The sequence below is a fragment of the Neoarius graeffei genome, chromosome 13, assembly GCF_027579695.1.
Source record: "Neoarius graeffei isolate fNeoGra1 chromosome 13, fNeoGra1.pri, whole genome shotgun sequence".
NCBI classification, from domain to species: Eukaryota; Metazoa; Chordata; class Actinopteri; order Siluriformes; family Ariidae; genus Neoarius; species Neoarius graeffei.
The window spans coordinates 73,850,723-73,994,901 of record NC_083581.1 but is presented as its reverse complement, the minus strand read 5'-3'; the positions used below and the strand labels follow the sequence as shown (position 1 = coordinate 73,994,901).

Below are 144,179 nucleotides of genomic sequence, written 5' to 3'. Positions count from 1 at the left end.
AGTGGAGTTACTCTGATTCCCCAATCCAAATCTGTATGTTCCAGCATCCTGTGGCTTCAACTTTCTGATCAATACTAAGAAATAATCATTTGTATTTTTATACAACTTGAATCTTCCATCTTGAACTTTGCTGCGTTTGGTATCAGCACGTATTTTATCAGTGCAGTCGTTTCCTTCCATCTTACAAATATATTTACTATTGTGTGCATACCATTGTATGTTAGAAATTATAATGACACTTCCTCCTGAGTAACCAATCACATCAGAACAGTCTACTGGACCTGTCAATCAAAAGGCAATCTCACTCACGACTGTAACCTCACTGAGCTTTTAATATTCTCACAATCCAGGATAAATAATTTAACATGGAGTTACTAATGGAGAATATCTGACCTGAGATCAGGTAGAGAGTGACGATGAGGAAGATCTTCATCCTGGAATGAAATTCAGCTTCACTTCACTTCTTTATTTCTGTTGAAATGTGCTCTGTCTATTTCACTGAGGAAAGTTCGACTGATCCTCGCATGTGTTTTGTGCTGATGTTTTCTCGCCTTTTATAGTTCTGTCATTTCCTCTTTTCTCACATGAGATATTCATCAGTGATGCTGAGCTACATGAAACTCACCCAAAGTTCTTTCTGACATACTGTTTCCTTCATTATTTATTTATTTGTTTGTTTGTTTGTTGGTGAAAACAGGAAGGCAACTCAAGCCTTTGTATTTAACATTTGGTATTCATGGAAGTTAATCTCCAGTTAATGTTCAGAGCACAGTGGCTGCACATTACGTTAAAACTCTTAAACATGTAGAACTGCATTTATCCGTTTGTTTTTGTGTTTTTTTTTAGCTTAATAAAGAATAATACAGAAATTGAGAGGAAAGCACAACCTGAAGCTCAGTGTTGTATCTTTGCTTTCCTTTGATACTCTGGAATGCTGTCTGTTATACTCTGACTGTTTGTGGTCGTAAAATCTGGTGTTCATTATTTCTCTCACTTGTAAAAAGGATTTAGTGTAAAATACCTTGAAACACAATTAATATGCGGAGGAACAACTCTAAATTATGCAGTGTTTGTAAGGTGTCATGCTCCTGAAAATTATTTTAAATATTCCTTATTTTTTTTAAATGTGAATAAGAGTTTAATGTGTCATCTGTAAATGCATCTTCATGAAGAATCCTAGCAATTTTTTTTCATAAGATTAGATAAAGCCTCACTCACAACCCGCCGTACGGGCTGCTATGGGCGGTCTACGGTAACAAAAATTGGCAAAACCGTGCTTGAGACTTGCGCAACACTTGCGTGTGTTCAGTGCTGTAGAAGGTCACAGACTGGCTGTGGAGACTTTTGGTCCTGCACATGCAAATTCTGCAGATCTGGTGACAAATCAAGAAAGCAGACACTACGTACGGGACCCGTACTCCTTTTGTACACCTGAACCAAGTCAGCAGCACGGCTAGTAGGAGCTTTTTGCGATGACAGTAAGACTCATGAGTGACGCAACAGTCATTGTATGAGTGACGTCCCTCAGAAATACTACACAAGTATTCCACCCTTGCTATTTGTGCAGTGCGCAAGACAGAAGTGCATCTCACTTTCTACCCCTATGTGTGGTGTGCACATAGCACACGCGACCTGCACACAGCACACGTGACCTGCACGTGACATGAGGAGCAAGACTCTGGGTATATATATTGGGGAGGAACCAAGGAACCGATCATGTAGCATGTAGCATTGTAGAAAGGAAGAAGACCACCTCATTTGCTGTTTTTATTTGAGTATATGTTTAATTTACCATGCAAACGTCAAATAATAAAATGAGTATAAGGGAATAATGCATTTTATTACACTGTAAAAAATCCCAACTAAATAGCCCAACAGTTTGGGCACTGAAACACACTTTGACTCCGAGCTGCTGTCCTGCTCCTGCTGAGTGGTGGGACGGGGTGTCGGGATGTCCCAGTCCTCATCACTGAGCATGGCACAATGGCCTGACAGCGATGATGGGATTGCAATGTCCTCACTTCTGGGCATCGTTAGCTGAAACATACATGAAAATCAGCATATTTAATATTAAATTACATAAGCATATAGATACTGAAATAAATGTTTCAAGCATGTGTATTTACCTGTGAAAATCCCTCTGGCGGGGTGCACTGCCTTCTGCCGGCTTGAAGGCAAACTTCTCCCTGTCCGTGCAGGGCTCGCCGGTGCTGCTACCATCATCATCAAATTCTTCCTCCTCCTCCCCCTCTGCTGTTTCAGGCTGGGTTACTTCACTTTTGCTCGCTTCTTCTTGGATCCCATTTTCTAAACTTTAAACTGAAAATGTTTAAATTTTTCCCACAAAATATCCAATGTTCTTCAGTCGAAAGACAGATGCAGAATGCTGCAGACACGCTGGTTTTATACCCATTCCTGGTTTGCATCACACGCAAGTTATGAGTGATTGTAACGTGCTAATCACATGCATCACACACGCTTCACAAGTACGGCCCGAACTCATAGCGCTGGAAACTGGTAAAATGCAAGTCTCACACACTCCACACTCACTGAACACACACTGATCATGTGTGTCAGATATACGCTTTCCATGGGCGAACGGCGCAATTTTTCCCACGCCTCGGAGGAAGTCAGGTGTGCAACCTGTACTTGACAAGTACTTTGCCCGTACTCCTCCTTTGAACTTTCCCTTGGGTTCACCGCGACCCTGTGGCACAGCTGCGAGCTACCAAACCATGTGACCTGTGCATGTCCAAAACACTTACTTGTGAGTGAGGCTTAAGATGGAGAATTGCACTGTTGGCAAATATTGCACAATTGTACTCGGTGAATTTATGTTCCTATGTGTAAAGTGATCAAGTCAGTAAAATAAAGTGCAGTTAAGTAAATATGGCACAGATTTTTTTTTCTCTCCGTGCTTTCACGGAAGGCGGTTGCATTTTTCTCTGCTCTCCCTCTCCCTCCTTTCTTCCCTGCTTGTGCTCCTTTGACTCATCTCGCCTGTCTATACTTTTGAGAGACTCTCTCTGCATTGCTCTCTAAACTAAAAAAAAAATCATGCAATTGATAAACTGGTCTCCTAACGAGATTTACACAGTTTTCTCGACGAGAAGCCTGGATTCGGGGGAACCCGCCTGTCCTGCTGGAATGTTCGCGGCTGGTTACACGATGGATGCATGGGAACAGTGGTGGGTCGTGTGCCTGGCGATTCTTTCTGTGGAGGACATTGAAGACATCTACCTATTCGGAACCATGATTACAGGACTTTTGCTGATTGGATTAGGCATTGTCCTGGTTTATTGAGGAAATCAGACAACGGTGACAGCTGTTCAAAGCCCCATAAAGCTGCCCGATATGATTGAAGTGGTGGGCAGAGCTGTCGGCACTCAGACTGTGGCTATTCAGAACTTGAACCACAATATGGATGACATCATGGAGAAGCTTTCGGCTTTGCAAAGGAAAAGTATTTCGGAGACCAAATTGGACAAAATGGATAGAATTGACAGAACTGGACGAACAAAGCGGACGTGCAAAAAATGTGTCTGCTTGCCCCAAGACCAAACAATCCCAATCTTATCTACTTTTGGCTCCCTGAGACAGCACTGGCCTCGGCCAAGGCTGTTGCTGGGACAACATCTCCCCCTGAAGGTCACTGCTGTGAGACGCTCTCGCATTCCTCGCATTCCTTCCCCCACTTCCCGCGGTCACCGCTTTCACCCCCAGTGTGACAAGCAGGTGTGTGACCAGCGCTCTCATGGCTGCAGGAGCGGACGGCTGCTTGCTTGCGCTGGGTTACCTCTACCTCCTCTCCCCCCCCCGTAAGACAATGCTGCAAGACAAGTACAGGCTCCTCTCTGGATTATATTGTTATTTCCACTCTTGCCCTACTGATGTGGTTATCAAAGCACGCAAAGAACTGGTTCAGGGTGTCAGAAAGCATAGTGTCATGGCTGGTCAGCGGGGTGCTACTTTTGTAGTTCGTTATGGCTTTAATACCTCGCCATATGCTGCAGGGGTTGTTGTTATCAAAGTGGCCCTCAGTGTGCTGCTGGTATCTGTGCTTGGCTTCTTTAATGCCCTTCTTCAGTTCTCTCCAGGCTTACAAATTATCTCAAAATAGTAGCCCAAAGCCAGACAATATAAGAAAAGGAAGGCTCGGAGAACTCAATGAAAATGCAAAATGGCCACAGTACAAAAATTTTAATACCAACATAACAATAAACATAATGCTTAGCAACAAGGGAGCCTAATGGCAGAGCTTATATAAGGGAATTAAACAGGGGGAACACAAAACAGGTGTGTACAAAGACAGGAATTGATACATACAATATTCTAAAATAGATGTGAGATGCCCTCTGGTGGTTGAGGGGGAATTGTCCATGATGAATGTGACGCAACCCTCATGAAGGATTTACTTATTAATACTTCAAGGGCACTGGGTAGAGTGCATACCTCCACCAAGCCACATGTCTGGATTTTCATCAAAATCGAATCCTTGACCCATGGCCCACCTTTCATCAAAATTTCATCAAAATCTGTTCACTACTTTTTGAGTTATTTTGGGAACAGTCAAAAATAAATCCTGGATCTGCATACATATCTGGATTTGCATTAGAATCTGAGCAATTGTTCCTTGGTCTATGGCCCACTGTTCCTCAAAATTTCATCAAAATCCATTCATTACAGGCATATAATTGAGTTATGTTGGGAACAGACAAACAACTAAACAAACACAGACAAAAACATAACCTCCTCCAGCAAAGTTGTCAGAGCTAAAAAGTATGCTGAATACAACTTGGCTAATAAATTCCACAAATGTTCATTGCTTCTTCTTCTGTAGTTGCCACATTATCCTGATCAGAGTCACTGTGGATCGGAAGCATCTCCCATGAACACTCAGGAATACACCCTGGATGGGATGCCAGTCCATCACAGGACAACATGCACAACATGTATTCTCACACTCGTTCACAACTAGGGGCAATTTAGAGTCACCAATCCACCTTTGTATTGGCTATTTTAATCCAAAACTTTCCGAAAGTGGGCGGCATGGTAGTATAGTGGTTAGCGCTATTGCCTCACAGCAAGAAGGTCCAGGTTTGAGCCCCGTGGCCGGCGAGGGCCTTTCTGTGCGGAGTTTGCATGTTCTCCCCGTGTCCGCGTGGGTTTCCTCCGGGTGCTCCGGTTTCCCCCACAGTCCAAAGACATGCAGGTTAGGTTAACTGGTGACTCTAAATTGACCGTAGGTGTGAATGTGAGTGCGAATGGTTGTCTGTGTCTATGTGTCAGCCCTGTGATGACCTGGCGACTTGTCCAGGGTGTACCCCGCCTTTCACCCGTAGTCAGCTGGGATAGGCTCCAGCTTGCCTGCGACCCTGTAGGACAGGATAAAGTGGCTAGAGATAATGAGATGAGATGAGACTTTCCGAAAGCCATTTGAGGTTGATGGGGAGTCTCTTGACATGCATTCCAAATAAAGCATTAACAGAGAGTTGAAGAGAAATAATAAGGCATAGATTTATTCCATCAACAATCTGGTTGACTTTCCAGAAGTGAAACAAAGGCTATAAAATACAGTGGTACTAAACAATAAAGTGAAAACTTATGAGGTCAGAAAATTGTTTCCTCTCCGCCACCTAATCTGCCATACACCAGCTCAAACCAACTAATTAACACCTGCACATTCGTGCCTTAGTGACATGTGTCTGAGGAGGAGCTATGTGTTCATGTCACACATAACAAATAAGTACAAGAGCTGCAGACTAGATCAAAGGTAAGTAAATTAACATATTTTATAACTTAAAATTATAACAATGCAATTTATTAGTAATAATAATAATAATAATAATAATAATAATAATAATAATAATAATAATGGTAAGAGTCTTTGTTTCCCAGGTGGGAGAGGGTATAATGCAGGGATAAATACTGGGATACACAATGAATATTTAATACATGCAATAAATGCAAATACATTCCGTCTTCCCACTTGCTTCAAGAACTTCATTGCTGCAGTTGATTATTACTTGTTCTGCCTTTATATTTTGCTCTGTCTTACAAAAGCAGATTGTATTTCAACTTCATTTTGTATTTCAACTTCATTTTTTAATGTTTTAATTTTTTATTTATTTATTTATTTTTCTTGTTTCCGTTTCCGGTTGAGAGTACGTTGTGCGCGTTCTGGCTGCCGCTTCTCACCAGAGCTTTTTTATTTTATTTTATTTTATTTTATTTATTTATTTTTTATCCTGTGTGTTTGTGTAGTTTGATGTTTGTTTGAGTGTTTTGTCCACCGGTTGTGGTGTAGCTCTGGGCCCAGTTTTGGGCGTCGGTTCCCTCCAGGCCTTGGTTCGCTGTGGGTGATGCCTGCGCTCCCAGCTGTGGACTGCAGTGAGCTCGTTGCTCATTTTATATCGTGGTTGTCCAGCGCTCTGCGCTTTAACGCTTGGCATGATGTTCCGAGCAATGTTGCTCGGTGGTGTCGCGGCAGCTGTGCAGGCGGTTTGGGACACACCAGCGCTCTGCATGGCGGAGCTTCTCTGCTCGCTTTGTGGATCCATGGCGTGGTGTTCGAGCGATGTTGCTGGCGGCGTCGGTGCTGGAGATGTGGGACTTGTTTTCATCCGCCTTTTGGTGGGACTGTGGCTGCTACACCACGGGAATTACATCCTGACCCCTACTTGGTGGAATTTTTACTTTTTATTTATTTATTTTTAATCATATTTTTTATTTATTTTTTTCTTTCTTTGTCTATAATTGTAAAGCGTCCTTGGGTTTTTTGAAAGGTGCTATATAAATTTAACTTATTATTATTATTATTATTATGGTACGGTAGTGCAGTGGCTAACACTGTCGCCTCAGAGCAAGAAAATTCCTGTTTCCCACCTTACAGTTGCGGGGGGCCTTTCTGTGTGGCGTTTGCATGTTCTTCCCGTGTCTGCATGGGTTTTCTCCAGGTGCTCCAGTTTCTCCCACAGTTCAATGATATGCAGAATGCAAAAATACCCAGCCACTAGGGTTACACAAGCCAGTGCATATTTAGTGCCGGATCAAATATGCAGATCATTATGATCCGCTGTGGTGACCCCTAATGGGAACAGCCGAAAGAAGAAGTCTGCCAATTTCATTTTATCTTACGATCTTAAATGGATTCATAGATTTTGGGCTGAACTTCCTGCAAGAGTATTTTATGTCCCATGTCCAAGGATAAAAGTTGTAAAAAATAATAATAAAATAAAAATCACATAAAGTGACCAAGTGTAAAGTTTCCAAGTGGCAGGAGAGGGAAAGGAGGGAAAAAAAGTGAAAAGTCTGTCAAGTGACTTTTGTGATGTTTGGGACTGAAGGATGTTTAGGAGCTGCATAACCTCCAGATATATCAGTTCTTTACCTGGCTTTGTCTGTGGCTGGATGCTCTGAAAAACATCTGGTGGATCACAATTAAGAGATAAACAGTCTGCTGTGTGACTGAGGTGATTTTGTGTGCTTTCCTAATGCACCTTAACTGTAGATGTCCTCTATGGCTGGAAGTTTGTTACCTGTACTGAGTTCTGCTGTTCTCACCAGTCTTCTTCTTCTTTCTTCTTCTTCTTCTTTTGGCTGCTTCCAATTAGGGGTCGCCACAAAGGATCTTTCATCTCCATTGCTCCGTCTTCCGCATCCTTCTCTACCACACCTGCCACCTTCATGTCCTCTCTCACCACATCCATGTATCTCCTCTTTGGCCTTCCTCGTTTACGTGTGCCTGGCAGCTCCATCCTCAACATTCTCCTTCCAACATGCTCTGCATCTCTTCTCAGGATGTGCCTATACCATCTCAGTCTGATCTCTCTGAGATTAATTCCCAAGCTCTCCACATGTGCTGTGCCTCTGATGTGCTTGTTCCTTATCCTGTCCAACCTTGTCACTCCCATCGCAAACCTTAACATCCTCAACTCTGCCACCTCCAACTTTTGCCTCCTGTCTCTTCATTAAGGGTACTGTCTCCAATCCACACATCACAGCTGGTCTCACTACTGTCTTAGGGTGCTTTCACACCAACAGCAGTTGGTGCGCACTAAACAGTCCATTCGAACCAAAAGCTCTTAGTTCGGTTCGTTTTCGTTGGTGTGAAAGCATCAATCGCACTCAGGTGCGCACTAAATCAAGCGTACCAAGACCTCCAAAAAGGGGTGGTCTTGGTCCGCTTGAGTCCGCACCAAATGTCAACTTCTGGTGCAGTCCCTCTGGTGAGAACGTGAACCTGGACCAACTCAGGTCTAAACGAACTATTCGAAATGCATCATGGGAGGAAGGAAGGAGTAAACATGCCACGCACTGCCAACTGTGGCCAAACGTCAGCTATCTCAGAAGTTCAAGCCCTCATCGACATCTGGGCAGATGAACACATAAATGAACAACTATCGTCGACCCATAAGAACAGTGAAATCTTTGCTATATTTAGCAAACATCTGAGGGAAAAGGGATATGACCGGTCAACGGAGCAATGCCGGATAAAGCTGAAGAAGCTTCGCCAGAAGTACATCCAAGTCCACGACGCACTTCTCAAAACGGGAAGTAGCGTGAAAGAAAAGGACAAATTCATCTGGTTTGACCAAGTCGACTGAATACTGGGAACGAAGCCAGTCGTCGATCCGGTGGATGTGGTGGAGAATGAAGACCGTCACACTGATCAGAGGCCTTTGTCACCTACCGCCTCATCGGACGTGACCCACACATCTGACCCAGATGTTGAGGATGGTGAGTCATTTTTCCCGCTTTTGTTTATTATTATTAAGGCAAAATAACAATTTATGTCTGTAAATGAATAGGTTATAGGCTAAAGCTTAATTTGCGTGCTGCGTGGATATTGTTTTGATGCAGCTGCTACTAACATAATTAGGCTATGTAATTTTTTTTCTGACTGTGATCCTCATAAAAGTGATATTTTACAAATCTTCATAAAATAAATTAACAAAATTCGTTAAAGTGAGTCATTTGGTGATTCCTAAGCCACTCATACCCCTTTTCCACCAAATCAGTTCCAGGGCTGGTTCGGGGCCAGTGCTGGTGCTGGTTCACAACTCGTTCAACTTGCAAGCCAGCTGAGAACCAGTTTGCTTTTCCATAGCTCGCGGTGCTAAGGGAAGCCACGTCATTACGTCGCTGTATACGTCAGTTACGTCTCTGTATACATCAGTTACATCGCTGTATACGTCAGTTACGTCACTACGTTTGCATAAACCTTGGCGCGAATATCAAAGCAAAAACAACACGGAAGAAGCAGCAGCAACAACAACAACAACAACAACAATAATAATAATAATGGATGACTTCGCGTTTGTACAGCTGCTGCTTCTCGTCACTTAAAAATGGCGATCTTTCGCGGTCTTGTTATTGTTGTTGGTCTTAACAACTCTCCCCCCCCCCCCCCCCACTGACATAAGCAGTTCTTTCCTCTGGCCCAGCAGAGAGCTGGTGCTAGCCTGGAACAGGTTTTTCTGGCCCCAGAGCCAGTTCTTTGTCAGTGGAAACAGAAAACCCGGTTCCAAACTAAGCACTGGCCCTGAACCAGCCCTGGAACTGCTTTGGTGGAAAAGGGGCATCAGTTAAACCAAATTTTCTCTGCACTGCTCCGCTTGCGAGGCTGCGAGTGTTTTTTTGTGTGTTTTTTTCTATAGTGTGCTGTGTTAGTTGATCAGCTGTGTTGTGTTTTACTGGCGCACAGCTCACGAACACACACATTTCCATGTTTTAACCTATGAAATTAGTAATCAAAATACAAAAAAAATGTTTTCACAAAGCAAAAGACTGCAAGTAGTCAATATCAGTCACCCTGCCTTTTTTAAAGAAACACCTGATTGCAAAGTGTTAGGATGATGTTTGGCCTTTACATTTACATCCATTTTCTTTTACAGACTCTAGCAACACCCTTGACGAGTCAAATGTGGCTGAGGCACAGAGCACAGAGAATGAGGAGACAGATCCAGGTGTAGAGGGCAGTGTGAAAGGGGGGAAGCTACCCATTCCTGGAGCACAGGCACTTAAGAGAAAAGCCAAGTCTAACAGAGTTGATGGTGAGGTTGTGGAGTATTTGGCAGAGAGCAGAAGGATGATGCAGGAGACTCAGGGGTCCAAGCAGCAGTGGCTGGATCAAGAGTCTGCTGGCTTTGAGAAATTGCTGAAGGCTCAACAGGAAGCGGGCGGCACGGTGGTGTAGTGGTTAGCGCTGTCGCCTTACAGCAAGAAGGTCCGGGTTCGAGCCCCGTGGCCGGCGAGGGCCTTTCTGTGCGGAGTTTGCATGTTCTCCCCATGTCCACGTGGGTTTCCTCCGGGTGCTCCGGTTTCCCCCACAGTCCAAAGACATGCAGGTTAGGTTAACTGGTGACTCTAAATTGACCGTAGGTGTGAATGTGAGTGTGAATGGTTGTCTGTGTCTATGTGTCGGCCCTGCGATGACCTGGCGACTTGTCCAGGGTGTACCCCGCCTTTCGCCCATAGTCAGCTGGGATAGGCTCCAGCTTGCCTGCGACCCTGTAGAACAGGATAAAGCAGCTAGAGATAATGAGATGAGATTAGATGATTCAACAGGAAGCAGAGCAACGACGATTTCAGGCTATGCAGCTGCAACAACAGGCTGGTAACCAGACGATTTTGCAGCTTTTTAGCACTTTGGTAGTTTCTCAACATCACTCATCTGCAATGCCCTCCTGGAACACCTCAACTCCACCAACAACCTCTAGGGTCTGGCCCTCACAACCACATCACCCATCACAGTCATATCAGCAACCACAGCCTACTGTCGAGCAACCTGTGATCCCTCCATATCCTCCCACCTCACCATATCCTCCCAGCTCCGCCTCACCATATCCTCCTGCCTCACCACATCCTCCTACCACACCATGCCCTTCCACCTCCCAACAAGAAAATGTCAGCGTTTCATCCATTCTAAGTGATATTAACACACAACTGTACCCAAAGTAGGCTGATATTAGCCATGTGAAGCACGGTTTGGAAGTGCTAGTTGGTTTTTCAGTCAAAGTTGTTTGTTGCTTGTTATTTTTGGTTGAAGTTATTTGTTTCTTAAGTTAATAATGTTAAAGAGACACATTTCAGAAGTATTTTATACTTTATTTGTTTTACAAAGGAACAAAATGTTGTCTTGAAATGAAAACAAATATTTGTTTGTTTTTGCCATTGGCACTATGTAAAATAATATACAATTATATATTTTTTGCAAGGCAATAAACAGTGTTTTGAACAGAAAGTATTTTTATTTCATCCTTTCCTACAAATTTACCATAAACTAGTTGTACAGCCTTCAGGATATTATGCTGTATGCACATGAATAATGAATGGTAAAAACGTAACAGTCATAACAGCTAATAACTCTGGTAACACTTAATAACAAGTTATAAAATATTCCTAAGAACACTCCACTAATTCCTCGCACTGCTTAAATGGTTTGAACATTCACATTGTAGAAAAATAGTGACAGTGCATCTCTGATGTTATTGGGTTGCTGTTGTGCATTCACTTCTTCCTGATGATGACCAACACCCTCAGCCTCTTCTACAATATAATCTCCCTCCAGAAATTCCTCATTATGTTCCTCACAGTAATTATGAAGCACACAGCAAGCAGACACTATGTGACTGACAAATGTAATGTGGGCTTCACACTCATTCGAAAGGCAGAGCCAACGGCCTTTTAGGCGACCAAAGGTGCGCTCAACTGTCATACGGGCTTGACTTAGCCTGTGGTTAAAGTTCAGCTGCTGTGGTGTTACCGCTCCACCCTCTGGATAAGGTTTCATCAACCAGTTTAGCAGCAGATAAGCCAAATCCCCCAATAGAAGAGTGGAACATCTACCCCTTCAAACATTTCAGTGTAATGAGGTAAAAGAGTGGACTTCCGGTTGCGCGATGTGGTGTTAAGACGTATGAGCCTGAGCTCCGATACTTTCCAGTTTATAACTTAATGAAAGTGCCTTTACCTTTCACGCCTCTTACATGAGGTGTGATATTGGAATATAACAGTACTTTACAGCTATTTGCAGGACAAAGAGTAATGCGCAAGATGGGGAAAACCAGTGGAAGAACAACGCCGTCCCCGACTGACAAATCTGCTGCTAACAACATGGCGGATAGTCCTCTGCTAACCACTGAGACACTGGTTGTGGAACTTGAAAAACTCCGAAAAACAATGACTGATGAACTGACTACTCTGTTGAGCAGCTCGTTGGAGTCTGTGCTTTCTTCTGTGGAATCGATAGAGTCTACGCTAGTTACTCAAGCTGGTACAATCAGGGAAATGGAGTCTAGCCTAACTGACCATAGCGACTGCGTTACGCAGCTCGAGCATGATATGTGCGTGCTTCAATCAACGGTGGAAACATTAATGGAGGAGAATGCTGCGCTCCAAACTAAGGTGGAAGATTTGGAATCTAGATCTAGGCGTCAAAACCTCCGTGTCCTGGGACTACCGGAGGGTACCGAGGGGAAGGACTGCAGAGACTTTATGGCCAAAATGTTGTCTGAACTACCTGTATTGGATCGCGCTCACAGGAGCTTACAGAATCAGCCCAACAAACGAGCAGCCCCACAGCCAGCCCAACGAGAAGCTCCGCGCGCTCTGATTGTTAGGTTTCATAGATTCCTTGAAAAGGAAATGGTGCTGAAGTGGGCAAAAGTGCACAAAGATATTTCATACGAGGGCCACCGAATCAGAATTTTCGAGGATTTCAGCGCAGCAGTGGCGAAGAAGTGCTCAGCCTTTAACGATGTCAAAGGGCTCCTCTACAAAAAAGGCATCAAGTTTGGCATGATCTACCCAGCCCGTCTCCGTCTCACTTACAGGAACAGAGTACACACCTTCAACTCCCCTGCGGACGCAGAGGCATTCTACGAGCGACACATCTCAACCACTGACCGTATACAGCCACTGGTTCCAATTACGGAGGACTCATCTGCCGCGGACCCGTCCGATTAAGCAACGCGCTGACTGCAGGTGATAGCCAGCCTTTGGCTGGCTGGTTTGTTAAGAAAGAACATTTAAGGGCTGAATGTTTACCCTGACATAGTGAACTGCAAAAGACTTTTCAGTTTTTCTCCCCTTTTGTGTTCTTATAATTTTTAGCAGTCATTCTTCTCTTTGACGCTTAGTTTACTATGTGATCCAGAGGGGTTTATTTTTACTCAGATATCTGGGTTAAAGCAACTGGTGCTGGCAACACTGCACTCTTTGAGGAGCAACGTTGCCATCAGTGGCTATCTTGCTGTTTGCTTTTCAATGACGTGTTCTCTCTCCTTACAGCTCCATTTATTTCCTCACTTATTGATTATTTGCTGGTTCAATGTATAATGCCTTTTTAGTTCAGGAGCAGGATTGACACAACACAATTAATCGGATGCATGTTTACCATTTCTGGCTACTCGCCGCTCTGGCGGACGAGCTTCAGAATCATTTGACTGTTATGTTTACTGTTTCAATTTTGGGGTTTTGTGGGTGGGGGTTGGGTGGTTTTTCTCTTAGGCCAATTGTCTCTTTTTTGTGTAATTTTTCCTTCTTGTTTTTCTTTCTCTTTTATTTATTTTTTTACCTTCCTTTTAACTTTGTGTCACGAATCCCCATTTTTACTTAAAATGTCTCTGATACAGCTCCCATATGATTCATGTAGAACTAATTATCTCCAAGACTTGATATAGATGTCAACTTCCTCTACAATGCAAGGTGGGTCGAATAGGCACCCCATTAAAATAGTTACCTGGAATGTATGTGGGTTCGGTGGGCCAATTAAACGATGTAAAGTTCTCTCACACTTAAAGAGCCTTTCTACTGGTATAGCTTTTTTGCAGGAGACACACTTACGCAGGGAAGATCAGGTGAGACTACGCAAACCTTGGGTTGGTCAGATTTTTCACTCCAATTTTAATAGTAAATCCAGAGGCGTGGCTATTTTAATTCATAAAAGAATCCAGTTTTCTCCTGACCAGATACACTCTGATCCCTGTGGCCGTTATATTATAGTTTCTGGCTTGCTCTTTAAAACTCCTGTGGTTTTAGCGAACTTATACACACCAAACTGGGATTGCCCAAATTTCATGTCCACTGTTTTTTCTCATTTACCAAATTTGGATACTCATCAGCTAATCCTGGGTGGAGACTTTATCTGTGTCACTAACCCTGCTATTGACCGCTCTCAGTCTAAAACAGTAACACCATCAGCTATGTCTAAGGCGTTAAAAACTTTTATGGAACAAATTGGATGTGTTGACCCCTGGTGCTTTTTCCATCCCAGCGCGGAGGATTTCTCCTACTATTCTCCTGTCCATAAGGTTTACTCACGTATTGACTATTTTTTTATTGATAAATCTCTTCTACCTCTTGTTGGTACTACACAATACTCCGCCATTGTAATTTCTGACCACGCCCCCCACATTCTAGACCTGTGTTTACCATTAAGTTCCCTCAGTCATAAAGGTGGTTGGAGGCTTAATTCCAGCTTGCTTGCTGATTCTGATTTTTGTGATTATGTTTCTACAAACATTACTTTTTTCTTAGATACTAATAGATCTGAGCATGTATTGCCATCACTCTTATGGGAAACATTAAAAGCCTTCATTAGAGGGAGTATTATATCTTTTAGTTCTAATTTAGCTAAAAATAGAAGATTGAAGCAGCAAGAATTAACAGATGCCATTCTAAATATAGATAGGCAACAGGCATTATCAATTAATCCTGATTTAACTGCCAAGCGTTTACAATTGCAGACTGAGTTTGACCTATTATCCACTGGGAAAGCAGAATACCTATTGCAGCTCACAAGAGCCACATATTATGAGCATGGGGATAGAGCTGGCCGCCTTTTAGCCTCACAGTTGAGACACGAATATGCTTCACATTTTATTTCACAGATTTATGACACTTCTCATAATCTGACTACAGACCCCGCCTCCATAAATTCCGCCTTTTCCTCTTTCTATTCTACTCTTTACCAATCAGAACCTCCTTCTAATAGCTTTTCCATGGACTCATTTCTAGATAACTTAGAATTTCCAACTTTAAGTGAGGATATGTCAGGAAGTTTAGATGAACCCCTTAAGTTAGAAGAAATCACCTCCTGCATAGCCCAAATGCGGAGTAACAAAGCCCCTGGCCCAGATGGCTATCCAGTAGAGTTTTTTAAGAAGTTTTCTATTCAACTAGCCCCTTTACTACTGGATGTTTATAATGACTCATTGGAGCAGGGAATTTTACCTCCAACTCTCAATCAGGCTTTGATTTCCCTTATATTAAAGAAAGACAAGGACCCAAATCTATGCGGCAGCTACAGACCCATCAGTCTTCTTAACAACGATGTTAAAATTCTGGCAAAGGTGCTAGCACGTAGACTGGAGACATGTCTCCCTAAAATTATTTCAGAAGACCAAACAGGTTTTATCCTGGGCCGTCAACTATCATTTAGTGTACGCAGACTCTTGAACGTGGTTTTATCTCCTTCTGCCTCTCCAACCCCTGAGCTGGTCATCTCCCTTGACGCAGAAAAAGCGTTTGATCGCGTAGAATTTAAGTACTTATTTTCTGTATTGCACAGGTTTGGGTTTGGAACTAAATTCATTTCTTGGATTCGTCTTCTGTACTCTGCCCCAACTGCTAGTGTTAAAACTAACTCTGATATATCTCCTGCCTTCCCTCTAACACATGGCACACGTCAGGGGTGTCCCTTGTCACCTTTATTATTTGCAATAGCCATAGAACCACTTTCAATTGCCTTGAAAACTTCCCCACTATTCTCTGGTATTATTAGAGGAGGCCTTGAACATAGAGTCTCGCTCTATGCCGATGATTTATTGCTATATGTGTGTGACCCTCTTAACTGCACTGAGAAAATAGTGGATTTACTTAAGACATTTGGAACATTCTCAGGTTATAAATTGAACATTGATAAGAGTCTCTGTTTTCCTGTCAATCAATCTGCTAAATTAATCCCTCCAGGTACACTACCTTTTCAGTTATCCCCTAATAGCTTTAAATATTTAGGCGTCAATATCTCTCATTCACTTAGCTCTCTTCATAAAAACAATTTCATAAAACTTGTTGAGAATATAAAAGCAGATCTTCAGAGATGGCATGCTTTACCCCTTTCACTTGTTGGCCGAATTGAGGCAATTAAAATGAATGTGTTACCCCGTATCTTATTTCTGTTTCAGACACTCCCTCTTTTTCTTCCGAAATCTTTTTTTAAGTCACTGGACAGAAGTGTGTCCTCTTTTATTTGGAATGGCAAGATCCCCAGGATTCAGAAAAGAATACTAGAGAGACCCAAGCTGGTTGGGGGTTTTGCTCTACCAAACATGCTGTTATACTATTGGGCCGCTAACATTCAAATGCTTAAAAAATGGTGTCATTACCCAGACATTAACTGGTGTGTAATAGAAGCAAACTCTTGCATTACATCTTCACTCCCAGCCTTGCTTTTTGGTCCTCTCTCTATACGCCCTTCTCAACACACTAATAATCCTTTGGTGCGTTCCTCCTTAAAAATCTGGAAGCAGTTTAGAAATCACTTTGGTTTAAAAGCTCCATCTGTCCTTCTTCCCATCTGCAACAATCACTTGTTCTTACCTTCCAGTATAGATAAGACCTTTATGCTGTGGAGAAATATGGGCCTGGTCTCTTTCAATGACCTATATTCAGTTAATTCTTTTGTAAGCTTTGCTGACCTGGTCAAAAACCGTGGTGTCTCAAATCAAGGTCTTTTTAGATATTTTCAATTAAGAGACTTTGCAAAAACTCATTTCACTTCCTTCCCTACATTGCCAGAAAAAACTCTGTTGGAAGACATTATGTACAATCCAGTTATAAACAGCCGCATTTCCTCAATACACAATCTCCTCCTCTCATCCCAGTTGTCTCCCCTGCTATGGCTTAAGGAGAATTGGGAAAAGGAACTTGGTCTTCCATTGGAAGATTTCTGGTGGATGGATGTCTTGGCCAGGATTAACACCACCTGTATTTGTGCACGAATGAGTCTTATTCAGTTCAAAGTGGTTTTCAGACTTCACTACACCAGGGCCAGGCTGAAAAAACTGTTCCCTGAAGCGGATGATCTCTGCATCAGGTGTTCTCACTCTCCAGCAGATCATACACACACTTTCTACACCTGTACCAAACTTAATGCTTTCTGGTTATCTTTCTTCACCACCCTTTCTGAAGTCCTGAATATTCCTATCTCCCCATGTCCTTTAATTGCAATTTTTGGTGTGTCCCCTGTTTTAGGGAAATTTAACAGTTACCAAGCTGATGTTATTGCATTTGCTGCACTAATAGCCAAACGTCAAATACTTCTTCACTGGAAGAGCCCTAAACCACCTGGCTCTTGTTCCTGGCTTGGAGAGCTTATGTCTTTCCTACACCGAGAGAAAATAAAGCATACTGTTAGAGGATCTTTGAGAACATTCTATAAAACGTGGGAGCCCCTCCTTTCCTATGATCCACTTAACATAAACCAACAATTAGACATTGAAGACTAGTGACACTTTCCCCCTTTTTTTATTTATTGTACATATTGTTTTAAATTGTTTGTTTTTTATTAGTAGTAGTATCATTATTTTATGTTTATTATTATTATTATTTTTTTATTTATTTATTTTTCACTCTGCTTCATTTTAATGTCTTTGTTGTCTTTGTGTATATGTATGTATCTTTATGGGTAGATATGCATCTACTAGTTCAGGCCGATTTGCCCTTTCTTTATAATATTTTAAGTTTCATTTTGAGTTCATGGGAATTGTTGGGATGGGGAGGGTGGGTGTTTTGGGTGTGTGGGTTCTTGATTTAAAAACAAAAACAAACCCATGGCTGGGCGGCACGGTGGTGTAGTGGTTAGCGCTGTCGCCTCACAGCAAGAAGGTCCTGGGTTCGAGCCCCGGGGCCGGCGAGGGCCTTTCTGTGTGGAGTTTGCATGTTCTCCCCGTGTCCGCGTGGGTTTCCTCTGGTTGCTCCGGTTTCCCCCACAGTCCAAAGACATGCAGGTTAGGTTAACTGGTGACTCTAAATTGAGCGTAGGTGTGAATGTGAGTGTGAATGGTTGTCTGTGTCTATGTGTCAGCCCTGTGATGACCTGGCGACTTGTCCAGGGTGTACCCAGCCTTTCGCCCATAGTCAGCTGGGATAGGCTCCAGCTTGCCTGCAACCCTGTAGAAGGATAAAGCGGCTAGAGATAATGAGATGAGATGAAACCCATGGCTTGTAAACATTTTATACTTTGTCTGTGATTCTCTTTGTGGTTTGCCCAATAAACATATTAAAAAAAAATGAGGTAAAAGAGTTCCTGCACTGCCCTGCTCATATAGGGATTAGATGGAGAAAACATGGGCATCGTGTACCTTGCCTGGTCTTCCCACATTTATATCCCAAAACCTCATTTTATGATCCACTACAGCCTGCAAAATAACTGAGTAATCCCTCTTTCTGTTAAAGTAATCAGAAGAACTGTCAGGTTGGGCTCTAATCTTTATGTGTGTGCCATCAATTGCCCCTGCCACTTGAGGGAACCTCCATCTGTCTTGAAACCCCTGTGCAATCAGCCTAAACTCAGCTTCAGAGGGATGCTTCAGATATTTGGGCTTTAAAACGACATTTATGGCAGTCACAACCTCTTGTGTAATTAGACAACAGGTTGATAGCCCAACAGCAAACAGGTGTGAGATGGACCTGTACTCTAGATTAGTAGCCAATCTCCAAATACAAATTGCCACACGGACCTCTACTGTCACAGCCTGTCTGTAATTTGTGTTTTGGCGTACAAGCCATGGACGGAGAGTATCACAGAAATGACTGAAACTGTCTCTTCTCATCCAGAAGTTGGACAGCCATTCTCTGTCTGTCCAGGAGCTGTAGATATGGGGCCACCAGCCATCACTTCATGGGTATGTCCATCTGCTCCTGTACAGAGATAAAATTGATGACAGAGTAAAGGTAACAGACAGACAGAGTAAAGAGGTTGCCATTTGTATTTGGAGATTGCCTGCTAACCTAGAGTACAGGTCCATCTCACAACTGTTTGCTGTTGGGTTATCAACCTGTTGTCTAATTACACAAGAGGTAAATGTCATTTTAAAACTAAAATATCTGATGCATTCCTCTGTAACAGCACAATAACATCAGAGATGCACTGTGTTACTATTTTTCTATAATGATGCTAACATTGTGGTCTAATAATTCAGATGGAGTATGCTTAGCTAATAAATGAAGTAGGCTAAATAATACACAGGATAGGGTAGACAATACAGCTGGATATTGATAATTTAATTTTTAATGTCTCAAACAGTCTAGGCCAGTCAAACTGATTTTCACTCCAGGCCACATGTAACTACTCATTAACATATTGAATTACAGCCTCTGCATTTGATTATTGTTATTTATTGTACATGTTATTTATTATTATTATTTTTATTATTATTATTATTATAATTATTTAACAACAAAATGTTTAAACCCATTCCTGTGTTATTACAACATAAGCTACTGTTAAAACCGGTGTATAATACGCACATTTTTTCATTGAAAAGTGGGGTGTGTCTACACTGGATATAATGTAAAAGGCTGCCCACACTAAGAATAGTAACTATTTTAATAACTACACTACTGTTCAAAAGTTTGGGGTCACTTTGAAATTTCCTTATTTTTGAAAGAAAAGCACTGTTCTTTTCAGTGAAGATCACTTTAAACTAATCAGAAATACACTCTATACATTGCTAATGTGGTAAATGACTATTTTAGCTGCAAATGTCTGGTTTTTGGTGCAATATCTCCATAGGTGTATAGAGGCCCATTGCCAGCAACTATCACTCCAGTGTTCTAATGGTACAATGTGTTTGCTCATTGCCTCAGAAGGCTAATGGATGATTAGAAAACCCTTGTACAATCATGTTAGCACAGCTGAAAACAGTTGAGCTCTTTAGAGAAGCTATAAAACTGACCTTCCTTTGAGCAGATTGAGTTTCTGGAGCATCACATTTGTGGGGTCGATTAAATGCTCAAAATGGCCAGAAAAATGTCTTGACTATATTTTCTATTCATTTTACAACTTATGGTGGTAAATAAAAGTGTGACTTTTCATGGAAAACACAAAATTGTCTGGGTGACCCCAAACTTTTGAACGGTAGTGTATAACTATAAATATAATGATGTGAGCATCTACACAATGTGATCATTATAATGTCCTGTAAACAGCGGCATCAGGCACACACGCATGCTCCAGCTCTGTCAGCATTCTGTCAGTGGGAAATTCAGATTGCCCTGTATTAACCTACAGCATAACAGATTCTACAGTAAAAGCCGGCTGGCTTGTCAGGCTAACAGACTATAGCCTACCTTGTGGGTCTTTGGAAAGGTGCTTGTCTCATCATCAGCAGGATAGCATTGGTGAAAATAACACTTCTCCTCTGCCTGAAATGACGCGCTATACGCCTTCGGCGAATCCAGTGTATCCGAAGAGTGTTCTCCAGCTGGAGCCGCAACTCATTCCGGAACTGGATATTTTGCCAGAAATGGGTAATGTTGACGATATAAAAAGCAAGGACCAGCGCAAGAAACAGTGTGCGAATGTGTCGCTCCATTGTGAAAGTCCAAATTGGCGCTTATTTCCATCGGAAGATGACGAAACTTCATTCAGACCAATTTTGGTTCGTTTGCATGTGTGAATGTGGACCACACGCAGTCTGTATGCTACAATGTAACAATTTTACTGCCTGGTGCGGACCAAATAATCGAACTAGCGGTGTGAAAGTGCACTCAGTGTTTAAGTCCAGGCTGAAAACATATCTTTTTAGTCAAGTCTTTTGTTAATAGGTTTTTATTAGGTAAAGGAGTAGATCTGGTGGGGTCTTCAGGCATAGACTGTTTTGGTAAACTGGGATGGATGGATGGATGGATGCTGTCACCCCCCCACTCTCACACGTTCACTCCGGTTTGTTGACGGTGGAGTGGCTGGCTGCTTTATGTCCTAGGGCTCCCTCATGTTTCTGTTACTGTCTGTCTCTCTCTTTTAGTTATGCTCTCATAGTTAGTCTTGCTGGAGTCCCTGCATGCACTCAGTGCAAAATGTATACTGTTCACTCATTAGGTGACATTGGACATACCTACCAACCTGTGTTTTTTTTTCCTCCCCTTCTGTCTCTCTCTGTTGAGTTACATGTCGATCCTTAGACACCAATCATGCTTTCTGCTCCTTGGACCTGCCTGATCTATCCCAGTGCCCTACATTTGGCTGGACTCTCATCACATTGCTCCTGTGGAGGATGGCCTCATATGGACTGTCAAAAGATTCACTTGGAAGTTGGCTCTGGACACTTACAGTTTTGCTATTATGGCTGAGGCTACAATTGACATGATAACTTTAGGACTGCAGTTGTCATGAACAGTTTTGCAGTCAAGTGTCCATCAATGAACACTTGATAACTTCAACAAAACAGACTTCACGTTAAAACTATAATGAATTTCCTGGTTACACAGTTTCACTTTCTGACTGCATAGGACACAGTCATGGAAACAAGTTATTTATAATCTTCTAGATAAATTAAAATAAATTATTTACATCTACAAATATTAAAAGAATAAGATATGGGGAAGGGGGGAGGAGGGGGTGAAAGGGGGGGCGGCGGCAGGAGAGATATTGCACTTTATATTGCACTTTACCGTATATTGCACATTGTCCGGTATTGCTTATTGTTAGGCTAGGCTACTGCTCCTTCCCATCCTCTGTCCTCCTGTTACCCCTCCTCCTCCCCAGAGAGGAGTTGTACAGTCTGATGGCGTGAGATCACATCACCTATGGCAGGGTTTCTCAAACTTCTTTGCTCTGGGGCCCATTAATGTTAGGCCTTGGTGCTGCATGGCCCTGCATAGGCCTACGCCTCTGTGCGCCCCCCCCCCCCCCCCCCCCACACACACACACACACAGACACACACACACACATTATGTGCGCCTCCATAGATAGATAGATAGATAGATAGATAGATAGATAGATAAATACATACATACATACATAGTTTATTATTTATTTATTTATTTATTTATTGTTAGTAGTACTTGTTACAAGTAGCATGCTTATACCAGCATAACAATATTTTGGCTAAATTAGACCTAACAGGAGTGCATTGGCAGAATTGTAGAAAATTGCCAAATGACCAGTAACTGTCCAAAGATATGCCATTATTATTATTATTATTATTATTATTATTATTATTATTATTATTAGAAGTAGGCCTATTATTATTATTATTATTATTATTATTATTATTAATAGTAGTAGTAGTAGTAGTAGGCGTATTATTATTATTATTATTATTATTATTATTATTATTATTACTTAGGCCTAAACTATTATTAAACAAGGAAAACTAACAGAAGTGCTTTGGCTTTGAGATTATTGCTAAATTACATGAATATACTGATATGTAGGCCCAATAATTTGACTATTATTATTATTATTATTATTATTATTATTATTATTATTATTATTATTATTAATAACCTATTATTACCATTTGCATAAGAACCATTAGACCAAGATTTTTTTTTTTTACTTTTGTGTTTTAGATTTTTTTTTAAAATTACACCTTTCAACTTGAAGCACTGCCAAACAGTGCCTCAATAACATACACACACTTATAAAAAGGTCTACCAGAAACATTGGACCTCAAACTGAGAAACCTAAAGACCCACTGTAGCCCTAATACTGACTGATTACACAGTCCCAGTATGAAGAAGGGAGAACTGAACGTAGGCTACGTGCTGACTGTTAACCTCAAATGACAGGCCCAGTCACCCACAGAGATTTGGTAAAAGAAAAGTCAGCATTCTAATGCGAAGGATGTGCCTGCTTTCTTGCCACTAACAGGTCAAAACGAGGAAGACAGGGTGACAAGGCCACTCGGAGCGTGTTTTCTGAGTTGAGCCTGTTTTGGTATTTTCTCTTTGTGGCTGTCAAATGTGAAAATGCGGTCTCGCAGAGGTATGTTGAATGGAAAGGCATCAGTGTTTTCACTGCCATCTCATCGCAGCATGAGAGCCAGAATTCAGACAGAGAAAGTCGACCAAATCTCGACTGCAGACCAGCATCGCACAAAAGCTCCAGACGTTTATCCTGCACCACAGGTGGCAGAGCGCTCGTTTCTGGGTTGGTGAACGGATCTCTTACCCATTGCTTTTCCGTGAGATGGGATTTTGAGGGGAAATATGAATCAAAATGACGCAGTGTTTCAGTAAGGTGTTGCGCAATCACTGCCGGCACCTGCCCCAAATCCACACCTTCATCAGCCAGAGATGACAGACAGCCGAACATGTCAAACACACCTCTATTAACTCTGTTGGTCCAGACTGAGAGCTTCTTTTTGAAAGCCATGATTTTATCATTGGCGTGAAAAATGTCACACACTTGGCCTTGGATCGACAGGTTTAGCATATTGAAATGGTCCAAGATGTCAGAAAGATAAGCTACCTTTATAAACCAAGACTGATCTCGCAGGTGATTGGCAAGATTGGACTGTTTATTTGTCAAGAATGCCTCAACCTCATGCCTCAACTCATATACTCTGTTCACCACTTTACCCCGTGACAGCCAACGAACCTCAGAGTGCAAGAGCAGATGAACATGATCTGCACCCATCTCATCACACAGAGCTGTAAATAGATGGGAATTTGTCAGATTGGCCTTAATGAAGTTCACTATTTTGACCACTTGATTTAAAACTTCATGAAGCTCTGTGGACAGGCGTTTAGAGGCAAGTTCCTCTCGATGAATAACACAGTGCGTTGCCTGCACTGATGGTGAAACGGCTTTTACCTGAGCAACAACTCCGTTGTGCCTGCCGGTCATAGCCGCTGCCCCATCTGTGCAGACACCGACGCAACGCCCCCATATCAACCCATGCCCAGAGCTGTACCCATCAAGCATACGGAATATTTCTCCAGCGGTTGTGGTCCCTGGAAACACCTTACAAAACAAAAAATCCTCATGAAACCGGCCCTCATGAGCATATCTGATGTAGACCAGAAGCATAGCCAAGTTAGAGAGATCCGTGGTCTCATCCAATTGAATGGCAAACCAGTCAGATGACTTCGCCCTTTCTAAAATTTGCATTTCAATGTCTGCCGCTATATTATCAATTCAACGACAGACCGTGTCATTTGACAGAGGAATCTCTTTAACTTTGGCTACAGCAGCCGGACCCAACACCTCACTACAAGCAGTAACAATCGAAGGCATAATTAGCTTCTCCCCAATTGTGAAGGGTGCCTGACATTTGGAAATGTGGTGTGAAATCATGTATGATGCCTTTGTTAGCTTTTCATTCTCGGTCAAATTACTTTTCAACACTTTAGTTTGGGTGGCCAATTCATCACGTTTTCTTCTGAAAAAAATCCTCTGATTTATCCTTGAGATGTGAATGTTTAGTTTCCAAATGCCGGCGTAATTTGGATGGCTTCATAGCTTCGTTGCTTAGCATGGTTTGGCAGATAACACAGATTGGTTTCGGGGGACGACTATCACTTGAAATAAAGCCAAACTGTATGTATGAAGGGTTGTAATTGCGAGTGAATGGGCAATATTTTTTTGCCTCTGGCTCATGTTGTGTATCTGCACTGTCAGATGGGCGCTTTCCAAAGAAAGAGTCAAGAGTAGCTTGCTTTGAACATGCCATGATATTGCTCTCATAAAGCGTGTGTGCGTGAATGACTGGACTTGGGACAGAATGAATAAGTGCAAGTTCGCAACCTCACGTGGGCGGGAACGCTTAACATTCTAGAATGGGGGGCGGGACTTACGCTACGTGGCACACAGTGACAAAAGCACTGAAAGCAGAGCCAGCCAATCGCTCTTCTACATAATCAGATTGACAGTGACCAGTAGTTTGAAATTATAATACTGACTACTAGTGCAGAGACAGGCTTGTGGACCGACGATAATCTTCTCACGGACCAGTACCGGTCCACGGCCCATAGATTGAGAAACACCGACCTATGGTACATAATATCGTTAAATGATTCAGAGAATCCAGAGACAGCTCTCTACACAAGGGACAAGGACAAAAACTTACATTAGATGTGTCTATGGTCTGAGCTGTCATATCCGACAGATCTCCTTTCTCTCAGTGTTCCTGGTTGAGGGTTGCATGTTTTCTGCGGTGACTGATCAGTCCTATTCGGGAACGGCAGTGTCGTTGACAGTCAGGGCAGGCAAAGTCGGTACTGCTTGGAGGAGTTTGGTTTTGTCTGGCATGGCGGGCTAAACGGAATTCCTGGAGCATCTTGATGCGTCGATGCTCAAATTTCTCAACACCAACATGACAGATGGATCGCCACTCTGGACGGTTTAGAGCCTGACTCTCCCAGGTTTCAGTAGGTATTTCACATACTTTCAGGTTGGATTTCAAGACATCCTTGAACCTCTTGTGTTGTCCTCCTCATGAACGCTGTCCACTGACTAACTCTCCATAGAAAAGCGCCTTCGGTATTCTGCTATCCTCCATGCGGGTGAGATGTCCAGCCCATCGGAATTGGCCTTTGATGAGGAGTGCTTCAATACCTTCTATCTCACAGCGCTCAAGTACTGTAGTGTTTGGTACTCTGTCCTTCCAGGAGATGCCACAGATTTTGCAGAGGCATCTAAGGTGGAATTGGTCAAGTTTTTTCACATGGCGACGATACCAGGTCCAAGATTCACTTCCGTACAGGAGAGTAGATAGCACAACTGTTCTATACACACCAAGCTTTGTGCTGAGGCGAATACCATGATCAGACCATAGTCTGTGCTGCAACCGTCCAAAGCTGACACTTGCTTTGCTAATTCGGGAAATGATATCATCTATACAGGCATTCTGTGAGAGGAAGCCACCCAAATAGCAGAACTTCTGCACAACCTTTAACTGATCATCACTGATCTTAATGACTGGGCCCACAGGTGGGCTGCCTGGTTTTGGCTGAACCATCACTTCAGGTTTTTTTTATACTGATAGTAAGACCATAGCGTGTAGCTGCTCTAGCGAAATCATTGAGAATGCTCTGTAGGTCCTCCTCTGTGTGAGCAATCAGTGCGCAGTCATCTGCAAAGAGTAATTCTCGTAGAAGTAGTAGAGACACCTTTGTCTTGGCTTTCAGATGCTGGAGGTTGAAAATGCCACCGTCTCTTCTGAACCTGATCATGACTCCTTTGTTGCAGTCCTTAAAGGCATCCTGGAGCATTGCAGAAAAGATGATGCTAAACAGTAAAGGGGCCATGACACATCCCTGCTTGATTCCATTTATCACTGGGAATGCTTCTGATGTGGTCCCGAAGTCAGATACACGGGCCATCATACCTTCATGAAAAGAGCGAATGATCTTGACTACTCTTGATGGACATCCAATCTTCAGAAGTAACTTCCAGAGCCCTTCACGACTGACAGAGTCGAAGGCTTTGGTGAGATCTACAAACACCATAAACAGGTCTAGGTTTTGTTCCCTGCATTTTTCCTGGACTTGTCTGGCTGCAAATAGCATGTCTGTTGTGCCTCTACCAGATCTAAAGCCGCATTAACTCTCTGGAAGCGTACTGTCAAGATGAGTGGTGAGACGATTGACGATCACTCTGGCAAGAATCTTGCCAGCAATGCTAAGCAGTGATATGCCACGATGGTTGTCGCATATACGTCTATCGCCTTTATTCTTATAGAGGTGAATTATCAAAGCGTCTTTGAAGTCCTGTGGAACTTCACCTTCTGTCCAGAGTTCCTTGAAAAGCTGTGTTAGTTCGTATGCAAGCTTCTCTCCGCCATATTTGTACACTTCTGGAGGGATACCATCCTCACCTGGTGCTTTGCCACTAGAAAGCTGTTTAATAGCCTTGATTATTTCATCAGCAGTTGGTAATTGATCAAGCTCTTCAATCACTGGGCTTTGCGGCATTTCTGCAATCGCCTCTTCAGAGATTGTTGACTGGCGGTTAAGCAACTGATTGAAGTGCTGTGCCCATCTCTCAGTAATGAGTGAGGGTTCTTTGATCACAGTGCGCCCATCAAGGTCAAATAGTGGGCTAGCTCCTCTGGATGAAGGTCCACAGACAGCCTTGAGTTCACTAAAAAACTTCTTGGCATTCTTTGTATCAGCAGCTTCCTGTAGTTTTCTTGTCCTGACTCGCCACCAGTTGTCCTTCATCTCACGTAGCTTGACTTGAGCCTTCTGCTTCACATGGTTATAACGATCTTTCTTTGCCTGTGAGTCTTTGTTGTTAGCATACTCAACATGAAGTGAGTGTAGTTCGTCAAGCAGAGCATTCACTGAGACATCATTTTCATCAAACCAGTCTTTGTGTTTCTTCTTTACATATCCAAGAGAGTCAACCGATGCCTGATATACTTTTTGGCAGAGCTCTTCCCAATGACTGGCTGCATCGTTATGCTCAGTGTTTGCAAGATCCACGAGGGCAGATACAATGTTCTCTCTAAGAGTTTCTTGTGTCTCACTAGCAACAAGCTTAGCAACATCTAACTTCTTGGTTGGTTGGACACGTTGATGCTGTCGGCTCACTTTGAATGAGATGAAAACTTTGCTTTTCAGAAGAGCATGATCAGAGTGACAGGTTGAAGCTTTAGCTGCACGTGTGAGTTTAACATTGTGCCAATCTTTCTGCCTAATGATGATGAAGTCAATTTGGTGCCAATGACCAGAGCATGGATGTCTCCAAGTTGTCTTAAAGCTGTCTTTCTGCATGAAGAGAGTGTTGGTGATAACCAGCTGCCTCTCAGCACACAAGGTCAGCAATAGGGTGCCATTTGAGTTTTCCTTTCCAACTCCATGGTGACCGAGGACTTTCGACCATGCTGTATGATCTGATCCCACACGAGCGTTAAAGTCGCCAAGTAGGAACAGCTTATCAGAACGTGGCACTGACTGAATGACATGGTCTAGCTGTTCATAGAATTCTTCCTTTGCCTGGTCTGAGTATGCCATGGTTGGAGCATAGGCGCTGATGAAGGTAGCAAAACCACAGTTTACTTTCAGTCGCAAGGTAGCAAGCCTGTCGCTGATCCCCTGCGGGAGCTTGTCAAGGAACTTCAGATGTTGGTTACGTATGGCAAAGCCAACTCCCGATTGTCTGGCTTCATTTGCTGGTCGACCACTCCAAAAGAACGTATAGCCAGATCCATGTTCTTCAAGTTGTGAGGTATCTGGGAGACGAGTTTCAGAGAGCGCTGCTATATCGATGCCATAACATCCCAGTACATTTGCTACAACAGCTGTTCTGTGCTCAAGGTTGTTTGGGTTGTCCTGAAGAGTCCGGACATTCCATGCTGCAATATTGATGTTCGTCTTGCCTTTATGTCGTATGCGAATACTATTTCTTGTTCTACCGCTAAATTGGATAATCAGCTTGCCACGGTAAATGAGCAGATTGAAGTGGAATGAGCTTTTTTTTTAGGAATCCTTTTATCTTCCCCTCCCCTTCCGGGGAAAGCAGTGCTATCCCATAGGCTGCTTTGTCACTCAAGCAGGATACGAAATGAGTCGTCATTCCAAGTCGACATCAAAGCAACCATCACACCCGAGCCGCCTGCGTGGAGATTCATGGCTAGAGGCTCCCAGCAGTATCCTCCACCTGCCTCCATCGTCATTAGTCCCTCGCCGTAGGGCTTCAGAGAGAAAAACCTGCACATAGTCTAGGAGTAACGGGGTTGTGCAAATACGTCTGATACTCCTCTCTCATCCTGTGGACATTGATTACTGCAGGTGCGTTGCCGCAATGTGCAGAGGATAGGCATAGGCGCAGCAACTGGCCAGGATCCACTTCTTCGTGGACTGCCCTACTCGCTGGTTGCCGCAGCTATCACAGTTCATCCGCCTTCACCCATTTGGTTCCGCCGTTGACCGCTATCCCATCCCTAGGTAACAAGGGTTTGATCGGTTTTATGGCGCCAACCAACCCGCCAGTTGTAAAGTGGATACTATCGGCAACCTGTGCGCATTTTTATAGACGTTAGCTGGGACTTGCTAACCCCACACACGGCCTCTCCACTCTACCCGGATGCAGTTTAATGTCATACCCAGGACTAATTAGATGTGTAAGGTCCTACTAAAATAATAGCCTCATGTTTCATTAAGGTATTTACAAATGTAAGATGATAGTGTTAGGTTGGGCTGGGAATCGAACCCGGGTCACTGGTGTAGTAACCCAGCAAACAACCACTAGGCTGAGCAGAGGAACAACTCAAGTGCAGAGGAGTGAGATCAAAGCTACGTTCAAAAAGTTTATTTGCCCAAGCTCAGAAGTCCAGGAAAATCCACAGCTTGTGAAAAAGCAAAAAATCCACAAAAGTTCAAACACACAGGAGATACGAGAAAAAACAATCCAAAAGTTTCAAGAGTCCAAAAATCCAAAACCGAGGAAGAGAAAGCAAAAAATCCAAATGCTCAGAAGATACAAAATGGCAAGGCTCCAAGTTAACAAAAAATAGTCCAAATGACCCAAGAGAGCAGTATTCCAAAAACACAAGTTAACAGGCAAAGGTACACAGAACAAAAGAGACTAACCCTGAAACAGCACAAAGACTCAGTAACTAGAGACACAAAATGGGGTAGTATAAATACCCAAAGTAATAGAACACATGACCAGGTCAAAATTGCCAATTAAGAAATAGGCGGGACAGTTAACAAATAACAGGTGGGGCACAAGGCACATGAAAAACAAAGAAGCACATGGCTGTCAAAACAAACACAAATCACCTAGCTGTCAAAAACAAACATGACATGACACAGATACAATAGCGGCCTCTAGAGGCCAAGATAGTCACAATGCCTAACATACAGTTTATTACATTTCATTATTGATGGTGACTACAAGTACCACAATGCAATGTTTATCATTTGGACATTATGTATGTTTCGCCCTCAAATGTTTATGGTCTAACCAATCCTGTGTGGGTTTGGAAGTGGTGGTATGAATTGGGCCAATTAGAATTTGGGACAGGGGATGGAGAATCTGCAGCTACTGAATACGCAGATGCAAGAGGCCAGAATGCATTTTGGGTACGAGGTTCACGGATGTAGAGTTGAGAGCTGAAGGAGTTGGGTTCGTGGGGAGAGGTTTGTTTGGCATTTTTGGAGACGGAGTGCAGCTAGTGGGTTACTGGCCCAAATGTTAAGTGTCTGTAGAGATGGGCTCCAGAGTGTTTGCTTTCACCTGTTGAGTTTGAAAGTGGGCTGCCGGACTAATAATTTTCGCAGTTTTTTTTTTTTCAGGTCAGTGCTCCCTAAATTTCATCAGTATGTGTACTTTGCAATGAGAGGGGCAAACACACTGGATCTTGTTTACACAAACATTCCTGGCGCGTACCAGGCAGAGCCCTGCCCCCGCCTCGGCTACTCAGACCACATCTCTCTTATGCTAATTCCAGCATACAGACTGCTCATCAGATGCTCCAAACCAGTTCTAAGGCAGGTGAAATCCCGGCCAGAAGGGGCCATCTCTGCTCTCCAGGACTGTTTTGAGAGAACTGACTGGGACATGTTTAGGTAGACTGCAACCAATGGTGACTGCACTAACTCTAGAGGAGTATATAGCATCAGTGACCAGCTCCATCAACAAGTGCATTGATGTTGCTGTCAACACAGACCAACACCACTCAACCCAACCAGAAACCGTGGATTATTGCAGAGGTGCATGCACTACTGAGGATCAGAGATGCTGCCTTCAGAGCAGGTGACAGTGCTGCCCTGAGGGTAGTGAGGGCCAAACTGTCTCAGGCCATCACAGCAGCAAAGCATGCATACACCCAGAGAATCCACAACTACTTCCAGGACAGCGGCGACACATGGCACATGTGGCAGGGCATCCAGGCCATCACGAACTACAGGACAACACCACCTGCCTATGACAATGATGCCTCCCTTCCAGATGTGCTGAACAGCTTCTGTTCATGGTTTGAGGCACAGAAAGGTGTGCCAGCAAGGAAGACCATCCCTCCTCCCAACGACCAGGTGCTGTGTCTGACCATAGCTGATGTGAGGAAAAGTCTATGCAGAGTCAACCCAAGGAAGGTTGCTGGACCAGACAACATCCCCGGTAAAGTGCTTAGAGGACATGTAGCCCAGCTAGCAGATGTTCTCACTGACATCTTCAACATCTCCCTGAGCAACTCCATTGTTTCAAAGTGCTTCAAGACCACTACCATCATTCCTGTGCCGAAGAAGTCTTCAGTGTCCTGCCTCAATGACTACCATCCCATTGCACTCTCGCCCATCATTATGAAGTGCTCCGAGAGGCTCATCATGAGGCACATAAAGACCCTGCTGCCTCCCTCCTTGGACCCCCTGCAGTTCACATATCACCATAACTGGTGAACAGATGACACCATAGCCACCACCCTTCATCTGGCCCTTAGCCACCTGGACAAGAAGGAAACATACGTACAAATGTCAAGTCAAGTTAAGTCAAGTTTATTTGTATAATGCTTTTAACAATAGACATACTGTTCATAGACTTCAGTTCAGCATTCAACACAATCATCCCTCAGCAGCTAATTGGAAAGTTGAGCTTGCTGGGCTTGAACACCTCCCTCTGCGACTGGATCCTGGATTTCCTGACTGAGAGACCTCAGTCAGTCTGGATTGGGAGCAGAACTTCCAGTACCACCATGCTGAGCACTGGGGCCCCTCAGGGCTGTGTGCTCAGTCCATTGCTGTTCATTCTGCTGACTCACGAATGTGCAGCAACTCACAGTTTGAACCACATCATCAAGTTTGTTGATGATATGACTATGGTGGGTCTCATCAGTAAGAACGATGAGTCAGCATACAGAAAGGAGGTGCAACAGCTATCAGACTGGTGCAGAGTCAACAACCTGTCTCTGAACATGGACAAAACAAAAGAGATGGTTGTTGATTTCAGAAGAACATGGAGTAACCACCATCCATTCTACATCAATGGCTCACTCATGGAGAACACCAAGTGCACCAAATTCCTTGGTGTTCATCTGGCATAGAACCTCACCTGGTCACTCAACACAAGCTCCATTGTCAAGAAAGCCCAGCAGCATCTCTACTTCTTATGGAGGCTGAGGAAAACCCGTCTCCCATCACCCATCCTCACAATATTCTACAGGGACTATTGAGAGCATTTTGAGCAGCTGCATCATGGTCTGGTTTGGGAATTGCAACATCTTGGATTGCAAGACCCTACAGTGGATAGTGAGGATAATTGAGAAAATCATCTGAGTTTCTCTTCCCTCCATCATGGATATTTACACCACACACTGCATCCGGAAAGCTGCCAGTGTTGTGGCTGACCCCATACACCCCTTACACAATCTCTTCACCCTACTGCCATCTGGAAAAAGATACCGAAGCATTCGGACCTACACAGCCAGACTCTGTAACAGTTTCTTCCCTCATGCCATCAGCCTCCTCAACTCTGAGGGACTGGGCTGATTCTCATGTATTGTTTAACACACCACTCCCACTGCAGTCTTTGCACAGTGGACAATATTGCACTATTGCTTACAATATTACAATGTCTCTTTCACACACAAAGTTTACATTTATTTATTCCCTTTTCATACTACCTCAATATACACACTCAACTCTGCAATTTATGCTATTTGTGTCATTTATTGTCTGCAGTGTTGCACTTGTTGCACTCTTGCACTTTATATGTGTTGTAGAATGTAGTCCTGTGATCTTTAATGTAGCACCATGGTCCTGGAGAAACATTTTGTTTTAGCTGTGTACTGTACCAACTGTATATGGTTGAAATGACAAATAAAAGAACCTTAACTTTACACAGTGTCCCAACTTTTTTGGAATTGAGGTTGTACAATAAAACACAGCAAGAGTGTGAAAAAAATCACTCTGACTGGTTTACCAACAACGCTGGTAAGTTTGTGGATGCTCTTTAACGTAGATGAAATGGGTGGCTACAAGGTCATTTGGAATGCTTTTTCTTGCAAACTTTATTTAAAGGGGCTGCAAAGCAAACAGACAACTGGTATTACAAGTAGGCCAGGGTATAAGTTTACCTCATTAAATATTTTAAATGTGAAGGTAAAAATTGATTGATGAAGGAAAAGAATGAACAATTATAATTATACGTTTGGTAATAAAATAATGACAAACTAACTTAAAGCCATTTCTGTCATGAGACTTTTGTCTTGATGCTAAATCAAATCAATTTTAAACATGCAGTGTATCCATTTTATTATTATCTCATCTCATTATCTCTAGCAGCTTTATCCTGTTCTACAGGGTTGCAGGCAAGCTGGAGCCTATCTCAGCTGACTACGGGTGAAAGGCGGGGTACACCTTGGACAAGTCGCCAGGTCATCACAGGGCTGACACATAGACACAGACAACCACATTCACACCTAGGGTCAATTTAGAGTCACCAGTTAACCTAACCTGCATGTCTTTGGACTGTGGGGGAAACCGGAGCACCCAGAGGAAACCCACACGGACACAGGGAGAACATGCAAACTCCGCACAGAAAGGCCCTTGCCGGCCATGGGGCTCGAACCTGGACCTTCTTGCTGTGAGAAGACAGTGCTAACCACTACAGCACTGTGTCCGGCGAAGCAAACAATCATCAAATTGCTGCAAAGCAAACAATCAGGTATCTGCGGCAATAGGAATGGAATACATTCATTACGGACTGCCCATCCCAGGATAAAGTTTTCTATTCACAGCTGAAGCCCATGCCCTGCTCCTAGCACTTGAATAAATAAAAGATACCAAGCAATGTGATTTATACAGATTAATAATCTGTACAGAATTGAATGCCTGTACATGCCTGTACCAAGACTCAGACCCCTCCCTATGATTGAGCCCATGTCCATATCCCTGCTTGAACTAATATGTCCAGGCCCATGTCCTTGCTCATGCCTGAGCCTATGTCCATGCACCTGCCTACACCCAAGTCCATGCTCAAGGCAGAAACCGATGTGATGAACTCCTGCACCATGCTTAGACCAGAGCCATTAGTGACACTCACAATGGCAAAACTCAAGCCAAGGATCTCCCTGGGCTCTGAGTTCCGGTGAGGACATCATTGCCAGCCCTTGCAACCCCATCAGTCTCATTAAGTTCACTGCCTCTGCTGTGAACATTGCCATAGGTGGTGTGCTGACCAGCAGCTATGGAACCCGCCTTGACTGAGTTGGAAGCATTGGGAGTTGCTCCTTAGTCACGTCATCGCTGGAAGCAATGTACTTAGGCGCTAGGCTACACTTCTTGACTTTGCTTCCCAGAGTGCACTCTGCAGCATATAAACATGGTTCCCAAGGACTACAAAACCCAGCACCTCTGTCACCAGACTTTTAACCATGCACACTTGTTTCTTGTTTAACTAATGACTGCTCACTGCATTTAAGGACTTTAAACACACACACACACACTCACATAGTGAGGTCTTGTTTAGCACACTGGTGTCTAACTCTATCAAGCCTTTGTATCTTTGTTTGGTGGGCAAAAAAGCTGACTCAACAGATCTGCTTTATTAAAAGGAACCCGAATTTCCATAAATAGAATGGCAAACACAAGCATATGTCCTTTATTTGTAAAAGCAGAGCTGACAGTTTTCTAGAAACTGAAAGATGAAACAGCTTCTTTTATTCTTGTTGCTTCATTTTCATTACAAAACTGCTGTATAAAGCAAAACAACTTCGACATTTGTGTTTTGGCCTGCAAAAAACCCTTACTGGGAAAAATTTCGACATTTTCTGCTATCGATTGTTCTGCACTGAAATGCACTCACTTTCACTGGATTAGGAAACATGTCAAAGCAAGTGGTATTTATTTTAAAATGATACAATAAGCACACTTTTACTAGAAGCAAAACATTTTCAAAAATATATTGTTTGGAAAAAAATTGGGCCAATAAAGTACTTACATTAATTTTCATTTCTTTATTCATAAATAATGGCCTCATCATGTCATGTAAATGGGCGATAGGCAGATGTAAGTGCTGAAAGAGTTTTGTTTTTTAAAAGCAAGCTGGTAAGCTGATCCAAAATGTCAGGCAAAAGCAGAGTGAAGAAACAGGCAAGAGTCATACAAGGCACAGACAGAATATCAAAGGTTGAGATAAAGGGAGAAATCCCAAAAAACAAAAGAGAATCAAAACCAGAAAAGCAATACAATGACAAAGGCTTGATAATGTCAGACACAGGGTACTAAGCGTATACTTTGTAAAGTCTGTCTGTTTAGGAGAGTCCTTATAGTTATGCACTGTGATTGCACTCTGATCAGAAACAAGTGCATGTGTAACAGAGGCGGTTTCTCCCTTCCCTCTCTATCTCTGCGTTAGTGAGATGGACACCACAGCAGATCTGGGTTTGAGTGTTTTATTGCTCTCTCTGAGAGCAATAAAATGTATTACACCACTCTACCCAATGGAGAATGAGCGTGCAATATTGTTACAATATTGCACGTTGTCAGAGACAACATGATATCACATGTCGGAATTCATGTGAATATCCAATGACAAAACTTTTCTGCTGCGCATGTGCAGAACCATTTCTTTATCTGCCGGGAAAGGGAAAAGACGAGGCTAATCCAGTGCGACTGCTAGGATTAGCTATGCTATAATTAAGTACTCAATAAATAAACTGAAAATTGAAACTAAAGACCCAAACAGGCTACCAAAAGGCTACCAAAACTTCATTAGATATTCTTCACACATATTTACAAGAGAAAAACATATACCAACAGACATAGAAAAAAAACTGGGAAAGAGACACATTGGAGATGTAAAACTTCCGCTCTAGCGAATGACTGTGACAATTAGTAAAAAAAAAAACATAGCCGCGAGGGGGCGACACGGTGGTGTAGTGGTTAGCGCTGCCGCCTCACAGCAAGAAGGTCCGGGTTCGAGCCCCGTGGCCGGCAAGGGCCTTTCTGTGTGGAGTTTGCATGTTCTCCCCGTGTCCGCGTGGGTTTCCTCTGGGTGCTCCGGTTTCCCCCACAGTCCAAAGACATGCAGGTTAGGTTAACTGGTGACTCTAAATTGACCGTAGATGTGAATGTGAGTGTGAATGGTTGTCTGTGTCTATGTGTCAGCCCTGTGATGACCTGGCGACTTGTCCAGGGTGTACCCCGCCTTTCGCCCGTAGTCAGCTGGGATAGGCTCCAGCTTGCCTGCGACCCTGTAGAACAGGATAAAGCGGCTACAGATAATGAGATGAGATGAGATAGCCGCAAGGTTTGCTTCATTAAATATGGAAGATTTTGAGATAATTTTGGCTGCCAGGTAGCTCTGTTGTGTGAAGTTGTCAATGTTGATTTTAAAATATGTCTGTGAAGGTTCTCAGTTATCCAGGTCATATAGTTATCCATAGGTGCTAAAGAAGGCAACTGGACTTTTTTGAAATTCTTGGCATTTCACCTCTCACCTAAAAGGCTTCTTCAGTTCTCTCTGACTAGTGGGGAGTTCCAGGTATTTATCCTCTCATGGACCAAAAGCAACCCTAAGGAGAGTTGTTGAGGTCACATGGGTTGCTGACCCTCTCAGTCATCCTGTATGTGTTAGGGTCAGTGGAGGCTGGGTGTGAACAATGTTAGCAACAGTGGCGGCTGGTAGTCTTTCAAACAGGGGAGGCTGGTCGGTTACGATATTTCCAGATTTTAAAAGAAAAAACATCAATTTTGCCCATACTCTTGCCTCTGATCTGGCTGATTGTTGGCAGGGTCACAAACTGTGAAATAACAGGTTCTTTTGGCCCATTAGCCTACTGTCCAATATACATGATGGGGGGGGGGGGGGGGGGGGGGGGTATATTTTAACATTTTATATTTTAAAATTGTGGCATGTTGTTTAAAAATTGATCATTATTGAAAGCAGCTCTTTGTCAGGAACCTCAGCAGTAGAGCTGAGTGCCACACATTTCATTCAAACACACTTTCCCTATATTTTACTTATTTTGACTGAGAAATGTTTTATTGACAATTTTGATAACCCTTCACTTTTAATCCAGGTCTGTAGTGTGAAATGTTCTCGGCTGTGTTTTTGTTTAAAAATGTTTTCCAAATTGTAGCTGTGTTTAATTCATATCCAGAAAAATATATATTCCAATATAATATACTCAGCATAAACATTTTAAATAGATTCTATATTTTTGGTCCATCCATGACATATTACTAAAGTAGCCTATTTACTGTTGTTGATGTGGGTCACTTGCTGTTAGCCAATTCACTTTCTCGTACCAGGAGAGCTGAAAGGAACGAGTATTATTCCCTACCTTTTTCACCAAGTCAATTTGAGGCGTTGGTCTACCCTGCTCTTTAATTTTAATTTTTTCCTCGAAAGGAAGACTGGCAAATGGCTTCGCCAAAATTAAATCAGCAATGCTTGGCATCCGTGCGCAGCTTTCTTGCTAGCTGACTAGCCCCCTCAAGTTCAAGTTCAGTCACTCAAACGAAATTTCTGGAACTAAGATAGCAAACTTGACAACACTACATATATTTACACTTTATTTACAATGAAAATATATACAAACTAAAAAAGCTGGTAGAAACCGTATGTAATGAATGAAATCGAAATGTAAGCTGATCTCTTACAATACACCACAGCACTTGCGAATCCGCATGGGACTGAACTGAAATTCACCACTGCCTGTCTATAGTTGAAACGAGCTGTCAATCAAAGAAAATATCCGGCCGCTTTCACCAATCACCAGTCTCCTCGCGGAAACTGCCATGTCCCTCCCATGTGAGGCTGGGAGACCGTAGGCGGGCATTTTCGCAGTATTTGTCCAATAACCATCTTGCATTTTGAGATTGAAAAGCGCAGAGCTCCCAAATGCCATTGAAGTCCACTGAGGCTGCGCTGCATCGCGCTGTCACGAGGGGGAAAACTCACGCACACATTAAAGTTATAAGGGAATGATTTCGCACTGTAGTTGGGTTGAGCACATATATTTCTATGATTCTGGATCTGAAATAGCAATGTTATAAGGTCGGCTATAACATAAGCCTAGTGCAATTCATCCTACACGATGTTCGTCATTTTTAGAGGAGGCTGAGCCTCCCTCGTTGTCTTAGAGCAGTGGTTCTCAACCGGGGGGGCGCGCCCCCCTGGTGGGGCGCGGAGGTACTCCAGGGGGGTCGCGAGTAGGCTTCATGTATGGAGGAAAAAAAAAATCTGGGGCTAACAGGCTATAGTAGCTAAGCAGATGCAACACATTTACCCATGTCAAAATGCAGGACATTGGACTATTACATACAAATCAATACTATTATAAAATCTATCATCAATCTATCATAAAATCTTGTGTGTGTGGCCGCATCAGTCGGGGGAACTGTGATATGTTCCCAAGCCTTGCAGACTTTATCAGTAATGCAGGCACTTCCCACGATTTCTCATCTGTCTTTCAAGCAGCGTCAGAGCACCTGTCGGTAATGAGAAAACAGTTTGCGGCATACTTCATAGAGGATTATCGCTCTTTTGCGTGGGTTCGAGATCCATTTGTGTGTACTGCTGACGAACTTCCAGTTGACATGCAGGAACAGCTTATTGAGCTGAAGAGTGACAGTAGACTTAAGGCAGTCTTCACCTCATGCCCTCTTTCGACATTCTGGGCAGCATTGATGCAGGAGTACCCGCAACTGTGTGACGTAGCCTTGAAACTGCTCATCCCATTCGCATCGACCTACTTGTGTGAGGCAGGATTTTCAAAAATGACTGCGCTCAAAACGAAATATCGCAATCGTGCGCAAATTGAGGATGACTTGAGACTGTGCTTGTCAAACATTTCGCCAAGAATCGAGGATCTTTGTAAGGCAAAGCAGGCTCAGGTCTCGCATTAACGCAAATGCAGATCACAAAGGCACAGTAAAAAGTAAAACCTAAATTCACGCCTGGTCCCAATTCCCAATGATATCAATAGCCAGCTAATGATAAGCCTAATAAAATACCTAATAAAAACACTAATAATAATAATAATAATAATAATAATAATATCAACAACCAACAACAGCAATAATAATAATAATAATAATAATAATAATAATAATGCCTGAAAGAACATAAGTCTTGTACTACTGCCAACAGTTTAGTAATAATAATAATAATAATAATAATAATAATAATAATAATAATGCCCGAAAGCAGATTAGAAATGTGGTGCTACTGCCAATTATAACAATAGCCTAATAATGATAATAGGCCTATGTATTTCTATGGAATGGATAATGCTACTACTGCTGCTACTGCTACTACTACTACTACTACTAATAATAATAATAATAATAATAAAAATAATGATAATAATAATAATCTAGCCCAGGGCTATCTATCTATCTATCTATCTATCTATCTATCTATCTATCTATCTATCTATCGGTCAATATAAGGTGCTGTAGGTCGGGTGGCGTCACTGCGGGTGAGTGTGTTGGGGGGGGGGGATGGGGGCGGGGCGAGAAGAGGGGCCCCCAACTGCAATGAACCAGCTTTGGTGGGGCCCAGGTTGCAAAAGGTTGAGAACCCCTGTCTTAGAGCAATCGCCCGTGGTTAGCAGCCTAGAGAGTTGTTAGGGTGATCTGTGGGTCGTTGGCTTTCTCCGCCATCATTTGAGTCATTGAAGTCAGCTGAGTCTTGGTGTGGATGTATATTCAATTTTCTGGGAAGTGTACCAAGGATTGCATTGTGGTGTCTCAGACCACCTCCTCTGTTCAGTGATGGTCGTTCCAGGTTGACGAAGATGGCTTCTTTTACTCCTCTTTCAAACCACTGGTCTTCTCTGGCTAAAATGCATACATTGCAGTCCTGAAATGAGTGTACTTTGTTATTGAGATGAAAATAGACTGCAGAGTCCTGGCCTGAGGAACTGGCTCTCCGGTGGTGAGCCATGCATCTGTGAAGTGGTTGTTTCGTTTCCCCAATGTACAGGTCTGTGAATTCCTCACTGCACTGAATTGCATACACTATGTTGTCCTGTTTGTGTCTGGGTATTCTGTCCTTAGGGTGGACAAATTTCTGCCTCAGAGTGTTACTGGGTCTGAAATGTACATGGATGTTGTGTTTGTAGAAGATCCTCCTGAGTTTCTCAGATCATCCAGAAATGTAGGGAATGGCAATGTTCTTGCATTTGTTGCTGTTTTCTTCCCTGTCCATTATGTTTCTTTTTTTGGTCTTGACTGTGAATCTCCCTTTGTCAGCAGAAAGGATGGTGATGTTCCGGTCTTTTTGAAGTGTTGTAAGAGCCCTCCTTTCTTGTTAAGCTCCTGTTGCCCTTCAAGTATGCTGACATGAGTGTGTATGTACAGTAATAATAATAATAATAATAATAATAATAATAATAATAATAATAATATTGTCTGGCTTTTTTCCATCTATGACTCGTTTAATATCATGCAAGCTGAATGGAATGTATTTGATATACCACTCAACACCAGCCAATATTATTGAAATATAATTAAATGCATAAACCATAGCATACCTGGGGTATGGAAAGAAAAGAAATCAGGCACGGAGCAAAGCAGGCACGTCACAGCTCCTGCCAAACAGACTGGGTAAACCACACTTAATTAGTTAAATAAGTTACATTTACAATCAAATTACTTCCAAATAAATTAATAAATAACAGACCGTCTGCTCACCAGTTTGGTTAACTTCACTACACCTGCAGCCACACTAACAGGCTGCAGCGCGAGAAAATCTTAAGAGTGCAACAACAAAATATCCATGGAAATAAAACAATCCAACTCCTATATAAGGTGCACAATACAATAAGACAGTTCTCTTATTAGACATGCATGAAATACAATTAGCCAAGATGAAAAACAAAAGAGATAACAATTACACATTTTAAGACGACACCACATACCTCTGCCTCGAGACAGTTGCAAAAGAGGCAGAACAAGGGGTAACATTAAAACTTAAGGGATCCCAACTGTGAGAACCATGTATGCCACACCCCCTCCTATATTTCAGAGGTGTGAGAAAATGCAAAAGATGCACAGTTTAGAAGGAGAAACACAACTTCAGTGGGAAAATTCCAGGGAGCATATTTAACCCAGCTACACAAGGCAATTAGTCCGAATGAGCTTGAGTGTAGCACTGTAAGCACGTAGCAGTCTGAGGCACGTGCTGCACGCTCCGAGCGCAAATGCGTATGTACTTTACGCATCAACCTTTGATAAGCTTTTAAATTTAATAAGCTTTCAAGATTTTGTGCTTAAATGTTTATGCAGAATATACTGAAGTAAATTTACTGATTCACAAAAATTTCCATTCCACTGATTTTGTTTGTACATGTGAATATTGATACAGTGCCTTGGATAAATATTTACCTCACTTTGAATGGTTCCACTTTTTTTCAATTTCACAGGTTGTAAAACTACAAAAATAAGAAAAAAAGGGAGAAGAGAGTTGTCAGTAATGGTGTTGTGAGCCAAAGCACTGAACAAACTACAAACATGGCTTCGAAGGGCTACAATGCTCAAAGTTCACAACGCCCCTGTCTCCCTCCTATCTGACTCTCGTTAAGTCTGCTAATTGACTACGCTACTTAAGCCTCTCCCTCACACACAGTCAGTGCGAAGTATCATTTTGTTTTTACGAGTCATACCAAACCTTTCTTGTCTGCATGCCTGTTATCGAGCCTTTTCTCTGTTTCCCCATGTTATTCTGCCTGCTCTCTACTACACTGTCTGCTGATCGATCAACCCCTTCCTGTTCCTTGACTACAAGTTCACGTTCCGATTTGGCTACATTACCTGTTTGCATCCCCGCTCTGCCCTGCACATACATCCATGAGTACCTGCATTCTAAGAAAGAAAAGAAAGAAAGCACAACTTTATTCATCACACACTTGTGAAATTCCTCTCTGCATTTAACCCATCTGAAGTCATGAACACACACACAGACACACACACGTGAGCAATGAGCACACACACATACCCAGAGCAGTGGGCAGCCATGCTAACAGCGCCCGGGGAGCAGTTGGGAGTTACAGTAGGTGCCTCGCTCAAGGGCACCTCAGCCCAAGGCCGTCTCATATTAACCTAATCGCATGTCTTTGAACTGTGGGGAAACCGGAGCACCCGGAGGAAACCCACGCAGACACGGGGAGAACATGCAAACTCCACACAGAAAGGCCCCCGTCAGACACTGGGCTCGAACCCAGAACCTTCTGGCTAACCACTTACACCACCATGCCGCACTTGGTCACTCTGACAGGAGTGACCAAGTGCTTTCACAGTGCAACTGATTTATATATATAATTTATTTTAGGTTTACAAAACATTCACTTTAAGACATTTTCATCTGCAGTAGAAAATAGTTTTCAACTGAAAGCACATACACTCACTGGATATTTTAAGAGGAACTTGTTCTTGATTCTAAGATTCCTGTTCTTGGCTACAGGAGTGGAACGCAATGTGTTCTTCTGCTGCTGCATGCTGAGATGCTTTTCTGCTCACCACGGTTGTAAAGAGTTGCTATATCCTAACAAAGCTCGAACCAACCATGCCATTTTCCTCTGACCTCTCTTATCAACAAGGCCTTTCTACCCACAGCACTGTTGCTCACTCAGTGTTTTTTTTTTTTTTTTGGCTGATCGGATAACTGCATAAAACAGCGGTACCTAATAAAGTGGCTGGTGAGTGTAAATTTAAAAAGAAAAAAAGAGCAGTCTCTATTTAGAGTGCTGAGAAAAATGAATTCTGTTGGTAAAGCACAGTTTGGAAGTATGTTTTTATTGACTGAGAAATCAAATGAGAATTTCAGTGAAATATAACATACACATTATTATATGGAATATAGCTCTCCTTTTAAGCAACAGCAGCATAATCAAAACAGAACATACAAGATGCTGAATTAGATTACAGCATTAAATGTCTTCCGTGTTAACAGCTTAGCAAGAGACAGGTTCATATTTAAACTATCATAAAGTAACTTCTAATAACAGACCAGAATAAAACAGGGTAACATCATTGTACGACTATCGATAATAATGATGATAATGTTATGTATCAGTCATTATACTGAAATAATATTTATATAGGTATAGTAATAAGATTCATAAAACTTCCCACTATCACATATACAATGCACAAAAAATAATGCAAAAACACACACAAAGAGTTTCATATTGCATTCATTCTCAAGTTTTCATACAAATTAGCTGTATCAGCATGAAAATCAGACGCAACCTGAAAGCAGAAACACAAAGATAACTGTTACGCTAATACTCTGATAGTAACACATTCAGCATTGAGCTTAAGGGTTCTAACTAGGCCTTTGCAGCGTATCGGGCCGATACGCCGTGTTTCCTTATCACTGCACCCACAATATTGCTGACACGCCTGTAAAAGTTGCCACCACACGAATAAAAAAACTTGTCAATCTTGAAAATGTGGTCTTTTGTTTAATTTTCTCTTATTATCCCCACGCAGCGGTGACAGTGCACCACCACCCGAATGTTCTACATACGGACATACTCCAGTCCGTGTCCCCATAAGCGCCCAGTGCAGAGCTGCCTGAGTAGTTCTGTGTGGAGATTGTCACTGATCATGCTAGTCTGGTTTACCTTCTTTTTTATGCTTTGTTGGTGGTAAAGTGCCATCCATGTTAAGAGGCGCTTATGCACCATGCACATAATACACACCGGTCCCCGAGTTAGATCTGGAGAGAGTCATGTATTGCAGTTGAATGGCTGAAGCTGAAAATAAAGCTGACACTTCATGAATATCAACTGGTTGTTTTATTCTTATTCCATAAATATGTCACCAATGAAGTTGAATATTAATTATAATAAGTCTTTGATCAAAAACATTCACAGCAACTTTTGGCCAAAAAAAACCCCCAAAACCCTCATAATATTACCAAAAAAGAGTGACTTTCAGGGAGGCCTGCAAGTGCCAGGAAATACACTAGAATGCATCTCCAAGCATGTAGAACCTGTGAGCTTTTGGGGATATAAAGTGGCCCCTAAACCCCTGGCCGTTATGACTGGTACTACGACACTGATATTTTGGTCTAGTTAGAACCCTGGAGCTTAACATTATAATGTGTTTTTATATGAATGACAAGGAATTGTATTCAAAATAAACTACTCCATTACATCACATTTTAGAATGAAATCTTCTTCCAAAAATGAGCGATGCACTTATGAAAATAATCCTACACAGTGATTTGACCACACTTGTGCGCGCGCACACACACACACACACACACACACACACTGACACAATTACTCACTTGTTTATTGTCTTTACTCTTTGATGAAGGCGTATAATCTGTAATTGTACACAAAAGACATTACCCTCTCAACAGGTACGTGTGTGTGTGTGTTTTGGTTTAGTGGGGACAAAATGTCCCCACTAAGGCTAAGCATACAATCTTTCATCTTGGACACTCTTTCTGTGCGTGTGTGTGTGTGTGTGTGTGTGTAATATACCTTGTGTTCTCTTTTGTCTCAGTTTGTAGATCACCAGTGCAAATCCTCCAATCAGCAGCAGACACACGCACACACTGACACACACACTGATGATGATGGCAGTGGAACCTGAAGACAGAAACAGAGACAATACAGAACAGGCACAGACCGAACATGCCATCTTCATACATGACCATATTAAGACATGTTTTGTAGTGTGTGTACAGTAGGGCTGCTGGCCACTTCCTGATTTTTTTGGATGTCTCTGTGCTGGTCTAATGATGTCATGTTGTAGAAAAGGACATTAGAACCTGCAACAACCTCCAACCAAACTCCGCTGACTGTAACACATTCAACATGAATACAGAATGAAAGAATGAGTGATGTATAAAGAGTGAGTTCTTACTGAAACACACTGGAGTTTCTGTCGGTGCTGCTGATGTCATCGTGTAGGTGCCTCTTACTGGTTGAACGGTTGCGCTCACGCCTGTTATTTAATGTATAAAATCACAAAAATCATGGACATGTTAGCTGTTGATAACTTTTAAAAGGGCCATGACTGAGACAAAACTCTAATGCTGGCTGTACACACAGGTTTAGTTCTCGTGAAAATGATTTGTGTAAACTAGTGCTGTCAAGCGATTAAAATATTTAATCGCGATTAATGTCGTGACTGTCATAGTTAACTCGCGATTAATCGCAATTTAATCGCACATTTTTGTCACATGAAAAACCATTGTAATTCTCTTATCAGCATAAAAAAGTGAATGGGCTTGCTTTGTACCAATGTTTTTTTTTTTTTATTGCAGAGCATAACACGTCTTGTTACAGCCACTGCAAAGTCAGGCTGGTGCCGCCGATGGGAAAACGAAACCTAAGCCGAGCACCGTGGCTCTTCGTCCCGAGGCGTGGGGCTAGCGTGCCCTGCCCGCGCTGGTTCTTTGGGGGGAGGGCAGAGGACTCTGGCTGTGCCGGGCGTGGCATTACAGTCTAGCTGCTATAATTTTTCTAAGCAAAGTCTCTGTTCCAAGTTCCTGGCAGTTTCAAAAGCTTATGAAAAACCTACATCATGTCACAGAGCGTTAATCTCACGATAAAAAATTATCGCCGTTAAAATTGAGTCAAGTTAACGCGATAATAACGCGACATTTTTGACAGCACTAGTGTAAACATTTATTTTCAAAATAACAAAAATAAAAGTTTGACCTGTAACATGTAGCCACATCTCGATGAAGTAGGAGTAATATCTGACTGACCCGTCTCCAATCCACACGCCAAGTAAATAAAATACTTCATCAGTTTCTCTCACGTCGCTGATGTTCACACGGAGAACTTTCGCATTTCTGTCATCAGAAATGGAGAATCTGCCGTTCTTCAGGTTTGTGTTAGTATTCAAAACGTTTTTAATCATACTGTCATCATCCACTGTGTCGAGATATTTGTAGATTCTCTCATACTCCCCTGGGTAGTTACAGGTGATGGTGATTTTCTGGCCAAGATAAGCATTCATTATTTTTGGCACCCCACAAGATGCATCTGTCAATTATCCAAACAAACAAAAACAAATACATTTACTCATTCAATAAAAACATGTCTTCCACATAAATTTATGAAGTTTTATTCTGAGCTTTTGGACCGATGGTCCATCATCAGGGACAGAATGGAATGTGTATTTACAAAAGGCTTTTAAAGATTTTAAAAAGGTCTTAATTTCCCTGAGGGAACCCACCCAAAGGGATCAATAAAGTTTTATCTAATCTAATCTAATCTAATCTAATCTAATCTAATCTAATCTAATCTAATCTAATCTAATCTAATCTAATCTAATCTAATCTAATCTAAATACACATTCCAACATGTCCCTGATGATGGAATGCCAGTTCAAAAGCTCTGAATAAAACTTAATAATTTTATATGGAAGACACATTTTTATTGATTTAATATGATTCCTACATACAAACAAACTTTGGATAAATACATTACAGTTCATCAGCTTTACAGATGTGTCATACCCTGTGCAGAGTTTATAAAACTACTCGCTCTATAATACCTTGTTACTGCTTTGATTTTGTGTGGGTGATAAAAATATTGAATAGATTGTACTCATCAAAAAAAGGTTTAAATATTTACTTACTATTAAGAACTTTTAGGTTCACAGTGGAGTTACTCTGATTCCCCAATCCAAATCTGTATGTTCCAGCATCCTGTGGCTTCAACTTTCTGATCAATACTAAGAAATAATTTATTGTATTTGAATACAACATGAATCTTCCATCTTGAACTTTGCTGCGTTTGGTATCAGCACGTATTTTATCAGTGCAGTCGTTTCCTTCCATCTTACAAATATATTTACTATTGTGTGCATACCAGTTTATGTCAGAGAATATAATGACACTTCCTCCTGAGTAACCAATCACATCAGAACAGTCTACTGGACCTGTCAATCAAAAGACAATCTCACTCACGACTGTAACCTCACTGAGCTTTTAATATTCTCACAATCCAGGATAAATAATTTAACATGGAGTTACTAATGGAGAATATCTGACCTGAGATCAGGTAGAGAGTGACGATGAGGAGGATCTTCATCCTGGAATGAAATTCAGCTTCACTTCACTTCTTTATTTCTGTTGAAATGTGCTCTGTCTATTTCACTGAGGAAAGTTCTACTGATCCTCGCGTCTGTTTTGTGCTGATGTTTTCTCTCCTTTTATAGTTCTGTCATTTCCTCTTTTCTCACATGCGATATTCATCAGTGATGCTGAGCTACATGAAACCCACCCAAAGTTCTTTCTGACATACTGTTTGCTTCATTATTTATTTATTTGTTTGTTTGTTTGTTTGTTTGTTTGTTTATTGGTGAAAACAGGAAGGCAACTCAGGCCTTTGTATTTAGCATTTGGTATTCATGGAAGTTAATCTCCAGTTAATGTTCAGAGCACAGTGGCTGCACATTACGTTAAAACTCTTAAACATGTAGAACTGCATTTATCCGTTTGTTTTTGTGTTTTTTTTTTAGCTTAATAAAGAATAATACAGAAATTGAGAGGAAAGCACAAACTGAAGCTCAGTGTTGTATCTTTGCTTTCCTTTGATACTCTGGAATGCTGTCTGTTATATTCTGACTGTTTGTGGTCGTAAAATCTGGTGTTCATTGTTTCTCTCACTTGTAAAAAGGATTTAGTGTAAAATCCCTTGAAACACAATTAATATGCGGAGGCACAACTCTAAATTATGCAGTGTTTGTAAGGTGTCATGCTCCTGAAAATTATTTTAAATATTCCTTATTTTTTTAAATGTGAATAAGAGTTTAATGTGTCATCTGTAAATGCATCTTCATGAAGAATCCTAGCAATTTTTTTTTTTCATAAGATTAGATAAAGCCTCACTCACAACCCGCCATACAGGCTGCTATGGGCGGTCTACGGTAACAAAAATTGGCAAAACTGTGCTTGAGACTTGCGTGACACTTGCGTGTGTTCAGTGCTGTAGAAGGTCACAGACTGGCTGTGGAGACTTTTGGTCCTGCACATGCAAATTCTGCAGGTCTGGTGACAAATCAAGAAAGCAGACACTACGTATGGGACCCGTACTCCTTTTGTACACCTGAACCAAGTCAGCAGTGCGGCTAGTAGGAGCTTTTTGCGATGACAGTAAGACTCATGAGTGACACACGGTCATTGTATGAGTGACATGCCTCAGAAATACTACACAAGTATTCCACCCTTGCTATTTGTGCAGTGCGCAAGACAGAAGTGCATCTCACTTTCTACCCCTATGTGTGGTGTGCACGCAGACACACGCGACCTGCACACAGCGCACGTGACCTGCACGCGACATGAGGAGCAAGACTCTGGGTATTTATATTGGGGAGGAACCAAGGAACCGATCATGTAGCATGTAGCATTGTACAGGCATGAAAACGGGTCAGGGGTGAAAAAGGTGAGAAGGGTGCGCGAGTGGTGACGTGGCCTCTGGTGTTGTTTTATTTTGTTTGGGGGGTCCTCCCCCAGAATAAATATTATAGCCTCCTTACTAAGTATACTGTATTGACATTTGCACAAGGACATACAGTAAAATACAAATTCAAATACATGTAGTTATAGTGAAATTATGCCCTGGAAAAAAATGTGAATAATAGAACGAAGAAAGTGGAGAACACACAAGGAATAGTGATCATTTTTTCCTTTTATTTGCCTGGACCACCAGTGTCTCCATGGCCCGCTTTCGTTGAGTTGCCACATGTTTCAGCCTTGCCCGCTTCTCTCCTTCAGCAGTCTGTTTCTTGGCCTGCTGAGCACTGCAAGTTGCTTGAGAGCCATACTTGCTCTGCTGCTGCTGCTTTTCCTCCTTGTTCACCCTCTGCTGGTGTTTGTATGTGGCTGCTGCAGAGTTAATGTTCTTGCACAATGTTCTGTCCACTTCCCCAAACTTCACGTCCTCCCTTCTAAAGACCTGCATAGCTGTCTTCCCCCTGGACATCAGCGTCTACTTGACCGTCCGTATTGCATTAAATGTTTCCACATTCATGTTGCCACTCCTTTGATCAATTACATCATTCATCAGACTAAATGACGACTCGACTCTAGGTCCATGAAAGATGGAGAGGCAACACTTAACCAGTGCACCCAGGGAGGGGTACTTGTCTGGTTTGTCGAAGACATGACCCCACCACTCCACGATGCTCTCTCCCTCCTTGAAGCTGGGGATGGTCAGGTCAACACTGAACCGCACAAGTTCCCTCTGGATATCCTGGTCTGCTGGCAAGAGGTGCCCCAGCATACCACTCAGCCTGCCAAGATATGGAAGTACCTGCAGCTTTCAGTTCTTTTTAAATCAAGGCTGAATACTTTCTTCTTTGCTGCTGTCTTTTATTAAATCAAATTTGAGACTTTTAATTTGATTTCTTTCAGCACGGACAGCACTACAAAATGGTGTCTCCACTATACAGTGCCCTATATGGACCCTTTTCAGTCACGTGACCTTCGTAAACGCGACCACCATTTTGGACATGTAGCGGACTTCGGCTCGAATTGGTTTGAATGCAAGGAAGGCGACAAACGGAGAACATACAAGAAAAAGGAGCGAGACGCAGAAAACACCTTCGGTATCCAGCGATGTAGGGCATTTACAGGGCAAGCAGAGGGAGAAATAACAACAGTAACGACACATTAGCAACGCCGTACAGAAATAACGGTTTATGGCACAGACCCTTTCGGTTCTCGCTCATCTAGCTGCTACAATGACTGCTTAGACTGCAACAATAATACCTAACACACATTTAAGTATCCGTCGTAAAGACCTGAAACTCGTCGAGTGACGAGTGTGTTCATTGATAAGCTAACACAATCTAAAAGTAGACATACCATCACACTGCCCTGGCGCTGTGTACAGTTTCCCTTCTATGGTTTGTGCACTCACTATTTGCCATTACTTTCTCCAACCGTTGTTACAGATTACAGGGAACGGCCTGGATTTAAGAGACAAATACATGTTCCTCTTGTTTTGAACACTTATTTGTAGGCAGTGCTTAATTTGTAAAGTGGGAGGTCCCAGAGCGCAGAGGATGAGCGGCTCCAGTGCGGAAAAAAAAGAGGGGGGGAGGGGGGCGTGGCGCTGCGCTTCTGGGCATGTTTTGTAATAACACTGCAAATTAAGTTCATCTGCAGATATTTTGTGGATGTTGTTTCATGAGAGAAATCACCAACAAGACAGATATCAAAATCAGACATTAACACTAAATAAACTTGCATTTTTTTATTTAATTATTTGGGGGTTTTTTTTGTTACATAGTCAAAAGAGGTGTCGGATCACCGGATCCAGTGTAAATAGCTGCCGGAGCCAACGCCCGAGGTTCCGGAGCGCGCTCCGGCTTGCTCCCCCTCAAATTAAGCGCTGTTTGTAGGACACTGCCTCTGATCTGTCCTACAGTCTACCAACAGCAAAGGAACACAACGCTAGCTAATGTCGTTAGCTAATAGCTACTACAGAAGAACAAAGAGGTTACAATGGGTTATTTTAGCCTATTTGGTTACACACTTGCCGCCACAGAATGTTAACAGCAATGTAATGCCTTTTCTGGCTAATTTTATTCGTCTTACCTCCAACAAAGTGGTCACTACACAAGCGCTGGTATGCCGAGGGCTGCCAATCTTTCCTGTTAATGGCCGCTATCCATCTTCTCCGTCGGGATCTGATAAAATGATAAACCTTGCCTTGTTTGTTGATGGTTACTACATCCAGGTGCACAACAATATAGTGGCATGATGGAAGTCTTGCTGAAAATAAACACTTTCTTTGCTGCCGTTCCTCAATGCTGGCTGTGGTAAACTACTGGTAGTACATGTCCAAAATGGCGGCCGCGTTTGTCGTGACGTCACGTGAAAAGGGTCTATAGTGAGTAGCGAGCAATTTCGGACACAGGGATTGTCGAAAGAGGGCGTGCCCGCTTTCGAATGCTGATGTAATCAAGCCGGAAGTTTTGTTTGTTTTGATAGCAATCAGGAAAGTTTGAGAAAAGTAGGAAATTCAGTATGATGACTTAATCCAGCTTCCAGTTTCTGGTGGTCTGGTCTGCACTCTGACTGATGTGTGCACGCTCTGGCCAGCAGAAGAGGCGCGAAATGATGCTGCTTGCCCTTTGCAGCGAGATGTACTTGTTGCTATGGCGTCAATATCAAAGCAGGAGGAGGAGGCGCAAACCAGCACAAACTGTCTATGGGTGCGAAGCGACCTCCTTGCCCTTCGGGTCAATATCAACCCCCCCCCCCACACACACACACACACACACACAATTTTTTTCTCATCGGATCTACACGATTCACGTAGGTCACCCATTTTGGTTTCAAAACGGCGAATTTCGCTGAAAGGTGAGGGATTTTCATGTATGATTGTAGAAAGGAAGAAGACCACCTCATTTGCTGTTTTTATTTGAGTATATGTTTAATTTACCATGCAAACATCAAATAATAAAATGAGTATAAGGGAATAACGCATTTTATTACACTGTAAAAAATCCCAACTAAATAGCCCAACAGTTTGGGCACTGAAACACACTTTGACTCTGAGCTGCTGTCCTGCTCCTGCTGAGTGGTGGGACGGGGTGTCGGGATGTCCCTGTCCTCATCACTGAGCATGGCACAATGGCCTGACAGCAATGATGGGATTGCAATGTCCTCACTTCTGGGCATCATTAGCTGAAACATACATGAAAATCAGCATATATAATATTAATTACATAAGCATATAGATACTGAAATGAATGTTTCAAGCATGTGTATTTACCTGTGAAAATCCCTCTGGCGGGGTGCACTGCCTTCTGCCGGCTTGAAGGCAAACTTCTCCCTGTCCGTGCAGGGCTCGCCGGTGCTGCTACCATCATCATCAAATTCTTCCTCCTCCTCCCCCTCTGCTGTTTCAGGCTGGGTTACTTCACTTTTGCTCGCTTCTTCTTGGATCCCATTTTCTAAACTGTAAACTGAAAATTTTTTAATTCTTCCCACAAAATATCCAATGTTCTTCAGTCGAAAGACAGATGCAGAATGCTGCAGACACGCTGGTTTTATACCCACTCCTGGTTTGCATCACACGCAAGTTATGAGTGATTGTACCGTGCTAATCACATGCATCACACACGCTTCACAAGTGCGGCCCGAACATAGTGCAGGAAACTGGTAAAATGCAAGTCTCACACACTCCACACTCACTGAACACACACTGATCATGTGCGTCAGATATACGCTTTCCACGGGGGAACGGCGCAATTTTTCCCACGCCTCGGAGGAAGTCAGGTGTGCAACCTGTACTTGACAAGTACTTTGCCCGTACTCCTCCCTCAAACTTTCCCTCGGGTTCACTGCGACCCTGCGGCATGGCTGCGAGCTACCAAACCATGCGACCCATGCGTGTCCAAAACACTTACGGCGGGTTGTGAGTGAGGCTTAAGATGGAGAATTGCACTGTTGGCAAATATTGCACAATTGTACTCGGTGAATTTATGTTCCTATGTGTAAAGTGATCAAGTCAGTAAAATAAAGTGCAGTTAAGCAAATATCGTACAGATTGTAATAACTGTATTTACAGTCCTGAATGTAAAGTGATCAGTGCATTAGCAGCAACTTGTGTGTGTGTGGGTGTGGGTGTGGGGGGGTAATGGAGGCTACTGCTCTGGAGACCCAGATAGCAAAAGGGCGTTGATTCGACGGGGAATCATCGGCATGTTCTTCGACCATACGCCGTCGAATCATCGTGGATCACCAGCGTTGATTCAACACCGCTTTGCTCATACGAGTTTGCGTTGAAACGACGTTGAAAAGTGGATGGTGGCCGACAGAGAATAGACCCCCTTTCACCCTTTATTCAACTACGGATTTCGGTCGATTTATAGTTTAATTTTCGGCGATGATTCATCCAACTTTACTTCCTGTTTTATGTACAACAGGAAGGCTACAAATTAAGCAAAACAGGCTAAATTAAACTAGCTAACAATAAAGCATCGGGGCTCTTGCCTAGGACGAACACACACATGCATACTTCAACCATGAAAGTGAAACTTAATTTATATCAGTGTGCGTAGGCTACGTCCTGTTTTATGTACAACAGGATATAAAAATGCATGCAACAATGCACCTCTCCTAATGTTTGTCAAGCTATCTAATGAGGCATAACTTTTAACATTTATAAGGAACAGAACACACTTGAACAAGTTCTTAGAAACATTTTATGATTTATTTATAATTTATAATTGTGGCCTATTCCTCCTGCGGCGCAGACACCTGTACATGGAAACAGAAAAACATAACCAAAATTAATTTGATGCAGCATTGATAAAGAAAGTCAGCAGTAGGCTATGGGTTTCTAAATGCCACCCTACCTCACGTCTCCTCATCCCTCCCTCTCTCTCTGGCGCATACTTAAGCCACTTCTTGATTGCGTCACTAAAAGTAGCGTGTGTGCTCCCTGGCAGCTGCTTTTGTAGAGCATCTGAAAGAAAAAGAACAAAACAACATTGAGACTTTGCATGGTGATAATTGTTAAAGTTTGAGTTGTTAAGACTATGCACGTCACACTCTAGTGGTAGGTGGCAAGTAATGGTACTAGTACAGAAAATATATGTAAAAATCAGAAACCATAGATGTGAATCTTGTGACAATTTAAACGGGATTAAAAAAAAAACATTTTAATTTCCCCATTGACACAAAGCGGAAATAGAAATGCCACTACCGGACCGTTCGTCACTCAGTCAGCCTCCCTGGACTTGCCTGCACACCTGCTTTTTCTGAGTAAGGCACCTGGTGAGTTTCTTAATCCTTTTTAATCCTTTGCATCTTTCACAATATGTTTGTCGTTGTCGTTATAATCGTAATGTTACAGTTAGTGAAGGAATTATCAAAGAACGTTTAGAAGTAGTGTGCAAGTACTTGCGACAGCTTACTATTTTACCCTCTTTTACAGCTTTGTGCACATGCATAACCTACCAAACAGGACATCATGGATCTTGGTGTCCTTAAACGCAGTTTTTTTCCCCCTTTCCAGCCCAGTTAAATTGGCTGGCCAAGCTGTTGACCAGGAGGCTACGCAGCATCCGCCTCACTGTGACCCCTACACCGGTTCCTCCACAAAGGGCTAAGGTAGACACCTGATAGAATAAAATGTAGCATGAAGACAATAATGAGAAAGTATTCAGTGTTTATCATTGTTTCATTGATTCACAATGATATTAAGTATTTGTGTTTCTTTTTGCAGGTGTTGCAGATGACTGGAAAGGAAAGGTAAGACTCAATAAGTACCATTAGCTGCTTTTGTTTGGCATCTTCCTTCACCAGGGCCTCTGCTGCCAAAAACTCCTCCATGGTGGAGAGTGGGAGCTTGATTAGGGGCGATGTCTGGGGTGTGTCTTGTCTCCCCATCTCTCTCCTTAGGGCCCTGACCTCTTGCGCCAGCCTTCCTACTTCCCCCTTCAGCTCCCTGTTTTCCTCCCTCAGCTGGCCAAAGAGAGCAATGACTGTGCTGATGCCCATGTCTGTTAAGTAACACCAAACATTAGGACTTATTTCATATTGCTGGTCATTTTTGAACAGTGATTACAGTTGATGACTCACCACGCAGCAACTGATTGTTCCCCTGTTGCGATGGCAGAGGTGTGGCTGAAATATCAGAGAGTACAATTTAGTTCACTTCAAGGTGCGCCTTAATTTAATTTCTGTTCTAAATTCACAATTTTCATGTTGATTGATTGATTTCCTCTTTGACTTACCATGGAAGCGGTGACGTGGCTGGGGTGAATCTGAAAAATTGTATAGTCAGTTGATCAAAACGCATCTACATAGATATTTGTTTGTTGTTTTGTTTTTTTAGTCGTTTATGGCATAAATCAAGGCAATGCATAGTTACCATGGGTTAGTGGCTGGCTGTGAAGGAAAGGGCCTGGCGGGGTTTCTGACCACGGTGAATCTGAAAAATAGTAAACAGTCAGTTGATCAAAACATATCTTCACTTACTCATTGGTATTTTAATTTCTGGCATAAATAAAGGAAATGCATAGTTACCATGAGTTAATGGCTGGCTGTGAAGAAACAGGCCTGGCTGGGTGTCTGAAGACGGAAATGAAAGCATTATTATTTCAGACAACTTCTAGGTCTTTAGTAGAACAACAACAAGTGGTACAGATAGTCACCTTCATTAAGGGAGGGGAATTGCCACTCGCTGTCCAGCTGAGTGGCGTCAATAGATGGTGGCCTCCTCCCCCTACGGCTTGGTCCTGCCTCCTCCTCGCTGTCCTCCTCCAAATACCTTTTGTTTGGTCTTTAAAATAAAACCAGGACCTTACTGACACAGCTCAAAACACAAACGAAACCGTAACTGAACTTATTACTGCAAGTTGTGATTTAAAAAAGAAAACACTTTTACCGTCTTTTCCTTGGCCCCATCTCACCATCATCCGATTGCAGGTCTGCTGTAAGGCAGCCTTCCTCAAGCGATCGGGTCAGGTAACGTCTTGCTTTGGCAAAGGTGCCTGAAAGGGAAGGCAGTCTTAATGAAATTGGCTTAATGCAGTATTGAAGTATTGTCATTGGTTTAATGAAGTAGCTATGCAGCTCACCACAGGTTGCCAGCACCCTTATTTTTTGATGGAATCGCCATCCTTGTCCCGGGGGGGTGCAGTTCATGGCGGCCTTCACAGCTTTGTTTCCGCCAAAGGGTGGCCAGTAGCATCCCACTTCTCCGTCAACATCTACCACCCAGCTGGACGACACAACTGCTGCACTCCGGTCTTGGAATTCCACAACTTTCCAAATCTGTGCCATCTATAATAAAAAAAAAAAAAAGTACTCCATGGAAAGGATAGTTAGTGCCTGCCATCCAGCTGGAGTACTCCAACTGTCCAGATTCCTTCTAATGCATAAGTAAAGATGTGTTTCTTTGTGTGTGTGGGTTTTTTTTTGTGTGTTTTTTTTTTTTATTCCCATATAGGTTTATGAATGGTGATGAAGAGGGATTGCCACAAAGGTCTCTCCATCTGGGAACAACACACATTTGCCCTGGACAACCTCAAGCCGGTCAACGTTAAGGCAGCTGTCTATGCCAAATACTCTGTAGCAGCCAATGCTTGTGGAGGGGCAAGGATAGTGGAAATATGACTCCCTCCTCTTGAATTTCATGTAAACCACAAAGACAGAGTCACCATGTTTATGTTTTTCACCATTACGATTTCATTTTTAATCACTAGGCAATCATCGCCCTGCTTTGAAGAAAAACAGAAATCATTGAAATGCACTTTTTTAAATTGCTGGCCAGAACTTAAGTGTTGGGGTAATGTGCCCTCCTGGTGTGGGTGTAACAACTGTGGTTGTGTAGGTGGTGGTGGAAATAAACAAACTGGCTCCTCTGAAAGGCATTTGACAACCTGTTGTAAAGGTTGAGATGGCTTGCGTAGCATTTTTTTTAGTTTACCCAAATAATTCTCGTAAGGAAAGGATGAGATGTTGTCTAGGGAACCATACTGGCGGTACTCATGTGTCAGATGTATTGTTTGATGTACGCTAAACACAATCTCGTCTTTACCATACACCTCTCCAAAATGCTTTACAAAAGCCATTAACAATTTTTTGGAAAAACAAACCATACTTTCAGAAATGTTTGGTGTGAGTAGCAAAAACATGGCCACAGAAAACAACATGAAGTTTTCATAGAGATCTTGTGGAAGAATGTCCCTCAGAACTAATGGCCCACTGTAAATCATAAATTGGCGCAGCTCTGCCGCTTTCCACCTATCAGTTTCGGCGAGTTCACGGGGTTTCCATGCAAATTCAGCTGGAGTATAGGGACGAAGCTGTATTAACTTTTCGGAGATGGCTTTAATGGCTCTTGTAGGCTGCCTTGTAGAGTTTTTCCCCCTCATCCAAAAATGTATCAACTTTTTCATAACGCCAAGGCAACATAAATGCATATAATCTATTGGGAAGGCAGACACCATTTTCACCAGACCCGTCAGAGGACTTCTGTTGATGTGGTGGTCCTCATCTACTATATTTTCAAACTCCTCGTCTGACCTTAGCCTAACATCAGTCTCAGGATACGTCATTTTTTTCTGCCAAATACCAGTCTGATGGCATTTATCGCATCCGGAGTACCCATTATGGCATTTAATTTGTTTTACAAATGCTCGAGCAGGAGCATCACAAATGAAGGATGAAATGGCCACCCTCAGCTTTCTACCTCCAAATGTTACCCCATTGCAAAGCAGATCAGAGAGGTCTTTAACAAACTGCGTCAGATAATCAAAACACATTGGAGGGTTTTCCAGGGCCACAAAAGATGCCAACTAAAAACGGTGTTCTGGTGTAATCGCAATCAATCAGTGCCAAAATAGGCCAAAACTGAAGCCTGGTGCTTTTGAAAATAGGGAGACCATCGATGTTAAATTGAACTCTTATTGTTTGAATAACATCTGGTAAATGGATGGTGCTTAATTTGGACAAAATTCCCTTTGCCAAGCCAAAATGGAAGTATTCCCCATTACCTACGGTCTGTAATGGTACTGCAGGCTTAGTGCCCAATAAGGTCTTAGCATCCTTGGGCAGTTCAGGGTGGCTTGTTCTCAAAATGGTCAACAGAGCAGTAATGGCAATCAAAGGCACAGAGAATGATGCAGCCCAGTGTTTTAATTTTTGGTGAAGCCCTGACTCTTCAAAAGAGTCACCATCAATATGACTGTCACCCTCTGAAGACATGCTACTGCTGTCAGACTCTGCATCACTGCACCCTCCCAACTCAACAGAATCCCCACCATCCTCATCTAAACCCATTGATGATGCAGGCTTGGGTGATGCAATTGAAGGAGAGACTTGAGCAGCAGGATTACCCAGAGCTGACTCAAAATCGGACAGAATCTGCCTTTCTGACATTTCAGTAGCTGTCACAACACGTCTTCTTTTTGACCAATAAGAAGCCATATTTTCTCCCCTAAAGAAATAAATGTCTGCAGTACCTTTTGAGGGAATGACGGGGTAGTGGTCTTCAGGTTCCATTGAGGTAAACATGGGGGGAACAAATGCCGCTTTTCCACTACAAACGCGGCTGAGTCGGGCTGAGCCGTGCCGTGCTGAGTCGGGCTGAGCGGGGCTGTTGGAGTTGCATTTCGACTACAACCGCGCTGAACCGTGCTGGCTGGAAGTGGGTGGACACATTGGGTGGAGTTAGCGAAAGTGGGTGGACGTCAGGTGATGTCGTTAAGCAGCGCAAACAGTGACATCAGTGATCTTTTAAGCGTTAGTCTCACGACCCGAATAGTAAACAATAAACATGGAGGACATGGAGTCGTTAGTGTTGCTGGTCTTGGTGCTGTGGCTTGTTGTCACCTACAACGCCAACAGATACTGGCAAGAGCGTATAGATGAGACGAGGCGCATAAGGCTTCAGAAATTCTCGTAATTCGTAATTCTTCTCCTTCCGGGTTTGCGGTGTTTACAGATCCCAGCGTGCTCGCGGGGCGTGTGTGGGCATGTGAGGACACTCCTCCTCACCAATCAGTGCACAGGGGAGTGTCTGCTCACGCCCCCAGCCTCACTCGGCACGGTTTGGCTCGCTTCAGCCCCACTCCAAAACGGTGCGAGTTTTAGGAGCTAAGCAGGGCTGAAAAGAGCTGAGTCGTGCTGGTTTTTGGTAGTCGAAATGCGAGCCGTGTCGGGCTGAAGCGAGCTGAAGTGAGCTGAAAAAGGGTAGGGGAAAAGGGCCATAAGACAACAACATTTACGTCATTACATTTGAAATAACCTTACACACACACACACACACACACACACACACACACACACACACACACACAGTTCAAACAATTGTTTTATAGAAAGTTCTGTTTTAATACCAACAATGTTTTAACAATGTCTGGAGTCATGTTCTAATGGCTGCGACCCATACTGCCCTACAAAGCCAAAAGACCTTAATATCACTTAAGGTCAACATGAGTTATTGGCATTTTTGGAACAGAGGACATCAGTTGTATCATGTGATGAATTATTTCGAGTCATTTCTGTTTTTTTTCTGGTAACAATAAGACGTCGTTTTTACCGTAACATCCAAAAGCAAAGGGAAAACCAAGGCAGAAGCCTGTAATGAGTCTGATGAGTTAAGGTCTTTTGGCTTTGTAGGGCAGTATAGGCCTACAGCGTTACAAAGCCCAGCCCCCTCAAGCCGGGTATAGCTACCGGTTATAACCACGGCCTATATACTCGATTGAAATGCTTTGTTTTCACTCCATCACGACCACTACTTTGACTAGTTTTCGACTAAACAATGCATCTGCATGTTTATTGTATTAGTTGAGGGAAGATAAGCAATTTCATTCGTGGTACCTCAAACAAAGTGGTCACTACAGAAGCGTTGGTAGCTGGATAATCTTTAAAGTTCATGGCCGCGAGGCGCGACCCATGGCTACACAAAAGAACAGGTCAGCTCAAAACGACATGCGACCTAGGCCTACATGCTCGATTTAAACGCTAAGTTTTCACACCAACGCTAAGTTTTCACTCCAACAAGACAAGTACTTCGACTCGTTTTTCGATTGAATAATGCATCTGCATGTTTATTGTTTCAAATGGACACACACACACGCGCACGCGCACACACGCACAGTTCAAACAATTGTTTTATAGAAAGTTCTGTTTTAATACCAACAATGTTTTAACAATGTCTGGAGTCCTGTTCTAATGGCTGCGACCCATAGCGTTACAAAGCCCAACCCCCTCAAGCCGGGTATAGAGCTACCGGTTATAACCACGGCCTATATACTCGATTGAAATGCTTTGTTTTCACTCCATCAAGACAACTACTTTGACTAGTTCTCGACTAAACAATGCATCTGCATGTTTATTGTATTAGTTGAGGGAATATAAGCAATTTCGTTTGTGGTACCTCAAACAAAGTGGTCACTACAGAAGTGTTGGTAGCCTGGATAATCTTTAAAGTTCATGGCCGCGAGGCGCGACCCATGGCTACACAAAAGAACAGGTCAGCTCAAAACGACATGCGACCTAGGCCTACATGTTCGATTTAAACGCTAAGTTTTCACTCCAACGCTAAGTTTTCACTCCAACAAGACAAGTACTTCGACTCGTTTTTCGATTGAATAATGCATCTGCATTGTTGTTGTTTCAAATGGATACTAGTTGAGGGAAATTTCTCCAACGCGTGATATGACTGAAGTTCATCATAACTTCTTAAACTGCTTGAAATTGTATTCGAAATTCCCTTTATTAGTGACTGAATAATGGTACGTACCAGATGTCCAGGGATGAATGAAAATGTAGCGTGGTCCAGTGTTTTTCTCAATGTTGTTTCAATGGTCCAAGCGTAACAGCAGGCCGATCCACAAGAGAGTCGCGATCCAACCGAGTGGTGTGGGAGTTTCACGTGCACCCAGGTATATAACGAAAATGACGTCATCCAGTAAACAGCAGTGGTAATCGCACTGCATTATGGGACATTATGAATTAAATAATTATAAATTATAAATTATAATTATAAATTAGAATTAATTTATGATCATCTTGGAAATGTTAAGTTATTTGCAAAAAAACTTTCAAAGATGGGTCAAATCCATTGCTGAGTTAAGAAAGTAAACTGGTTTTTGTTCTTTTTTTATCATTTACTTATCATTATCACTTATACTTATATCATTTACTCGTATCTATGTGTAAGCAGGATAAGACAAACAGTGGCAATTTATATTCTGAACAATTAGTTGCTCATCCTACCAATGTTGAAAACTGGCCGGCAAAAGTGACGATGGTTCAACATCGTATATTCGACCTTCTCTGACGGTCGACAGATCAACCTTTACCCACGGTGATTCAACAGTGATAAATCAACCTTCTCCGACGGCAGAGAAATCGACGTTTAACGGCGCCGTTTCAGCGTTGATTTTCTGACTTACGACAGAAACCGACCATTCTGACCAAGAATCGGCGCCGTTTCAACGTCCCTCTGCTATCTGGGTCAACTTAAACTGCTTGCTTGTACCAGTACTAAAGCACTATAGAGAGAGAAACACTGAACACAGAGAAGTGCACTCGGCGGTGCTCGGTCAGAGGAAAGTATGGGAATATGCCTGCGGTTTTGTCAGAGCTGCGTGTGTGTCCGCGCGCGCGTGTGTGTGCGCATGTGTGTGTATGCGTTTCCACAATATGCCAGCACATAACTGCGCAGAATAAAATGCCAAAACAGCCAACACTAATAACCCCAGCATCAGTTATGACTTTAGTCCACAATATGCCAGCACAGAAGTGCGCAGAATAAACTGCCAAAACAGCCAACAGCACAGAAGGCTATACATAGATTAATCCATCGGTCAGGCCAAAAAAAAAAAACGTGTGTGTTTCCGGTTAGCCGACCGACCCTAATCCGTACCGCCTGACCCTAAACTTTTTTTTCATTTTTTTCCCAGTTGCGACTTTTACATATAACCCAACCGCGTGAACCGGAAGTTTTTGTTACTCACTGGGAAAATCAGGGCTTTCCACAAGCGCCGGCTGCCGGCCATACAGCCGACTACACAATTAAGTCCAGCCGGCTACTTTAATGACTTATTTTTGTAGCCCACAGGCTCTAAATATTAATTTTCGATTTTAATAAAATTAAATGTTTATCTAACGGACTGACAACAATGTCAAACTGAACCGTGCTCATTTAAGTTGTGATTCGCGCTGTTTGTACCGATAATAACCACAAATTCCCCGCCGACTTCGTTGATGAAGGGAGAGTAACTCATCCGCGGCCCCGACATGCGGTGTGCGCGCGCACTCGGCGGAGGCAGTAGTGTGTCGGGGCCGTCGGAGGGAACAGAAGCAGAGATAACGCTTATTTTGTCTTTCACCTAGAGACATGATTCAAACTTTAAAACGGAGACAAAATTCTCCTGTGTGGATCTGGCATTCAACTTTTTTGCTAGGTTCTATACTTTTTGATCAGTCACAGATCAAACACCATGAGCACATCTGGGGAAATTCAGGCTTTATAATGGGTGTCTATTGCGTTACACACCAGTGGTGCTCAGGAGTTTAGAGTGTAGGCAGCTTGAAAAAAAAAGCTCTAACTTTCTCATTTAAACTGTTTTCTCAGCCACAATTTTCACTCTACACACACAGTTTTCTCAAAAGTTGTAGTCACACATTGTGTGAATCAAGACAAGTGTCTACCTGAGCGATAGGACTTACAGTTTTTGAATGAGAAGCCTGAAAGTAAGGAGAGGACAGCCGCGCTCTCCCATAGACTCACATTATAAACGTGGCAGCGCTTTTGCTGCAAAATCAGAAAAGTCACTTGTTTTTAACTCGCTCTAGTGTCCACATTTTTTACACTAGGGACAAAAAAAAACATTTCTGTGTTCATGGGAGCCTTGTAGCACTCAATGTGAAAGAATTTTGTGAATAGCTCCTTTCGTTTCCGTGTAAATCAGCGTTGTTCGAGGAGAGGGAACTCCGAGAAAAACAGGGTGGCCACGGGTCCTTAAAAAGTCTTAAATTTAATTTTCCTAAAATAAGGCCATTAAAAAGTCTTAAATTGTCTTAAATTTCAAACCCCGTGGTCTTAAATGTTCAATCTTAAATTTATGGAGATTTTACTCAGTCATATCGTTAAAATGTGGTACACTTTGGATGGGGAAAAAGTTTAATCGTTTTTGATGCTCACAATTATACCGCGCAGGCTCCGAATCCACCGGTTGCTAGACACACGCGTGCTTGACAACCACTCAGTGCCTGATCTGTTGTGTAAGTCCTATCGTGTGAGAGAGAGAGCAGCCCCGCCCCTCTCTGCTCCCTGAATCTCCCTTGATCAACGAAGTCGGCGGGGAATTTGTGGTTATTATCGGTACAAACAGCGCGAATCACAACTTAAATGAGTGCGGTTCAGTTTGACATTATTGTCAGTCCGTTAGATAAACATTTAATTTTATTAAAATCGAAAATTAATACTTAGAGCCTGTGGGCTACAAAAATAATAGTCATTAAAGTAGCGGGCTGGACTTCATTGTGTAGTCGGCTGTATGGCCGGCAGCCGGCGCTTGTGAAAAGCCCTGTCGAATCAGCTCTGCGCATGCGCTGTGCGGCACAAAAAAAAATGGCAGCCACCATGAAGGAAGGAGATCCGGAGTTTTCAAACATTTGCTTAAGTGTGAAATCGCAAAATGGTATTCTAGCGAACAACAAAATAGTAAAGATTCAGAAAAACAAATCATTCAGTGATCATTTTAATAGTGTAATTTCATCCAAACTAGGCCTAACGGTTGATTTAGAACTACAAAAAGTCCGTGTGTCGGACATTTTAAGTACCTTTGTAAAAGTTTTGCAAATGTTGCAGTCAGCATTTAAAATGCTAACTTAAAGTTTTTGTACAAGTTTCAGTTGATTAAACTGTCATTTTATTAAATGTGTCTGCTTTTGTAATAAAAAAGTACTGAAAGAAAAAGCAAACACAGCATTGTGATTTTCTTATCCATCCATTAAAAAAAATCCCTCCCTCCCGACTGAAAATTTTTTTGCTCACCCGGTGGACAGGAAACGGATTTTTTTTAAGGACAGCCTTGGATTCAAACATTGTGACTGCATTCTGACTGTCACATTGTTACAAGTTTATCCGATCCTCCTTATATTGTGTTCTGAGTGTGTGAATGCCTGTCAAGGAAAAGAAATGAAGTACTTCTACTAGAATAGTGTTTTCTGGTGAATGTTTACAAGAACAATAAGTTACATTAAATTATATAGTTGTTTTTTTTTTCCCAAAAGAGTACGTTTTTGCGTGACTTTAGATTTGGTCTTAATTTCTTTTGGAACATGGTCTTAAAAAGTCTTAAATTTAACTTGGACAAACCTGTAGACACCCTGAAAAAGCGCTCTTTGCTTGTTATATTGTGTCTTTTCCCTGCACCGTTACCAAGGCGACGAGCTGCACTCAGGGAGCAGAGAGGGGCGGGGCTGCTCTCTCTCTCTCATGGAGCTGTTATGTTTACAGAAAAATTCATGTTAGAAGGTGTCTCATGCTGCATCAGATTCATCAGAAGGTGGTAACTCAGGTGACCTGCAAAGAAATTCATTATATTTTGTGAAATTATTCCTGTCTAAATATAGATTATGGCAGCCATCTTGAAAAAAAATTCAAAAAAAAAAAATGCCTGCCTACCGACCCTAGTTTTGAAATCTACGTAACCGGAAACACACACATTTTTTTTTGGCCTCATGACTTTAGCCCACAACATGCCAGCACATACGGTAACTGCGCAGAATAAAATGCTAAAACAGCCAAAAGTACACAACAAAAGCACCTCGGTAGTAGGCTAACTCAACTTAAACAAGTTGCTTGTATCAGTACCATTGCAGTATAGAAACACTGAAAACAGAGGAAGCAGTGCACTCGGCCGTGCTAATAGAAGTAACCAATGACTTACCCTTAAAACTTCCCAAAGGCCTACCTGCGTCCGTCATTGGCCTGTACGAACTCCTTTGCGATGGCTGTCATGTCAGTTTGTTCCAGAATGTCACGGTGAATATGGCAGTTCATCAAGTCATTCAGTCTCTTTTGTGTCATTGTGGATCGGAGGTATGATTTCAGTCGACGAAGTGTGGAAAACGAACGCTCTGCTGATGCCGAGGGCACAAAGGCCAAAAGCCAGGGCACCGAGGCCATAAAATAAAACAATGATTTTAAGTTCATGTCTATAATGAATTTAATTTAAGGATCTTCTGAGGAAGATTGGAGTCCCGGTCAAAACTATCAAGCAAGTAAAGAAGCATCTACAATATTATGTCTGAAGATAAGAAAATATTGAACACATCTAAACTTATCAATCCATCACTCACTTCAAAAATTGTAAAACTTATTAAACCTATATCCTCCCATAATTTTTGCTCAATTGACACCAAATGTGCAAGAGCATCTTCAGACTGTACTACTATGCAGATTTTTGATTAATCAAAATTGATCCTGGAGTACATCAAAATATTTGACTGTAAATGGAACATATACTAGCATGCAGGCTACTGATTAACCCGTAAGAGCCCAGACCGATTTCTCAATTAAGGAAAATTATTGAGGAAATAAAATGAACTAAATAGACGACAAAGAAAACATTTCTGACCTTTTATTTTTTAAAATAGCACTTTCATGTCTCAAGATCTGAAATATTAAATTGCAGATTTGCAGAACACTGCAACACTATTACACTGTTAACCCCAAAGTTCATTCTGTGCAAACAGTTTGAGTAAATTCCACTTTTAAAGATTAGTTTTATTGCATTACTTAAACAGTATGAGTATATGAAGAGTATATGAGACAGTCATTGGGTGGACTCATTTTTGTAATTTAAACAAACTAAAACTATCATGTTTTACCTCAGGCCACAGTGCTGCCCTGTTGTGATCGGCTCAAAACTCAAGACAAGTTGAGTTAACGGCTGCAGAGGAAGTTGCGCCATTTTCTAATTTACACAGAGCAATTTAAGGTCTTTGCGCTTTTGACAGCAAGCTAATTAGCATGTTAGCGGCTACAGTCGGTACTCGGCACGTTAAAAGTGGGTCAATGTTGTAACGACATAACGCTACTGTACAAGCAATGCTTATTTAACGGTAACAAACTTAAGCCCTATATGTTGAAACTCCTCTCTTATTCGTTCATTAATTTATCACACAGTCTTACCTCAGTCAACTTCTTCCCTCCTTCTGTGAAAATTCAACGTCTCAGACGCGGACACAAGTGGGCGGGGGATGCATTTCATTAAGTCTCCTGATTGGCTGGTGATAAATTGGTGGGCGGGGGATGCGTTTGATTAAGTCTCCTGATTGGCTGGTGATAGATTGGTGGGTGGGGGATGCGTTTGATTAAGTTTCCTGATTGGCTGGTGATAGATTGGTGTCATTATAGCATGTCGGAGCGGTTCATGCCAGGCTCGAGTCCGCTCAACGTCAAAAAATATTGGTTTAGCCTATTTTTTAAATAATTTTCAAAAAGTTACCTGGGCCACGGCCCCCCTGGCCCGGGCGGTTCCGCAGTCTATGTTTTGCACTCAGGTAAAGCTCTATAATGCGATTTGACTATTAGCCTACGTTAGGTTAAGTATGATAGAGCGTAGACTACACCCTGCCTATAGTTAGGTTTTTTTTTTCTTTTTTATCAGACATCTAGTTTTTAGGTTTGTTTACCTGACGTGTTTCGACGTGCGACTGTCGTCTTCCTCAGAGTGTCACCGGATGTTATTGGTGACGCATCTTTTATCAGCTGATGTTTCCGAAGGCGTGGCCTTCCTGTCTGGTTTCACAGGTCGGTCACGCCTTCTACTGTCTGTTCGTCCCCTGCAAGATGGCACTCCAGGTATGGGAGAGCATGTATGCTCCCTCATCCCGGTTGATGGTCCTCGGGCTTCGCTTACGGATCTCCATGGCCTCCCTGATCCAGCGCTGTCAAACCAGACAGGAAGGCCACGCCTTCGGAAACATCAGCTGATAAAAGATGCGTCACCAATAACATCCGGTGACACTCTGAGGAAGACGACAGTCGCACGTCGAAACATGTCAGGTAAACAAACCTAAAAACTAGATGTCTGATAAAAAAGAAAAAAAAACTAACTATATTTAATATAAGACATAATGAATGTAATCGAAAGATTAAGAATAAGTTACGGAGATGAAAGCATCAAGGAGTTTCGCCGCCTAGAGAGATTGACATGAAAACGGGCACGCTACAGGAACCACCTGAGATTCAATCTGCGCTGCCGGGATGAGGAAGTCGTACCGGCCAGCCTGAACATCAAGAACCCGATTCCAACCAGAAACGCGGAAAAGATGATTAGGAAAGTGCGGATGACTCTGGTAAAAGAACGGATACGGTGCACAACTGACAAACTAAATAATATCAACAGCGAACTACATAGGGAGACGGAAACTTTCAAACGCCGGTTTCCACAGAACAAGGAAATGGAATTAGCAGTACACAGACACTTGGCAGACATACACGAGCAGGAATTCACCAAGACAAAAACCCGACAAATCCGAAAACTGGACAAACTCATCGCACAGAAAAAGAAGGCAGAACCGGAGCACGCACACATCAACGAAAAATGGATTCATAACATATCAAGGTACAAACTCTCACAATCAGAACGCAGTATATTAGCAAAAGTACTCAACTACGCTGTCACACCGAACAACATACCACACGATGAATTCATTCTGGCAACTGAATTAGCATGTGAGAAAATACAGGATCAGGGACAAAAAGCAGCACTAAGAAACGCAATAGCTGGTATATTGAAAACGGCCAAACCACCACCCAGTAACATCACAAAACAGGAAGCCAAAGCTATGAAAACATTAGCAAAAAATAAAGACATCACAATCCTCCCAGCAGATAAAGGCAGGACAACAGTTATTATGGACACTAATGAATATGAACGGAAAATGATTGAATTACTCAGTGACAACACATTTGAGATATTAAGAAAAGACCCAACAGAAGACAAGAAAAAGAAACTTAAAGCACTACTCAAACCACTACTCAATGAAAATAAAATAGATAAGCAGGCATACAATCATTTAGTACCCACAGCCAATGTCATCCCCAGGATTTACGGCACACCAAAGATACACAAACCAGGAACACCATTATGCCCCATAGTAGATAGCATTGGTTCAGTGACATACAACTTATCAAAAGCACTCACCGAAATAATCAAACCATTACTAGGACTCACAGACCAACACTGCAAAAACTCAAAACAACTGGCAGAAGAACTAAAAAACATCAAAATGCAGCAAGACAAAGTTTTCATATCACACGACATCATATCTCTTTTCACCAGAACACCCACGGAAGCCACCATACAGATAATACAAGAAAAATTAAAAACAGACAGGACGCTCAAGAAATGCACAAACCTCACTGTACAAGACGTCACTCAGCTCCTTCAATTCATTGCCACATCCACATACTTTCAGTTCAGGAATACAATTTACAGACAGAAGGAAGGTTTTGCTATGGGAGACCCACTATCAGCCATCATGTGTGGCTTTTTCATGGAAGATCTTGAGCAGAAAGCACTCACTACAATACCAGCAGAATACAGGCCAACACTCTGGAAACATTACGTGGATGACATACTAGAAAAAGTGAAGAGGGGACACACTCAACAACTCACCGACCATCTCAACGCCATAGACAATACCGGTAATATAAAATTCACACATGAAGAAGAAACGGAGCAGTCAATAGCATTTTTGGACTTAAAAATACATCACACAGAAGATGGGGACATCAAAATAAAAGTACACAGAAAACCCACACACACCGACCAATATTTAAACTGGACTTCCGAACACCCCATAATGCACAAAATATCAGTAGTCAGAACATTACATGAACGCACAGCAATAATTACAGATCCACAGGACAAAGAACAGGAGGAACAACATATACAACACGCACTGAAGGCATGTCAATATCCACAATGGGCAATATCCAAAGGGGCGGAACAGGTTAAGAACAACAAAACACAGAAGAAAGAGAAAAAACAAACCAACAAACAAGAACACAGGGGAGTAGTTACATTACCATAAATTAGGGGAATAACTGAACGCATTCAAAGAGCAATGAGGAAACACAACATTAACACACCTGTCAAACCATACACAACACTCCATCAGATCCTGGTTCATCCCAAAGACAGAATACATCCAGACAACAGATGCAACACCATATATGAGATTCCATGTCAATTATGCAATAAAACTTACATCGGGGAGACAGGAAGGAGTTTCAACACAAGAAAAAATGAACATAAGAAAGAGTGCGAAAAGGAGACAGCTACAAGACAAACCCGAACAATAAAAGAAAAGGCACAACAGGAAAATTATAAATCAGCTATAACAGATCACTGCAAAAGGGAAAATCATATTATGGACTGGGGGAATGCCAGAGTCATCCGCACAGAAGATAACAAACATCAGCGCTGGATCAGGGAGGCCATGGAGATCCGTAAGCGAAGCCCGAGGACCATCAACCGGGATGAGGGAGCATACATGCTCTCCCATACCTGGAGTGCCATCTTGCAGGGGACGAACAGACAGTAGAAGGTGTGACCGACCTGTCAAACCAGACAGGAAGGCCACGCCTTCGGAAACATCAGCTGATAAAAGATGCGTCACCAATAACATCCGGTGACACTCTGAGGAAGACGACAGTCGCACGTCGAAACATGTCAGGTAAACAAACCTAAAAACTAGATGTCTGATAAAAAAGAAAAAAAAAACTAACTATATTTAATATAAGACATAATACACCCTGCCTGTTTTATCCAAAACCCAACTTCCCCGGCCGACACTAGTATAGGCTACGTCGCGTGACGCTGCGTTAGACACGGCAATGATAGAGATAGAGGCTGAGAGATTTCAGATGACATTAGACAAATGTGAATTTTATTGGGGGCAAATACAGATGACATGTGGATGTGGACGCTGCGTTTTACATTGATCGCTGCTCGAATTCAGCGTAGACCAATTTTAAATTTCTGAAAAAAATACCGAGGACATGACCTCGGTGTCCTCAGTGGTAGTTACGGCCATGGGTTCAATATGACGTCGGTCCACCCTTTGCAGCTAGAACAGCTTCAACTCTTCTGGGAAGGCTGTCCACAAGGTTTAGGAGTGTGTTTATGGGAATTTTTGACCATTCTTCCAGAAGCGCATTTGTGAGGTCACACACTGATGTTGGACGAGAAGGCCTGGCTCTCAGTCTCCGCTCTAATTCATCCCAAAGGTGTTCTATCGGGTTGAGGTCAGGACTCTGTGCAGGCCAGTCAAGTTCATCCACACCAGACTCTGTCATCCATGTCTTTATGGACCTTGCTTTGTGCACTGGTGCACAGTCATGTTGGAAGAGGAAGGGGCCAGCTCCAAACTGTAAAAACAGTCTGCATGCCTAGGTGCTTGATTTTATACACCTGTGGCCATGGAAGTGATTGGAACACCTGATTCCGATAATTTGGATGGGTGAGCAAATACTTTTGGCAATATAGTGTATGTTCACTGCAATATCCATGAATATGGGGCAATAACCTTGGTGTTAATTAAGGTCATCATAAGAAGGCAACTGATTCTAGCCTTGTCCCATATGGTGTCCTCTAAGCTCTGTGTTCCTTTTCCACATCTGTAATGTTACATTAGCTATAGCATTACAGCACCATTTCTTAGTCACTCTCATTACCTCCACCAACTGTGTTAGAGGATGTGATGTTATCACCTCCGTTTGTTTGTTTGCCTGTTCCCAACATAACTCAAAAGGTAGTGAATGGATTTTGATGAAATGTTGAGGAAAGGTGGGCCATGGGCCAAAGAACAATTGATTAGATTTTGATGCAAGTCTGAATATGTGGCTTGGCAGAGGTATGAACTCTACTAAGTGCCCTTCTAGTTAGTAAATATGAGTACCAATCCTCCTGTTGGCCTTCATGAGGAACTTTTTTTTTTCCCCATTAATTTGTCACCTGTGTATACACTCACCGGCCACTTTAATCGGAACTTGTTATTGATTCTAAGGGTGTATTCAGACCAGGATAGTTCGATAGTTCACTTGCTTTGATCCGAACCAAATGTTTTTTTTATTTTTTCATTTTGGTGTGGTTTGCTTTCACACTGTACATTTTAGTAAGCGGACCAAAATTTGTCAACAAAGCCACGCGCCCTGAGGTCGTTCAGCTATTGGTCAGAGACGACACGCGCACAAAGCGTTAAGTTCAAAAGTAGTCATGGAGGCTTTCCGTGCTGTTATTCTTTTTAATGTCATCAAAGCTATATGTTTTTTCCAGTTTTTACTGTTTTCACAATTGTGCGATTACTATGCTGTTGTACAAGTAATTTATCAACGACGACTTCAAAGGGCAAGGCGGCTACAGAGGATAGCGCTGATGAGCGCACATCATGTTGTGACAGTTCTGGCTCTTCACGCAAGACGGAGGAGGTATGTGTCGGGATATTCGCCTTATCCATCGTAATAGATGAATTTCTTTTTTGCGTCGCTAGTACCGCCACTTTTTGAAAGAATGTCCCTGATTTTAATGTAGGGCTGACGGAGTTTCTTCACTTTTAGCCGACATTGTTTTGGGGAGCGAGTGAACCCCTTCTCCTTCATTTTCTCACTGAATACAGCAAACACGTCGGCATTTTTGTGTGTTCTCTACAAAAGCTCAGATATGTGGACATCTGCCCATATATCCACAAGGGTACGCGTTTCTTCCTCGGCCCACGTTTGCCCCCTACTCATTTTTTGTACTCTGTAGTCTAGCCTACCACTGGTCTGAATGACTGAACGACTGTTGTAAGGTTCCCTTGACAACCGAAACAGTGTTTGCACTTTGCGGTGGAGTGTCAAGACTCTGTTTACCATAATGCTCGACAAACGACGGAAGCTCCCGAGGTACAAAAAAGCAAAACTGTCGGATTAGGTCCGGTCTGCTTTCACACCTCCAAAAGGTCCGCACCAGGGTTCCTTTGGTCCGGACCGAGTCCGACCTTGCAGCTCGGTCTCGGTCCGCTTGTTTGGGCCGGACCAGAGTTCGGTGGTTTGTATTCAGACCAACCCAAAAGGTCCGGACCAAGGGAAATTTGGTTCGTTTGGTCGTTTGGTCCGGACCAAACAATGTAGGTGTGAATACACCCTAAGATTCCTGTTCTTGGCTGGCAGGAGTGGAACCCAATGCGGTTTTCTGCTCTTGCATGCTGAGATTCTTTTCTGCTCACCATGGTTATAAAGAGTTATTATATGAGTTGCTGTAGCCTTCCTGGCAGCTCAAACAAATCTGGCCATTTTCCTCTGACTTATCACCAAGGTGTTTCCACCCACAGAACTGTCTCTCACTCAGTGTTTTGTGTTTTATTCCCCATACCATTCTGTGTAAACTCTCGAGACTGTTGTGTGTGAAAACCCCAGGAGATCAGCAGTTTCTGAAATACTCAAACATCTGCCACCAACACCCATGCCACAGTGAAAGTCAGATTTTGAGGTCATAATTTTTCCCATTCTGATGTTTAAAGTGAACATTAGCCAAACATTCACAATTGCCATTTATCTTTTGATCAAGAACAGCTCACATACACCTTCATTATTAAACAATAATTTATTGTTTTTTCTTAATATGAATTCACAACCAAATTTTCACTTAATACACAAATAAACTCATAATACTCATATTTATGACATACAGTTTCAATCAGGGGCGGCACGGTGGTGTAGTGGTTAGCGCTGTCGCCTCACAGCAAGAAGGTCCTGGGTTCGAGCCCCGGGGCTGGTGAGGGCCTTTCTGTGTGGAGTTTGCATGTTCTTCCCGTGTCCGCGTGGGTTTCCTCCGGGTGCTCCGGTTTCCCCCACAGTCCAAAGACATGCAGGTTAGGTTAACTGGTGACTCTAAATTGACCGTAGGTGTGAGTGTGAATGGTTGTCTGTGTCTATGTGTCAGCCCTGTGATGACCTGGCGACTTGTCCAGGGTGTACCCCGCCTTTCGCCCGTAGTCAGCTGGGATAGGCTCCAGCTTGCCTGCGACCCTGTAGAAGGATAAAGCGGCTAGAGATAATGAGGTGAGATGAGTTTCAATCAGGTGTTTCACTCAGCTATATATCATTTCACCATGTCAAAAACATTTCATTCACATATATATAACATTTTGACACTGTTAACATAAATAAAACAGGAAATGGAAGATGCAGTGTCTCAAGTATCAAACAAAACTCAATGAAGTGTGCTGTTAAAGGAAAATAACCAACTATGGGGAGTTACTGGTGTGATAACAACAATCTACAACTGAACGTCAACCAAATAAAGGTGATCACAGTTGACTTCAGAAGGAAGCATTCACCTCACACCCCATTCCCCATCCGTGGCAGCACTGTGGAGTCTGTGAAAAGCACCAAGTTCCTGTGTGTGCACATCACGGATGACCTAACATGGACTGCTAACACCACCTCCCTTGTCAAGAGGGCACAGCACTTCCTGTAGTTTCTCAGTCTGGTACGGCAGCTGCTCTGTCTCCGACTGGAAGGACCTCCAAAGAGTGGTGAAGACAGCAGAAAAGATCACCAGAACATCCCAAACACCCATACAAGCTCTGTACCAGTCATGCAGCAGCAACAGAGCCATCAATATAATCAAAGACCCCACCCATCCTGCACATGGTCTGTTCTACCTTCGGGTAAACGCTACCGAAGTTCACGGTGCAAGACTGCCAGGCTCAGCAATAGCTTCTTCCCACAAGCCATCAGAATACTTAACACATTTAAGATCACATGATCATGATAGACTCGGGCCCTGTCCACATGGCATGAGTAGAACGGATTTGTTTACGATGACGTCACAACCACATGACTAGAACAAGCAGCACTCTCGCTGTTTTGTATGAACCACTGCATTGCATTCACTTTTGTATACAGCTTTTCTTTTAAATAAACAAGTAACTGAACCATTTCTTGAATTTCTTTTTTTATTGGATAAGACTGCTTTTCAAAATGTTCACACACAATATAAAAAGTTATATAAATTATATAAAAATGCTTTTCAAAATGTTCACACACAATAAGAAAATTAAGTTATATAAAACTATGCACACTAATAAAACTAATTTGTACACACAGAAGGCACAATTTCCTCGCGTAGTCGCAGCCATCTTCTTGTTGTGTGTTTGTTCTTGACAGTGCTTCACACCGGGTAGAAGAAGGGGTTTATGCATAGACATCCTATTATTACGCGCATGCGTTTACTTCTTCTATTGTTCTGGTGTCTCCGATGGGACCGTCTTACAGCGCCCCTAGAGGTGTGGCATGTGTATTGCATCATTTTCAGCAAGCGTTGCGTTGCCATATGTACCTGATATTTTACTGATCCGTTGCCCATGTGGACGCGATATTTTTTTAATAACATCTCGTTGCCGTTGTCGTGTGGATGTAGCCTCAGGACTGTTGGACCCATTAACATACACAAACTGTTACAACTGACGACCCCCTTAACGCACATACAGATGGTTGAAATGCTGCTACCTGGTATAATAGGCTGTCATCCTGTGCAATAATTCAATGCCATCACTATGCATTTTATCATCACCCACCAGTGTTATGGTTCTTATCTATTTTTTGTGCAATATGTTCTCTTGTGCAATGTTTGTTTGTGGCCTTTCTGTCACTGTCTATTGGTCTACGTCTGTGTTTGTTGTGCAATATGCATGTCTGTCTAGCGCTCTAGTATGTTTACCTATTGTTGTCTTGTGTGCATTTACTGTAACATGTTTATTTGTTTATTGTACATACAAGCACATTGGAGAGTGGGGAAACATAATTTCTTTCAGCCGTGCACTGCTTGTTGTATGGTCTGAATGACAATAAAGTTTGACTTTGACTTGACTTCTTCAAATGAATCTATATGCTTAGTTATGTGCCTTCACAACTCTCTCACTAACATAGCTTAGCTTGATCTTTGAGGAGTGTCCTCGAGCTATATGTTCACTATGTACTTATTAGCACATGGTTTGCATTGTGTTCAACGTTGATGGGTTAAATAAACAAATGAGAGTTCAGAGTGATAATCAAATTAATAGTAATGTCAGAGTGTGTTGTGAAATGTTAATATCAATAGACAAAAATGTCACTGTTAATGTTAAAGTAGTGTAAATATCAGGCAGTATATCAAATCTAATACTGAACTGACAGTTTATTCAATTTCACACTTGTTGTCCATGATTATTGTCCTTTTTATAAAGATGAGCAAAAAAGGGCTAGAAAAAAAAAGTCCACCTTTTGGTGAAGTCACTTCATCTCATGGAAGAAGGAGTAATGCAGGACTGGTTGGTTTCTCTTCATCATTCCACATAAATAAACTCCTCCATCAGTTTCTCTCACGTCACTGAGAACTTCAGCAGGTCTGTCACAAGCAAATGAGAATCTGCTCTTCTGAGAATGCATTATAATAGCACAAATGTCTTTCACAAGATTGCTGGTGTCCTCTTTGTTTAAATTTCGCCGTAGCCAGCTATGAGGCCCCCAGGGTTTTACTGTAGCTTGATTGTTTTTCTCAATTGTAAGTTGCTTTGGATAAAAGTGTCTGCTAAATGTAATGTAATGTAGTTCTCCCTATACGCTAACTGAAAAAGCATGACAACAACCGCTAGTGAGACATCTTCCTTGCATTGGCTATTCCTCAAAGTTTCTTAGGCCCTGTCCACACGGCAACGGATTCAGGTGAATCTGATAAAATTGTTAATCGTTTCGGCCTGGCGTCCACACGGCACCGGCATTTTGGGTGCCCCAAAACGAAATCTTTTGAGAATGGGTTCCAGAGTGGAAAGATCTGGCAACGGCGCCGTTGCGAAGTCGTCTGGATGAGTAGAACAGATTTGTTTACGATGACATCACAACCACATGACTGTCAGTGCTTCATGCCAGGTAGAAGTGTAACGAACTCGATGCGAGTTGTCAACAAATCCTATAACTTGGTTCATGAAACGCGCTTACAAAATATTTTCACTGTGAATATTTATTGTGTAATGGTGCAAAGAGAGAGAGAGAGTTAGGGCAGAGTCAATCCCGCCAGCAAAAATAGGGAAAAAAGGAGCGATCTCACCTCTTCAGATGTTGGTTTAAGTCCTACAATACATTCCTCAAAAAGGGCGTAGAAGAACAAATTAATCCATCAACATGTAGCATTCAATTTATTCCGGACCATTAAAGATGCTGCCTTCCGCGTAGAATCATACGTCATCCTCGCCGCCATATTGGATGGGGCAAAGCGGAGAATAAAGATGCCTCATTCATGTGCTGCGTTTAACTGTACCAACAGGTTTGCCGTCCAAACGAGATCACATGGGATTACCTTTCACAGGTGAGACTGGAAAAATACTTTTCATTGTATTTGGTCATTATAACGTAATTTTACGAACAGATTTTCCTGACTTTGTGGCTAATATGAAGTCTCGCGCATAATAGTTTATGCGCATGCATCCTTACTTCTTCTATTGTCCTGATGTCTCCGATGGGACCGTCTTACAGCGCACCTAGAGGTGTGGCATGTGTATTGCATCGTTTTCAGCAAGCGTTGCGTTGCCATATGTACCTGATATTTTACTGATCCGTTGCCCATGTGGACGCGATATTTTTTTTAATAACATCTCGTTGCCGTTGTCGTGTGGATGTAGCCTTAGTTGGTATGGAAACAAGGGAAATTTGCACTTGTTTATACCGGTGAAATGGGCCGTGTTCTCACCTCCCCTTGCTACATAATGAGCGAATGACGACACTGATGTTCCATGCGCTTAACATGTGAATAGCTGATGGGTGTGTCGTTAAGAGGCTGCTGCTGGGTGAAGTACTGAAATTCATAAGATTTGTTTTTATTTCTTTACAAAGTGCTAAAGCTAAAGTTTGTTTTCGATATCTATCTATCTGTCTGAATACTAGAAGATTCAAGGTTTCTAGTGGTGTTACTTGAATGTTTCTAGCACAAAAACTCACAGAGCTTTAGACGTGTGTTTACTAACAGTCCTAAAAGTCCCCTGTGGGGGGTCGGTGACCTGGGAGTGCTTCTCGATTCTGTATCTCATTTTCTAGCTTTAGTTGTTGTTGAAGCGATGGATGTCCATGTTCTTGCCATGCATATTTAGTCTTTGTATATTTTTTCATGTTCATAATCTTTGTTTGCATTTGTTTCACTATAATAAACTCCAATCTGCACTTACATCGGCCTCTGCGACAAATTCCTGATAGATTAGTACAATATCCATAGCCAAAACATTCACAGTTGCAATTTATCTTTTGATCAAGAACGGCTCACATGCACCTTCATTAGTAAACAATTTATTGTTTTTTTCTTAATATGAATTCACAACCAAATTTTCACTTAAATACACAAACTCATAATACTGATACTCAGGTGTTTCACTCAGCAATATATCATTTCACCATGTCAAAAACATTTCATTCACATAAAGATATGTGTTACATTTTGACATTTTTAACATTGTTAACATAAATAAACCAGGAAATGGAAGATGCAATGTCTTAAGTATCAAAGAAAACACAACAAAGTGTGCTGTTAAAGGAAAATAATCAACTATGGGGAGTGACTATAGATAGTTTTCACATGACGTCACAGAGTCGGGGATTCTCTAGTGGCGGCCATCTTGTGGGGCAAGCTTACCGTATGGGTCACTGAGCACACATTGTAACGCGCGAGTTACATTTATTTATATATTATTTACATTTATAGTTACATTATTACTATTTAAAGCTAGCAATGGTGCACACCTGTTGTATTCATGGCTGTCGTAATAGGTCAGATGATGACGTCAAGCGGAGCTTTTATGGAATTCCCACTGTAAGGGAGCATGAAGGCGAGCAAACAAAGAAACTCAGCATACAAAGGAGAAATCTATGGCTTGCGAGAATCAACCGCAAGGATTATCAGCCTTCCAAACACAGCAAAGTCTGCTCCGATCATTTTATAAGTGGTAAGTTGTTTAACTAAACAATCAATTGTGTTTAAGTTTGTTTTTGGAAACCAACACATCATGTAAACAATCTCTGGAGAATGCCTAACTGGAACCGCTGAGTGTACGTTTATATTGTAATGTACACTTAATATCGCTCGTTTGTCATGTTTCTATTTGACACTTGTCACTTCACTCATGCAAGGGTCATTTTTGAAAAATATTTTAGGTCTATTCTGTATGATTTGATTTGTGTTTGGGATGCAAACAGCACGCCTTTTGGCGGATGCCACCTTTTTCACGGCTGAAACGCGCAGATCCAATTTTTTTTTTTTTTAGGGGGGGCGTTGGAGTGTCTGATTATGATTTCAAAGTAAATTCTGTATTAAAATTACTAAATAAGCAAATCCATTACAGTCCATGAAACAGGAAGTATAAGGATGAGAAAAAAAACAGTTTAAATCGGAAAAGCTGCGCTCATTTGTGCAGCTTTTCCTGCGCAAATGTGCGCAGCTTTTCCGATTTAAACTGTTTTTTTCTCATCCTTACACTTCCTGTTTCATGGACTGTAACGGATTTGCTTATTTAGTAATTTTAATACAGAATTTACTTTGAAATTATAATCAGACACTCCAACGCCCCCCCCCCCCCCCAAAAAAAAAAAAAATTGGATCTGCACAATTCAGCCGTGAAAAAGGTGGCATCCGCCAAAAGACACGCTGTTTGCATAAAGTTGTATATATCAGACAGCCTTTAAAGTTTGATGAAGTCAGTTTCAGGCTTTGGAGCAGGCTTTGGCAGTTTCAGGCTTTGGCAGCCCTGCATAGTCACTTGAAAATGCATCTTTGTCCACTTTGTAGGGGTCAATTCCCCCAATCAAGGCCAGTTTGGCTGCATATTGTTGTCGTGAAATGTCGTCTAATGTAGCTATATACTTCTGTTTGCTTGATTTTGCCGACATTTGATCTTTATTTTAGAAAACTGACTATATAACTTCATAAATTCGTCCGAGATAACGTAGCCGGTAATGGGGATGGTCCATTTTGTTTGCCCCACAAGATGGCGGCTGGAGGGCGTTCCCCGGAATGCCATGACGTCATGACGATGTATTCCCACCCTGAGGTGATCATTTTCCGATAACAACATGTCCAAACTTATAGCAATTTTCCAACAGTTAACTTTTTTTTAATCATTCATCTCACATCACAACAAAATTAATAAATGAAAAAGTAAGCATTAAGAATGAAGGGTGTGGTAAACCGAGTTATTCCGAGTTCTAGGATTCAGGCATTGGTAGTGAGAAGACATTGGTAGTTGTTCAGTGGTGTTAATCAGGGACGTGTAGTCTGAATCAGACTGGATGGTGAGGGGGTCCAGTGTTTGGTATGTTGAATCTGATTGGCCTGTAAATGATTCTGGTTTCTGATGATTCAATCTCATGATGATGTTCAAGTTTTCACATGGGGGTACACTAGCCATGACATTCTCAGAAGCAGAAGGAACCTACAATAAGAGAAATAAATTACTGTTACTTTTTAGTGTAGTACAACAAATAAAACATAAAGCAGGGTAGCATCATTGTACTACTACTGTGACTACTACACTGTAAAAAGTAACATGCTGCAATAGATTTTTGAGTTTTCTCAACATTTGATTCCTGTTATTGACTTTAAGAAGAAGAAACCTTTATTTGTCACATGCACACTTCAAGCACAGTGAAATTCATCCTCTGCATTTAACCCATCTGAAGCAGTGAACACACGCACACCCAGAGCAGTGGGCAGCCACACTAGAGCACGCGGGGAGCAGTCAAAGGGTTAGGTACCTTGCTCAAAGGCACTTCAGCCCAAGGCCACCCCATGTTAACCTAACTGCATGTCTTTGAACTGTGGGGGAAACCAGAACACCCGGAGGAAACCCACACAGACAACATGCAAACTCGACACAGAAAGGCCCTTGCCGGCCGCTGGGTTTGAACCCAGAACCTTCTTGCTGTGAGACAACCGTGCTAACCACTACACCACCATGCCACCCTAAAATAGTTTATACTCATAATGTTCCTCCCCAAGGAAATCTTTAGTAAAAGGCGAAAGATTTATACGATCTGAAGAGAAACATGACTGAATTTTTACTTAGGTTTTCAAGTTTAGACAAGAGTTCTCCCAACTGAATCTTCTCGTTCACCTAATTATGTTGTGCTTGTGAGGCTAACAATGAAATTTAACAATGAAAATGTACAACCCCGATTCCAAAAAAGTTGGGACAAAGTACAAATTGTAAATAAAAATGGAATGCAATGATGTGGAAGTTTCAAAATTCCATATTTTATTCAGAATAGAACATAGATGACATATCAAATGTTTAAACTGAGAAAATGTATCATTTAAAGAGAAAAATTAGGTGATTTTAAATTTCATGACAACAACACATCTCAAAAAAGTTGGGACAAGGCCATGTTTACCACTGTGAGACATCCCCTTTTCTCTTTACAACAGTCTGTAAACGTCTGGGGACTGAGGAGACAAGTTGCTCAAGTTTAGGGATAGGAATGTTAACCCATTCTTGTCTAATGTAGGATTCTAGTTGCTCAACTGTCTTAGGTCTTTTTTGTCATATCTTCCGTTTTATGATGCGCCAAATGTTTTCTATGGGTGAAAGATCTGGACTGCAGTCTGGCCAGTTCAGTACCCGGACCCTTCTTCTACGCAGCCATGATGCTGTAATTGATGCAGTATGTTATTTGGCATTGTCATGTTGGAAAATGCAAGGTCTTCCCTGAAAGAGACGTCATCTGGATGGGAGCATATGTTGCTCTAGAACCTGGATATACCTTTCAGCATTGATGGTGTCTTTCCAGATGTGTAAGCTGCCCATGCCACATGCACTAATGCAACCCTATACCATCAGGGATGCAGGCTTCTGAACTGAGCGCTGAGAACAACTTGGGTCGTCCTTCTCCTCTTTAGTCCGAATGACACGGCGTCCCTGATTTCCATAAACAACTTCAAATTTTGATTCATCTGACCACAGAACAGTTTTCCACTTTGCCACAGTCCATTTTAAATGAGCCTTGGCCCAGAGAAGACGTCTGTGCTTCTGGATCATGTTTAGATACGGCTTCTTCTTTGAACTATAGAGTTTTAGCTGGCAACGGCGGATGGTATGGTGAATTGTGTTCACAGATAATGTTCTCTGGAAATATTTCTGAGCCCATTTTGTGATTTCCAATACAGAAGCATGCCTGTATGTGATGCAGTGTTGTCTAAGGGCCCGAAGATCATGGGCACCCAGTATGGTTTTCCGGCCTTGACCCTTACGCACAGAGATTCTTCCAGCTTCTCTGAATCTTTTGATATTATGCACTGTAGATGATGATATGTTCAAACTCTTTGCAATTTTACACTGTCGAACTCCTTTCTGATATTGCTCCACTATTTGTCGGCGCAGAATTAGGGGGATTGGTGATCCTCTTCCCATCTTTACTTCCGAGAGCCGCTGCCATTCCAAGATGCTCTTTTTATACCCAGTCATGTTAATGACCTATTGCCAATTGACCTAATGAGTTGCGATTTGGTCCTCCAGCTGTTCCTTTTTTGTACCTTTAACTTTTCCAGCCTCTTATTGCCCCTGTCCCAACTTTTTTGAGATATGTTGCTGTCATGCGGCACGGTGGTGTAGTGGTTAGCGCTGTCGCCTCACAGCAAGAAGGTCCTGGGTTCGAGCCCCGGGGCCGGCGAGGGCCTTTCTGTGTGGAGTTTGCATGTTCTCCCCGTGTCCGCGTGGGTTTCCTCCGGGTGCTCCGGTTTCCCCCACAGTCCAAAGACATGCAGGTTAGGTTAACTGGTGACTCTAAATTGACCGTAGGTGTGAATGTGAGTGTGAATGGTTGTCTGTGTCTATGTGTCAGCCCTGTGATGACCTGGCGACTTGTCCAGGGTGTACCCCGCCTTTCGCCCTTAGTCAGCTGGGATAGGCTCCAGCTTGCCTGCGACCCTGTAAAAGGATAAAGCGGCTAGAGATAATGAGATGAGATGAGATGTTGCTGTCATGAAATTTCAAATGAGCCAATATTTGGCATGAAATTTCAAATGTCTCACTTTCAACATTTGATATGTTGTCTATGTTCCATTGTGAATACAATATCAGTTTTTGAGATTTGTAAATTATTGCATTCCGTTTTTATTTACAATTTGTACTTTGTCAACTTTTTTGGAATCGGGGTTGTATGTTGTTGCAATTGTATTTAAGAAATGTTCAACAAATAAATTAAGAGCACACAGCTGAAAGTTAGGTGAAACCATGTTTACGAACATGCGGAATAACAGGTAAAGACTGAGGTAAGTCTTGCTTCAAGTACAACATACAAAAATGCATTGACTGAATATAGTGATAAAGGGCCTCAACCACTTCACAACATTAAATCAAATAAAATCCAGAGCATCCTGGGCAGTAGATACTGACAATGTCACAAATTTCTTTTTCAAAGGCGAACAGGACATGTGTACTGAAAGTAATTGGCTGACCATGTGTACCCAGACAAAATCAAAGTCCTTCCTGCACCATTCATGGCACATTTGGCAGCACTGATCTCCATTTCATAGCCCTCGGTCTCTCACCTTATGCCGCTTTTCCACTACAAACGCGGCTGAGCCGTGCCGTGCCGAGTCGAGCTGAGTCGAGCTGAGCGGGGCTGTTGGAGTTGCATTTCGACTACAACCGCGCTGAACCGTGCTGGCTGGAAGTGGGTGGACACATTGGGTGGAGTTAGCGAAAGTGGGTGGACGTCATGTGATGTCGTTAAGCAGCGCAAACAGTGACATCAGTGACAGTGGCGGAACAAGTCAGAGCCGGGCCGGGGGTGGGGCAAATGACCGGGCCCTTTATTAAAGCTTATCATAACATCATTTTAGGCTACAAAATGTCCGCAACTGCGGTGTTTACCAATTTCAACACTACCGGGTGCAACTATGTTATTTAGTACATCAAGTCCTTCAAACGAACATGTAACTCAAAAACAAAAAACATTAGGATACTGTACATGGCTCATAATAAAACATCAATAGCCTATACTGCGCACATTATTTGAAGGGCATACGAATGAGCGCTCAGAGGTTGCAACGGTGACAGGAAGAGTCAGAAATAAAAGGAGGGCGGTGCAAACCTCACTGAATGCACTGTGTTTACCAATTTCAACACTACGGGGTGCAACTATGTTATTTTGTACATTAAGTCCTTCAAACGAACATGTAACTCAGAAACAAAAAAACATTAGGCGACATACTGTACATGGCTCATAATAAAACATCAATAGCCTACTGCGCGCATTATTTGAAGGGCATACGACGAGCCTTGCGCTCCGCGAACTCGTCCACGATGCTCTGTAAGTCACTGATTCAGTGAGCTTTTAAGCGGTAGTCTCACGACCCGGATAGTAAACAATAAACATGGAGGACATGGAGTCGTTAGTGTTGCTGGTCTTGGTGCTGTGGCTTGTTGTCGCCAACAGATACTGGCAAGAGCGTATAGATGAGGCGAGGCGCATAAGGCTTCAGAAATTCTCGTAATTCGTAATTCTTCTTCTTCCGGGTTTACGGTGTTTACAGATCCCAGCGCGCTCGCGGGGCGTGTGTGGGCATGTGAGGACACTCCTCCTCACCAATCAGTGCACAGGGGAGTGTCTGCTCACGCCCCCAGCCTCAGTCGGCACGGTTTGGCTCGCTTCAGCCCCACTCCAAAACGGTGCGAGTTTTAGGAGCTAAGCAGGGCTGAAACGAGCTGAGTCGTGCTGGTTTTTGGTAGTCGAAACGCGAGCCGTGTCGGGCTGAAGTGAGCTGAAGCGAGCTGAAGTGAGCTGAAAAAGGGTAGTGGAAAAGGGCCATTTCATAGCTAGGGTTACAGTGGGGGGGGCTAGTCCTCAGGTAACTACAAGAGTTTGACTCCCCACTCGCATCTGTATTGCAGCATGCCTTGGCAGAAGGCATGATTTTTATGATGGTCTTTGGTATGACCTGACCGTGGTAGAACTCATGATTGAGAGGCAGACACACTAACCACGAGGCCACTCGCTGGTACCCAGACACGAAAGTTTTAAATGAGCACTAAGCATGTGAACTAGACCAGTTTAAAATAAAATGCAGCACAATCTCCTGCTCACACATCTCAATTTAGGAGATGCACGGGGTTTCCCTCAAGGGGCGAACAAAGCCGACTGCAACTCAAAAATCCTTGTTATAGTATTTTGAAAATACTTGTTCAGACAACAATAGCGAGAAGTTTGCTGGAGAGATGAGTCTTTGTTAGTTGCAAATAACCAAGCTTTATTTCTGAGTCAGATCAATTTGAAAAACTTACTGTATGAAACCAGCAATAACTAGTTACTGTTTTTACAGTGTACTACTATAAAAAATAATTATACAGAAATAATGTTCATCATAATAAGTTTCATAAAACCTCTCACAATCAATATCACAAATGCACAAAAAAAAAAAAAAAATTCATTGTGATGTTTTCATACAAATCAACTGTATCAGCATTATGATCAGAAGCAACTTGAAAAACAGAAACACAAAGATAATTCTCACTCATACTTGGATCATAACACATTCAGTCAGAGGCTCCAACTTGGGGAAATTGCAAAGAGGGAGATTCTCCCTCTCTGTGAGTATAAATAAAAAATAATGTGTGTGTGTGTGTGTATATATATATATATATATATATATATATATGTGTGTGTGTATATATACAACCCCGATTCCAAAAAAGTTGGGACAAAGTACAAATTGTAAATAAAAACGGAATGCAATAATTTACAAATCTCAAAAACTGATATTGTATTCACAATAGAACATAGACAACATATCAAATGTCGAAAGTGAGACATTTAGAAATTTCATGCCAAATATTGGCTCATTTGAAATTTCATGACAGCAACACATCTCAAAAAAGTTGGGACAGGGGCAATAAGAGGCTGGAAAAGTTAAAGGTACAAAAAAGGAACAGCTGGAGGACCAAATTGCAACTCATTAGGTCAGTTGGCAATAGGTCATTAACATGACTGGGTATAAAAAGAGCATCTTGGAGTGGCAGCGGCTCTCAGAAGTAAAGATGGGAAGAGGATCACCAATCCCCCTAATTCTGCGCCGACAAATAGTGGAGCAATATCAGAAAGGAGTTCGACAGTGTAAAATTGCAAAGAGTTTGAACATATCATCATCTACAGTGCATAATATCATCAAAAGATTCAGAGAATCTGGAAGAATCTCTGTGCGTAAGGGTCAAGGCTGGAAAACCATACTGGGTACCCGTGATCTTTGGGCCCTGAGACGGCACTGCATCACATACAGGCATGCTTCTGTATTGGAAATCACAAAATGGGCTCAGGAATATTTCCAGAGAACATTATCTGTGAACACAATTCACCGTGCCATCCGCCGTTGCCAGCTAAAACTCTATAGTTCAAAGAAGAAGCCGTATCTAAACATGATCCAGAAGCGCAGACGTCTTCTCTGGGCCAAGGCTCATTTAAAATGGACTGTGGCAAAGTGGAAAACTGTTCTGTGGTCAGACAAATCAAAATTTCAAGTTCTTTATGGAAATCAGGGACGCCGTGTCATTCGGACTAAAGAGGAGAAGGACGACCCAAGTTGTTATCAGCGCTCAGTTCAGAAGCCTGCATCTCTGATGGTATGGGGTTGCATTAATGCGTGTGGCATGGGCAGCTTACACATCTGGAAAGACACCATCAATGCTGAAAGGTCTATCCAGGTTCTAGAGCAACATATGCTCCCATCCAGACGACGTCTCTTTCAGGGAAGACCTTGCATTTTCCAACATGACAATGCCAAACCACATACTGCATCAATTACAGCATCATGGCTGCGTAGAAGAAGGGTCCGGGTACTGAACTGGCCAGCCTGCAGTCCAGATCTTTCACCCATAGAAAACATTTGGCGCATCATAAAATGGAAGATTCGACAAAAAAGACCTAAAGGCCCAGTCACACAGCCGATCACGCATAAATCACATATAAATCACGTATAAAGTTGGCTTGTGCGTGATTGTCAGTGGAGAAATTGACCATTTTTTGGGGGTGTGCGTGGTCGAAAATCACCGATTAATTGCGCATGAACTACGTACAAATCACTTATAATCACTTACAAATCACGCACATCGGCGCATAGGGTCAAAAGAGGGACAATTTCTGGTTTTTATTGACGAACACTCCACGCATAAACTGCGTATGAACAACGTATAAGCATGCATGAACTGCACACTAGCACTGATGAACGACGCATAGAGCGCGCATGTCAGTGGATATCAGTGAAATGTACATGTTACTACAGCGAGACATGCGTGATATGTGCGTTATTCGTCAGTGAAAAGTCATCGACGTGTGCGGTAGCGGTAAATTTCTTGCGATCAACCACTAACGGTCCACGCATATGTCGCGCATTGTCCGCGTCAGAACTACGGCAAAGGACGCACGAATTACGTTAAACGGCGCACAATCGCGCATACTTGTGCGTGATCAATATTTTTGAGCAGCTCAAAACCTGGAATCACGCACAAACCCGATTCGTCGAACATCCACTGACAACTACTGATGCTCCACGTCAAAAAAACTTATGAATTACGCACAGCACTGATGAATCGCGCACGACTTGAAATTTATGCGCAATTCATGCGTAAATCGTAAGTTTTGGCTGTGTGACTGGGCCTTAAGACAGTTGAGCAACTAGAATCCTACATTAGACAAGAATGGGTTAACATTCCTATCCCTAAACTTGAGCAACTTGTCTCCTCAGTCCCCAGACGTTTACAGACTGTTGTAAAGAGAAAAGGGGATGTCTCGCAGTGGTAAACATGGCCTTGTCCCAACTTTTTCGAGATGTGTTGTTGTCATGAAATTTAAAATCACCTAATTTTTCTCTTTAAATGGTACATTTTCTCAGTTTAAACATTTGATATGTCATCTATGTTCTATTTTGAATAAAATATGGAATTTTGAAACTTCCACATCATTGCATTCTGTTTTTATTTACAATTTGTATTTTGTCCCAACTTTTTTGGAATCGGGGTTGTATATATATATATATATATATATATATATATATATATGAATGATTGACCACATTTCGTGTCAATTAAATCTTATTAATAGTAACGGATCTAGATAAATCCATTGACTACAGACCAAACTTTAATATGCCTAAAGTTAATGTCAATAATGACTATTATAAATTGCCAATGGTAGACCCTCTGATGATAATGTTCTTCTAATAATATTCTATTTCTAAGTTAGTAAAAGTCAGACAAGTTCGTTAGAATCTAACGTCTGGTCTGGTGATCTAACCCTGTCAGATATAGGGTCGTCTTGCTGCCGTCCAAAATAGTCCGCCATTCGTCCCTGGCGACCATCGCGACAGGCGATCCGAACTTTATCTTGGTGATTTTCTGATATTTTTTCTTCGTAGTTTGGCTTTCGCCATTTCCACCAATGGAATTTCATTATCTCATTCAAGAGAACATAAAGTTAAAGATGAGCAGGCGATAAATGCAGACAAAATGCAGATGCGAAAAAACAAACAAAATGGTTGACTGTCGTGGGTTTTCTTGTTCTCTCGCGCATATCATTAATAGCGCCATCTGTATGCTTTATCGGTAACTGCTAATACATTGGGTGGCTCAGTGTGACCCCGCAGCAGACCTAATTCCGCTTCATTCATATGCGCGCTTGATCTGCACGCGTATGCCTCCGGCATTCACTCCAATCTCCCCATTACGCCGATCGGTGTACCGACTGGGGAATCGGCATATATCGCGGGGTACACACTTGAGTCCACCCATACAATGTCAGACACACGAAAAGCGGAAAGTCAACTATTAATTTTCGTCAACATAAACGGATCAAGTTCAGGACCGTAGCAGCATTTTAAAATCATGATCCATGGTCCATGATGCGCAAAGCGCACGCCGACATATTTTCGACATATTTAAATGCAAGAGGTGAATTACATGCCACACAAGAGATCTATTCCTGTGGCAAGAGTAAGAATAATTTAAGCTTGTTTAATGGTTTGATCTGGCCCAAGCAATGAGGACAAAACTGCACTGCTTCAAAAATGTAAATTTAACAGCTTGATGAAAGTGCGCTGATGGTGACCATGAAAACCCCGTGTCTCCTGCACTGCGTTCCTCCCCCGAGTCGTGCGCTCATTCGGTTTTGTGTTCTTGGTCTCAGAGCCGCACGCACCAAAGACACGCAGAAGACAGAATCAACGTTTAACATAATTAACAATGCACTTTTTACGGAGAAGTTTTAATGTTATTCTTTATTTTTTTATCCAGTTGAATATTTAGCATACAAATGTATTTTCAGCTCTTAAAAATGACCGAGGTCCGGACTCCGGGGGCCTCATAGCTGGCTACGGCCATGATCAAGTTATATATTTTTTTAAACTAATCATGTGTAGTAAGGGCAGGCGGGAAATTTTTATGTTGTCAGCGGGAGGTCGGGAGGATTTTCTAAACATTCCCTAAAGCGGGAGATCTCCCGCCCATGGCGGGACAGTTGGAGCCTCTGCATTCGGTGTTCAGCTTAACATTGTGTTTTTATATGAATGAGAAGAAATTATATTATAATTATGATAATATAACTTAAATATAATTATTAGAATTAGAAACTACTCCATTATAATCACATTGTAGAATGAGATCTTTGTGGCAGTGGGGGCGTGATCGAGCATTGGCTGTGAGTGGCGAGGAGGCAGGTTGAACCAGCAGGTAACATGTAATGAGGTGCACCCGTGTCAAATTACTGGCTGTCGATTAAAATGTGTCTCTGTTTGTCTTTCAGACAATCAGGAACGAGAGAGAGAGCTGTGACACCCTGCCACATGTGTGTGTTTAGTGTGTTTATTTTTCGTGAGTAGTCACTGAAAAGTGTGCACAATAAAATTAACTCGCCTGTTCTAAAGCCTGCTTCCCGTTCCTCTGTTTCCCAAAAACAGGGAGTTGTCACAATCTTATTCCAAAAATGTGCAATGCACATATGAAAATAATGCTACACAGTTATTTGACACCACACAAACAAAATTACTCACTTGTTTATTTTCATTCCTCTTGGATGAAGGCACATAATCTGTAATTGTACACAAAAGACATAACTCTCAACAGTGTGTGTGTGTGTGTGTGTGTGTGTGTGTGTGTGTGTGTGTGTTTTGGTGGGGTGGGGGATAAAATTTTCCCACAAGGATCGAAATATGTAACAATTTTGTGTGTGGAAAACTGTTTTTTTTTTTTTCTTTTTTTTAACTTTTTTTTTAACAAAAATGGCTGTTTTAAGGGGGGGGGGCAGACCAAGGTCTGCTCAATAGTCCTACATCCAGTGGTGCTTGAAAGTTTGTGAACCCTTTTGAATGTTCTATATTTCTGCATAAATTTGATCTAAAACATCATCAGATTTTCACACAAGTCCTAAAAGTAGATAAAGAGAACCCAGTTAAACAAATGAGACAAAAATATTATACTTGGTCATTTATTTATTGAGGAAAATGATCCAATATTACATATCTGTGAGTGGCAAAAGTATGTGAACCTTTGCTTTCAGTATCTGGTGTGACCCCCTTGTGCAGCAATAACTGCAACTAAACGTTTGCGGTAACTGTTGATCAGTCGTGCACACCGGCTTGGAGGAATTTTAGCCCATTCCTCCATACAGAACAGCTTCAACTCTGGGATGTTGGTGGGTTTCCTCACATGAACTGCTCGCTTCAGGTCCTTCCACAACATTTCCATTGGATTAAGGTCAGGACTTTGACTTGGCCATTCCAAAACATTAACTTTATTCTTCTTTAACCATTCTTTGGTAGAATGACTTGTGTGCTTAGGGTTGTTGTCTTGCTGCATGACCCACCTTCTCTTGAAATTCAGTTCATGGACAGATGTCCTGACATTTTCCTTTAGAATTCGCTGGTATAATTCAGAATTCATTGTTCCATCAATGATGGCAAGCCGTCCTGGCCCAGATGCAGCAAAACAGGCCCAAACCATGATACTACCACCACCATGTTTCACAGATGGGATAAGGTTCTTATGCTGGAATGCAGTGTTTTCCTTTCTCCAAACATAACGCCTCTCATTTAAACCAAAATGTTCTAATTTGGTCTCAGCTGTCCACAAAACATTTTTCCAATGGCCTTCTGGCTTGTCCACGTAATCTTTAGCAAACTGCAGATGAGCAGCAATGTTTTTTCTGGAGAGCAGTGTCTTTTTCCTTGCAACTCTGCCATGCACACCATTATTGTTCAGTGTTCTCCTGATGGTGGACTCATGAACATTAACATTAGCCAATATGAGAGAGGTCTTCAGTTGCTTAGACGTTACCCTGGGGTCCTTTGTGACCTCGGTGACTATTACATGCCTTGCTCTTGGAGTGATCTTTGTTGGTCGACCACTCCTGGGGAGGGTAACCATGGTCTTGAATTTCCTCCATTTGTACACAATCTGTCTGACTGTGGATTGGTGGAGTCCAAACTCTTTAGAGATGGTTTTGTAACCTTTTCCAGCCTGATGAGCATCAACAACGCTTTTTCTGAGGTCCTCAGAAATCTCCTTTGTTCGTGCCATGATACACTTCCACACACGGGTGCAGATAGAGGGGGGGACGGGGGGGATTCGTCCCACCCAGATTTAAATTCACCTCGTTCGGTCCCCCCCACTTATAGGGAGGAAAAAACGTCTATGCTGTCTTTCTTTGCATAAGGCAAACCTCACGGAAAAATCAAAAGACTAATTACCATTCGGTTTATTGAGGTGCACAGCAGTATAGTTGCAACTGCGCAGACTGCACAGGTTGTGAGCTCGAGCTTGGTTGCTATGGTTACCCACAACAAGTTTGACAGGCATATCGGGGACAGCTCCTCCTAGTTCAGGACCCCAAGACGGCATGATGAAGGGTGCCAAAAGGCAGAAAACTATTGCATCGTTTTAAAAAAAAAACGACTGTAAGTAAACCGTGCCTTACTTTATCATATCACCTTGCAATTTTTTGATAGTCTGTTGAAAGTAATGTTGTAGTGAAAGTAAAATCGTACGGAGTAGAGAAGCCTTTCTGGTAGCCTTCTTCTTTCGGTGGTAGCCTGTAGATACAGTGCTCAGAAGGCAGTTTTAATGTTTAATCTGGCATTCCCTGCCATAATTTCAGGGAGCATATTGTTCCATAAGGAAACTTTGCGAAGAGTTGTTGACTGACTGCCACTCACGCAACACACAGGCATTAGTTAGAAAGTCAGGATGCACTGGTTTACACTTTACACACACACACATAGCCCAGCCTCTCGCTATGTTTAACAGTTGGAACTTCACGGTTTTAAAACTAGTTTTGCAGTTTTGCAATTTCTGTGCGTGATGATAATGTGTAAACTTTGGATTTCCATAGGCTATGTTAAAATGTTATCATTGTCCTGGCCTGCAGGTAGTTCCTGGTGATGGCAGTGAGGGAGGTGAAATAACATGTATACACACTACCGTTCAAAAGTTTGGGGTCACCCAGACAATTTTGTGTTTTCCATGAAAAGTCACACTTTTATTTACCACCATAAGTTGTAAAATGAATAGAAAATATAGTCAAGACATTTTTCTGGCCATTTTGAGCATTTAATCGACCCCACAAATGTGATGCTCCAGAAACTCAATCTGCTCAAAGGAAGGTCAGTTTTATAGCTTCTCTAAAGAGCTAAACTGTTTTCAGCTGTGCTAACATGATTGTACAAGGGTTTTCTAATCATCCATTAGCCTTCTGAGGCAATGAGCAAACACATTGTACCATTAGAACACTGGAGTGATAGTTGCTGGAAATGGGCCTCTATACACCTATGGAGATATTGCACCAAAAACCAGACATTTGCAACTAGAATAGACATTTAGCACATTAGCAATGTATAGAGTGTATTTCTGATTAGTTTAAAGTGATCTTCATTGAAAAGAACAGTGCTTTTCTTTCAAAAATAAGGACATTTCAAAGTGATCCCAACCTTTTGAACGGTAGTATATATATATATATATATATATATATATATATGCATACATATATACACAAAATGGAATCATTTGCTGATAGCTCAGTCCCCCCCAGTTCAAAAATCCTATCTGCGCCCCTGCTTCCACAAACATGTGTTGTGAAGATCAGACTTTGATAGATCCCTGTTCTGTAAATAAAACAGGGTGCCCACTCACACCTGATTGTCATCCCATTGATTGAAAACACCTGACTCTAATTTCACCTTCAAATTAACTGCTAATCCTAGAGGTTCACATACTTTTGCCACTCACAGATATGTAATACTGGATTATTTTCCTCAATAAATAAATGACCAAGTATAATATTTTTGTCTCATTTGTTTAACTGTGTTCTCTTTGTCTACTTTTAGGACTTGTGTGAAAATCTGATGATGTTTTAGGTCATATTTATGCAGAAATATAGAAAATTCTAAAGGGTTCACTAACTTTCAAGCACCACTGTGTGTGTTTGTGTGTGTGTGTGTGTGTGTGTGTGTGTGTAATATACCTTGTGTTCTCTTTTGTCTCAGTTTGTAGATCACCAGTGCAAATCCTCCAATCAGCAGCAGACACACGCACACACTGACACACACACTGATGATGATGGCAGTGGAACCTGAAGACAGAAACAGAGACAATACAGAACAGGCACAGACCGAACATGCCATCTTCATACATGACCATATTAAGACATATTTTGTAGTGTGTGTACAGTAGGGCTGCTGGCCACTTCCTGATTTTTTTGGACGTCTCTGTGCTGGTCTAATGATGCCATGTTGTAGAAAAGGACATTAGAACCTGCAACAACCTCCAACCAAACTCCGCTGACTGTAACACATTCAACATGAATACAGAATGAAAGAATGAGTGATGTATAAAGAGTGAGTTCTTACTGAAACACACTGGAGTTTCTGTCGGTGCTGCTGATGTCATCGTGTAGGTGCCTGTTACTGGTTGAACGGTTGCGCTCACTCCTGTTATTTAATATATAAAATCACAAAAATCATGGACATGTTAGCTGTTGATAACTTTTAAAGGGCCATGACTGAGACAAAACTCTAATGCTGGCTGTACACACAGGTTTAGTTCTCATGAAAATGATTTGTGTAAACATTTACTTTCAAAATAACAAAAATAAAAGTTTGACCTGTAACATGTAGCCAAATCTCGATAAAGTTGGAGATATATCTGACTGACCCGTCTCCAATCCACACGCCAAGTAAATAAAATACTTCATCAGTTTCTCTCACGTCGCTGATGTTCACACTGAGAACTTTTGCATTTCTGTCATCAGAAATGGAGAAGCTGCCGTTCTTCAGGTTTGTGTCAGTGTCCAGAATGCTTTGAACAAAACTGTCATCATCCACTGTGTAGAGAGTTTTGTAGTTTCTCTCATACTCCCCTGGATAGTTACAGGTGATGGTGATATTCTGGCCAAGATAAGCGTTCATTATTTTTGGCACCCCACAAGATGCATCTGTCAATTATACAAACAAACAAAAACAAATACATTACTCAATCAAAAAACCATGTCTTCCACATAAATTTATGAAGTTTTATTCTGAGCTTTTGGACCGATGGTCCATCATCAGGGACAGAATGGAATGTGTATTTACAAAAGGTTTTTAAATACACATTTCACACTGTCCCTGATGATGGAATGCCAGTCCAAATGCTCCAAATAAAACTTCATAATTTTATATGGAAGACACATTTTTATTGATTTCTTATGATTCCTACATACAAACAAACTTTGGATAAATACATTACAGTTCATAAGCTTTACAGATGTGTCATACCCTGTGCAGAGTTTATAAAACTACTCGCTCTATAATACCTTGTTACTGCTTTGATTTTGTGTGGGTGATAAAAATATTGAATAGATTGTACTCATCAAAAAAAGGTTGAAATATTTACTTACTATTCAGAACTTTTAGGTTCACAGTGGAGTTACTCTGATTCCCCAATCCAAATCTGTATGTTCCAGCATCCTGTGGCTTCAACTTTCTGATCAATACTATGAAATAGTTATTTGTATTTGAATACAACATGAATCTTCCATCTTGAACTTGGTGGCGTTTGGTATCAGCACATATTTTATCAGTGCAGTCGTTTCCTTCCATCTTACAAATATATTTACTATTGTGTGCATACCATTGTATGTTAGAAATTATAATGACACTTCCTCCTGAGTAACCAATCACATCAGAACAGTCTACTGGACCTGTCAATCAAAAGACAATCTCACTCACGACTGTAACCTCACTGAGCTTTTAATATTCTCACAATCCAGGATAAATAATTTAACATGGAGTTACTAATGGAGAATATCTGACCTGAGATCAGGTAGAGAGTGACGATGAGGAGGATCTTCATCCTGGAATGAAATTCAGCTTCACTTCACTTCTTTATTTCTGTTGAAATGTGCTCTGTCGATTTCACTGAGGAAAGTTCTACTGATCCTCGCGTCTGTTTTGTGCTGATGTTTTCTCTCCTTTTATAGTTCTGTCATTTCCTCTTTTCTCACATGAGATATTCATCAGTGATGCTGAGCTACATGAAACCCACCCAAAGTTCTTTCTGACATACTGTTTGCTTCATTATTTATTTATTTATTTATTTGTTTGTTTGTTTGTTTGTTTGTTTATTGTGAAAACAGGAAGGCAACTCAGGCCTTTGTATTTAACATTTGGTATTCATGGAAGTTAATCTCCAGTTAATGTTCAGAGCACAGAGGCTGCACATTACGTTAAAACTCTTAAACATGTAGAACTGCATTTATCCGTTTGTTTTTGTGTTTTTTTTAGCTTAATAAAGAATAATACAGAAATTGAGAGGAAAGCACAAACTGAAGCTCAGTGTTGTATCTTTGCTTTCCTTTGATACTCTGGAATGCTGTCTGTTATATTCTGACTGTTCGTGGTAGTAAAATCTGGTGTTCATTGTTTCTCTCACTTGTAAAAAGGATTTAGTGTAAAATCCCTTGAAACACAATTAATATGCGGAGGAACAACTCTAAATTATGCAGTGTTTGTAAGGTGTCATGCTCCTGAAAATTATTTTAAATATTCCTTATTTTTTTAAAATGTGAATAAAAGTTTAATGTGTCATCTGTAACTGCATCTTCATGAAGAATCCTAGCAATTTTTTTTTCATAAGATTAGATAAAGCCTCACTCACAACCCGCCATACGGGCTGCTATGGGCGGTCTACGGGAACAAAAATTGGCAAAACCGTGCTTGAGACTTGCGTGACACTTGCGTGTGTTCAGTGTTGTAGAAGGTCACAGACTGGCTGTGGAGACTTTTGGTCCTGCACATGCAAATTCTGCAGATCTGGTGACAAATCAAGAACGCATACACTACGTACGGGACCTGTACTCCTTTTGTACACCTGAACCAAGTCAGCAGTGCAGCTAGTAGGAGCTTTTTGCGATGACAGTAAGACTCATGAGTGACGCACAGTCGTTGTATGAGTGACGTGCCTCAGAAATACTACACAAGTATTCCACCCTTGCTATTTGTGCAGTGCACAAGACAGAAGTGCATCTCACTTTCTACCCCTATGTGTGGTGTGCACGCAGCACACGCGACCTGCACACAGCGCACATGACCTGCACGCGACATGAGGAGCAAGACTCTGGGTATATATATTGGGGAGGAACCATGGAACCGATCATGTAGCATGTAGCATTGTACAGGCATGAAAACGGGTCGGGGTGAAAAAGGTGAGAAGGGTGCGCGAGTGGTGACGTGGCCTCTGGTGTTGTTTTATTTTGTTTGGGGGGTCCTCCCTCAGAATAAATATTATAGCCTCCTTACTAAGTATACTGTATTGACATTTGCACAAGGACATACAGTACAAATACAAATTCAAATACATGTAGTTATAGTGAAATTATGCCCTGGAAAAAAAATGCGAATAATAGAACGAAGAAAGTGGAGAACACACAAGGAATAGTGATCATTTTTTCCTTTTATTTGCCTGGACCACCAGTGTCTCCATGGCCCGCTTTCGTTGAGTTGCCACATGTTTCAGCCTTGCCCGCTTCTCTCCTTCAGCAGTCTGTTTCTTGGCCTGCTGAGCACTGCAAGTTGCTTGAGAGCCATACTTGCTCTGCTGCTGCTGCTTTTCCTCCTTGTTCACCCTCTGCTGGTGTTTGTATGTGGCTGCTGCAGAGTTAATGTTCTTGCACAATGTTCTGTCCACTTCCCCAAACTTCACGTCCTCCCTTCTAAAGAGCTGCATAGCTGTCTTCCCCCTGGACATCAGCGTCTACTTGACCGTCTGTATTGCATTAAATGTTTCCACATTCATGTTGCCACTCCTTTGATCAATTACATCATTCATCAGACTAAATGAGGACTCGACTCTAGGTCCATGAAAGATGGAGAGGCAACACTTAACCAGTGCACCCAGGGAGGGGTACTTGTCTGGTTTGTCGAAGACATGACCCCACCACTCCACGATGCTCTCTCCCTCCTTGAAGCTGGGGATGGTCAGGTCAACACTGAACCGCACAAGTTCCCTCTGGATATCCTGGTCTGCTGGCAAGAGGTGCCCCAGCATACCACTCAGCCTGCCAAGATATGGAAGTACCTGCAGCTTTCAGTTCTTTTTAAATCAAGGCTGAATACTTTCTTCTTTGCTGCTGTCTTTTATTAAATCAAATTTGAGACTTTTAATTTGATTTCTTTCAGCACGGACAGCACTACAAAATGGTGTCTCCACTATACAGTGCCCTATATGGACCCTTTTCAGTCACGTGACCTTCGTAAACGCGACCACCATTTTGGACATGTAGCGAACTTCGGCTCGAATTGGTTTGAATGCAAGGAAGGCGACAAACGGAGAACATACAAGAAAAAGGAGCGAGACGCAGAAAACACCTTCGCTATCCAGCGATGTAGGGCATTTACAGGGCGAGCAGAGGGAGAAATAACAACAGTAACGACACATTAGCAACGCCGTACAGAAATAACGGTTTATGGCACAGACCCTTTCGGTTCTCGCTCATCTAGCTGCTACAATGACTGCTTAGACTGCAACAATAATACCTAACACACATTTAAGTATCCGTCGTAAAGACGTGAAACTCGTCGAGTGATGAGTGTGTTCATTGATAAGCTAACACAATCTAAAAGTAGACATACCATCACACTGCCCTGGCGCTGTGTACAGTTTCCCTTCTATGGTTTGTGCACTCACTATTTGCCATTACTTTCTCCAACTGTTGTTACAGATTACAGGGAATGGCCTGGATTTAAGAGACAAATACATGTTCCTCTTGTTTTGAACACTTATTTGTAGGCAGTGCTTAATCTGTAAAGTGGGAGGTCCGGAGCGCAGAGGATGAGCGGCTCCAGTGCGGAAAAAAAAGAGGGGGGGAGGGGGGCGCGGCGCTGCGCTTCTGGGCATGTTTTGTAATAACACTGCAAATTAAGTTCATCTGCAGATATTTTGTGGATGTCGTTTCATGAGAGAAATCACCAACAAGACAGATATCAAAATCAGACATTAACACTAAATAAACTTGCATTTTTTTATTTAATTATTTGGGTTTTTTTTTTGTTACATAGTCAAAAGAGGTGTCGGATCACCGGATCCAGTGTAAATAGCTGCCAGAGCCAACGCCCGAGGTTCCGGAGCGCGCTCCGGCTTGCTCCCCCTCAAATTAAGCGCTGTTTGTAGGACACTGCCTCTGATCTGTCCTACAGTCTACCAACAGCAAAGGAACACAACGCTAGCTAATGTCGTTAGCTAATAGCTACTACAGAAGAACAAAGAGGTTACAATGGGTTATTTTAGCCTATTTGGTTACACACTTGCCGCCACAGAATGTTAACAGCAATGTAATGCCTTTTCTGGCTAATTTTATTCGTCTTACCTCCAACAAAGTGGTCACTACACAAGCGCTGGTATGCCGAGGGCTGCCAATCTTTCCTGTTAATGGCCGCTATCCATCTTCTCCGTCGGGATCTGATAAAATGATAAACCTTGCCTTGTTTGTTGATGGTTACTACATCCAGGTGCACAACAATATAGTGGCATGATGGAAGTCTTGCTGAAAATAAACACTTTCTTTGCTGCCGTTCCTCAATGCTGGCTGTGGTAAACTACTGGTAGTACATGTCCAAAATGGCGGCCGCGTTTGTCGTGACGTCACGTGAAAAGGGTCTATAGTGAGTAGCGAGCAATTTCGGACACAGGGATTGTCGAAAGAGGGCGTGCCCGCTTTCGAATGCTGATGTAATCAAGCCGGAAGTTTTGTTTGTTTTGATAGCAATCAGGAAAGTTTGAAAAAAGTAGGAAATTCAGTATGATGACTTAATCCAGCTTCCAGTTTCTGGTGGTCTGGTCTGCACTCTGACTGATGTGTGCACGCTCTGGCCAGCAGAAGAGGCGCGAAATGATGCTGCTTGCCCTTCGCAGCGAGATGTACTTGTTGCTATGGCGTCAATATCAAAGCAGGAGGAGGAGGCGCAAACCAGCACAAACTGTCTATGGGTGCGAAGCGACCTCCTTGCCCTTCGGGTCAATATCAACCCCCCCCCCCCCCCCCCCCCCCCCACACACACACACACACACACAATTTTTTTCTCATCGGATCTACACGATTCACGTAGGTCACCCATTTTGGTTTCAAAACGGCGAATTTCGCTGAAAGGTGAGGGATTTTCATGTATGATTGTAGAAAGGAAGAAGACCACCTCATTTGCTGTTTTTATTTGAGTATATGTTTAATTTACCATGCAAACATCAAATAATAAAACGAGTATAAGGGAATAACGCATTTTATTACACTGTAAAAAATCCCAACTAAATAGCCCAACAGTTTGGGCACTGAAACACACTTTGACTCTGAGCTGCTGTCCTGCTCCTGCTGAGTGGTGGGACGGGGTGTCGGGATGTCCCTGTCCTCATCACTGAGCATGGCACAATGGCCTGACAGCAATGATGGGATTGCAATGTCCTCACTTCTGGGCATCATTAGCTGAAACATACATGAAAATCAGCATATATAATATTAATTACATAAGCATATAGATACTGAAATGAATGTTTCAAGCATGTGTATTTACCTGTGAAAATCCCTCTGGCAGGGTGCACTGCCTTCTGCCGGCATGAAGGCAAACTTCTCCCTGTCCGTGCAGGGCTCGCCGGTGCTGCTACCATCATCATCAAATTCTTCCTCCTCCTCCCCCTCTGCTGTTTCAGGCTGGGTTACTTCACTTTTGCTCGCTTCTTCTTGGATCCCATTTTCTAAACTGTAAACTGAAAATTTTTTAATTTTTCCCATAAAATATCCAATGTTCTTCAGTCGAAAGACAGATGCAGAATGCTGCAGACACGCTGGTTTTATACCCACTCCTGGTTTGCATCACACGCAAGTTATGAGTGATTGTACCGTGCTAATCACATGCATCACACACGCTTCACAAGTGTGGCCCGAACATAGTGCAGGAAACTGGTAAAATGCAAGTCTCACACACTCCACACTCACTGAACACACACTGATCATGTGCGTCAGATATATGCTTTCCACGGGGGAACGGCGCAATTTTTCCCACGCCTCGGAGGAAGTCAGGTGTGCAACCTGTACTTGACAAGTACTTTGCCCGTACTCCTCCCTCAAACTTTCCCTCGGGTTCACTGCGACCCTGCGGCATGGCTGCGAGCTACCAAACCGTGCGACCCGTGCGTGTCCAAAACACTTACGGCGGGTTGTGAGTGAGGCTTAAGATGGAGAATTGCACTGTTGGCAAATATTGCACAATTGTACTCAGTGAATTTCTGTTCCTATGTGTAAAGTGATCAAGTCAGTAAAATAAAGTGCAGTTAAGCAAATATCGTACAGATTGTAATAACTGTATTTACAGTCCTGAATGTAAAGTGATCAGTGCATTAGCAGCAACTTGTGTGTGTGTGTGGGGGGGGAATAATGGAGGCTACTGCTCTGGAGACCCAGATAGCAAAAGGGCGTTGATTCGACGGGGAATCATCGGCATGTTCTTCGACCATACGCCGTCGAATCATCGTGGATCACCAGCGTTGATTCAACACCGCTTTGCTCATACGAGTTTGCGTTGAAACGACGTTGAAAAGTGGATGGTGGCCGACAGAGAATAGACCCCCTTTCACCCTTTATTCAACTACGGATTTCGGTCGATTTATAGTTTAATTTCCGGCGATGATTCATCCAACTTTACTTCCTGTTTTATGTACAACAGGAAGGCTACAAATTAAGCAAAACAGGCTAAATTAAACTAGCTAACAATAAAGCATCGGGGCTCTTGCCTAGGACGAACACACACATGCATACTTCAACCATGAAAGTGAAACTTAATTTATATCAATGTGCGTAGGCTACGTCCTGTTTTATGTACAACAGGATATAAAAATGCATGCAACAATGCACCTCTCCTAATGTTTGTCAAGCTATCTAATGAGGCATAACTTTTAACATTTATAAGGAACAGAACACACTTGAACAAGTTCTTAGAAACATTTTATGATTTATTTATAATTTATAATTGTGGCCTATATTCCTCCTGCGGCGCAGACACCTGTACATGGAAACAGAAAAACATAACCAAAATTAATTTGATGCAGCATTGATAAAGAAAGTCAGCAGTAGGCTATGGGTTTCTAAATGCCACCCTACCTCACGTCTCCTCATCCCTCCCTCTCTCTCTGGCGCATACTTAAGCCACTTCTTGATTGCATCACTAAAAGTAGCGTGTGTGCTCCCTGGCAGCTGCTTTTGTAGAGCATCTGAAAGAAAAAGAACAAAACAACATTGAGACTTTGCATGGTGATAATTGTTAAAGTTTGAGTTGTTAAGACTATGCACGTCACACTCTAGTGGTAGGTGGCAAGTAATGGTACTAGTACAGAAAATATATGTAAAAATCAGAAACCATAGATGTGAATCTTGTGACAATTTAAACGGGATTAAAAAAAAAAAAAAAACATTTTAATTTCCCCATTGACACAAAGCGGAAATAGAAATGCCACTACCGGACCGTTCGTCACTCAGTCAGCCTCCCTGGACTTGCCTGCACACCTGCTTTTTCTGAGTAAGGCACCTGGTGAGTTTCTTAATCCTTTTTAATCCTTTGCATCTTTCACAATATGTTTGTCGTTGTCGTTATAATCGTAATGTTACAGTTAGTGAAGGAGTTATCAAAGAACGTTTAGAAGTAGTGTGCAAGTACTTGCGACAGCTTACTATTTTACCCTCTTTTACAGCTTTGTGCACATGCATAACCTACCAAACAGGACATCATGGATCTTGGTGTCCTTAAACGCAGTTTTTTCCCCCTTTCCAGCCCAGTTAAATTGGCTGGCCAAGCTGTTGACCAGGAGGCTACGCAGCATCCGCCTCACTGTGACCCCTACACCGGTTCCTCCACAAAGGGCTAAGGTAGACACCTGATAGAATAAAATGTAGCATGAAGACAATAATGAGAAAGTATTCAGTGTTTATCATTGTTTCACTGATTCACAATGATATTAAGTATTTGTGTTTCTTTTTGCAGGTGTTGCAGATGACTGGAAAGGAAAGGTAAGACTCAATAAGTACCATTAGCTGCTTTTGTTTGGCATCTTCCTTCACCAGGGCCTCTGCTGCCAAAAACTCCTCCATGGTGGAGAGTGGGAGCTTGATTAGGGGCGATGTCTGGGGTGTGTCTTGTCTCCCCATCTCTCTCCTTAGGGCCCTGACTTCTTGCGCCAGCCTTCCTACTTCCCCCTTCAGCTCCCTGTTTTCCTCCCTCAGCTGGCCAAGGAGAGCGATGACTGTGCTGATGCCCATGTCTGTTAAGTAACACCAAACATTAGGACTTTTATTTCATATTGCTGGTCATTTTTGAACAGTGATTACAGTTGATGACTCACCACGCAGCAACTGATTGTTCCCCTGTTGCGATGGCAGAGGTGTGGCTGAAATATCAGAGAGTACAATTTAGTTCACTTCAAGGTGCGCCTTAATTTAATTTCTGTTCTAAATTCACAATTTTCATGTTGATTGATTGATTTCCTCTTTGACTTACCATGGAAGCGGTGACGTGGCTGGGGTGAATCTGAAAAATTGTATAGTCAGTTGATCAAAACGTATCTACATAGATATTTGTTTGTTGTTTTGTTTTGTTTTTTTAGTCGTTTATGGCATAAATCAAGGCAATGCATAGTTACCATGGGTTAGTGGCTGGCTGTGAAGGAAAGGGCCTGGCGGGGTTTCTGACGACGGTGAATCTGAAAAATAGTAAGCAGTCAGTTGATCAAAACATATCTTCACTTACTCATTGGTATTTTAATTTCTGGCATAAATAAAGGAAATGCATAGTTACCATGAGTTAATGGCTGGCTGTGAAGAAACAGGCCTGGCTGGGTGTCTGAAGACGGAAATGAAAGCATTATTATTTCAGACAACTTCTAGGTCTTTAGTAGAACAACAACAAGTGGTACAGATAGTCACCTTCATTAAGGGAGGGGAATTGCCACTCGCTGTCCAGCTGAGTGGCGTCAATAGATGGTGGCCTCCTCCCCCTACGGCTTGGTCCTGCCTCCTCCTCGCTGTCCTCCTCCAAATACCTTTTGTTTGGTCTTTAAAATAAAACCAGGACCTTACTGACACAGCTCAAAACACAAACGAAACCGTAATTGAACTTATAACTGCAAGTTGTGATTTAAAAAAGAAAACACTTTTACCGTCTTTTCCTTGGCCCCATCTCACCATCATCCGATTGCAGGTCTGCTGTAAGGCAGCCTTCCTCAAGCAATCGGGTCAGGTAACGTCTTGCTTTGGCAAAGGTGCCTGAAAGGGAAGGCAGTCTTAATGAAATTGGCTTAATGCAGTATTGAAGTATTGTCATTGGTTTAATGAAGTAGCTATGCAGCTCACCACAGGTTGCCAGCACCCTTATTTTTTGATGGAATCGCCATCCTTGTCCCGGGGGGGTGCAGTTCATGGCGGCCTTCACAGCTTTGTTTCCGCCAAAGGGTGGCCAGTAGCATCCCACTTCTCCGTCAACATCTACCACCCAGCTGGACGACACAACTGCTGCACTCCGGTCTTGGAATTCCACAACTTTCCAAATCTGTGCCATCTATAATAAAAAAAAAAAAAGTACTCCATGGAAAGGATAGTTAGTGCCTGCCATCCAGCTGGAGTACTCCAACTGTCCAGATTCCTTCTAATGCATAAGTAAAGATGTGTTTCTTTGTGTGTGTGTGTGTGTGTGGGGGGGGGGGGGGGGGGGGGGGGGGGTTGTGTTTTTTTTTTTTTATTCCCATATAGGTTTATGAATGGTGACGAAGAGGGATTGCCACAAAGGTCTCTCCATCTGGGAACAACACACATTTGCCCTGGACAACCTCAAGCCGGTCAACGTTAAGGCAGCTGTCTATGCCAAATACTCTGTAGCAGCCAAGGCTTGTGGAGGGGCAAGGATAGTGGAAATATGACTCCCTCCTCTTGAATTTCATGTAAACCACAAAGACAGAGTCACCATGTTTAATTATGTTTTTCACCATTACGATTTCATTTTTAATCACTAGGCAATCATCGCCCTGCTTTGAAGAAAAACAGAAATCACTGAAATGCACTTTTTTAAATTGCTGGCCAGAACTTAAGTGTTGGGGTAATGTGCCCTCCTGGTGTGGGTGTAACAACTGTGGTTGTGTAGGTGGTGGTGGAAATAAACAAACTGGCTCCTCTGAAAGGCATTTGACAACCTGTTGTAAAGGTTGAGATGGCTTGCGTAGCATTTTTTTTAGTTTACCCAAATAATTCTCGTAAGGAAAGGATGAGATGTTGTCTAGGGAACCATACTGGCGGTACTCATGTGTCAGATGTATTGTTTGATGTACGCTAAACACAATCTCGTCTTTACCATACACCTCTCCAAAATGCTTTACAAAAGCCATTAACAATTTTTCGGAAAAACAAACCATACTTTCAGAAATGTTTGGTGTGAGTAGCAAAAACATGGCCACAGAAAACAACATGAAGTTTTCATAGAGATCTTGTGGAAGAATGTCCCTCAGAACTAATGGCCCACTGTAAATCATAAATTGGCGCAGCTCTGCCGCTTTCCACCTATCAGTTGCGGCGAGTTCACGGGGTTTCCATGCAAATTCAGCTGGAGTATACGGACGAAGCTGTATTAACTTTTCGGAGATGGCTTTAATGGCTCTTGTAGGCTGCCTTGTAGAGTTTTTCCCCCTCATCCAAAAATGTATCAACTTTTTCATAACGCCAAGGCAACATAAATGCATATAATCTATTGGGAAGGCAGACACCATTTTCACCAGACCCGTCAGAGGACTTCTGTTGATGTGGTGGTCCTCATCTACTATATTTTCAAACTCCTCGTCTGACCTTAGCCTAACATCAGTCTCAGGATACGTCATTTTTTTCTGCCAAATACCAGTCTGATGGCATTTATCGCATCCGGAGTACCCATTATGGCATTTAATTTGTTTTACAAATGCTCGAGCAGGAGCATCACAAATGAAGGATGAAATGGCCACCCTCAGCTTTCTACCTCCAAATGTTACCCCATTGCAAAGCAGATCAGAGAGGTCTTTAACAAACTGCGTCAGATAATCAAAACACATTGGAGGGTTTTCCAGGGCCACAAAAGATGCCAACTAAAAACGGTGTTCTGGTGTAATCGCAATCAATCAGTGCCAAAATAGGCCAAAACTGAAGCCTGGTGCTTTTGAAAATAGGGAGACCATCGATGTTAAATTGAACTCTTATTGTTTGAATAACATCTGGTAAATGGATGGTGCTTAATTTGGACAAAATTCCCTTTGCCAAGCCAAAATGGAAGTATTCCCCATTACCTACGGTCTGTAATGGTACTGCAGGCTTAGTGCCCAATAAGGTCCTAGCATCCTTGGGCAGTTCAGGGTGGCTTGTTCTCAAAATGGTCAACAGAGCAGTAATGGCAATCAAAGGCACAGAGAATGATGCAGCCCAGTGTTTTAATTTTTGGTGAAGCCCTGACTCTTCAAAAGAGTCACCATCAATATGACTGTCACCCTCTGAAGACATGCTACTGCTGTCAGACTCTGCATCACTGCACCCTCCCAACTCAACAGAATCCCCACCATCCTCATCTAAACCCATTGATGATGCAGGCTTGGGTGATGCAATTGAAGGAGAGACTTGAGCAGCAGGATTACCCAGAGATGACTCAAAATCGGACAGAATCTGCCTTTCTGACATTTCAGTAGCTGTCACAACACGTCTTCTTTTTGACCAATAAGAAGCCATATTTTCTCCCCTAAAGAAATAAATGTCTGCAGTACCTTTTGAGGGAATGACGGGGTAGTGGTCTTCAGGTTCCATTGAGGTAAACATGGGGGGAACAAATGCCGCTTTTCCACTACAAACGCGGCTGAGTCGGGCTGAGCCGTGCCGTGCCGAGTCGGGCTGAGCCGTGTTGGGCTGAGCGGGGCTGTTGGAGTTGCATTTCGACTACAACCGCGCTGAACCGTGCTGGCTGGAAGTGGGTGGACACATTGGGTGGAGTTAGCGAAAGTGGGTGGACGTCAGGTGATGTCGTTAAGCAGCGCAAACAGTGACATCAGTGATCTTTTAAGCGTTAGTCTCACGACCCGAATAGTAAACAATAAACATGGAGGACATGGAGTCGTTAGTGTTGCTGGTCTTGGTGCTGTGGCTTGTTGTCACCGACAACGCCAACAGATACTGGCAAGAGCATATAGATGAGACAAGGCGCATAAGGCTTCAGAAATTCTCGTAATTCGTAATTCTTCTCCTTCCGGGTTTGCGGTGTTTACAGATCCCAGCGTGCTCGCGGGGCGTGTGTGGGCATGTGAGGACACTCCTCCTCACCAATCAGTGCACAGGGGAGTGTCTGCTCACGCCCCCAGCCTCACTCGGCACGGTTTGGCTCGCTTCAGCCCCACTCCAAAACGGTGCGAGTTTTAGGAGCTAAGCAGGGCTGAAAAGAGCTGAGTCGTGCTGGTTTTTGGTAGTCGAAATGCGAGCCGTGTCGGGCTGAAGCGAGCTGAAGTGAGCTGAAAAAGGGTAGTGGAAAAGGGCCATAAGACAACAACATTTATGTCATTACATTTGAAATAACCTTACACACACACACACACACACACACACAGTTCAAACAATTGTTTTATAGAAAGTTCTGTTTTAATACCAACAATGTTTTAACAATGTCTGGAGTCATGTTCTAATGGCTGCGACCCATGCTGCCCTACAAAGCCAAAAGACCTTAATATCACTTAAGGTCAACATGAGTTATTGGCATTTTTGGAACAGAGGACATCAGTTGTATCATGTGATGAATTATTTCGAGTCATTTCTGTTTTTTTTCTGGTAACAATAAGACGTCGTTTTTACCGTAACTTCCAAAAGCAAAGGGAAAACCAAGGCAGAAGCCTGTAATGAGTCTGATGAGTTAAGGTCTTTTGGCTTTGTAGGGCAGTATAGGCCTACAGCGTTACAAAGCCCAGCCCCCTCAAGCCGGGTATAGCTACCGGTTATAACCACGGCCTATATACTCGATTGAAATGCTTTGTTTTCACTCCATCAAGACCACTACTTTGACTAGTTTTCGACTAAACTATGCATCTGCATGTTTATTGTATTAGTTGAGGGAAGATAAGCAATTTCATTCGTGGTACCTCAAACAAAGTGGTCACTACAGAAGCGTTGGTAGCTGGATAATCTTTAAAGTTCATGGCCGCGAGGCGCGACCCATGGCTACACAAAAGAACAAGTCAGCTCAAAACGACATGCGACCTAGGCCTACATGCTCGATTTAAACGCCAAGTTTTCACACCAACGCTAAGTTTTCACTCCAACAAGACAAGTACTTCGACTCGTTTTTCGATTGAATAATGCATCTGCATGTTTATTGTTTCAAATGGACACACACACACACACACGCGCGCGCACACGCACAGTTCAAACAATTGTTTTATAGAAAGTTCTGTTTTAATACCAACAATGTTTTAACAATGTCTGGAGTCATGTTCTAATGGCTGCGACCCATAGCGTTACAAAGCCCAACCCCCTCAAGCCGGGTATAGAGCTACCGGTTATAACCACGGCCTATATACTCGATTGAAATGCTTTGTTTTCACTCCATCAAGACAACTACTTTGACTAGTTCTCGACTAAACAATGCATCTGCATGTTTATTGTATTAGTTGAGGGAATATAAGCAATTTCGTTTGTGGTACCTCAAACAAAGTGGTCACTACAGAAGTGTTGGTAGCCTGGATAATCTTTAAAGTTCATGGCCGCGAGGCGCGACCCATGGCTACACAAAAGAACAGGTCAGCTCAAAACGACATGCGACCTAGACCTACATGTTCGATTTAAACGCTAAGTTTTCACTCCAACGCTAAGTTTTCACTCCAACAAGACAAGTACTTCGACTCGTTTTTTGATTGAATAATGCATCTGCATTGTTGTTGTTTCAAATGGATACTAGTTGAGGGAAATTTCTCCAATGCGTGATATGACTGAAGTTCATCATAACTTCTTAAACTGCTTGAAATTGTATTCGAAATTCCCTTTATTAGTGACTGAATAATGGTACGTACCAGATGTCCAGGGATGAATGAAAATGTAGCATGGTCCAGTGTTTTTCTCAATGTTGTTTCAATGGTCCAAGCGTAACAGCAGGCCGATCCACAAGAGAGTCGCGATCCAACCGAGTGGTGTGGGAGTTTCACATGCACCCAGGTATATAACGAAAATGACGTCATCCAGTAAACAGCAGTAGTAATCGCACTGCATTATGGGACATTATGAATTAAATAATTATAAATTATAAATTAGAATTATAAATTAGAATTAATTTATGATCATCTTGGAAATGTTAAGTTATTTGCAAAAAAACTTTCAAAGATGGGTCCAATCCATTGCTGAGTTAAGAAAGTAAACTGGTTTTTGTTCTTTTTTTATCATTTACTTATCATTATCACTTATACTTATATCATTTACTCGTATCTATGTGTAAGCAGGATAAGACAAACAGTGGCAATTTATATTCTGAACAATTAGTTGCTCATCCTACCAATGTTGAAAACTGGCCGGCAAAAGTGACGATGGTTCAACATCGTATATTCGACCTTCTCTGATGGTCGACAGATCAACCTTTACCCACGGTGATTCAACAGTGATAAATCGACCTTCTCCGACGGCAGAGAAATCGACGTTTAACGGCGCCGTTTCAGCGTTGATTTTCTGACTTACGACGGAAACCGACCATTCTGACCAAGAATCGGCACCGTTTCAACGTCCCTCTGCTATCTGGGTCAACTTAAACTGCTTGCTTGTACCAGTACTAAAGCACTATAGAGAGAAACACTGAACACAGAGAAGTGCACTCGGCGGTGCTCGGTCAGAGGAAAGTATGGGAATATGCCTGCGGTTTTGTCAGAGCTGCGTGTGTGTGCGCGCGCGCATGTGTGTGTATGCGTTTCCACAATATGCCAGCACATAACTGCGCAGAATAAAATGCCAAAACAGCCAACACTAATAACCCCAGCATCAGTTATGACTTTAGTCCACAATATGCCAGCACAGAAGTGCGCAGAATAAACTGCCAAAACAGCCAACAGCACAGAAGGCTATACATAGATTAATCCATCGGTCAGGCCAAAAAAAAAAAAAAAAAAAATGTGTGCGTTTCCGGTTAGCCGACCGACCCTAATCCGTACCGCCTGACCCTAAACTTTTTTTTCGTTTTTTTCCCAGTCGCGACTTTTACATATAACCCAACCGCGTGAACCGGAAGTTTTTGTTACTCACTGGGAAAATCAGGGCTTTCCACAAGCGCCGGCTGCCGGCCATACAGCCGACTACACAATTAAGTCCAGCCGGCTACTTTAATGACTTATTTTTGTAGCCCACAGGCTCTAAATATTAATTTTCGATTTTAATAAAATTAAATGTTTATCTAACGGACTGACAACAATGTCAAACTGAACCGCACTCATTTAAGTTGTGATTCGCGCTGTTTGTACCGATAATAACCACAAATTCCCCGCCGACTTCGTTGATGAAGGGAGAGTAACTCATCCGCCGGTCGATTTAGAACTACAAAAAGTCCGTGTGTCGGACATTTTAAGTACCTTTGTAAAAGTTTTGCAAATGTTGCAGTCAGCATTTAAAATGCTAACTTAAAGTTTTTGTACAAGTTTCAGTTGATTAAACTGTCATTTTATTAAATGTGTCTGCTTTTGTAATAAAAAAGTACTGAAAGAAAAAGCAAACACAGCATTGTGATTTTCTTATCCATCCATTAAAAAAAAAAATCCCTCCCTCCCGACTGAAAATTTTTTTGCTCACCCGGTGGACAGGAAACGGATTTTTTTTTAAGGACGGCCTTGGATTCAAACATTGTGACTGCATTCTGACTGTCACATTGTTACAAGTTTATCCTCCTTATATTGTGTTCTGAGTGTGTGAATGCCTGTCAAGGAAAATAAATGAAGTACTTCTACTAGAATAGTGTTTTCTGGTTAATGTTTACAAGAACAATAAGTTACATTAAATTATATAGTTGTTTTTTTTTTCCAAAAGAGTACGTTTTTGCGTGACTTTAGATTTGGTCTTAATTTCTTTTGGAACATGGTCTTAAAAAGTCTTAAATTTAACTTGGACAAACCTGTAGACACCCTGAAAAAGCGCTCTTTGCTTGTTATATTGTGTCTTTTCCCTGCACCGTTACCAAGGCGACGAGCTGCACTCAGGGAGCAGAGAGGGGCGGGGCTGCTCTCTCTCTCATGGAGCTGTTATGTTTACTGAAAAATTCATGTTAAAAGGTGTCTCATGCTGCATCAGATTCATCAGAAGGTGGTAACTCAGGTGACCTGCAAAGAAATTCATTATATTTTGTGAAATTATTCCTGTCTAAATATAGATTATGGCGGCCATCTTGAAAAAAAAATTCAAAAAAAAAAAATGCCTGCCTACCGACCCTAGTTTTGAAATCTACGTAACCGGAAACACATTTTTTTTTTTTGGCCTCATGACTTTAGCCCACAACATGCCAGCACATACGGTAACTGCGCAGAATAAAATGATAAAACAGCCAACAGTACACAACAAAAGCACCTCGGTAGTAGGCTAACTCAACTTAAACAACTTGCTTGTATCAGTACCAATGCAGTATACAAACACTGAAAAACAGAGGAAGCAGTGCACTCGGCCGTGCTAATAGAAGTAACCAATGACTTACCCTTAAAACTTCCCAAAGGCCTGCCTGCATCCGTCATTGGCCTGTACGAACTCCTTTGCGATGGCTGTCATGTCAGTTTGTTCCAGAATGTCACGGTGAATATGGCAGTTCATCAAGTCATTCAGTCTCTTTTGTGTCATTGTGGATCGGAGGTATGATTTCAGTCGACGAAGTGTGGAAAACGAACGCTCTGCTGATGCCGAGGGCACGAAGGCCAAAAGCCAGGGCACCGAGGCCATAAAATAAAACAATGATTTTAAGTTCATGTCTATAATGAATTTAATTTAAGGATCTTCTGAGGAAGATTGGAGTCCCGGTCAAAACTATCAAGCAAGTAAAGAAGCATCTACAATATTATGTCTGAAGATAAGAAAATATTGAACACATCTAAACTTATCAATCCATCACTCACTTCAAAAATTGTAAAACTTATTAAACCTATATCCTCCCATAATTTTTGCTCAATTGACACCAAATGTGCAAGAGCATCTTCAGACTGTACTACTATGCAGATTTTTGATTAATCAAAATTGATCCTGGAGTACATCAAAATGTTTGACTGTAAATGGAACATGTACTAGCATGCAGGCTACTGATTAACCCATAAGAGCCCAGACCGATTTCTCAATTAAGGAAAATTATTGAGGAAATAAAATGAACTAAATAGACGACAAAGAAAACATTTCTGACCTTTTATTTTTTAAAATAGCACTTTCATGTCTCAAGATCTGAAATATTAAATTGCAGATTTGCAGAACACTGCAACACTATTACACTGTTAACCCCAAAGTTCATTCTGTGCAAACAGTTTGAGTAAATTCCACTTTTAAAGATTAGTTTTATTGCATTATTTAAACAGTATGAGTATATGAAGAGTATATGAGACAGTCATTGGGTGGACTCATTTTTGTAATTTAAACAAACTAAAACTATCATGTTTTACCTCAGGCCACAGTGCTGCCCTGTTGTGATTGGCTCAAAACTCAAGACAAGTTGAGTTAACGGCTGCAGAGGAAGTTGCGCCATTTTCTAATTTACACAGAGCAATTTAAGGTCTTTGCTCTTCTGACAGCAAGCTAATTAGCATGTTAGCGGCTACAGTCGGTACTCGGCACGTTAAAAGTGGGTCAACGTTGTAACGACATAACGCTACTGTACAAGCAATGCTTATTTAACGGTAACAAACTTAAGCCCTATATGTTGAAACTCCTCTCTTATTCATTCATTAATTTATCAAACAGTCTTACCTCAGTCAACTTCTTCCCTCCTTCTGTGAAAATTCAACGTCTCAGACGCGGACACAAGTGGGCGGGGGATGCATTTGATTAAGTCTCCTGATTGGCTGGTGATAAATTGGTGGGCGGGGGATGCGTTTGATTAAGTCTCCTGATTGGCTGGTGATAGATTGGTGGGTGGGGGATGCGTTTGATTAAGTTTCCTGATTGGCTGGTGATAGATTGGTGTCATTATAGCGCGTCGGAGCGGTTCATGCCAGGCTCGAGTCCGCTCAACGTCAAAAAATATTGGTTTAGCCTATTTTTTAAATAATTTTCAAAAAGTTACCTGGGCCACGGCCCCCCTGGCCCGGGCGGTTCCGCGGTCTATGTTTTGCACTCAGGTAAAGCTCTATAATGCGATGTGACTATTAGCCTACGTTAGGTTAGGTATGATAGAGCGTAGACTACACCCTGCCTATAGTTAGGTTTTTTTTTTCTTTTTTATCAGACATCTAGTTTTTAGGTTTGTTTACCTGACATGTTTCGACGTGCGACTGTCGTCTTCCTCAGAGTGTCACCGGATGTTATTGGTGACGCATCTTTTATCAGCTGATGTTTCCGAAGGCGTGGCCTTCCTGTCTGGTTTGACAGGTCGGTCACGCCTTCTACTGTCTGTTCATCCCCTGCAAGATGGCATTCCAGGTATGGGAGAGCATGTATGCTCCCTCATCCCGGTTGATGGTCCTCGGGCTTCGCTTACGGATCTCCATGGCCTCCCTGATCCAGCGCTGTCAAACCAGACAGGAAGGCCACGCCTTCGGAAACATCAGCTGATAAAAGATGCGTCACCAATAACATCCGGTGACACTCTGAGGAAGACGACAGTCGCACGTCGAAACATGTCAGGTAAACAAACCTAAAAACTAGATGTCTGATAAAAAAGAAAAAAAACCTAACTATATTTAATATAAGACATAATGAATGTAATCGAAAGATTATGAATAAGTTACGGAGATGAAAGCATCAAGGAGTTTCGCCGCCTAGAGAGATTGACATGAAAACGGGCATGCTACAGGAACCACCTGAGATTCAATCTGCGCTGCCGGGATGAGGAAGTCGTACTGGCCAGCCTGAACATCAAGAACCCGATTCCAACCAGAAACGCGGAAAAGATGATTAGGAAAGTGCGGATGACTCTGGTAAAAGAACGGATACAGTGCACAACTGACAAACTAAATAATATCAACAGCGAACTACATAGGGAGACGGAAACTTTCAAACGCCGGTTTCCACAGAACAAGGAAATGGAATTAGCAGTACACAGACACTTGGCAGACATACACGAGCAGGAATTCACCAAGACAAAAACCCGACAAATCCGAAAACTGGACAAACTCATCGCACAGAAAAAGAAGGCAGAACCGGAGCACGCACACATCAACGAAAAATGGATTCATAACATATCAAGGTACAAACTCTCACAATCAGAACGCAGTATATTAGCAAAAGTACTCAACTACGCTGTCACACCGAACAACATACCACACGATGAATTCATTCTGGCAACTGAATTAGCATGTGAGAAAATACAGGATCAGGGACAAAAAGCAGCACTAAGAAACGCAATAGCTGGTATATTGAAAACGGCCAAACCACCACCCAGTAACATCACAAAACAGGAAGCCAAAGCTATGAAAACATTAGCAAAAAATAAAGACATCACAATCCTCCCAGCAGATAAAGGCAGGACAACAGTTATTATGGACACTAATGAATATGAACGGAAAATGATTGAATTACTCAGTGACAACACATTTGAGATATTAAGAAAAGACCCAACAGAAGACAAGAAAAAGAAACTTAAAGCACTACTCAAACCACTACTCAATGAAAATAAAATAGATAAGCAGGCATACAATCATTTAGTACCCACAGCCAATGTCATCCCCAGGATTTACGGCACACCAAAGATACACAAACCAGGAACACCATTATGCCCCATAGTAGATAGCATTGGTTCAGTGACATACAACTTATCAAAAGCACTCACCGAAATAATCAAACCATTACTAGGACTCACAGACCAACACTGCAAAAACTCAAAACAACTGGCAGAAGAACTAAAAAACATCAAAATGCAGCAAGACGAAGTTTTCATATCACACGACATCATATCTCTTTTCACCAGAACACCCACGGAAGCCACCATACAGATAATACAAGAAAAATTAAAAACAGACAGGACGCTCAAGAAACGCACAAACCTCACTGTACAAGACGTCACTCAGCTCCTTCAATTCATTGCCACATCCACATACTTTCAGTTCAGGAATACAATTTACAGACAGAAGGAAGGTTTTGCCATGGGAGACCCACTATCAGCCATCATGTGTGGCTTTTTCATGGAAGATCTTGAGCAGAAAGCACTCACTACAATACCAGCAGAATACAGGCCAACACTCTGGAAACATTACGTGGATGACATACTAGAAAAAGTGAAGAGGGGACACACTCAACAACTCACCGACCATCTCAACGCCATAGACAATACCGGTAATATAAAATTCACACATGAAGAAGAAACGGAGCAGTCAATAGCATTTTTGGACTTAAAAATACATCACACAGAAGATGGGGACATCAAAATAAAAGTACACAGAAAACCCACACACACCGACCAATATTTAAACTGGACTTCCGAACACCCCATAATGCACAAAATATCTGTAGTCAGAACATTACATGAACGCACAGCAATAATTACAGATCCACAGGACAAAGAACAGGAGGAATAACATATACAACACGCACTGAAGGCATGTCAATATCCACAATGGGCAATATCCAAAGGGGTGGAACAGGTTAAGAACAACAAAACACAGAAGAAAGAGAAAAAACAAACCAACAAACAAGAACACAGGGGAGTAGTGACATTACCATACATTAGGGGAATAACTGAACGCATTCAAAGAGCAATGAGGAAACACAACATTAACACACCTGTCAAACCATACACAACACTCCATCAGATCCTGGTTCATCCCAAAGACAGAATACATCCGGACAACAGATGCAACACCATATATGAGATTCCATGTCAATTATGCAATAAAACTTACATCGGGGAGACAGGAAGGAGTTTCAACACAAGAAAAAATTAACATAAGAAAGAGTGCGAAAAGGAGACAGCTACAAGACAAACCCGAACAATAAAAGAAAAGGCACAACAGGAAAATTATAAGTCAGCTATAACAGATCACTGCAAAAGGGAAAATCATATTATGGACTGGGGGAATGCCAGAGTCATCCGCACAGAAGATAACAAACATCAGCGCTGGATCAGGGAGGCCATGGAGATCCGTAAGCGAAGCCCGAGGACCATCAACCGGGATGAGGGAGCATACATGCTCTCCCATACCTGGAGTGCCATCTTGCAGGGGACGAACAGACAGTAGAAGGTGTGACCGACCTGTCAAACCAGACAGGAAGGCCACGCCTTCGGAAACATCAGCTGATAAAAGATGCATCACCAATAACATCCGGTGACACTCTGAGGAAGACGACAGTCGCACGTCGAAACATGTCAGGTAAACAAACCTAAAAACTAGATGTCTGATAAAAAAGAAAAAAAAAACTAACTATATTTAATATAAGACATAATACACCCTGCCTGTTTTATCCAAAACCCAACTTCCCCGGCCGACACTAGTATAGGCTACGTCGCGTGACGCTGCGTTAGACACGGCAATGATAGAGATAGAGGCTGAGAGATTTCAGATGACATTAGACAAATGTGAATTTTATTGGGGGCAAATACAGATGACATGTGGATGTGGACGCTGCGTTTTACATTGATCGCTGCTCGAATTCAGCGTAGACCAATTTTAAATTTCTGAAAAAAATACCGAGGACATGACCTCGGTGTCCTCAGTGGTAGTTACGGCCATGGGTTCAATATGACGTCGGTCCACCCTTTGCAGCTAGAACAGCTTCAACTCTTCTGGGAAGGCTGTCCACAAGGTTTAGGAGTGTGTTTATGGGAATTTTTGACCATTCTTCCAGAAGCGCATTTGTGAGGTCACACACTGATGTTGGACGAGAAGGCCTGGCTCTCAGTCTCCGCTCTAATTCATCCCAAAGGTGTTCTATCGGGTTGAGGTCAGGACTCTGTGCAGGCCAGTCAAGTTCATCCACACCAGACTCTGTCATCCATGTCTTTATGGACCTTGCTTTGTGCACTGGTGCACAGTCATGTTGGAAGAGGAAGGGGCCAGCTCCAAACTGTAAAAACAGTCTGCATGCCTAGGTGCTTGATTTTATACACCTGTGGCCATGGAAGTGATTGGAACACCTGATTCCGATAATTTGGATGGGTGAGCAAATACTTTTGGCAATATAGTGTATGTTCACTGCAATATCCATGAATATGGGGCAATAACCTTGGTGTTAATTAAGGTCATCATAAGAAGGCAACTGATTCTAGCCTTGTCCCATATGGTGTCCTCTAAGCTCTGTGTTCCTTTTCCACATCTGTAATGTTACATTAGCTATAGCATTACAGCACCATTTCTTAGTCACTCTCATTACCTCCACCAACTGTGTTAGAGGATGTGATGTTATCACCTCCGTTTGTTTGTTTGCCTGTTCCCAACATAACTCAAAAGGTAGTGAATGGATTTTGATGAAATGTTGAGGAAAGGTGCGCCATGGGCCAAAGAACAATTGATTAGATTTTGATGCAAGTCTGAATATGTGGCTTGGCAGAGGTATGAACTCTACTAAGTGCCCTTCTAGTTAGTAAATATGAGTACCAATCCTCCTGTTGGCCTTCATGAGGAACTTTTTTTTTTCCCCATTAATTTGTCACCTGTGTATACACTCACCGGCCACTTTAATCGGAACTTGTTATTGATTCTAAGGGTGTATTCAGACCAGGATAGTTCGATAGTTCACTTGCTTTGATCCGAACCAAATGTTTTTTTTATTTTTTCATTTTGGTGTGGTTCGCTTTCACACTGTACATTTTAGTAAGCGGACCAAAATTTGTCAACAAAGCCACGCGCCCTGAGGTCGTTCAGCTATTGGTCAGAGACGACACGCGCACAAAGCGTTAAGTTCAAAAGTAGTCATGGAGGCTTTCCGTGCTGTTATTCTTTTTAATGTCATCAAAGCTATATGTTTTTTCCAGTTTTTACTGTTTTCACAATTGTGCGATTACTATGCTGTTGTACAAGTAATTTATCAACGACGACTTCAAAGGGCAAGGCGGCTACGGAGGATAGCGCTGATGAGCGCACATCATGTTGTGACAGTTCTGGCTCTTCACGCAAGACGGAGGAGGTATGTGTCGGGATATTCGCCTTATCCATCGTAATAGATGAATTTCTTTTTTGCGTCGCTAGTACCGCCACTTTTTGAAAGAATGTCCCTGATTTTAATGTAGGTCTGACGGAGTTTCTTCACTTTTAGCCGACATTGTTCTGGGGAGCGCGTGAACCCCTTCTCCTTCATTTTCTCACTGAATACAGCAAACACGTCGGCATTTTTGTGTGTTCTCTACAAAAGCTCAAACATGTGGACATCTGCCCATATATCCACAAGGGTACGCGTTTCTTCCTCGGCCCACATTTGCCCCCTACTCATTTTTTGTACTCTGTAGTCTAGCCTACCACTGGTCTGAATGACTGAACGACTGTTGTAAGGTTCCCTTGACAACCGAAACAGTGTTTGCACTTTGCGGTGGAGTGTCAAGACTCTGTTTACCATAATGCTCGACAAACGACGGAAGCTCCCGAGGTACAAAAAAGCAAAACTGTCGGATTAGGTCCGGTCTGCTTTCACACCTCCAAAAGGTCCGCACCAGGGTTCCTTTGGTCCGGACCGAGTCTGACCTTGCAGCTCGGTCTCGGTCCGCTTGTTTGGTCCGGACCAGAGTTCGGTGGTTTGTATTCAGACCAACCCAAAAAGTCCGGACCAAGGGAAATTTGGTTCGTTTGGTCGTTTGGTCCGGACCAAACAACGTAGGTGTGAATACGCCCTAAGATTCCTGTTCTTGGCTGGCAGGAGTGGAACCCAATGCGGTTTTCTGCTCTTGCATGCTGAGATTCTTTTCTGTTCACCATGGTTATAAAGAGTTATTATATGAGTTGCTGTAGCCTTCCTGGCAGCTCAAACAAATCTGGCCATTTTCCTCTGACTTATCACCAAGGTGTTTCCACCCACAGAACTGTCTCTCACTCAGTGTTTTGTGTTTTATTCCCCACACCATTCTGTGTAAACTCTCGAGACTGTTGTGTGTGAAAACCCCAGGAGATCAGCAGTTTCTGAAATACTCAAACATCTGCCACCAACACCCATGCCACAGTGAAAGTCAGATTTTGAGGTCATAATTTTTCCCATTCTGATGTTTAAAGTGAACATTAGCCAAACATTCACAATTGCCATTTATCTTTTGATCAAGAACAGCTCACATACACCTTCATTATTAAACAATAATTTATTGTTTTTTCTTAATATGAATTCACAACCAAATTTTCACTTAATACACAAATAAACTCATAATACTCATATTTATGACGTACAGTTTCAATCAGGTGTTTCACTCAGCTATATATCATTTCACCGTGTCAAAAACATTTCATTCACATATATATAACATTTTGACACTGTTAACATAAATAAAACAGGAAATGGAAGATGCAGTGTCTCAAGTATCAAACAAAACTCAATGAAGTGTGCTGTTAAAGGAAAATAACCAACTATGGGGAGTTACTGGTGTGATAACAACAATCTACAACTGAACGTCAACCAAATAAAGGCGATCACAGTTGACTTCAGAAGGAAGCATTCACCTCACACCCCATTCCCCATCCGTGGCAGCACTGTGGAGTCTGTGAAAAGCACCAAGTTCCTGTGGGTGCACATCACGGATGACCTAACATGGACTGCTAACACCACCTCCCTTGTCAAGAGGGCACAGCACTTCCTGTAGTTTCTCAGTCTGGTACGGCAGCTGCTCTGTCTCCGACTGGAAGGACCTCCAAAGAGTGGTGAAGACAGCAGAAAAGATCACCAGAACATCCCAAACACCCATACAAGCTCTGTACCAGTCATGCAGCAGCAACAGAGCCATCAATATAATCAAAGACCCCACCCATCCTGCACATGGTCTGTTCTACCTTCTGGTAAACGCTACCGAAGTTCACGGTGCAAGACTGCCAGGCTCAGCAATAGCTTCTTCCCACAAGCCATCAGAATACTTAACACATTTAAGATCACATGATCATGATAGACTCGGGCCCTGTCCACATGGCATGAGTAGAACGGATTTGTTTACGATGACGTCACAACCACATGACTAGAACAAGCAGCACTCTCGCTGTTTTGTATGAACCACTGCATTGCATTCACTTTTGTATACAGCTTTTCTTTTAAATAAACAAGTAACTGAACCATTTCTTGAATTTCTTTTTTTACTGGATAAGACTGCTTTTCAAAATGTTCACACACAATATAAAAAGTTATATAAATTATATAAAAATGCTTTTCAAAATGTTCACACACAATAAGAAAATTAAGTTATATAAAACTATGCACACTAATAAAACTAATTTGTACACACAGAAGGCACGATTTCCTCGCGTAGTCACAGCCATCTTCTTGTTGTGTGTTTGTTCTTGACAGTGCTTCACACCGGGTAGAAGAAGGGGTTTATGCATAGACATCCTATTATTACGCGCATGCGTTTACTTCTTCTATTGTTCTGGTGTCTCCGATGGGACCGTCTTACAGCGCCCCTAGAGGTGTGGCATGTGTATTGCATCGTTTTCAGCAAGCGTTGCGTTGCCATATGTACCTGATATTTTACTGATCCGTTGCCCATGTGGACGCGATATTTTTTTAATAACATCTCGTTGCCGTTGTCGTGTGGATGTAGCCTCAGGACTGTTGGACCCATTAACATACACAGACTGTTACAACTGACGACCCCCTTAACGCACATACAGATGGTTGAAATGCTGCTACCTGGTATAATAGGCTGTCATCCTGTGCAATAATTCAATGCCATCACTATGCATTTTATCATCACCCACCAGTGTTATGGTTCTTATCTATTTTTTGTGCAATATGTTCTCTTGTGCAATGTTTGTTTGTGGCCTTTCTGTCACTGTCTATTGGTCTACGTCTGTGTTTGTTGTGCAATATGCATGTCTGTCTAGCGCTCTAGTATGTTTACCTATTGTTGTCTTGTGTGCATTTACTGTAACATGTTTATTTGTTTATTGTACATACAAGCACATTGGAAAGTGGGGAAACATAATTTCTTTCAGCCGTGCACTGCTTGTTGTATGGTCTGAATGACAATAAAGTTTGACTTTGACTTGACTTCTTCAAATGAATCTATATGCTTAGTTATGTGCCTTCACAACTCTCTCACTAACATAGCTTAGCTTGATCTTTGAGGAGTGTCCTCGAGCTATATGTTCACTATGTACTTATTAGCACATGGTTTGCATTGTGTTCAACGTTGATGGGTTAAATAAACAAATGAGAGTTCAGAGTGATAATCAAATTAATAGTAATGTCAGAGTGTGTTGTGAAATGTTAATATCAATAGACAAAAATGTCACTGTTAATGTTAAAGTAGTGTAAATATCAGGCAGTATATCGAATCTAATACTGAACTGACAGTTTATTCAATTTCACACTTGTTGTCCATGATTATTGTCCTTTTTATAAAGATGAGCAAAAAAGGGCTAGAAAAAAAAAGTCCACCTTTTGGTGAAGTCACTTCATCTCATGGAAGAAGGAGTAATGCAGGACTGGTTGGTTTCTCTTCATCATTCCACATAAATAAACTCCTCCATCAGTTTCTCTCACGTCACTGAGAACTTCAGCAGGTCTGTCACAAGCAAATGAGAATCTGCTCTTCTGAGAATGCATTATAATAGCACAAATGTCTTTCACAAGATTGCTGGTGTCCTCTTTGTTTAAATTTCGCCGTAGCCAGCTATGAGGCCCCCGGGGTTTTACTGTAGCTTGATTGTTTTTCTCAATTGTAAGTTGCTTTGGATAAAAGTGTCTGCTAAATGTAATGTAATGTAGTTCTCCCTATACGCTAACTGAAAAAGCATGACAACAACCGCTAGTGAGACATCTTCCTTGCATTGGCTATTCCTCAAAGTTTCTTAGGCCCTGTCCACACGGCAACGGATTCAGGTGAATCTGATAAAATTGTTAATCGTTTCGGCCTGGCGTCCACACGGCACCGGCATTTTGGGTGCCCCAAAACGAAATCTTTTGAGAATGGGTTCCAGAGTGGAAAGATCTGGCAACGGCGCCGTTGCGAAGTCGTCTGGATGAGTAGAACAGATTTGTTTACGATGACGTCACAACCACATGACTGTCAGTGCTTCATGCCAGGTAGAAGTGTAACGAACTCGATGCGAGTTGTCAACAAATCCTATAACTTGGTTCATGAAACGCGCTTACAAAATATTTTCACTGTGAATATTTATTGTGTAATGGTGCAAAGAGAGAGAGAGAGTTAGGGCAGAGTCAATCCCGCCAGCAAAAATAGGGAAAAAAGGAGCGATCTCACCTCTTCAGATGTTGGTTTAAGTCCTACAATACATTCCTCAAAAAGGGCGTAGAAGAACAAATTAATCCATCAACGTGTAGCATTCAATTTATTCCGGACCATTAAAGATGCTGCCTTCCGCGTAGAATCATACGTCATCCTCGCCGCCATATTGGATGGGGCAAAGCGGAGAATAAAGATGCCTCATTCATGTGCTGCGTTTAACTGTACCAACAGGTTTGCCGTCCAAACGAGATCACATGGGATTACCTTTCACAGGTGAGACTGGAAAAATACTTTTCATTGTATTTGGTCATTATAACGTAACTTTACGAACAGATTTTCCTGACTTTGTGGCTAATATGAAGTCTCGCGCATAATAGTTTATGCGCATGCATCCTTACTTCTTCTATTGTCCTGATGTCTCCGATGGGACCGTCTTACAGCGCACCTAGAGGTGTGGCATGTGTATTGCATCGTTTTCAGCAAGCGTTGCGTTGCCATATGTACCTGATATTTTACTGATCCGTTGCCCATGTGGACGCGATATTTTTTTTAATAACATCTCGTTGCCGTTGTCTTGTGGATGTAGCCTTAGTTGGTATGGAAACAAGGGAAATTTGCACTTGTTTATACCGGTGAAATGGGCCGTGTTCTCACCTCCCCTTGCTACATAATGAGCGAATGACGACACTGATGTTCCATGCGCTTAACATGTGAATAGCTGATGGGTGTGTCGTTAAGAGGCTGCTGCTGGGTGAAGTACTGAAATTCATAAGATTTGTTTTTATTTCTTTACAAAGTGCTAAAGCTAAAGTTTGTTTTCGATATCTATCTATCTGTCTGAATACTAGAAGATTCAAGGTTTCTAGTGGTGTTACTTGAATGTTTCTAGCACAAAAACTCACAGAGCTTTAGACGTGTGTTTACTAACAGTCCTAAAAGTCCCCTGTGGGGGGTCGGTGACCTGGGAGTGCTTCTCGATTCTGTATCTCATTTTCTAGCTTTAGTTGTTGTTGAAGCGATGGATGTCCATGTTCTTGCCATGCATATTTAGTCTTTGTATATTTTTTCATGTTCATAATCTTTGTTTGCATTTGTTTCACTATAATAAACTCCAATCTGCACTTACATCGGCCTCTGCGACAAATTCCTGATAGATTAGTACAATATCCATAGCCAAAACATTCACAGTTGCAATTTATCTTTTGATCAAGAACGGCTCACATGCACCTTCATTAGTAAACAATTTATTGTTTTTTTCTTAATATGAATTCACAACCAAATTTTCACTTAAATACACAAACTCATAATACTGATACTCAGGTGTTTCACTCAGCAATATATCATTTCACCATGTCAAAAACATTTCATTCACATAAAGATATGTGTTACATTTTGACATTTTTAACATTGTTAACATAAATAAACCAGGAAATGGAAGATGCAATGTCTTAAGTATCAAAGAAAACACAACAAAGTGTGCTGTTAAAGGAAAATAATCAACTATGGGGAGTGACTATAGATAGTTTTCACATGACGTCACAGAGTCGGGGATTCTCTAGTGGCGGCCATCTTGTGGGGCAAGCTTACCGTATGGGTCACTGAGCACACATTGTAACGCGCGAGTTACATTTATTTATATATTATTTACATTTATAGTTACATTATTACTATTTAAAGCTAGCAATGGTGCACACCTGTTGTATTCATGGCTGTCGTAATAGGTCAGATGATGACGTCAAGCGGAGCTTTTATGGAATTCCCACTGTAAGGGAGCATGAAGGCGAGCAAACAAAGAAACTCAGCATACAAAGGAGAAATCTATGACTTGCGAGAATCAACCGCAAGGATTATCAGCCTTCCAAACACAGCAAAGTCTGCTCCGATCATTTTATAAGTGGTAAGTTGTTTAACTAAACAATCAATTGTGTTTAAGTTTGTTTTTGGAAACCAACACATCATGTAAACAATCTCTGGAGAATGCCTAACTGGAACCGCTGAGTGTACGTTTATATTGTAATGTACACTTAATATCGCTCGTTTGTCATGTTTCTATTTGACACTTGTCACTTCACTCATGCAAGGGTCATTTTTGAAAAATATTTTAGGTCTATTCTGTATGATTTGATTTGTGTTTGGGATGCAAACAGCACGCCTTTTGGCGGATGCCACCTTTTTCACGGCTGAAACGCGCAGATCCAATTTTTTTTTTTTTTTAGGGGGGGCGTTGGAGTGTCTGATTATAATTTCAAAGTAAATTCTGTATTAAAATTACTAAATAATCAAATCCATTACAGTCCATGAAACAGGAAGTATAAGGATGAGAAAAAAAAACAGTTTAAATCGGAAAAGCTGCGCTCATTTGTGCAGCTTTTCCTGCGCAAATGTGCGCAGCTTTTCCGATTTAAACTGTTTTTTTCTCATCCTTACACTTCCTGTTTCATGGACTGTAACGGATTTGCTTATTTAGTAATTTTAATACAGAATTTACTTTGAAATTATAATCAGACACTCCAACGCCCCCCCCCCCCCCCAAAAAAAAAAAAAATTGGATCTGCACAATTCAGCCGTGAAAAAGGTGGCATCCGCCAAAAGACACGCTGTTTGCATAAAGTTGTATATATCAGACAGCCTTTAAAGTTTGATGAAGTCAGTTTCAGGCTTTGGAGCAGGCTTTGGCAGTTTCAGGCTTTGGCAGCCCTGCATAGTCACTTGAAAATGCATCTTTGTCCACTTTGTAGGGGTCAATTCCCCCAATCAAGGCCAGTTTGGCTGCATATTGTTGTCGTGAAATGTCGTCTAATGTAGCTATATACTTCTGTTTGCTTGATTTTGCCGACATTTGATCTTTATTTTAGAAAACTGACTATATAACTTCATAAATTCGTCCGAGATAACGTAGCCGGTAATGGGGATGGTCCATTTTGTTTGCCCCACAAGATGGCGGCTGGAGGGCGTTCCCCGGAATGCCATGACGTCATGACGATGTATTCCCACCCTGAGGTGATCATTTTCCAATAACAACATGTCCAAACTTATAGCAATTTTCCAACAGTTAACTTTTTTTTAATCATTCATCTCACATCACAACAAAATTAATAAATGAAAAAGTAAGCATTAAGAATGAAGGGTGTGGTAAACCGAGTTAGTCTGAGTTCTAGGATTCAGGCATTGGTAGTGAGAAGACATTGGTAGTTGTTCAGTGGTGTTAATCAGGGACGTGTAGTCTGAATCAGACTGGATGGTGAGGGGGTCCAGTGTTTGGTATGTTGAAACTGATTGGCCTGTAAATGATTCTGGTTTCTGATGATTCAATCTCATGATGATGTTCAAGTTTTCACATGGGGGTACACTAGCCATGACATTCTCAGAAGCAGAAGGAACCTACAATAAGAGAAATAAATTACTGTTACTTTTTAGTGTAGTACAACAAATAAAACATAAAGCAGGGTAGCATCATTGTACTACTACTGTGACTACTACACTGTAAAAAGTAACATGCTGCAATAGATTTTTGAGTTTTCTCAACATTTGATTCCTGTTATTGACTTTAAGAAGAAGAAACCTTTATTTGTCACATGCACACTTCAAGCACAGTGAAATTCATCCTCTGCATTTAACCCATCTGAAGCAGTGAACACACGCACACCCAGAGCAGTGGGCAGCCACACTAGAGCACGCGGGGAGCAGTCAAAGGGTTAGGTACCTTGCTCAAAGGCACTTCAGCCCAAGGCCACCCCATGTTAACCTAACTGCATGTCTTTGAACTGTGGGGGAAACCAGAACACCCGGAGGAAACCCACACAGACAACATGCAAACTCGACACAGAAAGGCCCTTGCCGGCCGCTGGGTTTGAACCCAGAACCTTCTTGCTGTGAGACAACCGTGCTAACCACTACACCACCATGCCACCCTAAAATAGTTTATACTCATAATGTTCCTCCCCAAGGAAATCTTTAGTAAAAGGCGAAAGATTTATACGATCTGAAGAGAAACATGACTGAATTTTTACTTAGGTTTTCAAGTTTAGACAAGAGTTCTCCCAACTGAATCTTCTCGTTCACCTAATTATGTTGTGCTTGTGAGGCTAACAATCATTCATATATATATATATATATATATATATATATATATATATATATATATATATATATATATATACAACCCCGATTCCAAAAAAGTTGGGACAAAGTACAAATTGTAAATAAAAATGGAATGCAATGATGTGGAAGTTTCAAAATTCCATATTTTATTCAGAATAGAACATAGATGACATATCAAATGTTTAAACTGAGAAAATGTATCATTTAAAGAGAAAAATTAGGTGATTTTAAATTTCATGACAACAACACATCTCAAAAAAGTTGGGACAAGGCCATGTTTACCACTGTGAGACATCCCCTTTTCTCTTTACAACAGTCTGTAAACGTCTGGGGACTGAGGAGACAAGTTGCTCAAGTTTAGGGATAGGAATGTTAACCCATTCTTGTCTAATGTAGGATTCTAGTTGCTCAACTGTCTTAGGTCTTTTTTGTCATATCTTCCGTTTTATGATGCGCCAAATGTTTTCTATGGGTGAAAGATCTGGACTGCAGGCTGGCCAGTTCAGTACCCGGACCCTTCTTCTACGCAGCCATGATGCTGTAATTGATGCAGTATGTGATTTGGCATTGTGATGTTGGAAAATGCAAGGTCTTCCCTGAAAGAGACATCATCTGGATGGGAGCATATGTTGCTCTAGAACCTGGATAGACCTTTCAGCATTGATGGTGTCTTTCCAGATGTGTAAGCTGCCCATGCCACACGCACTAATGCAACCCTATACCATCAGGGATGCAGGCTTCTGAACTGAGCGCTGAGAACAACTTGGGTCGTCCTTCTCCTCTTTAGTCCGAATGACACGGCGTCCCTGATTTCCATAAACAACTTCAAATTTTGATTCATCTGACCACAGAACAGTTTTCCACTTTGCCACAGTCCATTTTAAATGAGCCTTGGCCCAGAGAAGACGTCTGTGCTTCTGGATCATGTTTAGATACGGCTTCTTCTTTGAACTATAGAGTTTTAGCTGGCAACGGCGGATGGTATGGTGAATTGTGTTCACAGATAATGTTCTCTGGAAATATTTCTGAGCCCATTTTGTGATTTCCAATACAGAAGCATGCCTGTATGTGATGCAGTGCCGTCTAAGGGCCCGAAGATCACGGGCACCCAGTATGGTTTTCCGGCCTTGACCCTTACGCACAGAGATTCTTCCAGCTTCTCTGAATCTTTTGATATTATGCACTGTAGATGATGATATGTTCAAACTCTTTGCAATTTTACACTGTCGAACTCCTTTCTGATATTGCTCCACTATTTGTCGGCGCAGAATTAGGGGAATTGGTGATCCTCTTCCCATCTTTACTTCCGAGAGCCGCTGCCACTCCAAGATGCTCTTTTTATACCCAGTCATGTTAATGACCTATTGCCAATTGACCTAATGAGTTGCGATTTGGTCCTCCAGCTGTTCCTTTTTTGTACCTTTAACTTTTCCAGCCTCTTATTGCCCCTGTCCCAACTTTTTTGAGATATGTTGCTGTCATGAAATTTCAAATGAGCCAATATTTGGCATGAAATTTCAAATGTCTCACTTTCAACATTTGATATGTTGTCTATGTTCCATTGTGAATACAATATCAGTTTTTGAGATTTGTAAATTATTGCATTCCGTTTTTATTTACAATTTGTACTTTGTCAACTTTTTTGGAATCGGGGTTGTATGTTGTTGCAATTGTATTTAAGAAATGTTCAACAAATAAATTAAGAGCACACAGCTGAAAGTTAGGTGAAACCATGTTTACGAACATGCGGAATAACAGGTAAAGACTGAGGTAAGTCTTGCTTCAAGTACAACATACAAAAATGCATTGACTGAATATAGGGATAAAGGGCCTCAACCACTTCACAACATTAAATCAAATAAAATCCAGAGCATCCTGGGCAGTAGATACTGACAATGTCACAAATTTCTTTTTCAAAGGCGAACAGGACATGTGTACTGAAAGTAATTGGCTGACCATGTGTACCCAGACAAAATCAAAGTCCTTCCTGCACCATTCATGGCACATTTGGCAGCACTGATCTCCATTTCATAGCCCTCGGTCTCTCACCTTATGCCGCTTTTCCACTACAAACGCGGCTGAGCCGTGCCGTGCCGAGTCGAGCTGAGTCGAGCTGAGCGGGGCTGTTGGAGTTGCATTTCGACTACAACCGCGCTGAACCGTGCTGGCTGGAAGTGGGTGGACACATTGGGTGGAGTTAGCGAAAGTGGGTGGACGTCATGTGATGTCGTTAAGCAGCGCAAACAGTGACATCAGTGACAGTGGCGGAACAAGTCAGAGCCGGGCCGGGGGTGGGGCAAATGACCGGGCCCTTTATTAAAGCTTATCATAACATCATTTTAGGCTACAAAATGTCCGCAACTGCAGTGTTTACCAATTTCAACACTACCGGGTGCAACTATGTTATTTAGTACATCAAGTCCTTCAAACGAACATGTAACTCAGAAACAAAAAACATTAGGATACTGTACATGGCTCATAATAAAACATCAATAGCCTATACTGCGCACATTATTTGAAGGGCATACGAATGAGCGCTCAGAGGTTGCAACGGTGACAGGAAGAGTCAGAAATAAAAGGAGGGCGGTGCAAACCTCACTGAATGCACTGTGTTTACCAATTTCAACACTACGGGGTGCAACTATGTTATTTTGTACATTAAGTCCTTCAAACGAACATGTAACTCAGAAACAAAAAAACATTAGGCGACATACTGTACATGGCTCATAATAAAACATCAATAGCCTACTGCGCGCATTATTTGAAGGGCATACGACGAGCCTTGCGCTCCGCGAACTCGTCCACGATGCTCTGTAAGTCACTGATTCAGTGAGCTTTTAAGCGGTAGTCTCACGACCTGGATAGTAAACAATAAACATGGAGGACATGGAGTCGTTAGTGTTGCTGGTCTTGGTGCTGTGGCTTGTTGTCGCCAACAGATACTGGCAAGAGCGTATAGATGAGGCGAGGCGCATAAGGCTTCAGAAATTCTCGTAATTCGTAATTCTTCTTCTTCCGGGTTTACGGTGTTTACAGATCCCAGCGCGCTCGCGGGGCGTGTGTGGGCATGTGAGGACACTCCTCCTCACCAATCAGTGCACAGGGGAGTGTCTGCTCACGCCCCCAGCCTCAGTCGGCACGGTTTGGCTCGCTTCAGCCCCACTCCAAAACGGTGCGAGTTTTAGGAGCTAAGCAGGGCTGAAACGAGCTGAGTCGTGCTGGTTTTTGGTAGTCGAAACGCGAGCCGTGTCGGGCTGAAGTGAGCTGAAGCGAGCTGAAGTGAGCTGAAAAAGGGTAGTGGAAAAGGGCCATTTCATAGCTAGGGTTACAGTGGGGGGGCTAGTCCTCAGGTAACTACAAGAGTTTGACTCCCCACTTGCATCTGTATTGCAGCATGCCTTGGCAGAAGGCATGATTTTTATGATGGTCTTTGGTATGACCTGACCGTGGTAGAACTCATGATTGAGAGGCAGACACACTAACCACGAGGCCACTCGCTGGTACCCAGACACGAAAGTTTTAAATGAGCACTAAGCATGTGAACTAGACCAGTTTAAAATAAAATGCAGCACAATCTCCTGCTCACACATCTCAATTTAGGAGATGCACGGGGTTTCCCTCAAGGGGCGAACAAAGCCGACTGCAACTCAAAAATCCTTGTTATAGTATTTTGAAAATACTTGTTCAGACAACAATAGCGAGAAGTTTGCTGGAGAGATGAGTCTTTGTTAGTTGCAAATAACCAAGCTTTATTTCTGAGTCAGATCAATTTGAAAAACTTACTGTATGAAACCAGCAATAACTAGTTACTGTTTTTACAGTGTACTACTATAAAAAATAATTATACAGAAATAATGTTCATCATAATAAGTTTCATAAAACCTCTCACAATCAATATCACAAATGCACAAAAAATAAAAAAAAAATTCATTGTGATGTTTTCATACAAATCAACTGTATCAGCATTATGATCAGAAGCAACTTGAAAAACAGAAACACAAAGATAATTCTCACTCATACTTGGATCATAACACATTCAGTCAGAGGCTCCAACTTGGGGAAATTGCAAAGAGGGAGATTCTCCCTCTCTGCGAGTATAAATAAAAAATAATGTGTGTGTGTGTGTGTGTGTGTGTGTGTGTGTATATATATATATATATATATATATATATATATATATATATATATATATATGTGTGTGTGTGTGTGTGTATATATACAACCCCGATTCCAAAAAAGTTGGGACAAAGTACAAATTGTAAATAAAAACGGAATGCAATAATTTACAAATCTCAAAAACTGATATTGTATTCACAATAGAACATAGACAACATATCAGATGTCGAAAGTGAGACATTTAGAAATTTCATGCCAAATATTGGCTCATTTGAAATTTCATGACAGCAACACATCTCAAAAAAGTTGGGACAGGGGCAATAAGAGGCTGGAAAAGTTAAAGGTACAAAAAAGGAACAGCTGGAGGACCAAATTGCAACTCATTAGGTCAGTTGGCAATAGGTCATTAACATGACTGGGTATAAAAAGAGCATCTTGGAGTGGCAGCGGCTCTCAGAAGTAAAGATGGGAAGAGGATCACCAATCCCCCTAATTCTGCGCCGACAAATAGTGGAGCAATATCAGAAAGGAGTTCGACAGTGTAAAATTGCAAAGAGTTTGAACATATCATCATCTACAGTGCATAATATCATCAAAAGATTCAGAGAATCTGGAAGAATCTCTGTGCGTAAGGGTCAAGGCTGGAAAACCATACTGGGTACCCGTGATCTTTGGGCCCTGAGACGGCACTGCATCACATACAGGCATGCTTCTGTATTGGAAATCACAAAATGGGCTCAGGAATATTTCCAGAGAACATTATCTGTGAACACAATTCACCGTGCCATCCGCCGTTGCCAGCTAAAACTCTATAGTTCAAAGAAGAAGCCGTATCTAAACATGATCCAGAAGCGCAGACGTCTTCTCTGGGCCAAGGCTCATTTAAAATGGACTGTGGCAAAGTGGAAAACTGTTCTGTGGTCAGACAAATCAAAATTTCAAGTTCTTTATGGAAATCAGGGACGCCGTGTCATTCGGACTAAAGAGGAGAAGGACGACCCAAGTTGTTATCAGCGCTCAGTTCAGAAGCCTGCATCTCTGATGGTATGGGGTTGCATTAGTGCGTGTGGCATGGGCAGCTTACACATCTGGAAAGACACCATCAATGCTGAAAGGTCTATCCAGGTTCTAGAGCAACATATGCTCCCATCCAGACGACGTCTCTTTCAGGGAAGACCTTGCATTTTCCAACATGACAATGCCAAACCACATACTGCATCAATTACAGCATCATGGCTGCGTAGAAGAAGGGTCCGGGTACTGAACTGGCCAGCCTGCAGTCCAGATCTTTCACCCATAGAAAATATTTGGCGCATCATAAAATGGAAGATTCGACAAAAAAGACCTAAAGGCCCAGTCACACAGCCGATCACGCATAAATCACATATAAATCACGTATAAAGTTGGCTTGTGCGTGATTGTCAGTGGAGAAATTGACCATTTTTTGGGGGTGTGCGTGGTCGAAAATCACCGATTAATTGCGCATGAACTACGTACAAATCACTTATAATCACTTACAAATCACGCACATCGGCGCATAGGGTCAAAAGAGGGACAATTTCTGGTTTTTATTGACGAACACTCCACGCATAAACTGCGTATGAACAACGTATAAGCATGCATGAACTGCACACTAGCACTGATGAACGACGCATAGAGCGCGCATGTCAGTGGATATCAGTGAAATGTACATGTTACTACAGCGAGACATGCGTGATATGTGCGTTATTCGTCAGTGAAAAGTCATCGACGTGTGCGGTAGCGGTAAATTTCTTGCGATCAACCACTAATGGTCCACGCATATGTCGCGCATTGTCCGCGTCAGAACTACGGCAAAGGACGCACGAATTACGTTAAACGGCGCACAATCGCGCATACTTGTGCGTGATCAATATTTTTGAGCATCTCAAAACCTGGAATCACGCACAAACCCGATTCGTCGAACATCCACTGACAACTACTGATGCTCCACGTCAAAAAAACTTATGAATTACGCACAGCACTGATGAATCGCGCACGACTTGAAATTTATGCGCAATTCATGCGTAAATCGTAAGTTTTGGCTGTGTGACTGGGCCTTAAGACAGTTGAGCAACTAGAATCCTACATTAGACAAGAATGGGTTAACATTCCTATCCCTAAACTTGAGCAACTTGTCTCCTCAGTCCCCAGACGTTTACAGACTGTTGTAAAGAGAAAAGGGGATGTCTCACAGTGGTAAACATGGCCTTGTCCCAACTTTTTCGAGATGTGTTGTTGTCATGAAATTTAAAATCACCTAATTTTTCTCTTTAAATGATACATTTTCTCAGTTTAAACATTTGATATGTCATCTATGTTCTATTCTGAATAAAATATGGAATTTTGAAACTTCCACATCATTGCATTCTGTTTTTATTTACAATTTGTATTTTGTCCCAACTTTTTTGGAATCGGGGTTGTATATATATATATATATATATATATATATATATATATATATATATATATATATATGAATGATTGACCACATTTCGTGTCAATTAAATCTTATTAATAGTAACGGATCTAGATAAATCCATTGACTACAGACCAAACTTTAATATGCCTAAAGTTAATGTCAATAATGACTATTATAAATTGCCAATGGTAGACCCTCTGATGATAATGTTCTTCTAATAATATTCTATTTCTAAGTTAGTAAAAGTCAGACAAGTTCGTTAGAATCTAACGTCTGGTCTGGTGATCTAACCCTGTCAGATATAGGGTCATCTTGCTGCCGTCCAAAATAGTCCGCCATTCGTCCCTGGCGACCATCGCGACAGGCGATCCGAACTTTATCTTGGTGATTTTCTGATATTTTTTCTTCGTAGTTTGGCTTTCGCCATTTCCACCAATGGAATTTCATTATCTCATTCAAGAGAACATAAAGTTAAAGATGAGCAGGCGATAAATGCAGACAAAATGCAGATGCGAAAAAACAAACAAAATGGTTGACTGTCGCGGGTTTTCTTGTTCTCTCGCGCATATCATTAATAGCGCCATCTGTATGCTTTATCGGTAACTGCTAATACATTGGGTGGCTCAGTGTGACCCCGCAGCGGACCTAATTCCGCTTCATTCATATGCGCGCTTGATCTGCACGCGTATGCCTCCGGCATTCACTCCAATCTCCCCATTACGCCGATCGGTGTACCGACTGGGGAATCGGCATATATCGCGGGGTACACACTTGAGTCCACCCATACAATGTCAGACACACGAAAAGCGGAAAGTCAACTATTAATTTTCGTCAACATAAACGGATCAAGTTCAGGACCGTAGCAGCATTTTAAAATCATGATCCATGGTCCATGATGCGCAAAGCGCACGCCGACATATTTTCGACATATTTAAATGCAAGAGGTGAATTACATGCCACACAAGAGATCTATTCCTGTGGCAAGAGTAAGAATAATTTAAGCTTGTTTAATGGTTTGATCTGGCCCAAGCAATGAGGACAAAACTGCACTGCTTCAAAAATGTAAATTTAACAGCTTGATGAAAGTGCGCTGATGGTGACCATGAAAACCCCGTGTCTCCTGCACTGCGTTCCTCCCCCGAGTCGTGCGCTCATTCGGTTTTGTGTTCTTGGTCTCAGAGCCGCATGCACCAAAGACACGCAGAAGACAGAATCAACGTTTAACATAATTAACAATGCACTTTTTACGGAGAAGTTTTAATGTTATTCTTTATTTTTTTATCCAGTTGAATATTTAGCATACAAATGTATTTTCAGCTCTTAAAAATGACCAAGGTCCGGACTCCGGGGGCCTCATAGCTGGCTACGGCCATGATCAAGTTATATATATTTTTTAACTAATCATGTGTAGTAAGGGCAGGCGGGAAATTTTTATGTTGTCAGCGGGAGGTCGGGAGGATTTTCTAAACATTCCCTAAAGCGGGAGATCTCCCGCCCATGGCGGGACAGTTGGAGCCTCTGCATTCGGTGTTCAGCTTAACATTGTGTTTTTATATGAATGAGAAGAAATTATATTATAATTATGATAATATAACTAAAATATAATTATTAGAATTAGAAACTACTCCATTATAATCACATTGTAGAATGAGATCTTTGTGGCAGTGGGGGCGTGATCGAGCATTGGCTGTGAGTGGCGAGGAGGCAGGTTGAACCAGCAGGTAACGTGTAATGAGGTGCACCCGTGTCAAATTACTGGCTGTCGATTAAAATGTGTCTCTGTTTGTCTTTCAGACAATCAGGAACGAGAGAGAGAGCTGTGACACCCTGCCACATGTGTGTGTGTTTAGTGTGTTTATTTTTCGTGAGTAGTCACTGAAAAGTGTGCACAATAAAATTAACTTGCCTGTTCTAAAGCCTGCTTCCCGTTCCTCTGTTTCCCAAAAACAGGGAGTTGTCACAATCTTATTCCAAAAATGTGCAATGCACATATGAAAATAATGCTACACAGTTATTTGACACCACACAAACAAAATTACTCACTTGTTTATTTTCATTCCTCTTGGATGAAGGCACATAATCTGTAATTGTACACAAAAGACATAACTCTCAACAGTGTGTGTGTGTGTGTGTGTGTGTGTGTGTGTGTGTGTGTTTTGGTGGGGTGGGGGATAAAATTTTTCCACAAGGATCGAAATATGTAACAATTTTGTGTGTGGAAAACTGTTTTTTTCCTTTTCTTTTTTTTTAAACTTTTTTTTAACAAAAATGGCTGTTTTTTTTTTTTTGGGGGGGGGGGGGGGGGGGCAGACCAAGGTCTGCTCAATAGTCCTACATCCAGTGGTGCTTGAAAGTTTGTGAACCCTTTTGAATGTTCTACATTTCTGCATAAATTTGATCTAAAACATCATCAGATTTTCACACAAGTCCTAAAAGTAGATAAAGAGACCCCAGTTAAACAAATGAGAGAAAAATATTATACTTGGTCATTTATTTATTGAGGAAAATGATCCAATATTACATATCTGTGAGTGGCAAAAGTATGTGAACCTTTGCTTTCAGTATCTGGTGTGACCCCCTTGTGCAGCAATAACTGCAACTAAACGTTTGCGGTAACTGTTGATCAGTCCTGCACACCGGCTTGGAGGAATTTTAGCCCATTCCTCCGTACAGAACAGCTTCAACTCTGGGATGTTGGTGGGTTTCCTCACATGAACTGCTCGCTTCAGGTCCTTCCACAACATTTCCATTGGATTAAGGTCAGGACTTTGACTTGGCCATTCCAAAACATTAACTTTATTCTTCTTTAACCATTCTTTGGTAGAACGACTTGTGTGCTTAGGGTCGTTGTCTTGCTGCATGACCCACCTTCTCTTGAAATTCAGTTCATGGACAGATGTCCTGACATTTTCCTTTAGAATTCGCTGGTATAATTCAGAATTCATTGTTCCATCAATGATGGCAAGCCGTCCTGGCCCAGATGCAGCAAAACAGGCCCAAACCATGATACTACCACCACCATGTTTCACAGATGGGATAAGGTTCTTATGCTGGAATGCAGTGTTTTCCTTTCTCCAAACATAACGCCTCTCATTTAAACCAAAATGTTCTAATTTGGTCTCAGCTGTCCACAAAACATTTTTCCAATGGCCTTCTGGCTTGTCCACGTAATCTTTAGCAAACTGCAGATGAGCAGCAATGTTTTTTCTGGAGAGCAGTGTCTTTTTCCTTGCAACTCTGCCATGCACACCATTATTGTTCAGTGTTCTCCTGATGGTGGCCTCATGAACATTAACATTAGCCAATATGAGAGAGGTCTTCAGTTGCTTAGACGTTACCCTGGGGTCCTTTGTGACCTCGGTGACTATTACATGCCTTGCTCTTGGAGTGATCTTTGTTGGTCGACCACTCCTGGGGAGGGTAACCATGGTCTTGAATTTCCTCCATTTGTACACAATCTGTCTGACTGTGGATTGGTGGAGTCCAAACTCTTTAGAGATGGTTTTGTAACCTTTTCCAGCCTGATGAGCATCAACAACGCTTTTTCTGAGGTCCTCAGAAATCTCCTTTGTTCGTGCCATGATACACTTCCACACACGGGTGCAGATAGAGGGGGGGACGGGGGGGATTCGTCCCACCCAGATTTAAATTCACCTCGTTCGGTCCCCCCCACTTATAGGGAGGAAAAAACGTCTATGCTGTCTTTCTTTGCATAAGGCAAACCTCACGGAAAAATCAAAAGACTAATTACCATTCGGTTTATTGAGGTGCACAGCAGTATAGTTGCAACTGCGCAGACTGCACAGGTTGTGAGCTCGAGCTTGGTTGCTATGGTTACCCACAACGAGTTTGACAGGCATATCGGGGACAGCTCCTCCTAGTTCAGGACCCCAACACGGCATGATGAAGGGTGCCAAAAGGCAGAAAACGATTGCATCGTTTTAAAAAAAAAAACGACTGTAAGTAAACTGTGCCTTACTTTATCATATCACCTTGCAATTTTTTGATAGTCTGTTGAAAGTAATGTTGTAGTGAAAGTAAAATCGTACGGAGTAGAGAAGCCTTTCTGGTAGCCTCCTTCTTTCGGTGGTAGCCTGTAGATACAGTGCTCAGAAGGCAGTTTTAATGTTTAATCTGGCATTCCCTGCCATAATTTCAGGGAGCATATTGTTCCATAAGGAAACTTTGCGAAGAGTTGTTGACTGACTGCCACTCACGCAACACACAGGCATTAGTTAGAAAGTCAGGATGCACTGGTTTACACTTTACACACACACACATAGCCCAGCCTCTCGCTATGTTTAACAGTTGGAACTTCACGGTTTTAAAACTAGTTTTGCAGTTTTGCAATTTCTGTGCGTGATGATAATGTGTAAACTTTGGATTTCCATAGGCTATGTTAAAATGTTATCATTGTCCTGGCCTGCAGGTAGTTCCTGGTGATGGCAGTGAGGGAGGTGAAATAACATGTATACACACTACCGTGGGCGGCACGGTGGTGTAGTGGTTAGCGCTGTCGCCTCACAGCAAGAAGGTCCTGGGTTCGAGCCCCGTGGCTGGCGAGGGCCTTTCTGTGTGGAGTTTGCATGTTCTCCCCGTGTCCGCGTGGGTTTCCTCCGGGTGCTCCGGTTTCCCCCACAGTCCAAAGACATGCAGGTTAGGTTAACTGGTGACTCTAAATTGACCGTAGGTGTGAATGGTTGTCTGTGTCTATGTGTCAGCCCTGTGATGACCTGGCGACTTGTCCAGGGTGTACCCCGCCTTTCGCCCGTAGTCAGCTGGGATAGGCTCCAGCTTGCCTGCGACCCTGTAGAACAGGATAAAGCGGCTACAGATAATGAGATGAGATGACACACTACCGTTCAAAAGTTTGGGGTCACCCAGACAATTTTGTGTTTTCCATGAAAAGTCACACTTTTATTTACCACCATAAGTTGTAAAATGAATAGAAAATATAGTCAAGACATTTTTCTGGCCATTTTGAGCATTTAATCAACCCCACAAATGTGATGCTCCAGAAACTCAATCTGCTCAAAGGAAGGTCAGTTTTATAGCTTCTCTAAAGAGCTAAACTGTTTTCAGCTGTGCTAACATGATTGTACAAGGGTTTTCTAATCATCCATTAGCCTTCTGAGGCAATGAGCAAACACATTGTACCATTAGAACACTGGAGTGATAGTTGCTGGAAATGGGCCTCTATACACCTATGGAGATATTGCACCAAAAACCAGACATTTGCAACTAGAATAGTCATTTAGCACATTAGCAATGTATAGAGTGTATTTCTGATTAGTTTAAAGTGATCTTCATTGAAAAGAACAGTGCTTTTCTTTCAAAAATAAGGACATTTCAAAGTGATCCCAACCTTTTGAACGGTAGTATATATATATATATATATATATATATATATATATATATATATATATATATGCATACATATATACACAAAATGGAATCATTTGCTGATAGCTCAGTCCCCCCCAGTTCAAAAATCCTATCTGCGCCCCTGCTTCCACAAACATGTGTTGTGAAGATCAGACTTTGATAGATCCCTGTTCTTTAAATAAAACAGGGTGCCCACTCACACCTGATTGTCATCCCATTGATTGAAAACACCTGACTCTAATTTCACCTTCAAATTAACTGCTAATCCTAGATGTTCACATACTTTTGCCACTCACAGATATGTAATACTGGATTATTTTCCTCAATAAATAAATGACCAAGTATAATATTTTTGTCTCATTTGTTTAACTGTGTTCTCTTTGTCTACTTTTAGGACTTGTGTGAAAATCTGATGATGTTTTAGGTCATATTTATGCAGAAATATAGAAAATTCTAAAGGGTTCACTAACTTTCAAGCACCACTGTGTGTGTGTGTGTGTGTGTGTGTGTGTGTGTGTGTGTGTGTGTGTAATATACCTTGTGTTCTCTTTTGTCTCAGTTTGTAGATCACCAGTGCAAATCCTCCAATCAGCAGCAGACACACGCACACACTGACACACACACTGATGATGATGGCAGTGGAACCTGAAGACAGAAACAGAGACAATACAGAACAGGCACAGACCGAACATGCCATCTTCATACATGACCATATTAAGACATATTTTGTAGTGTGTGTACAGTAGGGCTGCTGGCCACTTCCTGATTTTTTTGGACGTCTCTGTGCTGGTCTAATGATGCCATGTTGTAGAAAAGGACATTAGAACCTGCAACAACCTCCAACCAAACTCCGCTGACTGTAACACATTCAACATGAATACAGAATGAAAGAATGAGTGATGTATAAAGAGTGAGTTCTTACTGAAACACACTGGAGTTTCTGTCGGTGCTGCTGATGTCATCGTGTAGGTGCCTGTTACTGGTTGAACGGTTGCGCTCACGCCTGTTATTTAATATATAAAATCACAAAAATCATGGACATGTTAGCTGTTGATAACTTTTAAAGGGCCATGACTGAGACAAAACTCTAATGCTGGCTGTACACACAGGTTTAGTTCTCGTGGAAATGATTTGTGTAAACATTTATTTTCAAAATAACAAAAATAAAAGTTTGACCTGTAACATGTAGCCACATCTCGATAAAGTAGGAGAGATATCTGACTGACCCGTCTCCAATCCACACGCCAAGTAAATAAAATACTTCATCAGTTTCTCTCACGTCGCTGATGTTCACACTGAGAACTTTTGCATTTCTGTCATCAGAAATGGAGAATCTGCCGTTCTTCAGGTTTGTGTCAGTGTCCAGAATGCTTTGAACAAAACTGTCATCATCCACTGTGTAGAGATATTTGTAGTTTCTCTCATACTCCCCTGGATAGTTACAGGTGATGGTGATATTCTGGCCAAGATAAGCGTTCATTATTTTTGGCACCCCACAAGATGCATCTGTCAATTATACAAACAAACAAAAACAAATACATTACTCAATCAAAAAAACCATGTCTTCCACATAAATTTATGAAGTTTTATTCTGAGCTTTTGGACCGATGGTCCATCATCAGGGACAGAATGGAATGTGTATTTACAAAAGGTTTTTAAATACACATTTCACACTGTCCCTGATGATGGAATGCCAGTCCAAATGCTCCAAATAAAACTTCATAATTTTATATGGAAGACACATTTTTATTGATTTCTTATGATTCCTACATACAAACAAACTTTGGATAAATACATTACAGTTCATCAGCTTTACAGATGTGTCATACCCTGTGCAGAGTTTATAAAACTACTCGCTCTATAATACCTTGTTACTGCTTTGATTTTGTGTGGGTGATAAAAATATTGAATAGATTGTACTTGTCAAAAAAAGGTTGAAATATTTACTTACTATTAAGAACTTTTAGGTTCACAGTGGAGTTACTCTGATTCCCCAATCCAAATCTGTATGTTCCAGCATCCTGTGGCTTCAACTTTCTGATCAGTACTACGAAATATTTTTTTGTATTTGAATACAACATGAATCTTCCATCTTGAACTTGGTGGCGTTTGGTATCAGCACGTATTTTATCAGTGCAGTCGTTTCCTTCCATCTTACAAATATATTTACTATTGTGTGCATACCATTGTATGTTAGAAATTATAATGACACTTCCTCCTGAGTAACCAATCACATCAGAACAGTCTACTGGACCTGTCAATCAAAAGACAATCTCACTCACGACTGTAACCTCACTGAGCTTTTAATATTCTCACAATCCAGGATAAATAATTTAACATGGAGTTACTAATGGAGAATATCTGACCTGAGATCAGGTAGAGAGTGACGATGAGGAGGATCTTCATCCTGGAATGAAATTCAGCTTCACTTCACTTCTTTATTTCTGCTGAAATGTGCTCTGTCTATTTCACTGAGGAAAGTTCTACTGATCCTCGCGTCTGTTTTGTGCTGATGTTTTCTCTCCTTTTATAGTTCTGTCATTTCCTCTTTTCTCACATGAGATATTCATCAGTGATGCTGAGCTACATGAAACTCACCCAAGTTCTTTCTGACATACTGTTTGCTTCATTATTTGTTTGTTTGTTTGTTTATTGTGAAAACAGGAAGGCAACTCAGGCCTTTGTATTTAACATTTGGTATTCATGAAAGTTAATCTCCAGTTAATGTTCAGAGCACAGTGGCTGCACATTACGTTAAAACTCTTAAACATGTAGAACTGCATTTATCCGTTTGTTTTTGTGTTTTTTTTAGCTTAATAAAGAATAATACAGAAATTGAGAGGAAAGCACAAACTGAAGCTCAGTGTTGTATCTTTGCTTTCCTTTGATACTCTGGAATGCTGTCTGTTATATTCTGACTGTTCGTGGTTGTAAAATCTGGTGTTCAATGTTTCTCTCACTTGTAAAAAGGATTTAGTGTAAAATCCCTTGAAACACAATTAATATGCGGAGGTACAACTCTAAATTATGCAGTGTTTGTAAGGTGTCATGCTCCTGAAAATTATTTTAAATATTCCTTATTTTTTTTAAATGTGATTAAGAGTTTAATGTGTCATCTGTTACTGCAGCTTCATGAAGAATCCTAGCAATTTTTTTTTTCATAAGATAAGATAAAGCCTCACTCACAACCCGCCATACGGGCTGCTATGGGCGGTCTACGGTAACAAAAATTGGCAAAACCGTGCTTGAGACTTGCGTGACACTTGCGTGTGTTCAGTGCTGTAGAAGGTCACAGACTGGCTGTGGAGACTTTTGGTCCTGCACATGCAAATTCTGCAGATCTGGTGACAAATCAAGAACGCATACACTACGTACGGGACCCGTACTCCTTTTGTACACCTGAACCAAGTCAGCAGTGCGGCTAGTAGGAGCTTTTTGCGATGACAGTAAGACTCATGAGCGATGCACAGTCATTGTATGAGTAACGTGCCTCAGAAATACTACACAAGTATTCCACACTTACTATTTGTGCAGTGCGCAAGACAGAAGTGCATCTCACTTTCTACCCCTATGTGTGGTGTGCACGCAGCACACGCGACCTGCACACAGCGCACGTGACCTGCACGCGACATGAGGAGCAAGACTCTGGGTATATATATTGGGGAGGAACCACGGAACCGATCATGTAGCATGTAGCATTGTACAGGCATGAAAACGGGTCAGGGGTGAAAAAGGTGAGAAGGGTGCGCGAGTGGTGACGTGGCCTCTGGTGTTGTTTTATTTTGTTTGGGGGGTCCTCCCTCAGAATAAATATTATAGCCTCCTTACTAAGTATACTGTATTGACATTTGCACAAGGACATACAGTACAAATACAAATTCAAATACATGTAGTTATAGTGAAATTATGCCCTGGAAAAAAATGCGAATAATAGAACGAAGAAAGTGGAGAACACACAAGGAATAGTGATCATTTTTTCCTTTTATTTGCCTGGACCACCAGTGTCTCCATGGCCCACTTTCGTTGAGTTGCCACATGTTTCAGCCTTGCCTGCTTCTCTCCTTCAGCAGTCTATTTCTTGGCCTGCTGAGCACTGCAAGTTGCTTGAGAGCCATACTTGCTCTGCTGCTGCTGCTTTTCCTCCTTGTTCACCCTCTGCTGGTGTTTGTATGTGGCTGCTGCAGAGTTAATGTTCTTGCACAATGTTCTGTCCACTTCCCCAAACTTCACGTCCTCCCTTCTAAAGAGCTGCATAGCTGTCTTCCCCCTGGACATCAGCGTCTACTTGACCGTCTGTATTGCATTAAATGTTCCCACATTCATGTTGCCACTCCTTTGATCAATTACATCATTCATCAGACTAAATGAGGACTCGACTCTAGGTCCATGAAAGATGGAGAGGCAACACTTAACCAGTGCACCCAGGGAGGGGTACTTGTCTGGTTTGTCAAAGACATGACCCCACCACTCCACGATGCTCTCTCCCTCCTTGAAGCTGGGGATGGTCAGGTCAACACTGAACCGCACAAGTTCCCTCTGGATATCCTGGTCTGCTGGCAAGAGGTGCCCCAGCATACCACTCAGCCTGCCAAGATATGGAAGTACCTGCAGCTTTCAGTTCTTTTTAAATCAAGGCTGAATACTTTCTTCTTTGCTGCTGTCTTTTATTAAATCAAATTTGAGACTTTTAATTTGATTTCTTTCAGCACAGACAGCACTACAAAACGGCGTCTCCACTATACAGTGCCCTATATAGTGAGTAGCGAGCAATTTCGGACACAGGGATTGTCGAAAGATGGCGTGCCCTCTTTCGAATGCTGACGTAATCAAGCCGGAAGTTTTGTTTGTTTTGATAGCAATCAGGAAAGTTTGAAAAAAGTAGGAAATTCAGTATGATGACTTAATCCAGCTTCCAGCTTCTGGTGGTCTGGTCTGCACTCTGACTGATGTGTGCACGCTCTGGCCAGCAGAAGAGGCGCGAAATGATGCTGCTTGCCCTTCGCAGCGAGATGTACTCGTCGCAATGGCGTCAATATCAAAGCAGGAGGAGGAGGCGCAAACCAGCACGAACTGTCTATGGGTGCGAAGTGACCTCCTTGCCCTTCGGGTCAATATCAACCCCCCCCCCCCCCCCCCCCCACACACACACACACACAATTTTTTTCTCATCGGATCTACACGATTCACGTAGGTCACCCATTTTGGTTTCAAAACGGCGAATTTCGCCGAAAGGTGAGGGATTTTCATGTATGATTGTAGAAAGGAAGAAGACCACCTCATTTGCTGTTTTTATTTGAGTACATGCTTAATTTACCATGCAAACATCAAATAATAAAACGAGTATAAGGGAATAACGCATTTTATTATACTGTAAAAAATCCCAACTAAATAGCCCAACAGTTTGGGCACTGAAACACACTCTGACTCCGAGCTGCTGTCCTGCTCCTGCTGAGTGGTGGGACGGGGTGTCGGGATGTCCTTGTCCTCATCACTGAGCATGGCACAATGGCCTGACAGCAATGATGGGATTGCAATGTCCTCACTTCTGGGCATCATTAGCTGAAACATACATGAAAATCAGCATATATAATATTAATTACATAAGCATATAGATACTGAAATGAATGTTTCAAGCATGTGTATTTACCTGTGAAAATCCCTCTGGCGGGGTGCACTGCCTTCTGACGGCATGAAGGCAAACTTCTCCCTGTCCGTGCAGGGCTCGCCGGTGCTGCTACCATCATCATCAAATTCTTCCTCCTCCTCCCCCTCTGCTGTTTCAGGCTGGGTTACTTCACTTTTGCTCGCTTCTTCTTGGATCCCATTTTCTAAACTGTAAACTGAAAATTTTGTAATTTTTCCCACAAAATATCCAATGTTCTTCAGTCGAAAGACAGATGCAGAATGCTGCAGACACGCTGGTTTTATACCCACTCCTGGTTTGCATCACACGCAAGTTATGAGTGATTGTACCGTGCTAATCACATGCATCACACACGCTTCACAAGTGTGGCCCGAACTCATAGCGCAGGAAACTGGTAAAATGCAAGTCTCACACACTCCACACTCACTGAACACACACTGATCATGTGCGTCAGATATACGCTTTCCACGGGCGAACGGCGCAATTTTTCCCATGCCTCGGAGGAAGTCAGGTGTGCAACCTGTACTTGACAAGTACTTTGCCCGTACTCCTCCCTCAAACTTTCCCTCGGGTTCACTGCGACCCTGCGGCATGGCTGCGAGCTACCAAACCGTGCGACCCGTGCGTGTCCAAAACACTTACGGCGGGTTGTGAGTGAGGCTTAAGATGGAGAATTGCACTGTTGGCAAATATTGCACAATTGTACTCGGTGAATTTATGTTCCTATGTGTAAAGTGATCAAGTCAGTAAAATAAAGTGCAGTTAAGCAAATATCGTACAGATTGTAATAACTGTATTTACAGTCCTGAATGTAAAGTGATCAGTGCATTAGCAGCAACTTGTGTGTGTGTGTGTGTGTGTGTGTGTGGGGGGGGGGGGGGGTAATGGAGGCTACTGCTCTGGAGAAGAAGCTGTTCCTCAGTCTACTTGTGCATGTTTTGATGGTCCTGTAGCTTTTGCCCGATGGGAGGAAGACAAACAGTTTAAGACCTGGGTGTTTTGAGTCCTTGATAATGTTGTTCGCCCTCTTACATGAACAGTTAGCATAAACTATGTCTAGATTTGGTAGCTTGCAGGAGTGGACGGCTGCTTGCTTGCGCTGGGTTACCTCCCCCTCTGTAAAACAATGCTGCAAGACAAGTACAGGCTCCTCTCTGGATTATATTGTTATTTCCACTCTTGCTCTTCTGGTGTGGTGATCAAAGCACGCAAAGAACTGGTTCAGGGTGTCAGAAAGCATAGTTTCACAGGCCCGTAGCCAGCATTGTGGAGGGGGGGGATCTTTTTTCCCCAAAAGTGGACTTCATCTGCCCCCTACTCCCGTACCCCCCAAATACACAAGCACACTTCAAATCTTCTAATTTAGACATTTTTTTATTCGTTATAAGTTCTCTGTTGTCTAACTTATTATTGTTATCTTCCTACAACTGTGCTGTGACTTCATTGTCTGTCTCTGTTGCTCACCTCAGTTGTCTGTTGTTGCTCTTTCATTGTCTGTCTCTGTTGCTCTCCTTTATTATCTATCTGTTGTTTCTCTCTTCCATTGCCTGTCTCTGTTGCTCTCCTTCATTGTCTTTCTCTGTTGTTGCTCTCCTTCATTGTCTGTCTCTGTTGTTGCTCTCCCCTCCTCTGTCTGTTGTTGCTCTCCCCTCCTCTGTCTGTCGTTGCTCTCCTTCATATTGTCTGTCTCTGTTGCTCTCCTTCATTGTCTGTTGTTGCTCTCCTTCATTGTCTGTCTGTTGTTGCTCTCCTTCATTGTCTGTCTGTTGTTGCTCTCCTTCATTGTCTGTCTGTTGTTGCTCTCCTTCATTGTCTGTCTGTTGTTGCTCTCCCTTCATTGTCTGTCTGTTGTTGCTCTCCCCTCCTCTGTCTGTCTGTTGTTGCTCTCCTTCATTGTCTGTCTCTGTTGTTGCTCTCCTTCATTGTCTGTCTGTTGTTGCTCTCCTTCATTGTCTGTCTGTTGTTGTCTGTCTCTGTTGCTCACTTCAGTTGTT

The 144,179-nt window shown here is 42.1% G+C and overlaps 3 protein-coding genes, 2 long non-coding RNA genes and 2 other non-coding genes across 8 annotated transcripts in view; all 7 read right to left on the bottom strand.

Annotated features, from left to right (window-relative positions):
• Positions 1-253, bottom strand: part of LOC132895958 (uncharacterized) — a 5,132-nt gene extending 4,879 nt beyond the window's left edge. Inside the window, exon 1 of the mRNA XM_060936692.1 lies at positions 1-253. This exon is cut by the window's left edge and continues 22 nt beyond it. Within this exon, the coding sequence (XP_060792675.1) occupies positions 1-180 (180 nt within the window). The 5' untranslated portion in view covers positions 181-253.
• Positions 254-42,801: 42,548 nt separating this feature from the next.
• LOC132896281 (polymeric immunoglobulin receptor-like) lies at positions 42,802-47,056 on the bottom strand. Of its 2 annotated transcripts, none has more exons than XM_060937013.1 (7): positions 46,938-47,056; positions 46,523-46,825; positions 45,595-45,924; positions 44,795-44,875; positions 44,410-44,517; positions 44,211-44,248; positions 42,802-43,162 (listed from the first exon to the last, which is right to left on the bottom strand). In XM_060937013.1, the coding sequence occupies exons 1-7, from the start codon at positions 46,975-46,977 to the stop codon at positions 43,097-43,099; spliced, it is 966 nt and encodes a 321-aa protein (XP_060792996.1). In that variant the 5' UTR covers positions 46,978-47,056; the 3' UTR covers positions 42,802-43,096. The 2 variants fall into 2 exon arrangements, with proteins under 2 accessions (XP_060792996.1, XP_060792997.1); XM_060937014.1 differs by having other exon boundaries at positions 42,803-43,162; positions 46,523-46,618.
• Positions 47,057-53,094: 6,038 nt separating this feature from the next.
• Positions 53,095-54,367, bottom strand: LOC132896279 (uncharacterized). The gene is made up of 4 exons (XR_009655985.1): positions 54,177-54,367; positions 53,865-54,025; positions 53,261-53,370; positions 53,095-53,162 (listed from the first exon to the last, which is right to left on the bottom strand). It is a non-coding gene; the product is annotated as an uncharacterized LOC132896279 (long non-coding RNA).
• Positions 54,368-55,292: 925 nt separating this feature from the next.
• LOC132895957 (polymeric immunoglobulin receptor-like) lies at positions 55,293-138,969 on the bottom strand. The gene is made up of 6 exons (XM_060936691.1): positions 138,908-138,969; positions 138,493-138,795; positions 137,718-138,047; positions 92,339-92,419; positions 91,954-92,061; positions 55,293-55,402 (listed from the first exon to the last, which is right to left on the bottom strand). Exons 1-6 carry the CDS (start codon positions 138,945-138,947, stop codon positions 55,293-55,295), a joined length of 972 nt encoding a protein of 323 aa, XP_060792674.1. The 5' UTR covers positions 138,948-138,969.
• On the bottom strand, positions 79,398-79,509 carry LOC132897231 (U5 spliceosomal RNA). Its single transcript, XR_009656284.1, has one exon. It is a non-coding gene; the product is annotated as a U5 spliceosomal RNA (small nuclear RNA).
• On the bottom strand, positions 102,227-104,825 carry LOC132896278 (uncharacterized). Its single transcript, XR_009655984.1, has 3 exons — positions 104,769-104,825; positions 102,352-102,556; positions 102,227-102,264 (listed from the first exon to the last, which is right to left on the bottom strand). It is a non-coding gene; the product is annotated as an uncharacterized LOC132896278 (long non-coding RNA).
• Positions 124,388-124,499, bottom strand: LOC132897230 (U5 spliceosomal RNA). Its single transcript, XR_009656283.1, has one exon. It is a non-coding gene; the product is annotated as a U5 spliceosomal RNA (small nuclear RNA).
• Positions 138,970-144,179: the final 5,210 nt, after the last annotated feature.

Bases quoted from the DNA above. Each gene is read 5' to 3' on its own strand.
- LOC132896281 (XM_060937013.1), bottom strand. From the start codon at position 46,977: ATGAAGATCCTCCTCATCGTCACTCTCTACCTGATCTCAG. The intron at 45,925-46,522 runs GTAAGTAAATAT...GATAATTGACAG, and splicing joins GAACCTAAAAGTTCTTAATA to ATGCATCTTGTGGGGTGCCA. The intron at 44,249-44,409 runs GTATATTACACA...GTACAATTACAG, and splicing joins GAGACAAAAGAGAACACAAG to ATTATACGCCTTCATCAAAG.
- LOC132895957 (XM_060936691.1), bottom strand. From the start codon at position 138,947: ATGAAGATCCTCCTCATCGTCACTCTCTACCTGATCTCAG. The intron at 138,796-138,907 runs GTCAGATATTCT...TTTGATTGACAG, and splicing joins CACTCTCTACCTGATCTCAG to GTCCAGTAGACTGTTCTGAT. The intron at 138,048-138,492 runs GTAAGTAAATAT...TATAATTGACAG, and splicing joins GAACCTAAAAGTTCTTAATA to ATGCATCTTGTGGGGTGCCA.